The following is a 112,707-nucleotide window of genomic DNA, read 5'->3' as shown; positions in this document are numbered from 1 at the left end:
ACAGGTGGCTGGTGCTGACTAGACAGCAACTGAATGCACAATTCTTTGATTAGACTCCTGGGAATGGAGTAATTAGCAGCAATGAATATACCACAGCTTGCCTTCTACTGCCTCATTAGCTGCAACACCGATGTTACTTTTAAAAGCTTCAGGGAGTGAGGGGGCAAGTGTAACTTCTCACCCAAGCTATTGGAAAGTTGAAGTACATGAGGGAAAGAGTGCTGGCGTAAGCATTCTCGGATTTCACCAAGCGGGCGTTCATGGCTGCTAGGGAGCGCACATCTGCAGCCTTGGAGGTGATTGCGGCCTATCTCCAAAACAGCTGGTCAGGCTATTAAAAGGATTTAAATGGTAGATAAAGATGTATACTTCTAAAAAAATGAAGTAATGGGCTTTAAACATTGAAATCAAAATGTTCTTGTATTGCGATTGCCATTGTAGCAAACTTCTTGCCCTAATGTGCATGTGTGGAAACACAAAGCCTGCACTTATAATTTCTTACAATGGAATTAATGACCTTGGGCCCAGCGCATTGGCCAAAATCCAACACTGGGAAATGTGTGGGCAAAGGGGGAGGTGTGTTCACTTTTCCCAGGGTTGAAAAGTCTGGACTGGGAGACTTCCTGCCACTCATACATCTTGAATTATGTTGCTTATCCAGATGAGAAAGGGAAATGGAAGGTTTTATTTTGGCCTCTCCTCCCCCGCCCCCATCTCCCCCCCCAAAAAAACCCCAACCCCAAACAGATAGGTAGTTCTGTTCAAAACAATCTTAATGTGGTACATGATGGCATTGGATTTTTCAGCCTGGGAAATTGATGTGCCTCAATACACAGGTCTCCCAGTTGGATTGGAGGAACTGAGTTAAAACTTTTATATGTAAGGCAAGGGCCATGAGAGATCAGGCATTATAGATACGTCACAAAATATCTTGCACTCTCTGTATATTTCTGGCCTTGATACTGGGAACCAAGGACAGACATGATACAATTTTCCTGTGCCGCAGGCTTCTTAGTTTGCCTCTGTGAGAACAGGATTTTGGGCTAGATGGACCATTGACCTGATCCAGCAGGCTCTCCTTATGTTCTTAAATTCTTAGTATAATCCACTGAAGACACCTGGGGGATGATCTCATTCTCCCATTCTATGCTCACTGACTACTCAAACGCTGCAATTTGCTCACAGCAATAACTCTCGTGTTATGGGTATTTTTCTGGAAAGGATCACCCAGTCTTGCTTAGAAGTATTAAATGGGTCTTACTGAATAGTAAATGTCTATAGGGTTGCAACTTCAGCCTGTAATTAAATGGTCTTGCTCAGTATCCTTGCCCACATACACACAGAGAGAAACGTAAACGTATTGTTTGAAATTAAAACACAGTGCATTGTTGATGCTCTTTCAACCTGAATTCGTCCCCCTAGATATTTAAATTCACCAGTGGAAGCAAAAAGCTATGGTAGTCAGAGGAAAAAGAAGGCAGGGCTCCTGTCCCTTTAATAATAGCTGTGTGGAGGAGCAATTTCACCTGCTGAAAGAATTCTCTCTATTAAAGGTCCCGGAGCAATGTCTATTTTTCACATGGGAGTAATGCCAACATTGAGAGGGTTTTCATCAGGACTATGGTGAGGTATATGGTCTAACCTGCAGCTTTTATTTGGGCGGGGAGAACCCTACACATGTTAAATGCATTCACTTATTTACCATTACATGTACAGTGGTACCTCTGGTTACGAACTTAATTCGCATCCTGGGGCAAAGTTCGCAACCAGGAGCAGCTGCTTCCGGGTTCACGGAGCTCATAAGCTGAAGCGTTTGTAACCAGAATCGTTCGTAACCAGAGGTACCACTGTAGTTTTCTTCTTGGAGCTCTGTCAAGGGAGGACTATATGACCCCATTACCAATGCATTCTGGAGCCTGAATCCAGAACATCAAAGTTCTCCACACAACACACAGACTACTTCTCCTTTCCCTCTCTGAGGTCCATTGAAACCTCTTAATCACAAGTGGCTGGGGCAACCCAGCCAAATGGGTGGGGTATAAATAATAAAATTATTATTAAAACCCATCACAACCTGAAGCAACTACAGTGGAACCTTGGTTTATGAACACCTCGGTTTACGAATTTTTGGTTTACGAACCCCGTGGACCCGTCTGGAACGGATTAGTTCACTTTCCATTACTTTCAATGGGAAAGTTCGCTTCAGTTTATGAACAGACTTCCGGAACGAATTACACCCATGCTTCGGGTTAAGTACGCTTCAGGTTGAGTACTCCGCGGACCCGTCTGGAACAGATTAATCCACTTTCCATTACTTTCAATGGGAAAGTTTGCTTCAGTTTATGAACGCTTCAGTTTACGAACAGACTTCTGGAACCAATTGTGTTCATAAACCGAGGTACCACTGTACTGTATAAAATAATCATCTCAACTCAACCCATTCCGACTCTGTAAAACAAAAAGGAGGAAAGCTCTCGCCCACCTCTCAGCTTGTTCTTCCCAACAGCCCCTCAACCTGTCAGCACCCTTAGGCATCCGTCTTTAGGCAGCAAGATCCTTCTGCAAGTCTCCTGGGCCAAGAGGAGCTGGTATAGCTGTGTTATCCCCTTGGCTGCTCTCCAGAGTAAACAGGAAAGTGCCCACCAGCAGCATGAGAAGCCGCTGTTATAGCTGCAGCCTTGGAGCTGCTGGGAGCCTGGGCATGTTTACTCAGAAGCAAGCCCCACAGAGTTCAGCGAAACCCACTTCCAAGCAAGGGAGCGCACATCTGCAGCCTTGGAGGTGATTGCGGCCTATCTCCAAAACAGCTGTTCCCGTCGTATACTGCATGACCTTAATCATTCTCAGAAACGGCAGCACTCTGCTTTGACTAGAGACAAAGTGGAATTTTATTTGGTAAGGACTGTGAGTAAAATTAACCAAGATAATTACGGGGTTGCAGTCGAAGGCCAAGCCGCCACTCATAGCACACAGAAATGTAACGGAGCCACCGCAAGCCCAGGGATCATGTGAATCATCACTAAGGGCTCCTGTTCACTTAGCACGCTTGCCAACCTCAGTAGAAGGTTTAGAGCAGGCATGTCAAACATGCGGCCCTCCAGATGTTTTGGCCTACAACTCCCATGATCCCTAGCTAGCAGGACCAGTGGTTGGGGAAGATGGGAATTGTAGTCCAAAACATCTGGAGGGCCGCATGTTTGACATGCCTGGTTTAGAGCATAAAAGTGAGGGATGTGTGTGAATCTAGCAATTGCCTTTTGTCTGCCCCAGCTGTTGTGGCTTCTGCAGGCACCTATATTTTTATATTTCTGCCAGCAGTTGTTGATCTCTCCTCAGTTCCTGTGCAGGAAAAGCATTTTTAGGCATCTCTCCCCCCCCCCATCGGGTTCTGGTGATGAAAAGGGCTCTATAAACTGAAAGAGAGGCTTTGCATTGCAGGTATCTTAGCGAACCAAAACCTGGTCTCTTGCAAAATGTTGCTTAGACACGGCTTGCTTTTGTTTAATTATAGTACAGGGCTTGCTAACTTTTAAGATCTCATGTCTGAGTTTCTTGTGTTTTTTTCCTTTTTCAAATCCAAGACAGTTGCAGAATGAGATAAATATCTCCACTTATAAAGGGCTTGTTGAAAAGGGAAGACCTTCGCTAGGCACCAAAAAGACAATAAATACCAAAGGCTTTTTTTTTGATCCTAGAATGCCTTTTTGGAGTAGCTGTGCAGGATCCCCATCCAATCAGTAAACACTGGTCAATCCTCCTTGGACAAAATTCCTCCTGCGTTTCATAGTGTTGTCAGTTGTGATGGGGAGGAAGTAGGTTGTATGTGAGTTCCTTCTTAACTCCTGGATCCAGCAAGTGTTAAAATATAAGCCGGGCTAGCTCCCTTTGCTGAGATGATACATCTGGCCAAATTTGCCAAATTTTGCAATGCAGTTCTCCAACCAAAAACTGCGCGTGCAAACACAAAAAGGACACATTTGTCCAATATATATTTTGTTATCCAAAAACTTGATAAGTAAAGAATTTAGACTGAGCATTCTAGCTACACTGCCTTAGTTAATATCAGCCTTCTCCTTTCATTCCATTCCTATCACGGCCACCTGAGGTCCATGGCTATCTTGCTTGGTTTAACGGGCCCACAGCTTTTAAGTCTTGTATAAGCCATAATAAACTAGCATTTTGACATTTCTGGAATGCAGTGGAAGAGTACGGATGCCAGATAAACAGGATAATGTACTCCCACTACCCCCACCCCAGTTGAAGAAGCAAGCATCAGTGAGATTTACAAAGCGTCTGGCATCAAGTAGATGCTAGTTAAAGTCATTGGGTCGTGAAGGGGACGGTGGTATTTCACAGGGAAACAGCTAAACGCCACTCTCTGAAGCAGGGGGCAGCAAACTTTTTCAGCAGGGGGCTGGTCCACTGTCCCTCAGACCTTGTGGGGGGCCAGACTATATTTTATTTGGGGGGAGGGATGAACAGATTCCTATGCCCCACAAATAACCCAGAGATGCATTTTAAATAAAAGCACACATTCTACTCATGTAAAAACACGCTGATTCCCGGACTGTCCACGGGCTGGATTTATAAGGCGATTGGGCCAGATCCGGCCCCCGGGCTTAAGTTTGCCTACCCATGCTCTAAAAGGACAGTGAAGAGCCACAGGATAAAAGTTGTCACCCTTTAGTTCCTAATAAATATTTGCACCCCTAATAAATATTGTTTCCCCTTTTACATTTTGCACTGGTGGCAGACATTCAATAGTGTTGTTTTTTTTCTTCTTGTACAGCCAATGACCATTTTGCATGGAGTTGTGATCTTGATCTCCGCACGTGCCGGCAGAGCACATATAAGCCCATTTCGCCCCCTTTCCCGGGGGTGGTGGTGGTATAGTCATATGTCAATTGGACTTGCCTATAACGGTTGTTGCCTGCAGCTGAACCCATTCAGTGTCTGCCCTGCCTCTCTTACGGGTGTAAAAACTTCTATAAGGAAAATATATCTTAGCTGTACTAAAACAAGATCTGAAACGATTATCATTTTTGTTCAACTGAATATTAGAGAGTTGGTGTTGCACCAAAAGTGGTGTCAAAAGCATTCTGCTCCGTTTGCTGTTTGATTTTCACACACTCCTTGGCTGATTCGCCTCCGGGTTACTGTAAGCTATGCGCTTTAAGCCGCGCTAATTACCTGCTTTGAAATGTGTGCTCCTTTTCCACCTCTGCAAACTACTTAACTGCTTTTAGGTACTGTTTACCTTTTGAGTACTGTATCCTATTAGTTAAGTACCTTATTAAGCTATCATTTTTTCAGAGACCATCTCTTCATTTAGGCTCTGCCGATTTCACTTTCTTTGCCAGTTTAATTTTAGCTGTCCACTTTGTTCTGGTTATATTGGGAGAGAGGCAGTTGCTGATTTGAAGAAACCTACTAAATTAGGAGGGACTTTACATCTTTATGGTTCCTGCATATTGATTACATTTGCCGCTGAAGTAAGAAGTAACCACAGACCTCAGGAAGGACAGTCCTATCCATCATAGCCCTGGGAGCATTTCTTTGATGAGGGAGGCACCAGGGCCCGCCCAAGACATTTTGGCACCTGAGGCGAACCACAAAATGGTGCCCCTACCCGCCAGGGAAGAAGGGGTGAGTGAAGAACTACATCAGGAACAGGGGGGGGGGAATAAAGATCTACATTAGGCACAAAGATGGCAGACCAGCAGCACCTCCTATTGGCCAAGAGGTCACTATAGAGGAGGCCTGGGCGGTGGCAGATCTGTGATGGAGAAAACAATAATTTCATAAAACTGCATCATTTTGATGATCCATTTTCTTTTGAGCCTATGGCCTAGCTAGCTAAATTGAAAAGGCCCGTGCCTGCCTACCTTTTACAGTACAGTGGTGCTTTGCTTAACGAATGCCCTGCTTAACAAAATTTCCGCTTAACAAAATGATTTTTCGAGCGGAGGTTGCCTCGCTAGACGAATTCGTTTTACGAAAAATTCGTCTAGCGAATCACGGTTTCCCATAGGAATGCATTGAAATTCAATTAATGCGTTCCTATGGGCAAAAAAAAAAAATTCAATGCATTCCTATGGGATTCGCTAGACAAATTTTTCGTTATAAGAAAAGACCCGTGGAACGAATTAAATTCGTCTAGCGAGGCATCACTGTACAGAACTAGCTTCTCTTAGGTACTGTATGTGGCGAATGTTCGTTCCGGAACACTGGAAACAATAAGCTGTTAGAATCTATGGTGGCCATTGCATGCCTGGAAAGAGAATCTGTTGGGCATGGCAGTTGTGATTAAAATTTTTATTAGATTTTACGTATATTTTCCAAACATCACATTTATTCATATCTTATACAATATTTTGGACTTCCATCAACCACGACTAGAGATTTCCAGTCCTCTTAACTTAATCTTGTATTCCCACAACTTCACTACTACAGTGGTACTTCTGGATGCGAACAGGATCCGTTCTGGAGCCCCGTTCGCAACCTGAGCAGTGCGCAACCCGAAGTGCCGAGTCTGCGCATGCTTCCCACACGATTCGGCGCTTCTGTGCATGCACGAATCGCTGAACCCGGAAGTAACCCGTTCCGGTACTTCCGGGTTCGGCGCGTTCGTATCCCGAGATGTATGCAACTCGCAGCGAACGTAACCAGAGGTATGACTGTACTTTAAATCAATTCTCCTTTAGCAATTGTGATTAATCTTCAATTGTTTTGTAGACAGATGAAAGAGGACATGGGAAGGCAGTTGATGATTAGAAAAATCAAAGTCTTAATAAGGAAAGAAACTGAAAAATGGTTGTTATATGTAATCACATGGTATTATAATGAGGGCTCATCTGAAGAGCCAATTTTTTATTGGTTCAGGATGATGACATAGGGTTGCATCTATTAAGATTGCTGTGAATGGTGAATAGAAGCCACATGCGCAACCTGGAAGCGTATAAAAAACACTGCTTCGGATGTGGTCCTTTGCAGCCTCCTCCTTATATTTGAGGCTGTCCCTATGCCTCTCACTTCACTTGGAGCCTGCATCCTTTTGGGTTTCTGGAAGGAGGATACCTCCAGTCTAGGAACCCCTTTTTAATTTCCCCCCATATGCCACCCCTATGGATCCTGCCCCCCGAAGCAGTTGCCTCACCTTGCCTCCTCTCCCCTCATGGGTGGGCCAGCCCTGGGAGGCACCCTCATCTCCACACATTCCAGGGATTTTTATTTATTATATTCAAAATGTATAGGATGCTTATTCAAACAAAAGGGGGGCATTCTACTAGATAGCTCTGCTTGCAGAAGGACGTTTGGCTGTGCAAAGGGAACTTCTCTTTCCTCCTCTGGTTGTCCCCTAAATTTGTTCTGGGTTTTCCTAGAGTGGATTAGGAGAGAGGGTGGGGCGCACATAGGAAGAGCAGAGGGAAGGGAACTTTCATTGCACAAGCAAAATCTTTGGGTTATTGGATTTATTTAGTTTGATATTATAGCCAAAGATCTCCAAGCGGTTTACAAAATACAATGCAATTCATTTAAAAAAAACACACAATTCATTTATAAAAAACAAGAACAATAAAAGCAAATATTGAAGACAAGTTACATACAAAATACAACATAAAACTTGATCTGTTTAAAAGCAATACTTACTAAAATCACATGTTAAAATTGCATGCTAAGATTAAATGCCTGAGAGACCTTGACAAGTTCCAGGATCCAACATTAGACTTCCCTATAAGATTTGATTTTTATTTATATTTTTATAATGCTTTTGAAGGTAGAAAACTTTGCTTGCTGTGTTTACAGGCACAATGCAATTCATTTCTTTTTAAAAAAAACAAAACAAACAAACAAAAACCCAGCAAACCAGCATTTAAACATTCACATGTGTGCAGTCAAGTCTCACAGTCAATTTCACTAAATTGCAGCCTATAAACCTGGCTCTGGGCCATTGGTCTGCCTCCAGTTTTGTCCAATCTTGAACTGTTTTTGAGAAGTACAGGCAAGCTAGTAAGGAAGGATGACAGCTCTGCTTGGATGCCTCCTCCTCCAAGTACAGTGGTGCCTCGCTAGACGAAATTAATTCGTTCCACGGGTCTTTTCTTATAGCGAAAAATTCGTCTAGCGAATCCCATAGGAATGCACTGAATTTTTTTTTACTTTTTTTTTGCCCATAGGAACGCATTAATTGAATTTCAATGCATTCCTATGGGAAACCGCGATTCACTAGACGAATTTTTCGTAAAACGCATTTGTCTAGCGAGGCAACCTCCGCTCGAAAAATCCTTTCGTTAAGCGGAAATTTCGTTAAGCAGGGCATTCGTTAAGCGAGACACCACTGTATACTGTTCCAGTCAGTGAGAGTTTAAGCCTTCCACAAGACTCATTGCCTTGGAGAATGATGGGGCTTCCATTTTCGGGTGGGATTCAATCATATACTGGCAAATCCAGCTTGTGTGCTTATATAGGATTAGGAGGTCTTGTACAATGAAGCCACTTATCATAAAGATAATAATCTAAAAAGAAGACTGGACCCCATATAATTAAAAGGAAAAATATTACAGCAAGAAAAAAATCGTAACGGGCTGACAAAAAATACTCGGCAGTAGACTCGGAAACGTACTGGGAGCCAATGTAGGTAGACCGGTGTTATGTGGTCTTGCTACATAGGTAAAGGTAAAGGGACCCCTGACCATTAGGTCCAGTCGTGACCGACTCTGGGGTTGCGGCGCTTATCTTGCATTATTGGCTGAGGGAGCCGGCTTACAGCTTCCAGGTCATGTGGCCAGCATGACAAAACCGCTTCTGGCGAACCAGAGCAGGAAGCAGAAACGCCGTTTACCTTCCCGCTGTAGCGGTACCTATTTATCTACTTGCACTTCGACGTGCTTTCGAACTGCTAGGTTGGCTGGAGCAGGGTCAGAACAACGGGAGCTCATCCCATCGCAGGGATTTGAACCGCCGACCTTCTGATCGGCAAGCCCCAGGCTCTGTGGTTTAACCCACAATGCCACACCTGTCTTTAGGTTAGGTTGTCCTTGCCTTCCCCTGCCCGATAGAGGTTTGATTTTCTCTATCAGATGTTTCTGATACTCTCCATTGGAGGATATTATAGTGAGAGTTAAAATCACAATAAAGGTCAAAATAAAATGCTGGCCAGTTATCTTAGCCAGGTTGACACACACAAATAAAGACTAAAAAAAGTGATCAAAAGAAACAGAAGAATGAAGCCAGGCAAATGGCCTAGAACATGGGTTGGAAAACTAAGGCCCTGGGTCCGGATGCAGCCCAATCGCCTTATAAATCTAGCCCGCGGACGGTCCGGGAATCAGCGTGTTTTTACATGAGTAGAATGTGTGCTTTTATTTAAAATGCATCTCTGAGTTATTTGTGGGGCATAGGAATTCGTTCATCTCCCCCCCCCCAAAAAAAATAGTCTGGCCCCCCAAAAGGTCTGAGGGACAGTGGACTGGCCCCCTGCTGGAAAAAATTGCTGACCCCTGGCCTAGAACAAACAACTGCCACAAACACAGCCAGGATATTCCGAAATTTCACAAGTCTAGATCCATCGCAACACAATGATTTTTGTGCCTTCTGGCATATATATTTGCAATTCATGCATTTTCTCTCTTTTTTTTAAAAAAAGGACGATTCTTATTTTTATTATAAGAAAATTAAGTAGCCTACTGTATCTATTTTAATTTGTTATGATTAGGTTTACTATGGTATTTCTCTTGACTGGGTTAGAAGAGGAAAGGGTGTGGAAACATGAGGAATGCTGCTGTGCCTCCAATGTTTTTTTTTTGACCCGCAAATCTTTTATTTTCCATTTCATCACGCTGCGTCCATAGATATGCATCAGATATGACCCATTTACTTATCATACCAGAGAGACCTGGTATCTTTAAACACAGACTAAGCCCACATTTGTTTTTCTCCTCTTTCGGCACAGCATTCTAAAAGTTAACAGTATAGGTCCTGCCCCCTTAGTCGCTGCTCTGCTGTTTGCAGACATCGTTACAGCCCAAGGAACCGACATGTTTGTGAAGGACAAATCCCAGAAGCGTCAGGAATTCTTTGCCAATATAAAACCATTCATTGCCCTCCTTCCTCCAATAATAAATGCCTTCCCATTTATGCAGACAGTGGCAAGCAGTGCCACAGATGTTGATGCAGGTGCTCAGACATAGGATAGCAAATCTAAGCTTTCCACATCGGCCCCGAAAGTAGCAGCTGGTGGGGTGGTGCAGGTAGGCCAGCAATAGCCACCTGCCTTCCCAACACCAAGCATTACTGCCCGTTCCTGAGTGGGAGGGGTGGGAAGGTGGGTGAGCACTGCCACACTACTTTAAAAGGCTTGCTAAAAGGCATATCTTCAGTAGGTGCCGAAAAAGCGGCAGAAACGGGACCCATCTAATATTTAACGAAAGGGAATTCCAAAGGGTAGGGGCCACAACACTAAAGGCCCTGCCCCATATTGTGTGGAACACACCACCTGATAAGATGGCGTCTGCAGGAACCCTCTCGTACAGAGTGCTATAGAATGGTAGAGTTTGAGTGGACCTCGAGGGTCAACCCCCTTCAATGTGCAACAATTGCAATGCTCAAACCCACCACCCCGAGATGAAGAGTCTCTCTCTCTCATGCTATACCAACTGAGCTATCCCGAGGTCCATAATGACTGATTAGGTATATAATGGGTGAGATGATCTCTTAGCTATCCTGATCCCAAGATTTATTTGCCTTTTGATGTTTTATCCCTCTGTCTCACAAGAAAGTATGTGTTTATATACATATATTTCACCTGGGTTTGTGACTGGGGGGTCAAGAACAGGCCTAGTTCTTGAAGCACAGTCTCTAGCTTCCAAAGGCAATGCAGAAGAATCCATTGAACTTACTTGGGTGACCTCTCAAGCTTCGGTTGTATTCCTCCTGCTATCTATGTTCTGCAATTAGCTCCAAGCAATAACCCAAATTATGAATATTTATTACAGCTTTCAGTGGCCAGACAACATGAACATTCATTTTCCATTTTGAGGGAGGCAGGCAGAAACCCACACTATTCAACAAAGCAAAAATGTGTTAAATGATCTGCACTAGCTGACCATTAGCTATCAAGTCAAGTTCAAGGTTTTGTTGTTGACATTTAAAACCCAGACAACTTGGAAGCAGGACACCTAACGGACTGCCTCAGACTATCCCAGCACATACCTAGCAGGTCTTTTAAGATCTTCAGATGAGACCCTCCTGGTCATACTTGACCAGCAAATTGTGACTTGATGATGATGTAGAAACATGCTTGGCAAAAGTGCCCACTCTGTGGAATGCCCTTCTTTGGGTAATTCATGAGGTGGAGACATTAGAGACCTTTAAATGCTAATAATAATAATAATAATAATAATAATAATAATAATAATAATAATAAATTATTTATACCCCACCCATCTGGCTGGGTTTCCCCAGCCACTCTGGGCGGCTTCCAACAGAAAAATAAAACACAATAATCTATTAAACATTAAAAGCCTCCCTGAACAGGGCTGCCTTCAGATGTCTTCTAAATATCTGGTAGTTGTTTTCCTCTTTGACATCTGTTGGGAGGGCGTTCCACAGGGCAGGCGCCACCACCGAGAAGGCCCTCTGCCTAGTTCCCTGCAACTTGGCTTCTCGCAACGAGGGAACCACCAGAAGGCCCTCGGTGCTGGACCTCAGTGTCCAGGCAGAATGATGGAGGTGGAGACGCTCCTTCAGGTATACTGGACCGAGGCCATTTAGGGCTTTAAAGGTCAGCACCAACACATTGAATTGTGCTCGGAAACGTACTGGGAGCCAATGTAGATCTTTCAAGACCGGTGTTATGTGGTCTTGGCGGCCGCTCCCAGTCACCAGTCTAGCTGCCGCATTCTGGATTAGTTGTAGTTTCCGAGTCACCTTCAAAGGTAGCCCCACGTAGAGCGCATTGCAGTAGTACAAGCGGGAGATAACTAGAGCATGCACCACTCTTGCTAGACAGTCTGCAGGCAGGTAGGATCTCAGCCTGCGTACCAGATGGAGCTGATAGACAGCTGCCCTGGACACAGAATTGACCTGCGCCTCCATGGACAGCTGTGAGTCCAAAATGACTCCCAGGCTGCGCACCTGGTCCTTCAGGGGCACAGTTACCCCATTCAGAACCAGGGAATTATTAAAAACATATATGTTTAGCCAAGCTTTCCTGGACCCTCGCCTCTTAATTTTCAGTTCTCAGTTTTATTTGTGATAGCATACTTTTGTTTTGTTTATTACCTTGTTTTTATCTACGGTAGTTTTTTGGATCGCTATGGTTATATTTTATTTTTTTAGTATTGAATCCACACACCCCATATAACCCAGTAACAAAATAGAACTTGATAGGACTAACATATAATAAACTAAACTGAACCAAATCATGGGATGTTACCTTGAAGAAATGATAAATCTGTCCTCCCCGCTCCCCGTAAACTGTCTGAATATTTTAATTATCATTATGGTATAAACTTTTAAATAAATCAATAAATATTAAGTTCTGGGCTTTTGCCTTGTAAGCCAATTTGCTCATGGTATTTGCATGGGTTTGGAGCAAGTCAAAGAGAAATATGTATTTTGAAACAGAAATGCAATTTATAAGTTGTCGTGGGTGTAATTTTGCCCCAACTGCCACTCTGATGTAAGTTGACACATTTTATGAACAAAGAATAATTTATTGCCATGTTTTTAAGTGTGCTTTTTAAAAAAAGGAAAAAATAATCTTTTAGGTAGCAAGAAGGCTCTATTTAGCTGAAAATCAGTGTGTGTGATGAAGTCGTTGGTGTGCAAGGCGCTTTATGAAATTTCTGGTGTACAAACAGTGGCTTGATTTAACTTGGTTGGTTTTTGCTTGGTGGTTTAAATCAGTGGTTTTCACGTGATAATTCAGTAGGACAGTGGAGTTCCAATGAAGCTCATCAGGAACTACTTGAAGAAAATTGGTGAACTTAGACCAGTGCATGAGTGTGGCGTTGATATACCTGGATTGCTCTTCTTAAGATGACGTGTGCTTCTAGCACACACCGCTCCTAGAAGGTCTTTCATGAAGCAAGCGCTCTGCTACAGTTCTGGATCTTTCAACCATTCGCCTTTCTTTCTGCTAACATTTCAAGTACATGAGAATAACCTTTGGTCTTTTCCCCACTTTTTCCCAACACCATCCCCAACAGTGGTACGTGCATGTGTGTGTGTGTGTGTGTGTGTGTGTGTGTGTGTGTGTGTAGCACTTTGAATTTGATGCCATGTACAGAGCATACCTGCCAAGTTCCTGCCTGAGAAATAAGGGACCGGACCGGAAGTAGCAGACCGGAAGTAGCGCTGCCGCCATTTTGGAACTGGGCGGAGCATGCTCAGAAGCGACTTTTGATGCTGCTCTGCCCTGTTCAAAAATGGCCGCCGCACCAAAAGTTGCACTGCAGCCATTTTGGAACTGGGCAGAGCAGCATCAAAAGTTGCTTCTGAGCATGCTCCGCCCAGTTCCAAAATGGATGCCGTGCCAGAATAAATAGGAAAAAACAAAAAAATCCGTTTTTTCGGCTGGGGACAGCTGGAAAAACGGGGGTTTCCCGGGGAATACGGGAGACTTGGCAGCTATGGTACAGAGTCAGCTGTTGGCATGGCCAAGCATCTGCTAGGGCCTTCTTGCAGCAGAGGGTCTAGTGCTAACTAGGCCCATTTATACTCTCCATGCAGATTCAAGGTATACAAAGGTGCTACCTTTTAGTGGACCAATATTACACGGCTGCTCTGGTTCACCAGAAGCGGCTTTGTCATGCTGGCCACATGACCTGGAAGCTGTACACTGTCTCCCTCGGCCGATAATGCGAGATGAGCGCCACAACCCCAGAGTCTGACATGACTGGACCTAATAGTCAGGGGTCCCTTTACCTCTATTACTTGTTTTGTGAACTCAGCAGCTACACGTAAATTATTCATCAGGCCGGAGCGGGACAGCAAATTGTTCCCCCCCGATAATTTCAATGGGACACCGGTTAAATGTTATCTTTTTAGGGGTTTGCTATCTCTGGACAATTAAAAAACACCTAGCTGGCCTGGCGTTTGTAGATGCTGGGCACGCACAGGAAGCTTTTTCTATAAAAGAGTCCACTGTCTGAAAATAATGGGATTTTGAAAGCGGCGAAAAACACTAGAATGGATTGTGGTGTAGGAAAAAAAATGACTTGGAATAAAGGTCCAAAATATTGTATGGCTTTGAAAAAGAATCTTTGCTCAATTGTGCCTCTTTGCTTCAGACTCAGTGCTTTGTTCTCTGCACTTTTGACACAGCCAGCTGCCTTGGGAAGTTCTATTAAAAGCTATACAGGCTTCCAAGCTGTAACAGGCACCAAAGTCCATTTGTGTTGACAAGTCACATTGCCTGAATGAGTCTGTGAGTCTGAGGGGAAAGTTCCCTCCTACACTCTTCACTTCCTTACAGACCAGTTGTGTGGGACAGGGGTGGGGTGGCAGGAGATGTTTGTGGAGGAACTGCTAAAATACTGCTTGTGGCTCTCTCCGTATTCCTTTCCATGATAGGGACACCGCTGAATCACGGTGGTGCTTTGGCTCTCGATTCTTTCACACGTTAAATACACATTCCTGGTGCAGCAGAAATGCCACCAGCATCGTTGGGACTAAAGAGGTCACAGTCTGTGTAAGGCTCGTGCAAATGTAGCAAGAATTTGTTATGAATGTGGTTTAAGAAGGTGAGCAAGGGATGCAAACTAACCAGAGGGAAATGCAAGATGCAGTCCAGAGGGAGCAAGTCTTTCCTTCAGTCTGCACACATGCACCCCCAAGACACACAAGCTCCAGCCATTCAAAAGCTGAGGCTGCTCTCCATAGAAAGCCATGGAATGGCAGCCAGTTGGGAATTGATGTTCCCGAGTGTGGAAGCCATCCGCACACTTGAAATGCTAGGCTTTGTGGAGCAGCATCTGTGCAGTTGGGGCGCAACTGGACACCATAGCTGCCAAGTCTCCCGTTTTCCTCAGGAAATCCCCGTTTTTCCAGCTGTTCCTAGCTGAAAAAACAGATTTTTTTGTTTTTTCCCGGTTTATTCTGGCGCGGTGGCCATTTTGGAACTGGGCGGAGCATGCTCAGAAGCGACTTTTGATGCTACTCTGCCCAGTTCCAAAATGGCTGCAGTGCGACTTCTGGCACGGTGGCCATTTTGGAACTGGGCGGAGCATGCTCAGAAGCGACTTTAGATCAGTGTTTCCCAACCAGTGTGCCTCCAGATGTTTTGGGACTACAACTCCCATCATCCCTAGCTAGCAAGACCAGTGGTCAGGAATGATGGGAGTTGTAGTCCCAAAACATCTGGAGGCACACTGGTTGGGAAACACTGCTTTAGATGCTGCTCTGCCCAGTTCCAAAATGGCTGCAGTGTGACTTCTGGCGTGGCGGCCATTTTGAAACTGGGCAAAGCAGCATCAAAAGTCACTTCTGAGTATGCTCCGCCCAGTTCCAAAATGGCGGCAGCGCTACTTCTGGTCTGCTATTTCCAGCCCGGTCCCTTATTTCTCTGACAGCAACTTGGCAGGTATGCTGGACATTATGAGACATGGTGCTGGCACATAGCTGGTGCAACGTGGTCTCTGCTGTCTTCCCCTCACAACTTGTGCTCACATCACATTTAAAAGGGCCTCAGATGCCACTTTCGAGATTATCCGTCTCTGAAGTATATTTTCTGCTGTTACAGAGAGGATGAGGAAGCCGGTCTAGGTTTACATGCTTCAAGATTTCTAATGGAGAGTGAGTGCCTTTTAAGATCTAGGTTAAGGCCAAATTCAGATCCATTCACATCGCTGAAGTTGTTGCTGGATTTTTGGTTGTGGTGAGCAGTCAGGCAGAGGCAAATACTCAACTGGAAGGAGGAGGTGAAGGAGAAACTTTGAAAAAGTCACCATAGGGTGTTTTCTCTCCCCCCCCCCCCACGCTCTCTCTCCTTCTCATCTTCTCTCGATGTGGAAAACATATGTGAGTCGCTTCTGCACAACACTGTAGACTGAAAGCTCTGAGGTCACCATGTTGTCTACTCCAGTAGCAAAGGAAAAGGTGTGTAATGTCAGATTATACCGAAACAGCTTTCCTCTAAATCTTTCTGTGGCTTTTTGTAGAGAAGAGGTCACAGGGGGATCACTGTCTCCTTGCTCCTGCTGCTACTTCATCAGGCTGTTGGTAAAGAAAACATATGCAACATATAAGTAGAAATGGGTGAATCTGTCATTTTCTGTCTCTCGTTTTTCTAATAACATTGTTCACCTCCACGTTTTCACATCACCTTGCAATTCTTTTTTGTTTTTAAAGGACTCTCGAATAGACTTGTTTTCGTATGCAATTTTGCCTATTATGCAGTTTCCCCAAATATAATGCATGTTATTTTCATGAATATATTTATATGGACCCTTTCCCCTAGTATATGCATTCTTGTGCTCATTAATTGACTGGAGAACTGCACTGCAAAATTTGGAGAAATGCCAATTTCAAAGGATGTCTGTGTTTCGTTTTTCATATTGTTTCAGAAAGTGTGATTTAAGTAGCAGGTAGGTAGCCATGTTGGTCTGAGTCGAAGCAAAATAAAAAAATTCCTTCAGTAGCACCTTAAAGACCAACTAAGTTTATATTTTGGTATGAGCTTTCGTTTGCATGCACACAGGGGTATCTGAAGAAGTGTGCATGCACACGAAAGCTCATACCAAAATATAAACTTAGTTGGTCTTTAAGGTGCTACTGAAGGAATTTTTTTATTTTGATTTAAGTAGGTTTGTGTTTAAATGCAATCTGAAACAATTTCCCCCCTCCAATCCTACATACAAGCAGCAGATAAATTGTAATAGGATTCTACCCAGCATGCACATGGCCCAAGAAGTACTAAAGGTCTTATCTCTGTAAGGGAGCCCTAAGGCTAGGCTGCATGGTAAGACAAAGATCAGGGAGAAGGGGAAGAAGCACTGTGGCTCAGTGTTAGAATATCTCCCTTGCATGTAGAAGGTCCCAGGTTCAAATCCTGACATCTCTAGGGCAGACAATACAGAGCTAAATGGACCATTGTTCTGACTCATAGTAAGGCATGTTCCCATGACGGCAACACTGGCTTCTTGCAGCCCCCACCACTGCCTTTCTAGGCAGCAAGTGTGTGTGTGTGTGTGTGTGTGTGTGTGTGTGTGTGTGTGTGTGTGTGTAATCTGCACAATTCCTGCCACACCTCCAACAGATGCTGTGAATTAATTAATATATTTCCCGCAGAGCATAGTGTGTTAATTACTGTTGGAATTGGATCTCATACAAGTTTCCCCATTAAGTGCATCCAGTTTTGGAATATTATTCCTGACAGGGTTCCAAGATTTAGATGTTATCGTAAGATGTGTGTATCTCTGGCCTTATTTTGTATCTGGAAGCCTGCCAGAAAAAACAGCGGCAGATGCACTGTATGAAGGCAGACAACACATATCCGCCCCCATAATGGGGGGAGGAAGCCTGGGGGGAGGAAGCCGCAGACCTCCCTATTCCGGGCTTGGAGGGAGGGAGGAAAACACAAAACAAGAGGCAGGTCCCTATCTTCAGAGAAGTCACATCCATTTGGGCAATAGAAGGGGGCTAAAATGTCCCACCCCTGCCCACATAGAATGGAAAACAACTACCGTACAGCCCAGCTTTTTAAATTCCTTCATGCAGCACAATGGCCAGGACTAAACTCCTATTATATCACCAATATATTATAACCAACGGCTGAAATAGATGGTTTCTCTCAAGCTTAATTTCAGCAGGTGGGGGGAGAGATGGGGGTCTGCAGGTTATCATGGAAGGCCTCTGTGGGTGAATGTGTGCCCACAAGCACCATGTTGGTGACCCATGGTGTAAGGCAGTTTCATGCCTTCCAATGACTGTTGTGAAGGATATTGAGATAGGGCTGAGTTTTGGACTTAATGAATTTAGGGATTCCATTGTTCTTGGTTCTGGGAGACAGGACTAATGTCCTGAAACCGGCTGCTGGGCAACCTAAGTGATAGATGGTTTTAGATGCCACTTGTTAGAGCATTTTAATTTGAGCGACAAGAAAATGTGTAGAGAGTATTCTGGAAGGGGGTCATGTTTTTCTCCTACCTCCTCGTTCAGTGCAGGATATGAGTCATCAAAGAGGTTTTTATGACGTTTTAGATTCAGGTGGTGCTGACTGAGGGTCAGAGAGCTAGTTGCAGCTCTTGAAGATTTCAGGCTGTCTTTTGAGGTGTTGAGTTGTGAACCTGTAATCAGTAACCTTATTCCAAAAGAAACCAAGTCTATGTTGCCGGGAGTGTTGCTACATACTTAAAACATCTGAGACACAAATATAAATTTACATAAAATAGGCATATGTTAATTTATATGTGCAGTTGCAAATTTACAATTTAAATGTCAGACGGCAAGCCAACTCATTTTGCATCCAGATCAGTCCTTCGTGTTACTTTTCACTCCACCCTAGGTCATCACAAATCTGTTCTTCTTCAGTTAATTTTCCACTAATTTTGTCCCCAGCATATCCTGCTCCAAATCAATTAAATTCGCCTTTAAATACCCCATTCATTTGCTCCCAGATTATCTCTAGGTAAGGTAATCTTAAATAAATTTATTTCCCCAAATTAATATGTCACACGTCAACCCAGATAGCTCCCTCCAATCAATTATCCCTGAATTCATTACTCAACCAGAAACGCAAGGGACAGTTAGAAAAGAATTTACTGGGCTCACCCCTGACAATACCTCATCTGGGTAAATATTGAGTTTCAGGGTGCACATAGAATCAAAGAATCATAGAGTTGGAAGAGACCACAAGGGCCATCCAGTCCAACTCCCTGCCAAGCAGGAAACACCATCAAAGCATTCTTGACATATGCCTGTCAAGCCTCTGCTTAAAGACCTCCAAAGAAGGAGATACCACCACACTCCTTGGTAGCAAATTCCACTGCCGAACAGCTCTTACTGTCAGGAAGTTCTTCCTAATGTTTAGGTGGAATCTTCTTTCTTGTAGTTGGAATCCATTGCTCCGTGTCCGCTTCTCTGGAGCAGCAGAAAAAAACCTTTCTCCCTCCTCTATATGACATCCTTTTATATATTTGAACATGGCTATCATATCACCCCTTAACCTTCTCTTCTCCAGGCTAAACATACCCAGGTCCCTAAGCCGTTCCTCATAAGGCATCGTTTCCAGGCCTTTGACCATTTTGGTTGCCCTCTTCTGGACACGTTCCAGCTTGTCAGTATCCTTCTTGAACTGTGGTGCCCAGAACTGGACACTGTACTCCAGATGAGGTCTGACCAGAGCAGAATACAGTGATCCTATTACTTCCCTTGATCTAGATGCTATACTCCTATTGATGCAGCCCAGAATTGCATTGGCTTTTTTAGCTGCCGCATCACACTGTTGACTCATGTCAAGTTTGTGGTCTACCAAGTCTCCTAGATCCTTTTCACATGTACTGCTCTCAAGCCAGGTGTCTCCCATCCTGTATTTGTGCCTTTCATATTTTTTTTGCCCAAGTGTAGTACTTTACATTTCTCCTTGTTAAAATTAATCTTGTTTGCTTTGGCCCAGTTGTCTAATCTGTTAAGGTCATTTTGAAGTGTGATCCTGTCCTCTGGGGTATTAGCCACCCCTCCCAATTTGGTGTCATCTGCAAACTTGCTCAGGATGCCCTCAAGCCCATCATCCAAGTCATTGATAAAGATGTTGAATAAGACTGGGCCCAAGACAGAACCCTGTGTCACCCCACTAGTTACTACTCTCCAGGATGAGGAGGAGCCATTGATGAGCACCCTTTGGGTTCGGTCAGTTAGCCAGTTACAAATCCACTGAATGGTAGCATTGTCTAGCCCACATTTTACCAGCTTCTTTACAAGAATAGCATGGGGCACCTTGTCAAAGGCCTTGCTGAAATCAAGATAGGCTACATCCACAGCATTCCCTTCATCTACCAGGCTTGTAATTCTGTCAAAAATGAGATCAGATTAGTCTGACATGACTTATTTTTCAGAAACCCATGCTGACTTTTAGTGATCACAGAGTTTCTTTCTAGGTGCTCACAGACCGTTTGCTTAATGATCTGCTCTAGAATCTTTCCTGGTATTGATGTCAGGCTGACTGGGCGGTAATTGTTTGGGTCCTCTCTTTTCCCCTTTTTGAAAATAGGGGCAACATAACAATATAACACCACCTGTCCCCCAATAATTTGGTCTCGCTGTCACACAGACCCAGTTCAAGAGGCAACATCTGTGGGAAGTAGGCAATGAAGTTATTTTTAATCTGTCAAATTCAATCAGTTCTCTGAAATTCAAAATTTATTTTATATGAGCTGCCTTTAAAACAACTGGTAAGGTGTAGCTGTGAACCACTGAATGTAATGTGGATTCCTGTGGCTTATTTAAAAAGAGAGAGTATATTCTAGCAAACTTTTTTTTGTCTTTACTGATGGTGTCCAGCTCCAAATCAACTGAAAATAAAGGATTCTCAAAGGACATTCAGTGTTTGGGGGGACTTAAAGCGTATGCTGATCTGAATCAGCTTTGCACCAGCCTAAAGCAAAGTCATTTTGAGGAACTAGAACGTGTTGGCAAGTTTCTAAAGCATCACTGCCAGTAACAGAAACCAGCCAGCTGCAGCTGCCGGTGGGTCAGACTCTGTGCCCAGTTACATCACTGTGTGGAAGGCTGCTGCCAATCAAACTACTGCAGAAACATGAATAAGGTCTCAGGTCTGGCCTACACATGTGCAACAGCAAAACGAGAGGGTAGAAAGTACTCTACCCCTTTAGGCTGTGTGACGTTACCTTTCTAAAGGCTTCCCTTCACTTAAACATACACTCCTTGTAAATTGGAGGTTGATTGCAGGTGAGGAGAAGGCCCTCACTTCTCCGGGATGCTGTCAGATATTGTTACCCTGACTGGGTGCTCAGTAACAGCAGCCTAATATCCGCATTTTTGCAAAACACGTTCCCCTAATTTAACACACTCACCCGGGGTCTGTGTTCCTTTGGAGAATTGAGACACGGTGGAGATTGTTGTAGCTTTAAGAAATATGGTTTGTTTACCTATTTATACCTTCAGTCTGCATGAAGGGAGTCCAGATCTTACAGCATGGCCATTTCAAGAGGGGCTTGCCCGCCCCAGCAGTGCAGCCATGGAATCCAAAGCATCTCACCCAGCCCAGCCTTCAGCCAGCCTGCCCAAGATGGAGCCCAGTCTTTTCTCTCCCTTCTTCTTCCCAGAACACCCTGTTCAAAAGCTCTCTTTTTCTGTCACTTCAAACACTGCCCCCATCACCGTGTCAACATCTGTCTCCCCAGGCCAAAGGATTTGTCTCAGATGTCCCATTGACACCTTTTGTCATATTAACAGAGATGCTCTTCGCTAGGCCAGCCAGGCTGGTTTGCATAAGTCAGCCCTGGGATTCCCTGTTTGGCAGAGCTCTGCAGCTGGTATTTTCATCCATATCCAAATTAATCAGAATCCTATCATTTATTAATTGCTAGTGTTTAGGGGAGTTCCCGCCCCCCCCCACAGCTTTTTGATAGGGAAGAAAAGTTCATATCACTACCAATGGAAGTTTCTTTCCTAGGACTAAACAGCAGCTTGGGGACAGGGTGGGGCAAGGGGAGCAATTTTCATGACACAATTTTCTGTCTCATATTTGAAAAACGCAGGCTGCTTAAAAAAGGAAAATCAAATAAAAATCAAAGTCAATCCTACTGCATTCTTTTTATTGGCCTGAGTTTCTGCTCCTGGTTCAGTCTCACTCTGTAGCCTAGACTTTGCCTTTTCTCCTCAGACGTTTTCTGCAGAAGTGTGGTTTGAGTTTCACAACCACTTGTATGAGGAAATGCAGTTGAGGAGCTACCTTCTTTCTGTTTCCCCTTCCCCCAACCCTCTTAAATCTCCCAAGGCTCTGTCATAGGCTTTCATTTCTGGCTGCAAAAAATTAACCGGTAGAATTAATTTCTGATGCACACTGGATAGGAAAACAAATACCGCTATGACCAGCTCCTCATTTCACGCATAATGGCAACCGCCGACATTCCATTCTTCTCATCCCTGAACAAGATAGACCTGGACATTGGCATGTATGGGTCAGCCCACAGTCTTCCTTCAATGAGCCCTTACAACAGTGATGGGGGAAATCTGCAGCCCTCCAGATTTTGTTGGACACCCCCACCACTCCCTTCAGCCCCAACAAGCACCAATGTTCATAAACCTCTGGGAGCCACAGCTTCTGCATCTCTCTCTTATGATGAGCAGGGAGGGGTAGCCACAACCCACAGACCTTGGTTATTAGGTAATGGAGGCCTGTCGTGAAATCCCACCAATCAATCTGAAGGAGCATGAATTTAATGAAGCATACATACATAAGAATTGCAGGCTTGGGAGTAAAAACACCACCCCTTCTTTCTCTTCTCTCCTCTCCTCCCCTCCCTGCTTCTGTTTTGTTCAATAGCTTGCCTGAGAACTTTTGGAGAACTTGAAAACTTTCTCATGGCTTTATGACATATTAGTTCCTCCTAATAATGGCATTACAGTCGTACCTCGGGTTGCGAACACCTCGGGTTACGAACAACCCGGGTTACGAACTGCGCAAACCCGGAAGTATTTTCAGCGTACGTGCATGCGCAGAAGCGCCGCACGCATTTGCACATGCGCAAAGCACGAAAATAGCGCTTTGCGCATGCGCAAAACACCATTTTGGGTTACGAACTTTTCAGGTTACGAACTGCGATCCGGAACGGATCGCGTTCATAACCCGAGGTACCACTGTATAACACTGTGGCTTTGTGATTTTCCCCCTCCATCATGTCTTCCTCCTCCCCCTCCTCCTCCCCTTTTTTTGTGATGAATCCCTTTCTGGCATTGGAAGCGTGGTGAGAGGATATGCCAGAACTACAGGTGAAACTCGGAAAATTAAAATATCTTCGAAAAGTGCATTTATTTCAGTAATGCAGCTTATTATTATTTATTTTTCTTTTAATTTTTACAAATGCTTTCTTTTGGAAATTCCACAGTAATAAAACAAATAGATACAAAAATAAACATCACTATTACATTTCATCAATTACATTCCATTTATAATTGACCCACCTAACGACAAATAATTGCAATTACAACAAATAAAGGCTTGACATATCTTGCTTTGCATGTCATGCATCTATCTCATATATTGCTTTCGCCTTTTAAGTTGCGTTGCTGAAATAAATGCACTTCTCGACGATATTCTTATTTTCCGAGTTTCACCTGTAAGCCCAACCTCCCCGCTACCAGATTCATCCCTCAGCCTCTGAAAATGGAAACCTAAGGTCTAACCGAGAATGTTTCTAAGCTGGATGCACTTAGAATCCAGGATTCCCAATCATGGAGAAGATTCTGAGGACATTCAACCAAATGTAAAAAGGACCTAGTTTCTTCCTTTCCTGTTCAATGCAGGAGGTTTGCGGGGGCATTGGGTGGGGGAACTGATAGGAAGGGTAGAGCCACAGCCCATCCCTAGTTCATTCCCACATGCATTCTTCAAACACTTGAATAGAACTATGGTCAAAGTGTTAGCGACCATAAAAATGGAGGCCTGGGATGTGATTGGCAAAGGGGTTTTTCACTTCTCTGTTCCTGATAAAAATGCCTTCCTTTGCATTGGAGGATATTTCTAAAGCTCTCCTCTATGTATGTGTTTTGCGAGGGGAGGATGTCAGTTAGCAAAAGTTGCTGACAAAAGGAGAAGACTCAAAAGCCCCAGTCCATATGCAAATATAAATATGCGGCCACATATTGAGCCACTAAGTGTGGTTCAAATGGAGGTGGGGGTGGGGATGTTGAGCAGGCTTTCAGATATTCTTGAAAATGAAGGCTGGAATGGGGTGAGATGCTTTCGGTTTGAATTTTAAGGTGAACCTACCTGATTCATACTTCCTTTGAAAGTCACACTTCTTTGAATTGTGTGACACAGTTCTCCAACCAAAAAAAAGCAAAGCTAAGCAAAGCAAAAATTAGGGGAAGCGCATACAAAAATGCATTGCGTTAGATAAAACCGACAGCAAAAAAGTGTGTATATGAGATGAACATGGTTGCAAACATGTGCCCATTCAGAAACATGTGCAGAAACACACACTTTTTGTGCAGACTTTTTAAAAAGAATTCTTTCAGCAAACAGGTGCAGAAATCAGTCAAGCAGAATTTAAGACTAGGGAAAGCAAGAGAAACCAAAAGTTGTTCTAGTTTTTGTTCTAATTTTTACTGCCTGCTTTTTATCTGAATTCTTATATCTCCTCATGTTTCAATCTCCCTTTGTGTTGGTGGTGGCTGTTTTTTGTGTTGTTTGTGTGTGCATATTCCCTGACCATTGTGTGCAGTCAAGTCAGGAAAAGAAAATCTGGTTTTTCGGTGTATGCTTACTGATAAAATGAGGTCTCTAATTTGCATCTGTGATTGTAAGGAGTCAAACATGCAAATATTCAGGTGACACAGTTCTGCCACAACCCTGTAACTGTTTTCCTGCCCTGATGCTTAGTATAAAACAAAGCACTTAAGCAGTATTAAGGAATAATTAACTCTGAGCTTGACTATGCTGACTGAAGTTAAAGTCCCCTTCCAGGATCACCATGTGTGTGTAATATTTCATTATTCCCAATCAGCTAAAATCTATAAAGTAGGAGCTGAGCGTGTGTCTCATAGTTTTACACAGCAGTTGCATTTCTTGCAGCAAAAATGCATCAATGTGAACAACAGGTGTACCACAATGAGCTGCATTGCGTCCAGTGGTGGCTTTGTGCTAGGTTTTGCACCTCCTCAGGCAAGGCTCTCAGTTTTCACCTCTTCCTCCTACCCAACAATAGTCTTCCACATCATATCTCGTAGTGCTTTGGAGGGACCCAGAGGGCTGCAGTGGGGTAGGTTGGATCAGCAAAAGAAAAATTTGGTGCGCCACTGTGTGAGAGCCAAAGTATTTTTCCACTAGTGCAAAGCCATTATGGGATGCAACACTGTTTGTTTGTTTGCTTGCTTGCTTGCTTGCTTGCTTGTCACCCCACACATTCATCTTGGGGTGTCATAGAATTCCGACAAAAACAGGAGCGAGAACTGCTGGTGTTCGCTTATAAGTCTCATGTCTGGAACAGAAATAAGTCTAGCGACTACAGTCAGTATTTGCTGCTGCTGCTGCTGCTGTTATTTTCAGTCCGCAAATGATACATAAAGATATGTCATTAATGATGTGACCGTCCGCCCCTGCCCCCAATTGGCACTCCATTTCATTTGCATTGAAACAAATGGCGTGGAATAACACACTAATAATATGATAGTGTTATTAATGATGTCATTAATTACGTAGATGTAGATAAACTTTATTGTACTAGCCAAAGGCAATGGCAAAACCATCCGAGACCATTAATTATGAAAAAAAAAATCCTGAAGCTGAGCTGCAGCAGAAAGAAAACTGCGTGTGATACATACTGGGCGTGGGCGGAATAGAAATTGATGCTTTCTTACACCCAACCTTCAACACACTTGTGTTTTCAGGTGTATTTTCTGTCGGGAAAACTGGCTTCATTTCCAAAATAGCTCAGGATGCAGAGCCTGCCTGTAGAGGAACCCCAAGAAAACGTTTTCTTAAGCTTCCAAAACACCTGCCCCCCCAACACCTGCTGTCACCCCTTGGAGAAAGTACAAGATTTATTTCCACTGCAGAAGGGGAAGGTGTCTGGCTGAGCTATTTCATACTCATAGCTCTGTTAGGGAGAATTTTGCTTTTCTGATTGCTATGCTAGCCCACACCTATCTCATCATGGGCTTTGAGTTACTCCGAAACAGTCATGATCTCCCTTCCCATAGTCCTGCTCTATTGATCACTGCACATATTGTGTGGGGTCAGCCTCTCCTTTTTCAACTCCCCCCCCCCTTGCTGCTGTCCTTGCTCCCCACTGGTTTGTAGTTCAGACGGGTGGCTGCTTGGCTGGGTACCTTTCTCCTTTCTTAAGAAACGTTTATGAATTTGTAGGGTTCCACATGAGTTAATATTTAGCCACGGTGGAATGGTTTTGACACATCACTGTGACTAACTGTACAGGAAATGAGCAATAAGGCGATTTGCTTGCTGCTAGAAATGCAAGCTGTATCCAGCCACCTTCACTGTATTCTAAAGCGGCTAAAGACTGGAAAATTTGCATGCATACGATTAGCAATCATTTCTCAAGAACAGATCCAAAGCCAAACCTGCCAGAGGAGATATTGGTGTTGGCTGGTGAGTGAGAAGGAGGCATCAGAGGTCAGGGATGTGCATGGCACCAAGCTATTACTTCAAAAATAGCCAGACTCCTTTTTAGTGTGCATCATTTTTTGGAAGTAGCCACACTGATTTCAGTGAGGCTTATCCCTGCGTACTCATGGGACTTAGGTACTTCCAAGTAAGCAGGCGTAACATCAAGTTGTTAACGTTATTCAGGCTATCACAGTGATGTGATTGATGGCCATCTGTTAGAGGCTGTGTGCACACCATTCATTTAAAGTACCCACCCCCCAAGAATCCTGGGAACTGTGCTTTGTTAAGGGTGCTGGGAATTGTAGCTTCATGGGGATAAACTACAGTTCCCAAGATTCTTGGTGGTGGGTGTCTAAACATGCTTTAAACAATTCGGTAACCAGCATCCAAGGAATTTGCGATGGTGTAAATATACGGTCTACATAGCTTTTCCCCCACTCTGATACTATATACAGTGGTACCTTGGGTTACAAACGCTTCAGGTTACAAACTCCGCTAACCCAGAAATAGCACCTCAGGTTAAGAACTTTGCTTCAGGATGAGAACAGAAATTGTGCTTTGGCGGCGCAGCGGCAGCAGGAGGCCCCGTTAACTAAAGTGGTGCTTCAGGTTAAGAACAGTTTCAGGGTAAGAACGGACCTCCGGAACAAATTAAGTTCTTAACCAGAGGTACCACTGTATAGAAAAATAAGATATATAAGTAACCAAAACTTATATGAAGAATAAACCAGACAAATGTGTGTAGAAGCGTTATGTTTTCATCCTTTATTCCAGTTACAAAAATCCTTCAGGGTGCACCATTTTGGGGATTTGTTGACAGTAGTGTGAATCTTTGAGGGTACGTTGGAAAGCTCTCTCCCCTCTAAATGTGAGGGGAAACAAAGGCAGGCAGACACAAAGCTGATTGGACACTAAGCCACGTAGGAGCAGGTTACCAAAGGGAGCAGCTCACCTTGTTTGTGTATTTCTGCTTGGCAACTTTGCCAAGGTACCACATGCCCAAGAGGTGTGCTTAATTTGTACATGAAACTAGACTTTTAGTGTTGCCATGCCTGCCCTCTGGAATCAGCTATTAGCTAGACAGGTGCCTGGCCTCATTCTGTTTTGTTGCCTCCTGAAGATGCTTTCGTTTGAGAAGGCTTTACCCATGGTGTGACCCAGTCGTTTGTGAAATATTACCTGCACATCTGTAGGAATTGTTTTGGGCTGTTTTTTTAAGAGTTTGCCTGCATGCTTTTATTTGTTTTAGAGTTTGTAGGAATTCATTTTGTCTCTTGTGTGCTACTTTGAGGCCTAAGGCTGTGAAGCAGTTTATATATTTGTAAGATAAATAAATAAACGCCAGCGAGCCAAACTCCAAATGTTTTGAAAGATACGGCTAAATTACATCTAAGATTTCCCCCTGCATGTTAACTAGAGATAGATACTTGTTCCTTAAAAGAGAGAGGGAGAAATACATAAAAGCAAAGCATGAGTTGATAGCAACTTCTCCAGATTCTCTTCTTACTGTGCTTTGGCACAATATCAGTCCTGCAAATTTGTAGCATGCTTCAGGGTTTTAGTCTAAAAATCACTTTGTCAACCTGAATTTCTCATCCAAATCTTCTTCCTGCTTTCACACTCCGCTGCCACCCCCTAGCTCTACCTGGGTCACTGCAAAAAGTTTATAATTGTAGATTTCAAAAAAAAATTGAACCTTCCCAAGAGCTTTAAAAGAAGAAAGGTTGTTTCCTTTTGCCATGTGTCAGCAGAGCATGTAGTTAAGTCCCCTAAGATTATAATGAGAGAGGATATATTAAGCAATTACAGTAATAGCAACCTTGTTAAGAATGAGTTACCTGATATGAGATGGAAGCAATAACAGTGCGCTGCTGGATACATGTGCAGGCTTGTGTTGTTCCAGAGTCTAGCACCTGCAAATCACCCACAGGATTAACCCACTGAGTCCCAGGAGAAGCCCAAGTGGCGTGTTTTTTTTCCATGAGCTTGTGACTAATTCAGAGCAAAAAGGCTGTGCGATGGTAAGCACCTCTGAAGCTACCACATTTCCAGCACGTGTTCAGTAGGGCATCGGGATCAGTCCCCTTTCCTGTTTCCTCCATTCCATTTACGGTATTTATGAAAAGAGCCCAGACCAAGTATCCAACATGGTGGTCTCTAGATATTGTGAAACCCCAACCCACATCAGCCCCAGCCACCAAAGCCAACACTCAAGGGTGATAGAAGCGGTCCATTGGCCACCCCTTGGTCCAGGCATCCCCATACTGCGGCCCTCCAGATGTTTTGGCCTACAACTCCCATGATCCCTAGCTAAGGGATCCCAGTGGTCAGGGATGATGGGAATTGTAGGCCAAAACATCTGGAGAGCCGAAGTTTGGGGATGCCTGCCTTGGTCTGTCAAGACCAGGCATAGGCAAACTTGGCCCTCTAGATGTTTTGGGACTATAACTCCCATCATTCCTGACCATTGGTCCTGTTAGATAGGGATGATGGGAGTTGTAGTCCCAAAACATCTGGAGGGGCGAGTTTGCCTATGCCTGGTCAAGACCATCATTTGTTACAGGGGTGGGGAAACCGGTGTCCTTCAGAGAGGACATCAGCCATCCCATCTACAATAGTTGCTCTTGAAAAGCATTGCTTTGGGTGCACGATTCGATCTTGTTGACAGTGTGCTCTCCCCAGGTTAGCTGACCTTTTCATACACTTGAAAACTGATTTTTAAGTATGTAAAATCAGCAGCAGCAGCAGCAACAACAACAGCCAGAGCTCCTAGAGATCTGTTTACAATACCGCACACAGGTAGTTCTTTTTTTTAACCGACTACTCCCAATGCTTGGGGCTCTTGTTCTTTGCAGTACATCCCTTGAAGCCCCTTCACGGCTGGCAGTACTGTTAGTCACCATATACCCAGGAGGAGGGAGCAAATTTAGGGGGGACCAGAGTACAACTTTGTCAGCATATAGCAGGGATGAGGAGCCCATGGCTCTCCAGAGCTTGTTGGACTCCTGCTCCTATCAGCCTCAGCCAGCATGGTCAGGGATGATGGGATCTGTAGTCCAGCAATATCTGGTGGGCTACAGGTTCCCCACGCTGGCATACAGCATGAAAAAGCCACGAATTTCCCATGAAGGAAGATGCACTCAGGTGACTGAAGGGAAGTCACTCTGGAAAGGAAGGGTAGCAAGGAGAGAGACCCAGAAGGGAGGGATCTGGGCCGGGGAGAGACTGATGTACCACATCTGTGTGGAAGATTAGCAGCCAAACCTAACAAACGCATATTCTTGCTAGTTAGCATGAGAAGGGGCTTAAGTCCACAGAGCTGTGTTGCTTATAGGCAGATACTCAGACCGCAGAAATGCAATTGGTAGAGAGGGCTCTGTGTGATGTCATTTCCCCTCCTCTCCTGGAGAGGAAGGAGCATATAGTATTTCCTGTTCCCCTCTCTCTTCTTTTCAGCAGTGTTGGATACAGACATGCCTCCTTTTGCTCCAGTTTCAGGCACATTTCTGAAGCTGGTTATACCATAAATAGAAGTATTTTGCCTGCATAGTTTTTACTGCTATTGTTGCTGTGAACCAACGCATGATTATAAAGTAAGCAAATATTTTTAAACCTAGCCTGATTCTTTGTTAAGTGGGGTAAAAAGCAGGAAGGCAGCTTGCTCAAAAAATATTTTATAGCCTAATTCTAGTGCTTTTAATTTTGCTGCCAAGCATGGCATTTTGAAACTCTGTTGAACCCACACATGTGGGTGCTTGGAGGGATAAATTGCAATTAATATACCCTCTCCTAACACTTTAAAACCCACCCCACAATCTGTCCCACGGGTCAGATGCCCCCCTTCCTGCCCTAAAAGATTGGGTTTGCAACTTGGATGTGTCAGCCGATGTACGTTTAACACTGAAGGACCAAGTGGGTTCTGTGGCACAGGGCAACTTCCATCAGCTGGTGCAACAACCACAGGCTGTCTTCGGCAGAGGTAGGCTGGCCACCGTTATCCGTGCTCCAAATTCAACTGCTGCAGTGTGCTGCTTGGAAGATTGTTCAGAAGTGTAGTTGGTCCAAATGCAGCTGCAAGGAGACTCTCTGGGACTAATTGGTGGGAATACATCTCATCAAATTTAACCTGGCAGCTGGTCCATTTCCAAGCTGACCTGGGCCCATCTTGCTACTGCTTTGTACTCAAGAACATGTGAAGAGGCAGCAATAGCAAGGGGGAGATCTAGAGGCCTCTGGAATTCATCACTGGACCCTTGGCTCCAATATGGACTTTGGGAAAGTGCCCAACTGTTGTGGCTTCTAACACATATTTGCCATGTGCCTCCTCCACGAAAGGTCTGGAGCATGGCTATATGAAAATTGGCCTTTTCTGCGGTGGCTCCCATTCATGGAATGCTCTCCCCCAGGAAGGCTCACCTAGTGCCTTCATTACATATATTTAGTTTAGGCACCAGGCGAAAACGTTTCTCTTCCACCAATTGGTTGGCAGGTTAACATTCTATGACTTTAAAAATGTGTTTGTGGGAGAATTATTGGTTTGTTTTTGTTTTTTATAATGTATTTTGTATTCTCATTCTGTATTATTATTATTTTGGTGAACCGCCCTGTGATCTTCAGATGAAGGGCAATGTATAACAACAACAACAACAACAACAACAACAACAACAACAACAACAACAACAACAACAACAACACTTTACAGTATAAAATTTATACATCTCATAAGATACATGCACATACACATAAATCAGCAGAGTGTTTATTTGAATCAGAATCTCTTTGGCACAAAGTATGACATTCCCTTTTTGCTAGCCTTCGTATTGGCAGCCTTCGTAATTTCATCAGACCAGGACTGCCAGATCATCTCAGTCCCAGGGCTTTGATCCTAAGCACGCATCCTTGAAAAGTAAGTTTCACTTGCAGTCAGTGGGACTTAACTGTTGATGAGTAAATGTGTTAAGCATCTGGTTGTGAATCAGCACTTCTTAAGTAAGGGAGAAGGAATGAACCCACCTGAAGCAATGGCTGGGCACGGAGAGAGACTGAATCGATGGGGCAAATGCAATCCCGTCCCCTTCAGAACAGAGAGAAATAAAGTAATCAAATTCTAATTAAGCACAACCAAATCGGAGAGCAGTGACGAACTTGTGGCATAGGAAATATGAATGATGATGCTGGAGTAGAATTCCTAATAATTCTCCCAGGAATTAAACCCAAAACAGGAAAGTACCAACTCCATAAAATGTACATCCGGTGACCCAAATGAATGGGTGAAGAGAAGAATTCGAAATAGCATAAGCCCATTTTTTTAAAAAAAACACAAAAAACATTTATAACTAAGTGCTGCAGATGTTGAATATTCATTTGCAATCCTGACCTACATACCAAAGCTAATGCGTCAGCATTTTGCTGGATCCATGTGAGCAGACTGGTTATTCAGGAAATACAGTGTGTTTTTCCATAGAGTATATACAGTACAGTCGTTTCATATTACCTTCCAGCCCTCCATATCCTACCGGTGTGTAACAGGAATGTGCAAGAAGCGCACTCGGTCGGAGAAAAACCCAAGAAATGGGCTTCAAAACAAAACAAAACAAAAATCACTTAGCAGTCCTAAGGCAAACTGTCTCTCAACTTGCTGGCACATGTCTTTGATCACTCAGGCAAGTGCCTGGGAAAACAATTTCCCAGGAGCAGATTCTTATGTGCAATGGCTGCACTATGCCGATGACACATTGGCACACGCCGCTGTGTGCATTGCTGTGTAGCTTCCCTCACACACTCAGGAAAAATGCGGCTAAAAGGTGGTAAGCACAATTTAAGGCTGGTTCATGTTGGAGCAATGTTCCTGCAAAAACACTTCTGTCTGCAATTGAGCCTGTCTCCTTGCTCTGTTTCTCTATCTCAGGGCTCCCAAACTAAGGCCCAATCTTCTAAATCCGGCCCGCAGACAGTCCAGGAATCAGCGTGTTTTTACATGAGTAGAATGTGTCCTTTTTATTTAAAATGCATCTCTAGGTTATTTGTGGGGCATAGGAATTAGTTCATATTTTTTCCCAAAATATAGTCCGGCCCCCCACAAGGTCTGAGGGACAGTGGACCCTGCTGAAAAAGTTTGCTGACCCCTGCGTCTAGCTGATGAATGCAGATGGACATCACGCTGTAGGGCAGAGGGGCAGAATCTTTTTTTCAGCCTGAGGGCCACATTTCCCTCTGAGCAACCTTCGGGGGACCACATGCAACTCTACATTAACAAAAACACAATCTCCACAGACTTGGCTGAGTCTCGGGCCTAATGAGGACAGCAGCTCGTTCCAGGTGGCCTTACTCCATGAAAATTGGTTACTGAGACTGAAAGTCCCTGTCTCTTCACACCTTTCCATGTGTCCCCTCCTCTCCAAGGCTTTTTCCAAGCAATGGGAGACTGTGGTTGCGTGCAGCCAACCTCTCCTCTGCCTAAGGTGAGGAGGAAGAAGCAACCCAGATACATTTCAGACTGTGATATATCCGTGGTATATCACAATGTTGAAAACCAGATACCGCCCAACCCCAACAAGCAAAGGCAGGCAGCTTGCCAGGGCCAGCCCTACCATTAGGCAGAGTGAGGTAGCAACCTCAGGCAGCAGGTTTCAGGGCAGCAACAGGCCTCATCCTTCCCCCTGGGTCACTTAAACTTGTCTCTCCTGTGCCTTCCATGCTAGCCTGATACCCTCATGTATAGTGGAGGATGTTGCTCCCCACCTGGGCAGATGCTGCTGTATGTGGAATGGGGAGGGTGTTATCTTGTCCGTCACCTCAGGCAGCTAAACGTTTTGGGTTGGCCCAGGGGTTTGCCATGTGATTAGACTCCAATGAGGATTTACCATTATTACTGGGCATAAATTGCTGACTGACTATTTGGGTGGGGGAAGTATTTGTGTTTTGGAGATGGAAAACAATGGAACATCCTAAAAGAAAGTTATGGTTGGCTGGAACCCCATAGCTGCCAAGTCTCCCGTATTCCCCGGGAAACCCCTGTTTTTCCAGCTGTCCCCAGCCGGAAAAAAACGGATTTATTTGTTTTTCCCCAGTTTATTCTGGCGCGGCGGCCATTTTGGAACTGGGCGGAGCATGCTCAGAAGCGACTTTTGATGCTGCTTTGCCCAGTTCCAAAATGGCTGCAGCGCGACTTCTGGTGTGGCGGCCATTTTGGAACAGGGCAGAGCAGCATCAAAAATAGCTTCTGAGCATGCTCCGCCCAGTTCCAAAATGGCGGCAGCGCTACTTCCGGTCTGCTACTTCTGATCCAGTCCCTTATTTCTCAGACCGGAACTTGGCAGCTATGGAACCCTGAACAGGGGCACACTACACTTTATTTATCATCGCTATTATTATTGTAAAAAATAATGAAATATTATTGTAATATTATGAATGGTGTGGAAAGAGGAGAGGGAGAAAGAACACACTTTCCTCTGTCGTTGTAGCATATGGGATCACATAATGAGGCTGACCTCTGCTTGCATTCAGGAAAGTCCTTCGTTATACAACGTACAATTAAACCTATCGAATTCACTGTCACAAGATGCAGCGACAGCCTTTGGCTTAGATGGCATTAAAACTGGATTAATCTTTATCCTACATGGATTTGTGTTGGACGGCAGGTATTAGCTATGGCATCTGTATGGAATGTTCCTGTACAGGAGGGGAATCTGAAGAATACTGGCGTATGTTGGGGACAAAGAGATAACAGAGGGTGGTCATCACCTTCATGTTCCCCTCTTGAGCTTCCCAGGGGCATCAGACGAGTAGCTGTAGATAACAGAAGACTGGACTGGACTGGGCCAGAAAGGCAGCCCTCACTCTCCTGAACTGCCATATCAAAGCACTGCAGCCTCATAATCCTTGAGAAAAGGCAGCCAGACCAAACAAGGCAGCCTTCAGCAGTTTAATTTTACAGTATATCATTCTTGTTGATATAAAGTCGCTGAACAATCCACCAAAAAGCAAGATATTGCAACCCACAAATGTAGGCTACCCAAAATAGCCCGTCTGTTCCCGATAACCAAGAAAAGGAGGGCAGAATAAAGCGGGACTCGGGAGATAAAGAAATCTCCTCCTCTGGATCTGATGTCGAAGAGTAAATATATTCTCTCACGGTGGTGGTTGTCCAGGAACCATCCGGCTGAGATCTTTCATGTCTGGCATGTCTAAACAAAACACTACCATTCCAAGCCACTTTCTCCCTGCCACCCACTCCAAATAACAAATGGAAGTCGGTTTTGGAGGCTGGAAAATGGTGCCGGCTCTGGTGTCTGAGTTCATGTTGCTTCATGGTAATGCTGCGGTCGCTTGCAGACAAGTTGTTTGTTGAGCATCCATGCTGATGGGTTCAAGTTTGATGATGTTGCCTACTTATTGAGCATTTGTTCCAGTTTGTTGGGGGGGGGGTTAGATGGTGATACATCAAGGCATGTGCTATTTTGTGTATTGCTGAATACACAAAAAAATACACATTTGCTGCAAAGAGACACAAAATTGAAGTTAACTTCAGTGACACCAGTGTTTTCTTTTTGCTGACCCTCGCCTGACTCCAGCAACTGACAACTGATTGGCAATGGTCTCTCTCAGTCTCCCTCAAGATGCCAAGGGTTGAACGTGGGGCGGGGGTCGGCAAGGTTTACCGGCCATGGGCAGATCACTCCCACGGAGATCATCCGTGGGCCAGACTGGCACAGCGTGATGCCAGAAATTGCGTCTGCACATGTCCGCGGTGCCGGAAATTGTTTCTGCGCATGCCCAGATGCCAAAAATCGTGCCTGTGCAGAAGCGATTTTCGGCATCTGTACATGCGCAGACGCAATTTCCGGTATCTGCACGTGTGCAGATGTGATTTCTGGCGCCGCTCAGCAAGTCCCTGCACCGCACTGCGCCAATTTAGCGCAGTGCATGGGGGACTCGCCAAGTGGGTGGCTCTGTTCAGGGGTGGCTCGTGCGCCAGTAAAACGGTCTTTGTGGGCCACATCCGGCCCATGGGCCGCATGTTGCCGACCCCTGACCTGGGACCTTCTGCATGCAAGGCAGTTGCTGTACCGTTGTGCTACAACTGGCATGACTTTGTTGAGGATCCCCTTCCTTGTTGCGCCCAGGCTTTCCCCAGCTGGCACTGATGACAAATAATAAACCTATTTCTTTCTTGCTTCATGAAAGCTGACTTCATCCGCCGGCGAGGAAGTGCTTAAAGTAAAACAAGGAAAGCTGTGACCCATTGGAAGGGAATTTTCTGGTGCCTGAGGGCCTCAGGGGCAGGGCCTGTGATTCAGGACTAATCATACCAAAGCAGCGCAGCTTTTTGTTCTATTTCTGTGCCTTTCATGCAGCGCCAAAAAGGTTTCCGCATTCAGAAACGAGATACGAAATCGTGAGTGCACTTTTTCAAAATATGCTCTGACTGTAAGTCTGACACTAGGATTTCCTCCTGACTACAATAGACCTGTCCCAATGCAGCCCTTGCGTGTTTGTGTTCCTGTGGAAAGTAGTTGTAGCATGAGCCATATTTGGCGAGGGAGAGAACGAAAGGATGAAGTTGCTCAAAGTGTAACTCTTGGGGAGAGGTGCAGAAGTGGACAGTGCGTCTCCTAAACGAGGGGAGCTGTCCCGAGTCTTGTCGCAAGGGAATTCCTCTCCATTGCTCCAAATGGGAAGGGGGACAACATTAAAGTGTGGTGTGGTGTGCTTTAAGTAGTGATGGACAAAATTGTTCACTCCTGTTTCTCTCAGTCCCCCACATTCCCACATAAGTTTTGGGTTTGTTGTTTTTAAAGCCTTACTGAAAATTCATCAGCATTGTAGTGTGAATTTTTTCTCCTGATACACACAAAAGTATGCAATTTTGCTGGTTATATCCATTTCCCCAATATTCATATTTTCCCAAATATTTATTTCCCCCCACAAATCTATGCATTTTTATGCACATGTTGGCTTATGACAGGCAACAACTTGTCATACAATATTAATTTCATCACTGTTGATAATTAATCAGAAAGAACAAATGTGAAGAATTTCCTGTATCTTCCCTGCTCTCTTCGAACAGGAGTAGTGAGAGGAACAGGGACAAAGCAAATAAACACATTTTGCTTTTAACACCTGTGTGACTGCCACAAATTAAAAAGGATAAGCATTTTCTAGTACGAAAAGACAACTTTTGGGGAAAGCATCACCCGCTGACATTCTGTATGTCCGACATCTCATTACTGGCGTGTGGCCCTGATTTACTTTTGGATCCTACACTTAAGCATGACAGCTTGTGACATTCTAAATGCTGGTTATTCTTATTACTATTTTACCAGGGACAAACTTTTTATGACCTAAAAAAAGTTCATTTTGTTTTGTGAAAGGAACGGTTTTCTTTTAGGACAGGGCGAACTTGAACTTGTTCCTTTAAAAAAATGGACTTTTCAAGCATGGTGATTATAAATATTATTGTGCAAAGCACTGTTAGAGCACACACCTCTTCAGAAACCATGTTCATTAAAACACAGCCAGTTCTTGAAAGAATGAGAACTTATCTGTATATGTCAAAAAGCCAGTATAGTAACAGAGCAACAAAGTTCTCTGGTTTTATTTTATGACTCGCTATTTATTCAGTGTGCACATTTCTGGAACTCTTGCTCAACAAAAAATGATAAGTTTCATTCCTTGCACAATCCTTACGGGAGGTGCCCTTTGGCGCATCTTATTCTATGTCTTTATCTGCATTTTGGCCTTCATATTCTAAGGTTCTAGGAAAGCCTATTTCATACATACACACATAATTTGGATGCAGCCAATCTACAATTCAGACCATGCTCAAGGCAGCTGGCAACATAGAAAAATATATATGTAACTACAGCATAACAAATGTAGTCATAAACAATGAATAAAACATTGAAAAATACACAACCAGACCCAACAGTTTCCATATAAATCACAAGATCTAAAATAAATATACAAAAAAAACCCAACAACCAGAAGCAATCCCTCACAACAAACCATCCGAAATACTGCAGTCTGAGGGTCTGTTCAGCAGCCTGAGCTTTTGTAGTTGGAGTCAGTCAGGGCCCAGGCCAGGTGGGGAAAGGCCTGCAAGGCAGGGAGCAGGTGTGGGGTAGAACAGAGGTAACCAACGTAGACATTGATGGACCACATCCACAGGTCCCATCATCACTGCCCAGGGAGGATACGTAAACTATGCTAACAGTATAAGCCTAGGAATGGATTGTCCCACTGTGCTCAATGGTGCATACTCCCTATAAATGTGGTTGGGATTACAGCCTAAATGGCAAAAACAAAACAAAACTGAAATGCGGTAGGCTGGCTAAACAATGAGGACTGGAGAGTAGAGGCATCTATCTATCGTAATCCACAGGTTTTTTGCAAGCAATTTCCCCCAATATCGTGCATTTTTGTATGTTATTTTCACAAGTATTTGCAGTTTAACGTGCACTTTCTCCTCATCGTGGGAGAAGGTGTTTGTATTGCCCAGGTGAGAGATTGGGAGGAAATGATGGAAGGGTACTGTTGTTGTTGTTGTTGTTGTTGTTGTTGTTGTTGTTGTTGTTGTTGTTGTTGTGTTGTGGCTTTTGACTTGTTGGAATTGATTTAATTGTTGTTTAATGTTCCAGAGTTCTGCCTAAGTGATAATTTTACGGATGAAGAGATGTTCTGAGTGCTGAATGAGTGGGTGTGTCTTCAGGGTGAATCATAGACCACAAGGGCCATCCAGTCCAACCCCCTGCCAAGCAGGAAACACCATCAAAGCATTCTTGACATATGCCTGTCAAGCCTCTGCTTAAAGACCTCCAAAGAAGGAGACTCCACCACACTCCTTGGTAGCAAATTCCACTGTCGAACAGCTCTTAGTGTCAGGAAGTTCTTCCTAATGTTTAGGTGGAATCTTCTTTCTTGTAGTTTGAATCCATTGCTCCGTGTCCGCTTCTCTGGAGCAGCAGAAAACAATCTTTCTCCCTCCTCCATATGACATCCTTTTATATATTTGAACATGGCTATCATATCACCCCTTAACCTTCTCTTCTCCAGGCTAAACATACCCAGCTCCCTAAGCCGTTCCTCATAAGGCATCGTTTCCAGGCCTTTGACCATTTTGGGTGGCTCTTTTTTTGTAACATTCCTGTGACTGACTTGCATCCGGGATGGGGAACCTTCTTGGCTCCATGAGCCAGATCCAAAGTTGACTGGTGGCCGGAGCCTGGTGCCAGCTGCAATATATTAACCTGATTAAAAGGCGACAGCTGTTGTCTAGTTGTCTGAGAAATAAAGATTTGGAGGAAGCAGCGACAGACTTTCTCATGTAGCAAAATGGCAACAGAGAAGAAGTTCATTTGGCTGTAGTCATATCTGTGTTGCATTATAACTAAACCTGGTGAGGATAGCCAATGGGTCTCAACCCTCAGGAGTTAGGGAGTTCCTTTGCATACAAAGACAGGCTCTGGCGGATTGAGTGGATGAGACTGAGATAGTTCAAGAAGGCGGTTTCTGCACGCACTGTAGAGGGAAGTGAGGGGCAGGTGGGGCTTGTCAACCTGCGAAGGTAGCCTATCTAGGAGAAGGAGCAAGGCCGGATTGAGGTTGCATGAGGCCCTCAGCTACTGAAGGTAATGGGGCCCTTTATATGTCCAGCTGTCCTTTGTCAACAACAAATTGTCGCTGTTTTTTGTGTTGAATATTTTAGGGAGCAGGGTAAGGGACACGGGTGGCGCTGTGGTCTAAACCAGAGAGCCTAGGGCTTGCCGATCTGAAGGTCAGCGGTTCGAATCCCCACGATGGAGTGAGCTCCTATTGCTCGGTCCCAGCTCCTGCCCACCTAGCAGTTCAAAAGTACATCAAAGTGCAAGTAGATTTCCAGCGGAAAGGCAAACGGTGTTTCCATGCGCTGCTCTGGTTTTGCCAGAAGCGGCTTAGTCATGCTGGCCACATGACCCAGAAAAACTGTCTGCAGACAAACACCAGCTCCCTCAGCCAATAAAGCAAGATGAGTGCTGCAACCCCAGAGTCGTCCGCGACTGGACCTAACAGTAAGGGATCCCTTCACCTTTACCTTTATTTTAGGGAGCAGGCTAGCAGGCCTTGCTTACATCATAGGAGCCTACACAACACAAAACACTGTTGCTGTATGTAGGTTTTAATCTTATATTTTGGAAATGTATATCCAATTTTCCCCCCTTTAAATCTTTTTGGGGGGCCCAAGAGACTGGGGCCCTAAACTATAGCTTGTTTAGCTTATACGTAAATCCGGCACTGAGAAGGAGAACTCTGATCCTAAACCTCCACTGCCTTGTGATGCACCTTCGGGAGAAGAAAGGGCTAAGGAGCAAACCCTACACAAATCCCAAGTGGCGTCTCTAGGAGGGTTAGAGCATGGTGTCTTGTACGCCACCTTGCAGCAACTCCTGCAGCCAAGCCGGTGCCAAATGTTTAGGGAAGTTTTTAATGTGTGACGTTTTAATGTATTTTTAATCTTTGTTGGAAGCTGCCCAGAGTGGCTGGGGAAACCTAGCCAGATGGCCGTTGTGAATTACCACAGCAGCCACAGCAGGCATTGTGATTCTCCAGTTTGGCCATGGGTAGGCAAACTAAGGCCCGGGGGCCAGATTCAGCCCAATCGCCTTCTCAATCCGGCCATCGAACAGTCCAGGAATGAGCGTGTTTTTACATGAGTAGAATGTGTCCTTTTATTTAAAATGCATCTCAGGGTTATTTGTGGGGCATAGGAATTTGTTCATCCCCCCCAAAAAAAATATATATAGTCCAGCCCGCCCCCCAAGGTCTGAGGGACAGTGTACCGGCCCCCTGCTGAACAAGTTTGCTGACCCCTGGGTTTGACTTTATCCTGGAGGTACACTCCATTGTCTCTCAAGTTTGAATTGTTGTGAGTTTGGGGGCGGTGCGGTTAGGCTGCATGTTTGAGTCCCTCCTAATTCTTGGATCCTCGGGGTGTAAGACTGCAGCCTTAGTACCTGCTGATACACCAGTTGTTGTAAGGAACCCTTTCCCCTGCAGATGTGGCTAAACTACAGCTCCCACCACCTCCAGCAAGCAGGGCCTGTGGCCAAGGATGATGGGAACTGTAGTTCAGCACCATGAAGGCGGCCCAAAATTCCCCACACTTGATGCACACACACTTACACAACCTAACAGTGATCTCGCAATAGACTGGAATAGTAACCTACTTTCCACGACCTGGCTACACCTAAGGGTGGAATGCTCCGAAGAAAACATATCCCTAAAATAGCAGAAAAGCAAATCAAGCACTGTGTTGGTTCATTCTACTTTTAACTACCGTAGTAGCTGATGGGCACAAAATAAGGATGATTAAATAAGGAGAAAGGAATTTGCTTTTTACCTCTGCGTGCCTTTGGAAGAAGCAAGAATTCTTAAAAAATGATAGCAGTTGTGAGTAGAGAACCAGGGAGTGGCATTGATTCCAAGCACATTCAAGTCCAAGGGTGTGATTTGCCAGGAAAAAACAACACAATATTCCAAACATAGCAGAATTTATTGTTGTTATTAAGGATTATAAGTGATTTGAGGGGGTAATCATCTTTCTTTAACCGGCCCTTTAGAAGACACAATTAAAAGTAATAGTAGTAAAAATACCTAATCATAATCATTATTAGTTTATTTAATATATTTGCTATTGTTAAGGTTTTCAGAGTGCCTAATTTTGCTCACATGCAAATCTGTAAAAGTACTGATCGAATATGGAAAGAATGGGAGCGGAGAGAAAGCCTGTACATTATGACCCACACAGGGTATAAAACAAGATGGTTAAAATTAACATGGAAATCAAACAGTATTTATAAAACCATTAAGAGCACAGTTTGTGCTGTACAAGGGAGCAGCTAAGGTAGCCAAATGCAGAAGAGGACGGGACTTCTGCACCTTTAATATAGTTGCATGACAAGCTATACCTACAGAAATTCCTGCTTTTGCACAGCTATTAAAGATGTGGGTGCCTTATTGACATCCCTCCCAAACAGTGCTAGCTTGGCTTTCCCCCGACATGCATGGATGTCGATCCCATGAGCCGCCTTACCTGCGGTCTGATATGAAGAGGGTTTTCTCCTCCGCTCCTGTACAGTGGAACCTCTACTTACAACCATAATCCGTTCCGGAGGTCCGGTCATAACTAGAAACGTACATAAGTAGAGGCATACTTTTAGAAAGTAATGGAAAAGTGAATTGATCCGTTCTAGACGATGACAAGCACCCCCTAAAACAGCAATTTAACACAGATTTTACTGTCTAACAAGACCATAGATCCATAAAATGAAGGCACTAATCAATGTACTGTACTATAAAATAAATAAGACAGTATTGCAGATGAAAAAAATAAGCATTTTTTTTCTTACGTGCACTGAGGGTGGGTGGGCTTACCTGGCTACAAGCTGGGGGTGGGGCAAGGGTCAGTAAAGAGCTGGTTCACTTCGGCCAGGGTCACTTTTTTTTCTTGCCAGGCCAGGTTGCGCCCTCCTGTGCCTCTTGCAGGCGGCACCTCTTCCATAGCTTCGGGGGTGGGATGGGACCCCTCTCCCCAGCAGCAGAGGCCTCAGTGCTGCTCCGCAGCTGGCCGGGTGAGCTCCGGGCTGCCGGCAAGGCCTCTGTTCATATCTGTCTGGCTGACTGTCTCGCCAGAGTGGTGCATGCTCTAGTTATCTCTCACTTGGACTACTGCAATGCGCTCTATGTTAGGCTACCTTTGAAGGTGACCCGGAAACTACAATTAATCTAGCATGGGAACAGCCTCCGAGACCATATAACACCGGTCTTGAAAGACCTGCATTGGCTCCCAGTACGTTTCTGAGCACAATTCAAAGTGTTGGTGCTGACCTTTAAAGCCCTAAACGGCCTCGGTCCAGTATACCTGAAGGAGCGTCTCCACCTCCATCGCTCTGCTCGGATACTGAGGTCCAGTGCCGAGGGCCTTCTCGGTAGTGGCACCCGCCCTGTGGAACGCCCTCCTATCAGATTTCAAAAAGAAAAACAACTACCAGGACATCTGAAGGCAGCCCTGTTTAGGGAAGCTTTTAATCTTTAGGAAATTAGTGTATTTTAATATTTCTTTTGGAAGCCACCCAGAGTGGCTGGGGAAATTTATTTATTTATTTATTATCTAGAGGAAAGTTTGTAAGTCAAAGCACCTACTGAAGGTCATAACTGGAATCATACGTAAGTAAAGTCGTACATAAGTCGAGGTTCCACTGTACGTGAGAACCATAAAATGAATGGCAGTGCCGGTAAGTCAATGGGGTTCAATGGGGCTTATTCCCAGCCATCTGGGTGTAGGATTGCACTTTGCAGCCTTAGGCTGCATACATTTAAAGTGCATTGCTTCCCCCCAAATAATCCTGAGGACCATAGTTTGTTTAGGGTGTTGGGAATTGTAGTGGGATGAACTACAGTTCCCAGCAGTAGCAGCCTATACAGCAGCATAGATCCACCACCACTTCTCTTGAGGCACGGGGAGCTCGGGGCTCGGCTGTGGAGTCAATTTGACGTCCCAGCCATTAGATACTAGGCTGCCCCCGTCTCTCCCCTCTCCTTCCAGTAAGCACCGGGAATGCACTGTGGGAGAACAGCAATACCCCACCTTTGCCGCCACGTGAGCCACTTACTAGTTCCCAGGATTCTTGGGCTAGGTGGGTGGTTTGAATGTGCATCAAACGTATTGTGTGTTTGCAGCCTGAGTGTCTTCCGCAGGGACAAACTCTGCAATTCTATGATACGAGGGTAAAGCGTGAGGCTCTTAATTGCAGGGTGGAAAATTCCTGCATCGCAGGGGGTTGGACTACTAGATGATGCTCATGGCCCCTTCCAACACTACAGTTCTATGATCTACGCTTGTCATTCATTAGAAATCATTTTCTGCAGTTGGCTCCAAGAACCACAATTAAGTTGCACATCAACTAAACAGGGCAGGGGCAATTCTAAGTGGGCGACCTCCTCAGGACCAATGGAGTTAAAAACTCACAACTCATATAGATCAGCTTTAGGGAATCAGAGTGTTGTTGAAAATGTGATTGCCCAGAAAATAAAAAAGATGGTCACATTTTGTAATAAAAACAATGCCTCCCCTCAGGGGATTTTTATTCAGCTCCCATTAAAAACAAAGTGCAGTCAAAAATAGATCAAAGCGAGAGTCTCCAGGAGTCGCATACTTTGCAGATTGGTCATAGCTCTGCTCTTCCCAAATCAACAGCCAATTGGATTGTGGTTGCTTGAGAGAGTGACCAAATTGCTTAGCCACACCAGGCATTCTTATTGGGGGGTGGATGGGTGTAAGATCAAATTCAAAACATCTCAAAAGCTTAAGTGAGAACCCAACAGCGGCAGAGAGACGTTATGTGTAGAACATCTGTTTCCACGTAATGTTTAACACAGCCCCAAGACACTCTGGCATCTACTGCAGCCTCCCTCTCTGGTATGGAATGCTTACTAGTTGGGCCTGGCTGCCTTCTGCAGTTCTTGCATGCAAACTGATCTATTTTGCAGCAATTTTGCTCCGCACAAACAACTTGCTTTTCCTTTTTAAAAGGGGGAAGCCGCTCAGAAATATTCTAGAGATTGCCTGGCCAACCAGGGCTGCGCCTGCCCTGCCTGGCTGCTACGAGCTGCTGCAGGTCTGGGTGGCGTGTCTGCCCCCAGGAGGGGGCTCAATGGGGCCATTGTTTTTGCCCGAGCAGCTGCCTTCCAACTTACAGAATTGGCTACCCACTGTCGGCCAAAGGCAGCGCTGCTGTGCGAGCTCTGAAGGGCAAGGGCACAAAAGACTCTTTGGTCGAGGCAGCCTAAATGGCCAGGAAGGAATCTTTATTCACAGGAAAACCTTGTTGCAGCCTGAACGCAGGAGAAGCTAATGTAACTGGCTGGCCATCCCCTGCTTTAACACTCTTTAGAACACCTTTGTGGCTATTAGATACCTAAATGCTGGATTGGTATACTCAGGACCCTTCCTCCTGCAGTCTAGCTCCTTCTCCCTTTTCCCCTTATTTTCTTGTTCAATTCCCTTCCCTTCCCCCCCCCCACCTCCAAAACAAACCCTTGATCTTTTCCCCACATTCCTTCCCTTCCTTGGAAGGGAGAAACTCTGAGTGTTTTGTGTGCCCAGAAAATGTACCACCTAGCGCCACAATGAAGCTCCTTTCAGAATGCAAGCTCCTATTCATAGAATCGTAGAATTTTTTTTTTTTTTTTTTTTTAAATTTTAAAATAGACTTTATTAGAAAATTTTAAAAGATGTACAGACACCAAAAAAAAAAAAATTTAAAGTAACTTAATAACATAAAATAACTTGGCAACTTAAATACTATAGTATATCAAGTAATATAAATAACATAACTACATATTTAAGCCACCCAACGTAACTTAATCAACATAAGTAAACAAATCAAGGTTGGTCTAAATAAATTAAATCCATCAGACTACAAATAATATACAAAATCAACTTAGGCAAACCTATCATAATATAACATAACATAACATAGCATAACATAACATAACATAACATAACATAACATAACATAATAATATAACATAACATAACATAACGAAAAGGGAAAGAAAAAAAAAGGAAAAGGAAAAAAGAAAAAAGAAAGAAAAAAAAAAAGAAGGAAAATTAGCCCCAGCTTAGATCTTAACACATGGGCCTATCTCCATCAAATCCATTCATTTTAAATTAAAATTGGCTTCCAATCGCCAACATATCGCTTCTCTTGCTATTATTTCCCTTTTTGGTTTGCTTTCCCTCTTGTTAAATCCAACTAAGTTTTTCCTACATGTTTTCTCTATTCCAGACAAATCACTAGCTCTGTTTTGATATTTTCTTTTTTGAAAAACTCTTCTACGTATCTCCATTCTGTTATTATTCTCTGTTTTGGTATATTCCTAATTGCCGCCGTCATTCTTGCTAAGTTCATAAACTCTACTACTTTAATTTGCCACTCTTGGATTGTTGGCGTTTCTGTTCCTTTCCATTTCTGAGCTAGTACTAATCTCGCCGCGGCACACGCATATAAGAAAATATTAATTCTATCTTTAGGTATACTTTCTGGGATTAAACTTAATAGAAAATATTCAGGTTTCTTTTCAAACGTAATTTTTATCATTTTCTTCATTTTTTCATATATCTCACTCCAGAATTTATATATTTTCTTACATTCCCACCAACAGTGAAAATACGTACCAGTTTTTTCCTGGCACTTCCAGCATTCTTTTGTTTCTGTCTTATAGATTTTAGCTAGCCTTTCTGGCGTCAGGTGCCATCTATATACGAGCTTCATCATATTTTCTTTAATTCCTGAACACGCTGTAAATCTCATTGTCGATCTCCACAATTTATCCCATTGCACTTTATAGATTGGTCTTCCTACATCCTGAGCCCATTTTATCATTACAGATTTTATCTCCTCATCTTTTAATTCCCACTCTAATAAAAATTTATACATCTTAGACAGTGGTTTAGCCGTATTATCAATCAAAATTTCCTGTAATTTAGATTTGCCCTCATTGAATCCTATTTCTTTATGTTTTTTAAATAAGCTTTGTATTTGTAAATAATGTAGCCAACTTGTACAATGATGTTTAATTTCTTCATATGGCTTTAATATAAGTTGATCCCCTTCTTTTACTGTTAATTCCTGGTAGGTTGGCCATTTTCTATTTTTACCTCGGCCACTCATCGTTGTCATTTCTAATGGTGACGCCCACCAGGGCGTCTTTGCTTCTAATAGGTTTTTATATTCCTCCCAGATTTTAAATACCGATTTTTTAATTATATGATCTATAAAACTTTTATCTTTTCCTTTGTTTTCTTGCAATAGGTACGCGTGCCATCCTTTATTATTCCTAAACCCTTCCAATTCCAAGAGTTCACAATTTTCTAGTACTATCCATTCCCTCATCCAGCAAAAACATGCGGAGGCATAATATAGTCTGAGATCCGGGACCCCCCAGCCACCTCTCTCCTTGCTGTCTGTTAATAATTTATATTGTATTCTCGCTTTTTTCCCTAGCCAGATGAACTTGCTTAGGTCTTTTCTCCACGAATCAAAAATTTCTTTCTTTCCTATGATAGGTAACATTTGAAACAAAAACAGGATCTTCGGCAACACTGACATTTTGATCACTGCTATCCTTCCTGATAGGGACAAGTTTAATTCTTTCCAACGGTCCAAATCTTTTTTAATCTCCCTCCATACTCTAAGATAATTGTTCTCATACAAATTTATATTATTGGGGGTAACAACAATTCCTAAATATCTAATTTTATTAACTATTTCCCAATTTGTAATCTTCTCCAAATCCATTATTTCTTTCTTCCCTATATTTTTGACTATCATCTTGGTCTTTCCCATATTAACTCTAAAGCCTGACACTTCCCCATATTTTTGCAATTTCTCCTTTAAATTAATTATCGAATCCAATGGTTCTTCCAACATTAAGATCACGTCGTCAGCAAAGGCTTTAATTTTATAAATATTCTTCCCCAATGTTATCCCCTTGATGTTTTTGTCTCCTTGGATGTCTTTTAACAGAAATTCAATTGACAAAATGAATAACAAAGGAGATAAAGGGCATCCCTGACGGGTACCCTTTTGGATTTCAAATTCTTCCATTATTTCTCCATTTAATATCAATCTTGCCTTCTGTTCGCTGTAAATTGCGTTTATCCCCTCTATAAATTTGCCCCCTATTCCAATTTTCCCCAATGATTTTTTCATAAATTCCCATGTCAAGTTATCGAAGGCTTTTTCGGCATCCAAGAAGATAAAAGCTGCTTTTTTGCTAGGCATCCAATCTAGATATTCAATTAAATCTAGGAAAATTCTCATATTATTTGACATTTTTCTCCCTGGTAAAAAGCCTTGTTGGTCATGCCCAATGATCCTGTTTAGTATCTTTTTTAATCTTCCGGCTAGGATATCACTGAAGATTTTATAGTCGACATTAAGTAGAGAGATCGGCCTGAAGGATCCCACCTGGTCGTTCTCTCCCTCCTTCTTTGGTATTAATGTTATAAATGTTTCTCGCCATGATTTTGGAAACACTCCCTTTTCTAAAATTTCGTTCACTAACAATTGGTACACACCACCTATCTCCTCCCAAAACAATTTATAATGCCGGCTTGATAGACCATCTGTTCCGGGTGACTTACCCAATTTCAATCTATTAACAGCCTCATACATTTCTTGTCTTGATATCGGTTTGTTAAGTAACTCCTTTTCTTCTTCATTAATTTGACCTATATCACATTTGGTAAAATAGTTTCCCAATTTTTCTCCATCAATATTCTCTTTTTTATACAGATTTTTATAGAATTTGACAAAACATTTCTGTATATCCTCTCTATTATTCAACCTTTTCCCTTTATCTACTATACTTGTAATCATTCTTTCACTCTGCCTCTTACGTATCTGCCATGCTAGAAGCCTTCCTGCTTTCCCCCCATGTTCGAATGTCTTCTGTTTCATCCATTTTATTTTGTTCTCAATTTCGTGGCTCGTCAATGTGGATAATTTATTTTGTAGGAGTCTAATCTGCATTACCAAATTCCTATCGTCTGGTTTTTTAGCTAACTCCTTTTCCTTCTCCTCCATTTCTCTCCTAACATCTTCCATATTTTTCTCTCTCTCTCTTTTAACCCTATTTTTTTGTTGAAGATATATGCCCCGAATAAAGGCTTTGCTTGCATCCCATGTTGTTGTCAAATCTATTTCTTCTGAAATATTATTTTTAAAGAATTCTTTCAACAAACCTTTAACCTTTTCAACAAATACTTCATCATTTAAAATTCTCTCATCCAATCGCCATCTTCTAATCAATCTGTTATATTCTCTTATTCTCACCATAACCGGGTTGTGGTCCGTTATAGATTTTGCTAGTATTTCACATTTTATTACCTTAGACATTAATTTAGATGACACCCAGATCATGTCAATCCTTGACGCCGACTTCTTAGCCCCAGAATAATATGTAAATTTCTCTTCTTCGGGATTCCTTACTCTCCATCCATCCTTTAATTCATAATTACTTATTATATTGAAAAAAACGTCCGGTAATTTACCTCTATTTTTCCCTTTTCCTTTTGTTCTATCCAGTTGCGGTAATACAACTCCATTAAAATCCCCTAGTAAGATTACCTCTTCCTCATCTATATATTCTTCCATCTTCTTCCCTAATTTCTTGAAAAAATCCAATTTACATCCATTTGGTACATAAATATTAATTATTGTCACATTCCCTGTCGGCAACGTCAAGCGCACTCCCAACATCCTTCCCTCCTTATCCTGGAATATCTTTTCGGCCTTTATACTAGATTTCACATACGTAACCACCCCCCTTTTCTTTTTCACGTCGGATGATATAAATTCTGTACCTAACCTCTTATTAATTAATACCCTTTCATGATCTTTGGATACATGCGTTTCCTGAAGACATATAATGTCCCAGGAATCTTTTTTCAATATATGCTCCGTCTTATTTCTTTTAATTTTATCATTTAGTCCATTAATATTCCATGAAATAATTTTTAAATTCATAACTTTATTATGTCACTCCAGTTGTAGGCTATCAATGCCGGCTTAATTTTAAAAAAAACTCTTAAGGATAAGAAAAGGAGAAGAAAAAAAAGAAAGAAAGGGGGGAAGGGGGGAGAGAGGGATAGGAGCAACCAAAAGGGGGGAGGAAGGAAGAAGAAGAAGAAGAAAAAGGGGGGAGGGGGGAGGGAAAGGGAGGGTGAAGAGAAGAGGGGGGAAGGGAAAGGGGGAAGGGAGGGATTAAAGATAAAAAGGGGAAGGGGAGAAATTATGTGTGGGGGGGAAGCAATAAGGGTGGGCAACTATTGTTTACAATTCCATCATGTACACGAGAAATAAATCAAAAGTTGGTAACTAAATTATCCGCCTTTGTAAATTAGAGTCAGTTCGTCTTAATTCTCTTCTTCTTCCCCAAACAGTTCTTTCTTTTGTCTGTTATAGAATCTTTCCGCTTCTTCCGCCGATCTGATCGTTTTCCTTTTACCTTTGAATGTAAACGTGAGCCCTTCTGGGAACTCCCAGACATACCACATGTTCTGCTTCGATAGGGCATCCGTCAATACTTTATAATTCTGTCTTTTCTGCCGAATCCTCTTGGGAATTTCTTTATATATAGAGATGATTTTCCCGTCTATTATCAGACTTTCTTGTTTTTTCTTTTGCAGTATTTTGTCTCTGAGTAACATTGAGTTAAAAAAAACCATGCAATCCCCGGGGCCTCTGATGTTCTTTGACCGGTCTAATCTGATTCGGTAGATCTTATCCACATCCATCAATAACTCCTCCTCATTGACGCTCAACCATTTTGACAATTCCTTAATTATTTTTTCTTCTATTTGCTCATTTGCTGACTCAGGAATGCCCCTCATCCGTAGAATCGTGGACTTCTGTTTCATCTCAAGTAATGAAAGTTGGTCTGCTAGGTCTTCTTGTGCTTTCTTTATTTTTTTATTTTCCTCCTCTTCTTTCTCCTTTGTCCTCCTTAATTCTCTATTTTCCACTGTCATTTTCTTAATTACTTCTTCTTGCTTAATTACTTTGGCATTTAGATCTTTAACCGATTTCTCAAGTTCTTTGTTTTTACAATGTAGATCTTTTATTTGTCCTGTCAAATCAGCAATCATTTTAGAATTTCCTTCAATCTTTGAGTCCAATTTTTCAATTTTTGAGTCCACTGTATCCAACTTCTCATTTAATGCTTTGTTCATTTCAATTATCAGCTCTTTTAAGTCAGCCAGAGCATCATTTTCATTATTCATTGATTGTCTTCTTGGTTGGTTACCTGCTGTCACTGTTGAGTTTGTTGTATTCTGTCGTCTGCCTGCCATTTTCACTTTATATGTTCTCTTTGTGTTTCAATTCTCTTTAATTCTCTTTAATTTCTTCAATCCGGATACCTTGTTTCCCCTTTTAATTGGGAGTTCCCTTATGTTCTTCCTTAAATGGGTCTCATCTCTCTCTCTCTCTTTTTTTTTTTTAAAATAAAGGAAATAAAATTTGAGTGGGTATTTGTCTTATAGCTGTCTCATACACAGTTTGCAAAATGTCTTTAAATGAGAGCAGCAAAGAAGAAAGAAAGAGCCTCAGTTACCACTTCAATCCACTGGGTGTCGCTGTGTATCTTTCAGAGATTAACTCTGCTGGTCTCTCCTCTCACCGCTTCTATTGCTGCTGTTCCTTTATCTTCACTTCCGCAATGACGCCGGAAAGGAACACACCGACATGAGTCAGCTACTGGCAAGTCTCCATCTTTAATGACAATTCTTATCTGTCCTTGCAGCGTCTATTTTAATTTTCTCTCACTAATATTCCATCACGCTGTCTTGGTGATTGCCTCCCTTCTCAAAATTTCTCCCCACACGCAGGGCTTTCAAAGCAAGTCTATCAGCGGTATATTAGGCGTTCCTTCGGCTTAACCGCCCGCCCGGAGTCTGTTTTAAAAGTCCAATAAAAGCAATCTCAACACTCACGGGTCGGTAGCTCTTGTTTAATCTCCAAGCCGAAGAGCTCTGGTGCTCGCCAGGCAGGGTCTAGGGCGCCGCTGCAGCGTCGTCTGTTCTTTATTTTGCGCTGGCTCCTCTCCGTAGCTCCACCATTCAAAGCGGTGCCGCTACGCAGTTCCGCCGTTTCGCGCCGCTTTTTCACTATATTAGCGGGAGACCCGTACTCCCGCTTTTTTCGGGGGGGTGTTTAGCGCCACTCCCCCCCCTCGAAGACAAACGCTATCGAATTTAACGCTCCAAGTTGAGCGGAGCGTCTTAAACGCAGCCTGCTTCTGGCGCACCTTCACATAGAATCGTAGAATTGTAGTGTTGGAAGGGACCCCGAGGGTCATCTAGTCCAACCCCCTGCAATGCAGGAATCTCAACTAAAGCATCCACGGCAGAAGGTCAACCTCTGCTTAAAAACCTCCAAGTAAGGAGTATCTACCACCTCTCATGGGAGTCTGTTCCTCTGTTGAACAGAATTTCCTTCCTTCCTTGTAACTTAAAGTCATTGGTTCGAGTCCTACCCTCCAGAGCAGGAAAAAACAAGCTTGCTCCATTTGCCATGGAACAGCCCTTTAGATCAGTGTTTTTCAACCTTTTTTGGGCAAAGGCACACTTGTTTCATGAAAAAAATCACGCGGCACACCACCATTAGAAAATGTTAAAAAATTTAACTCTGTGCCTATATTGACTATATATAAAGTAATTCTCTTGAATAGGAATCAAATAAACACAAAGAAAGTATTTTATATAATTACTTTATTATGAAATAGTAAGTAAACAGAAATATGAAAAATTATAAAATACTTTATTCAGTGCGCAACCTGGGCCTGTTTGGCTGAACACAAAGCTGATATTCTGGCTGGAATCGAAGAAAGACACACACGTAGCTCTTCGTCAACAGCTCTCAGTCTCTCTCTGTATTTAGTTTTTATAGCAATCATGCTTGAAAAGCTCATCTCACACAGATATGTAGTGGAAAAATGGGAGCAATGTCAAAATAGCTTTGTTTGCCAGAAGGGGGAACTCCTTGGCAGTATCCAACCAAAAACTGTCCAAAGGTAGATCAGCAAATCTTAGCTTGAAACCACGATTTTGTCTCAATTCAGTTAGTTCCTCCTGCTCCTGTAAAGATTTTTTTAAAAAAATCTTTCGAATTTTTCAATTTTTCCCACGGCACACCAGGCAACATCTTGCGGCACACTAGTGTGCCGCGGAACAGTGGTTGAAAAACACTGGAAGATGGCTATCACGTCTCCATTCTTCTCTTTTCCAGGCTTCTCTTTTCACGTCTCCATTCTTCTCTCTTCCAGGCTAAACATACTCAATTCCTTCAACCGTTCCTCATAAGGCTTGGTTTCCACCCAGACCCTTTATCATCTTGGTTACCCCCCTCTGCACACGTTCCCGCTTGTCAATATCCTCCTTAAATTGTGACGCCCAGAACTGGACACAATTTTCCAGGTGTGGTCTGACCAAGGCAGAACAGAACAGTACTCTTGCTTCCCTTGATTCTGGACACTTTACTTCTGTTGATGCAGCCTTAGAATAGCATTAGACTTTTTGGCTGCTGCACCACACCGTTGACTCATGTTAAGCTTGTGGTCCATTAAGATCCCTAGATCCTTTTCACAGGTGTTACTGGCAATCCAGATGTCTCCCATCTAATTATATTACATAACCTGTGCTGTGATCATGAGGTTCTGTTATTTTCCTTAGTGGGTCATGCAAACCGCTGTCCTGGATAATGCTTTTTATAGGGTAGGGTAGGGGGCACCGAGGATGAATTTATGGACCCAAGTGAGTGAAGGCTCAAAAGGTTTGGGAACCACTGATTACATTGTCTGCCATGCTTCTTCCACTTTGCATCCTTATTAAGGACCTCACTTAGGATACCACCTAAAATTCATCTCCAACAAGGCTAATTTAAAAATTTGCCATGTTTCTCTTTCTTGCTGGTTTCTGTCCTAAGGAACCAAAGTGTTTTGCTGAAGGCTGGTGGGAGATGTACAGAACTGCTGGCTTTTATTTTATTTAAAAATGGGGGAATCCGCCTTTTTGTGTCCCATCACCCTGGTAAATCAAGAAGCGATAGGTTTATTTCTATTAAAACAAAACAGGCGAGATAATGAGATACATTTCTGAGAAATCAGTAAGAAGTCCTTATGCACAGTTAACTAATAAAGCCACATTCCTAAATAACAAAAGAAAGCAATGGCTGATGTATTTTGCGTTATGAACTTAAGGGGCCTGAAACTGAGATACAAATAGGTGTGTTCTAAAACTTACCTACAGGAGGCTGTGAGCTGCCAGAAGTAGACTCACTCACTGGACACTGGCAAGGTGTGAAAGCCAAAGCTTGTTATTTAATTTAGCCAATGAACCTTGGAGTCGAGATCAAAGCAAAGATTTCTCGGTTGCCCCAGATGGGTCATGTGTGTGGCTCATGAGTCATTGCCATGCCGGTAGTGCTGACTCACTTGCAAGAAAACAAAGGTCTTTAAGTTAAAAGGGTGCTTAGATAGGAGGTGGCATCCCCCCCCCTGTTCTGGCCCTGATCCTGTGATTTAGCAGGTGAATCATCCATTATTTATATCTGTGGAAAGACTTCAACCAGCTAGCTAACTGTTCAGAAAACAAGTGGCAACCCTAGAAGCTAAAGGGGGGCTACTCAGTTTACAATCTGACAAATGGCTCCGTTCATCATCATAGCCACTAGGGTTGAGTGGCGGTGGTGAAGAGGCCATGGAGAAAGATGGAAGCGCCTAGGAGAGGCAGCTGTATATTGACAATTTTTAATCATGGAGATGGAAGTCAAAAAGATGGAGTGAAGGGTCAAGACAGGGAAAGAAGCAGTGAGAATATGCTTCTGTGTGAGTGTTTCCTAAACTTGGGTCTCCAACTGTTTTTCCAGACTACAGTTCCCATCATCCTTGACCACTGGTTCTGCTAGCTAGGGGGACGGGAGCTGTTGTCCAAGAACAGCTGGAGACCCAAGTTTGGGAAACACTGATCTATGTGAACCAGGGGGTAGGGAAACTGTAGCCCTCCTGATATTGTTGGACTACAACAGCCATCATTCCTGACCATTGGTCATTTGGCTAGAGATGGGGGGAGCTGGAGTCCTGTAGCATCTGGAGGACCTCGGCTTCCCTCCCCATGATGGAAACCATTAGGACCTTTCAAAATAGCAGTTCTGCGTATCCTTTTTGGGAGGATTTGAAGGGAAAACGAGGTAACCCGCTAGCCCAGGGGTCGGCAAGGCTTACCTTGCCTGGGCCGGTTCACTCCAGCGGAGATACCTCCGTGGGCTGGATCACGTGTGCGCCCAAGCATGCGCGCCCGTGATTTCCAGCATCTGCATCTGCGCCTACGCGATATTCGGCGTCTGTGTCTCCGTCTGCGCAGAAGCGAGTCCCTGCACTGTGCCACACCGCTTTAGCGCAGCGCATGGGGACTCGCCGAGCAGGCAGCTCAGTTGGGGGGCGGCTCATAGGCCGGTTAAATGACCCCCGTGGGCCGCTTGTGTCCCATGGGCCTTAGATTGCCAACCCCTGTGCTAGGCTATAAGACGGGGCTGGGCCACATGGTCTGCGGGACTCCTTCCAAACCTAGGATTCTGTGCCCATAGCTAATTAATAGTGAATTGGTCCCACTCTGTGTGCGTGAGACCCACCAAGGCAAAAGCAGCCCATCGGCTAGCTATTACGTGACTTGCCAGGCAGTTGGCAATCCCCCGCCCTGGTTTTGCTCTCCCAGACAGACTGCAGAAACCACGTGGGCCATCAGACGTGGCTGGTGTGATACAGATTGTATATGTTTGCATTTAATGCACACCCCAGGACTTGCCGAGCTCTGTAAACAGCTCTTTTAGCACAGCAGAGGGTGTGAGTCGAGAAATGAGATCATTGTTCCTTTAAACCTCATGAAAACAAAAGTCACTTTGAGATGATACCAGCAGGCTGTTGACATGGGAGCACCCATCATGCTTTTCGGCTGAAAGGTAAAACTAAGGTCAGTTCACTAGGTCTCTTGCTTATTGTTCTCCCCTCTGCTCCTAGGTGCAGTTCTTTGTCCCTTTTGGCTCTCTTTTCACCTTGAAAGTGTCTTAATTCAAATACACATGCAGTAACAATGGAAGAGTGTTAATGGGAAACTGAAATTTTCTCCCTACTCAGCCCTGCAGGCAGGAACAAATGGCCAAAACAAAAGGTAGAATGCCCAAGTTTGCTGAATGTATTGTCCATGAAAGCTGGCCACATGCTGGGTCCCTTGCATAATAATAATAATAATAATAATAATAATAATAATAATAATAATAATATATTTATACCCCGCCCATCTGACTGAGTTTCCTCAGCCACTCTGGGCGGCTTCCAACAGATTAAAGTACAATAATCTATTAAACATTAAAAAGTTTCCCTATACAGGGCTGCCTTCAGATGTCTTCTAAAAGTCTGGTAGTTGTTTTTCTCTTTGCATCTGGTGGGAGGGCATTTCACAGGGCAGGTGCCACTACCGAGAAGGCCCTCTGCCTGGTTCCCTGCAACTTAGCTTCTCGCAATGAGGGAACCGCCAGAAGGCCCTTGGTGCTGGACCTCAGTGTCCGGGCAGAACAATGGGGGTGGAGACGCTCCTTCAGGTATACTGGACCGAGGCCGTTTAGGGCTTTAAAGGTCAGCACCAACACTTTGAATTGTGCTCAGAAACGTACTGGGAGCCAATGTAGGTCTTTCAAGACCGGTGTTACGTGGTCTCGGCGGCCGCTCCCAGTTACCAGTCTAGCTGCCGCATTCTGGATTAGTTGTAGTTTCCGAGTCACCTTCAAAGGTAGCCCCACGTAGAGCGCATTGCAGTAGTCCAAGCGGGAGATAACTAGAGCATGCACCACTCTGGCGAGACAGTCTGCGAACAAGTACAGGGTCTCAGCCTGTGTACCAGAACCAACTACATGTGGATATTACCTTGGAATTATTTTTATACTTTTGGGAGATTATAGATAGATAGAGGTGTAGTATGGGGGGCTGCAGGGGGGGCGTTGCCCCAAGTGCAGTTTTTTTGGGGGGCGACGCTTTCTTCACGATGCCCTGCTCTGCCATGAGCTCTTGCATGCTTCTCACACTGCTCTCCAGCTGGTGGGTGCCTTGAGAAAGACACAACAGCTCAAGGCACTCGGCAAGCCCTGTGCCATTTTTTGCAGGTCTTGCAAAGCAGTGTTGGGCTTGCAGGGCACTCTGAGTGCACCCCTCAAAGCAGGGCAGGGCCGGCCAAGTCGGCTGACTGGGCTCCTCACTACATGGCTGGGCAGGCGGCGCAGCATGGCTCCACTTAGCTCCAGTGAGCGGGAGTTGCTCTGGTGCTTTTTCTTGTCCTGGGTGCCAGCAGAGAACGCTCTGCCACTGGTTAGATAAAAATGCTCAGAAGAATCCACCTCTACAAGCCAAAGAATTTATAACGGCCACACCCAGAGATCAAACAAAATAGCAAGGTATGGACAATGCCTGCCACCTTTTGATTGTTTCCTAAAACCATAATTTAAAAAGCACTGTGGTTTAATGTGAATATTGAGCATGCCACTTATATGCTGTAGAAAAGTTCTGCTCCTCCTATCCTACTGATGCTGAATTGTCAGGAAACAAGTCCCTGACGTGTGGCAACATTCAAATTTGAGCTGGTGGTTTCTCTCCAGACCACAAGTCCAGGGTTGAACGTCATGACAAGCCATACTCTAGCTTATTTCTGAGCAGTGATACAGGAACAGGAAGAGTGGAGCAATAACTTTTGAGCAGTATGCACTAGCATGCTGTTTGTTCACATTAAGCCATAGCTTGTTTTAAACTATGGTTTAGTGTGATGTGTGACCAGGAAGTGGTTGCTGCCTTGTACTTTGTAGTCTGATTGGCAGGGCATGGTAGGCCAAAGTATGACATGCAGGGAGCACACAGACCTGGGATCATAGTTAAGCCCTCTCCTCGCTAATGATAAACTGCAGCTCAGAACTTTCAAGTTCCCATTCTTAGCGCACTATACATGTGCAAGCCTTATCGGGCTTTTTGGTCAGATTTTGTCTATTTTTTGCATGTGCAGTATTTACTGAAGGGAGAAAGGGGGGGCTTCTGAGCAACCTGTGCATTTGTAACTTTTTAACGCTGTTCTTATTTGATTTAATAACACAGAGGATTTGGGGGATCTTGCCTGTTCTAGATGGAGTTGCCCTCTGAGGGAAGACGTATGCAGCTTAGTTGTGCTATTGAAAACCTATTTGTCCATGGAAGCCGCTCCATTGACCTCAAATAGCTGGAGTGGAAGAGAGATTTGATGCACAAAACTACTGAAATATTGACCACATTTCCGTTCAAGGGCCCCAGCTGCTTTTTCTTTGAATTCAAAATGTCCTGCTTAAGAATGCCATTTTATAGGTGTGAACTTCATCATCACCTGTAGCACGCTTGACTCTGAGATAGGTGAATGTCAGGGAAGGGGAGGTGGAAGAGCTAGAAGTATAGGGTGATATGTATGGAGAGGCATACATAGAGGCAGTGGGTTAGAGAAAGATGCAGAGGTGCCTTGTGTAATCACAACCTACTTAGAAGTGAATTTAATAAGAGATTTTTCACTACCCTGAAGAATAGCATTTCCTTGTTAAATTCTATTTAGTGCTCATTACAAGGAGCTTTTGTAGGTGGCAGAATGCTTGTTGGAAAAGTGTAGTCAATTCACCCCCTGGCAGTTTATAAAATACCCTCTCACACACAGTAAACGCTTACACGTTCATTTCCTCCCCACAAAAAAAATATAGTCCAGCGGCCCCCCCCCAAGGTCTGAGGGACAGTGTACTGGCCCCCTGCTGAAAAGGCTTGCTGACCCCTGGCCTAAAATCATTGCATTCCTGCCTATTTTGTGGAATATGTAGTTTTTGCATTTCTTTAAGGGATCATTCAGATGGAGAACTCCTGGCTGATGTTCTCTTTTATTAAGCTAAGCAGCGTGCCAAAGAGCATAAAAAAGCACATAATCTTGTTCCCCAGAATTGGCTGCCCTTTGCTTCCGATTTATGATGGAATCCAGGATTCTCAAGATCGAAACCATCAGCAAGTTAATGCCATCCTCTGAAAACAGAGGTCTGTAAATGGGGACTTGAAGCTTTGTGTTCTGCATTTTCCTGGTCAAGGCAGGTTTTTGTGTGTCACATTTGCACTTGAAAGGTTTTCACTTAGTCTGCTGTAAATAGAAGAAAAAGCCTTGAAGCGAGCTACTATTTTGTCAGGCTAAAGCTGAATTGGGGTGTGTGTGTGTGTGTTAATGAAACAAAGGTTACTCCGTTAGAGCAGGTAGCCTGTTGGCAATCACTACTGAACTCAGCTATGTGAGAAACAGCTGGTGCTTGTGGCCAAGATTTATTTTGGTAGGTACACTAAAAATGACTTTATTTGCTCCTGGGAAACAAGGATCCTGTCTCTGTCAGGTGTCAGGTATCCCATGCAATGCCTAGGCTGGACAACTATAACATTACACAGGCTGTTCAACAGCTTAGTTGGTGCAGAATTCCTTAGTCCTTTCCCCAACAGAAATATTAAAACACTATTCTGCAGAGAATCTTCTCTGTGAATCTCTCTTTCCTTAAACTGGCAAGGGGGAATCACATAAGGTAGATCAGCTGCAGGACAGAGCATATCCATTGCTGCTTGGATGTTGTGCTCTCCAAGGATGCACATACCTTCAGGTTTTAAACTAAGGTGCAGACCTCTTTTTAAAGTTAGCTTTTGAGGATTAGGGCTGATTCTGTGTTGTTCAGTAATCTCTTTAAAAATGTCAAAACATGTATGTGAGATGGTTGTATTCAGTTTCTAAGCTACCTGAACTCAAGGAATACACAAACAGATACTGTACATTTAAATGTAAGGCAATAATTGAGTCATCTCAGATTTCAAGCTGTCAAGGAACACTATTATATACTTTTTGTACTCATAAAAAGGTAGCTTTCCATTCTATGGGATTTGTGTCGGTAAGTGTTGCTTGTGTCTCTGCTCAGCTTAGCTGTCTGCTTGCTACCCCACTGCATGCACGCAGCTGGTTTCCCTTTGTGAAAATGCCAGCTGTGTGGAATCACCCAAACCTGCTCCTACCTAGCTTGATTCCCCAATACCTCAACACGAATAGCAGCAAAACACTATTCTGAAGAACAGAACCCAGAATTCTCCAACTCGAGAGGTACTGAACCATATGGCCTTGTTGTTGCCATAACAAACTACTCCCAACCATATTTTGCACACTAGCAAATTATCACAAGCTCGGCTGCCTCCAACTTCTCTCCTTGTTTTTATACAGAGACTTTCTAGTTTCTTAAACTCTAATGCAGGCATAGGCAAACTCGGCCCTCCAGATGTTTTAGGACCACAACTCCCATCATCCCTGACCACTGGTCCTGTTAGCTAGGGATCATGGGAGTTGTAGTCCCAAAACATCTGGAGGGCTGAGTTTGCCTATGCCTGCTCTAATTTAAGCAGATGGATGGATGGATGGATGGATGGATGGATGGATGGATTACAGTTCTTGACCAGCACAATTAAGCAGATTTTTAATAGTGGATGTCATAGGAAACTGGTTTAAGAAGCGAGGTAGTCTCCTCTGCAAACAAAAGGAGCAGGGAAGGAGCTCCAGCTTGTGGCACATTCATATGCAAACTGGTATGTTGGAGTGGCCTGTTGCATCTGAATTGCGTGGCTTGTTTCTCTTTAGTGATTTCATTTTTCTAAGTCCAACAATAGTTCCTGCTGGCTTGAGTGGTGGAGCTTTCTGAAATGAAGGCATCCAAAAACAATGCATATCTAGATTCCACATTTGGAATACATCATGCCAGCTGAGCTGACTCACAGGTGGCACAGTTGTACTGTTTACAATCTAGATTTCTACAGATTTCCAGACCTTTGCTTTGGGGTAGTACAAGAGATTCCAGACCTTTGCTTTGGGGTAGTACAAGAAGTGTGGAGGATCGTGAGAGAAAAAGGAACACGAACGATCTTAAGTGGTTCAGTGAATGCAATGTTGAGATTTAAATGTGGGAGATCTGGGCTGAAAAATAAAGTAGCTATTGACTTACTGCCTAACCTTTGGCAGGTCTCTCGCCCCTTAGCTTCAGCTACGCATTATATAAACAAAAATATGAATTACCTATGTCTTTATAAAATAAATTAGGTCACTTTGCTAATGAAAGATGCCCAAGACACCATACAAAAATAAGCCACCTCACAGGATTGCAGTAGAGATAAATTAGAAAGGTTTTTTAAGCCCTTTGCACAATTATCTGAGTGATTACAAATCGTAACAAAGAAGCAGAATCCTTTATCAGCATACAAGTCTTCAAATGAAAGACAACACGATTAAAGCAATATATATACACATTTATGGCTTTGTACAAAGGATTATTTTATGTTTTTTTCCAAACATCAGGCACTTCCCCCCCCCTTACAAATATCCAAATGAAATTCTGCAGCATATTAGCAGTGACAATCCTCCAATGTTCTTACAATTCACACAAACAGCATGCAAAGTATTTTCATGTCAGCAGTGCTGCTTACGTAGAAAGTGGGGGAGAGCATAACAAGGAAGATGCCCCTCTATAGCAAAAGTCCCATTTTAATGCAGAGTTACAAATTTATTTATTTTTTGCTTGCATGAACCACAGTATTACTTTCAGTAATTATAAAATACAAAAGAAAATTTACCTTACTTAAAAATTAATTTTAAATTAACAAGCCTGAACATTTCATAATGTGAACTTAAAATATTTTAACAAAATAACACCAATCCAGTTATTAATCAAGTGCAAACTTAAGGTTACAATCCTAACACACACCGCCATGGAAGTAAGTCCCAAAGAATACAGTGGGAAGTACCTCCAAGCAGATTTGTGCAGAACTGTGCTGTAAGACTGTAAAAGAACTGGTCCACTTTAATAATCTTTTCTCCTTTTCCTTAGGGATGCTCTGTTGAACTGTCAGCATTCAAGAATACATCTGATTACCATTTTATGCAACTTTGTCAGTTTATCTAAGCCGAGGTCTCAGTAATGCAGGTAATTAATATAACACACGAACAATATATTACAGAATTAGAACAGTTCTGTTGCAGAATACATTTCTCACAGACTAACAGAGGTGTGAAAATCCCCAAACAAGGCTGCTATATATATATATATATATATATATATATATATATATATATATATATATACACGTTGTTGTTGTTTAGTCGTTTAGTCGTGTCCGACTCTTGGTGACCCCATGGACCAGAGCACGCCAGGCACTCCTGTCTTCCACTGCCTCCCGCAGTTTGGTCAGACTCATGTTGGTAGCTTTGAGAACACTGTCCAACCATCTCGTCCTCTGTCGTCCCCTTCTCCTTGTGCCCTCAATCTTTCCCAACATCAGGGTCTTTTCCAGGGAGTCTTCTCTTCTCATGAGGTGGCCAAAGTATTGGAGCCTCAGCTTCAGGATCTGTCCTTCCAGTGAGCACTCAGGGCTGATTTCCTTAAGAATTGATAGGTTTGATCTTCTTGCAGTCCATGAGACTCTCAAGAGTCTCCTCCAGCACCATAATTCAAAAGCATCAATTCTTCGGTGATCAGCCTTCTTTATGGTCCACCTCTCACTTTCATACATCACTACTAGGAAAACCATAGCTTTAACTATACGGACCTTTGTCGGCAAGGTGGTGTCTCTGCTTTTTAAGATGCTGTCTAGGTTTGTCATTGCTTTTCTCCCAAGAAGCAGGCGTCTTTTAATTTCGTGACTGCTGTCACCATCTGCAGTGATCATGGAACCCAAGAAAGTAAAATCTCTCACTGCCTCCATTTCTTCCCCTTCTATTTGCCAGAAGGTGATGGGACCAGTGGCCATGATCTTAGTTTTTTTTGATGTTGAGAGCATATTTTGTGCTCTCCATATATATATATATATATATATATATATATATATATATATCCACACAGTCCACAAAGCCATCATGTACATTTTTAAATCTAAAGTACTATAAAAATTAAGATCTATAGAGAAGCATATTCAATCCGCGGTTACATGATTTGTTTCACTATACCACCCCTTCGCTAATGTTTTGATTCCCTAGAACTACTTAGCAGATTCACTATGCTACGTAATTTGGAATCACAAGTGTGGGGAGAGCACTGTTGTACCCAGAGGTCCAACTTTCAGGCTTCTCATAAGCAACTGGTTGGCCACTGTGGGAACAGGATGCTGAGCTAGATGGGCCACTGGCCTGATCCAGCAGGCTCTTAACATTTTGGCTACCCAGTGTCCTAAGTAAGGCCTTTCTGCTTTCAGGGATATGCTAAAGTGTATGTAGGGAAAATTGAGCTGAAGACTGGATGAGACGGATTTATGTTTAATTAAGCCCAGGAATTTTTTTTCTGACCTCCCCACTCCACTCCCAGGTATATATTATATTATATATTAAATGTTTTGAAGGGATACCAAGTCTCAGTGAGACCTATCCTTGGGAAAGAGAAGCTGAGAGCAAGGGCAAGGAAACGCATGCTTCCTGGCCAAAAGCAGGTTTTGACCACCTAGGAAAGAGTAAACATGTTGAAAGGCACCTTGGGGACTACCCTAACCTTCATATGGATGGTTTATGGCACATGCTCATCACCCCTCACCCTCTTAAAAAACATCAAAGTATTCCACAAAACTTATATAAATCTGAAACAGGGACAGTGGCTCGCTAGGTATTACAAGGCTCCAGCTCCCCTCTTCTCTGATCAATGAAAGGAGGTTGATACCCAATGATGTTGGTATGCCAAGGAGCCACCAAAACAATAGCTCACAGTTTTTTATATTCTATATAATTACTCGCCTCTATGTTGTAAACTTGCTCTCCTAAACCCCTTCAAAGAGAGTAAACTGAGGGCTCTGAGGAAACACCAGCTAAAGCTATTGTTATTTCTATTATTTGAGACTGCAAAGTTAGTCGCTGAGGTTTTTTCCTGCAAGATGTGGTCTTAAACCATAATGTAATAATAAAGCAGCTTCTGGCTCTTTGAATAAATAAGAAAAGGAAGCAATGGAAAAAGAAATGACAGACCCTACAATTAAGAACAAGTGAAACTAAAAATGGATTGCTAGAGCGACGTTAAACTGAGAAGTTTTTGCTCCTGGAGTTACAAACATTATAAAACTCTAGTAAAATAAATACAAAAATGAGTATATGAATATACAAACCATTTAACAACACTTAACACTTTGGGGTAGTCAGTGTTAATATAAGAAATATAAGTTTTCTGTATGGATAGACCAAGGGATCACCTTTGTGCCAGGAAACCACCTCCCACCAAAAATTATACCTAAATGTCTTCTCTTTAGAAATCTTACACAGTGCTAATAAAATCCCCCCATATCTAGTTAAAATACTGTATACAAAATGTTATGAATGTTATTAGTCATCTTGGATTCTGCAAGTTTTTAAGGAGCTCATATAACAAAGTAGAGATGTAAGAAAAATATCTATATGCCTATTACAAAAATTCAAGTTGATCAATAAAATTGAAATCAATCAGGAAGTCAGCCCCACAATAAATCTACATAATCAAACACATAGGCGACAAAGCAAAGCTTTCAATCTGCTCTCTGATTTGGAAGTCCAAATGGCCAACAACTTTGGTTAGATCATATTCCACGATGTGTTCTCATACAAAATGTACAATTTTAATACACTTAAGGCAGTTAATCCGGCTGTCTGCAGCTCTCTATGAGTTCATCAGATCAAAAGATATATGGGATGAAAGTTATGAAGGTTTAAAACTATCACAGTATTAAAAGCTTTAACCTTTTCTTGGGTCAATGCAAAACATGATGCACAAGTATTTTCTTCGTTTCTACGACACTGTAGTGAGTTTGGCACTTCCAAATAAAGACATTTCCAATGGCACATTTCTCACCAATAGCAGCAAATAATATGCAAGTATCTTGCAAACATCCTGAACAGGAAAAATCTATCTGCTGCCAAGTCTGACAAGAGAAAATAAAATAAAAAAAGAAAAAGCAAAGAGGTTGAAGGACATCTTTGGACTTCCTTGTTCACTTCCTGCAGTCAGAGATGTCTGAAGTACTTTAAATTGCAGCCTAGGATAATGGAAAGAAAATACACGTTGATGGAAAGCAAAGAAAAACATTCAGCCTGCAAGACAAGAATGCATATAGAAGTATCCAAATACCTAAGAGAACCAAGAAACAATTAGTCCACTGCTTTATGGAACACATCAGTGTTTTATAAATGTGAGCCAATTTCAGTATAATATTGGCAAATACATGTTAATTAAATTGTTGTAGAATTTGTTGGTCTTTTAAAGGACTTTCCTGGAAATGACCATTCCCGGATAAATACCTTAATGCATGACTGCAGGCACATTTGCAAGCTTTTAATTCCCATATGATAGTCAATGTATGTCTTAGCTTTGAGCATCTTTACATTTCAAAGCCCTTGTTAAGACATACTTCATATTTTTCTTGTGTACTCTACTGATATAAAGTAAATGTATGACTCAATTGTAAATCGAGATGCTTTGGGGTCACAAACTTTAACTGAGAACACTGAGGAATCCATACCTCAGAGTGATTGGTGTAAGTTCACTCTTAGCATAATAGTCTCAACAGATTTTAAAGAGCACAAATTTAAACTGATTTACATGACAATTTGCCACCCTATAACTATATGATGCCCTTTGAAAAACCTCCTTCTTTGACATAGTGACCAGCCTCACAAATTGTAGTTTATCTCTTGGACACCTGCAAACTGTGGGGTTTGACCTAAGGTGGTAGCTTGTTCAACTTCTACACAAGCTGATTTCATGAATCAGCTAGTGTAGAACAGCCCATTTCATTTTTTCATTTTTAAAAAGTTAAGAATAAAGAGCAAGACACTGTAATCTAAATAAGACCTCTGCCTTCACAACTCTACTATGGCTATCTCTGATTTCCAGTTTCAATTAACTTCCCTTAATCTTTTTTTTTTGTCCAGAAGCTACTACGGTATCATATCACATGAATCAGCATTTCATCTCTTAATTACTCTTCAAAACCCCATCTTTCAACAACAAGGTAAACACTGTGTCAAACTTTCCCTTCTAGAACTTATCCCTAACACTGCAAATGATTGCTTATTATCTTTGGTGTATATTATTTTCCCATTTCATTCCACTTTTAAATGGCAAATGTTTCTTCTATGGCAGTTAGGGTAAGCCACACTGGAAAGTTGTCAGTTTGCAGGGAATTTTTCTGGTGCCCTAGAGATTTAGCATGTTTATTTTACTTCTGCTTCATGAAAATGAAGGTTTTGCAGTACCAATCTTACCACCCGCTTACTGTTACTAATGAACTCATGAAAATGATTTTTTTCCATGGAAAGAAATAGCACTGGAAAACTACTCATCCCACCTAACTGCTTCCCATCCCACCTCACTGCACCTTCATGACAGAGAAGGGTACAGTATGCATAGCCTCTCCCATTAGCATTAGACGTTGGACTGGTCATGTTGTGCGGATGCCTGATGGTCGTCTTCCAAAGCAACTACTCTATTCTGAACTTAAAAATGGAAAGTGTAATGCTGGTGGTCAACAAAAGAGGTTTAAAGACTGTCTCAAGGCAAATCTTAAAAAATGTAGTATAAACACTGACAACTGGGAAACACTGGCCTGTGAGCGCTCCAGTTGGAGAACAGCCTTTACCAAAGGTGTCATGGGCTTTGAAGAAACTCGATCTCAGGATGCAAGGGAGAAAAGTGCTAAGAGGAAGGCACGCTTGGCAAATCCACACCGTGATCAACTCCTGCCTGGAAACCAATGTCCCCACTGTGGAAGGATGTGCGGATCCAGAATTGGCCTCCACAATCACTTACGGACCCATTGTTAAAATCGTGTTTATGGAAGACAATCTTACTCGGCTACGACTGATCACCAAAGAAGAAGAAGCACAATATTATAATGGAAGAAGACACGCCTCCTGAATTTTGTCCTGCCATACACCTGCTGAGGGTACAGGAGCATCCTTTTAGAGTCAGGAACTGATAACATGTATGTATAAATAAAAGAGAACCACATGTATGTATAAATAAAAGAGAACCAACCTTATCCCGAAACCCAGCTGTGTGTTGTTGTCTTTACGCCATGCGACAAGCTTTGATTAGGCAACACACTGTCAAAGTTAAAATCTAATGTTTCCCCATCCATGAGCTCATTCCGAATTATTGACTCCATATCACAGTCCAATCGTTCAATCGACATGTCATCTAAGTCACTGGGAAGCTTCTCCTGATGGAAAGAGACAATTCCCATTCTTCCATAGCCATTGCAGCTGTTCACAGTGGTATAAGGGTTTATGCTGTTCATCTGCATTGGGTGGCTCATAGGCACTTGTACTGAGTTTTTCGCGGCGGATGAACGATTTAAACTCGATGCATGAGACACAGTGCTAAGTGTGAGAGACAATGTATGGCTGTTAACTGCTGGTGTTTGTTGGACATGTCCCTGGTGTGGGTGGGCACTGGGGGAAATTATTTTGTTATGGGCCTGTTGGCTGCCATATGGTGATATTGCAGAGTTAGTGGCCATCAATACATTCTGTCCTAGCACTCGGCCACTAGGCTGGGAAACATGAGTATCTACAGATGCCAAGATCTCATTGTGTGGAGGTGAGTCAGAAGTAAGCAACTCCTTCAGAAGTCCTACAGGGCAGTTATATTGGCTGAGGTTTCCATAGCTTGGTTTACTATCTTGAAGAGCTTGCATAGGTATATGCGACAAGGAGTTCATGCTAGGCTGACCATAACTGTATTTCCTGTAGTCTGCACTGGGCGAACCTATACTTGTGTTGGATGAAGTATATGAATAGCCGGGAGACTGCTGCATCATGGTAGTGGGTGGGGACTGGGTTGATCCGGTCAGGGATGTGTTAGGAGATAAAAGATTGAGGTTATCCAGGAGGTTCTCCATGTTTTCTGAACTACTCATCTCAGAAAGGCTTGGGAGAGTTGAAGCCATTTTGGTTGTGGATGGAGGGTAGACCATGGTGTGTACATCTGCTTCTCCAAGGTCATCTTGTTCTGGAACAATTGGAGAAAGCCTCCCGCTGATTGTACTAGCATTAGAGCTGGTTCTAGGTCTAAAAGTGCTCCAGTTATTATCAAAGTCATCATTACTGTGAGAGCTGGGGCTTGCAGGCCATTTTGAGAACTGTGTGCCTGGACTGTCACAATTTCCCTCTTGACCTGCCTGAAGAGCTGCTTTTTTCTTTGCAGCTCTACCTCTGCTTTTGGCAAACTTGCTGCTGTTGTCCATGGATGCAGCCCTTCTCCTGGGGGACTTGCCACTTTTGCCTCCTTCTGGATTGAGCATCCACCAAGAGCTTTTTCCTGTTCCTTCATTCTGTACTCTGATAAACTTGCTGTGCAGTGAGAGGTTGTGACGAATTGAATTCTGGGAAGAAGAAGAAAGTTGCAAGAAAAAAGGTGAGTTACGCTTATCTCTCGTATTTTTCTTCAACTAGAAAGCCATTTAATCAAATGCATGAAAACTACTGAAATCCCATTTGCCAATGCAATAATTCACTTACCGCCATGTAGTAGGCACATTTGCTCTTTTGGGTCAGTGTTCTACAAATAAGTCCAGTCTGTGCAAGAATTTCTGCTTGTACAATGGGTTTACGCCCTTCTTCCCCCCATGTGCTCTCCAAATGGTTGCGGGCATCAGGGAGGAGGAGAGTGTTCCATTGTAGGAGGAGACATCTTTGCACTCCCAAAATGGTTGCCTTTTAAGTAAAATGGGGGGGGAAAGACTTCAACAGAGTGACTGGGGAGACTCAGCCAGATGGGCAGGGTATAAATAAAATAATAATAATAATAATAATAATAATAATAATAATAATAATAATAATAATATTAATATTATTATTATTATTATTATTATTATTATTATTATTATTATTATATCTCTGCTGTGAACCATTCCCTGTTTATGGAAGGTTTGTACACATAGAACTGTTTTCATAGAATTGTAGAGTTGGAAGGGACACCGAGGGTCGTCTGTTTTTCAACCTCATTAGCTGTTTCTATCTATCCTTGGAATTTGAATGCCTAGCAACTTATTATACTTTATTTGTGCCTGGATCCAGTATTGTGGAAATGTGTATCTATCTTTGCCAAAACAGACTTTTAAAGAAAGTTACCTGTTCTTTACCTTGAAATATAATTCAAGGAAAGGTGTTCTATTTACCACTGCTGTGTTGTTCTTAAAGGTTTTAAAACCCTAACCTCAAAGCCACCTCAAGAAAAATCTGTAATCCAATAATAATATCTGTCCAATCATCCCTGGCTGATATCAGAGCAAACCAAAGTCTGAGCATGCACACCATTTCATTATTTTTTCCAGAGAGCTTAAAATGCAAAATGTTGGCTCAACGAACGGTAACCCCTTTATCCAAGCCATTATTCTCAAAAGTCATAGTGTACAAGTAAGCAATAATGAATTTCAGAAAAACTGCTATAAAGCACACAGTATGAGTGAATTTACTAACACCTATGATTATAATTTGTGTAAAGTAAATTATTCATATAACTGTAGAGTTGGAAGGGACCCCATAAGTTTTTTTAAAAAAACACCTCAATGCATTTTATATAAAGATAACCAAATGGCCTTTAAAAAGGAACCATAATTTGCAGCTCCACCCCTACCAATTAAAAGGGGGTTCCAAACAATGTCAACAAAGTAAAATTTCAGTTGATTAAAATAGACAACAAACAAGGACAAAGTCAGTACACGCTGTTTTACCATGTATACTGCTACCCAAGGAATAAGTGTTGGGATTGCTAACTAAGAGTAGCAGTGAAACATGCCACAAACCTTTGCTTTCCAAGAGAGAAAATTAGCACTGGAACAAGAGAGTTTAGAAAAACTGAATTTGTGGTTTATTACCAAAAATATACAGATCATTCGGAATTGTCTGGCAATTGTTAAGTCAAGTCAATAAAGGGGACAGGAAGGAGATGAGGATGGCTGAGAGATAGAGCAGAATGTGAGAGATCAATGAAAGCTGGATAGGGTAGCTAGAGAAATATAAGAATATGGGACAATTATAGATGGCAGACAGACATGCAGAAAGATACACTGAATTAGAATAAGGAAGTCAAATACAAGTAACGTTCTGCCTGAAATTGTGTAGCTAACTTGCTTGGCAAGAGAGGCAGCAGAACTAGAGATGGGATAGGTTGTATTTGTGCTTTGGTTCCTAAGGCAAAGAGGGCAGGTGCCTCTTCCTTAGGGGGCTGATTTGAATCTGGACTGCCGTCCTTTGCACCAGGACCCCAGAGGTGTTTGGATTGTTCCTTACAGACACCCTGGTTCTTAGATAACAAGGTGTAGATTGTTGTCAAAAAGCACACATAAAAAAAGCAGTGAAGGGAGATGAAGGGAAGACCAAGGTCCCGTCCTGAGCCTCCCATCATACAAAATATTCCCGGGTGAATGCAATGAAACAGGAAACACAAGCATTGACAAGCTACAAACTCCCTTGGAATCCTTTCAAAACCAATGAAAAATAACACACACTGAGGAGGTGAGGGGAAACTGGCGGAGGAGAGAGTTCTAGCTGGAGATTCCTGTTCTAGGCTTGGCAATATGTGGGAGGATATGTCCCCCTAACACAAAGGAAGGAAAATGTATTGACAGTGCTAGGGCAACTTTCTCATTCCTGCCATGGGAACCAAGTGCAAAGATGTGTGAACACCCTTTGGGAGGAGGTCCTTGATCTTAATGGGTGCAAGTGCCAGTGAATTGTACCTGGTGTTTTCCTTCTTTAGGTCTTGGTGAAGTCAATGAAGCTTAATCTCATTATTATTTCGTTAAAAGCTTGGTGGGGTGTGCATACATTCCAGAGGCCCCTGGCCTGCTGAACAGTGTGTTGGGAATTTCTCCTGTGGTGTGTGTTAATGGAGGACAGACAATGTGTATTGCAACCATCTTTGCCCTGTATACTCTGCTTAGTATACCTACCGGTATTTCCAGCAAATTGGTGATTTTGTAGGCAGCGTAGAGGAGAAATACTAAGAAGACAGCTGTGCTTAACCCTCAGTCTCAACATGAAAAAATGGATAAGAACACTGATCACTAGACCCACAATATTGCAAAGAGTCCATGCAACTATAGCCCTGGCCTGAAGACCCAAACTCACACCTGCCTGGTCGCTTTTCAAGGTACCCACATTAATGTTTAAAGCCCTAAACAACCTCGGCCCCAAATCTCATTGTGTAAGCTTTGTAATATGCTGAAGACACACCTCTTTGCCCTGGCCTTTGGCACCAGAGATTTTTTTAGGACCCACCCTATTCTTCCTATTGTAAATTGTGTTATTTGTTTATTTACTGTTATTGTTATTTATTCTTCAAAGGCAGCGTGGACCCTGAAACCACTGAGTGAAGAACAGAGAAAGAAGAAGCAATACAGAAAGTACATAAAGACACATCCTTGCAATATAAAAGGAAATGCTGAAATGAAAGCAAGGCAGCTGTACAGCAAAGACAACGCATCCTGCAACAACAAGCAGGGAAGCAGCTTCCCATGAGAAATAGGGTGAAGCCCTCACAGTGCCTCTAAACTGGGAGTCCAAGACACAAGAGCATCAATGGCAAAACCCATAGAGGGGCTGCATCTACAATCAGCAAAAAGCACCTGCATTAAGCAGCAATTGTATCCCAAAGGACCAGCCAGTGAATACAAGATTTAACTACCCCTGAAAAATAGCACAAATATCCAAGAGTCTGGGCATCAAGCACTCCATCAATAGACACTACTAACCAAACACTCTTCCTGCATTAGCATAGTTGGAGAACAAGCTCCATGATGAGCTGTGACTGTCTGCTTCAAAAAGTACTAGTGGCAAAAACCACTAGTGGAGGACTATATATGCTTATACAGGATCATGATGATCACATCCAGCAGGTGCTCCCATGAATAATCTACCTGCTGGAAGTCAACCCATCCATGAAGAAGACTAGGCATATGCGACCTTAAGAGGTAGAGAAGGATATTGAGTTGGAGGTGTTAGCTCCCAAGCAAAAGCAGTCAAGCAAGCATCCAGTGTTCTCAAAGGTAAAACAGATTTTTATGACTTAAGCCACATCTGCTCTGATTCAGTGATACTTTTTTGGCCCCAAAAAAGTGCCGAGCCCAACCTCTAGAAGCAACTACAGTGGTGCCTCGCTAGACGAATGCCCTGTAAGACGAATTTTCCGCTATACGAATAGGTTTTGCGATCGGAGGTTGCCTCGCAAGACAATGAGGTTTTTTATGGCCACCGCTTCGTCTTGCGAAATGTGGTCATAAAAACCTCAGATTGCAAAACCTAGGGGCATTCGTCTAGCAAAGGGGAATGAGCTGCAGCACAGGAAGAAGGCAAAGGAAGATCAGCTGAGAGGCGCTGACAGCTGTCACCGCCTCTCAGCTGATCTTCCTTTGCCTTCTTCCTGCGCTGCAGTTCGTTCCCCTTTGTGTTCCGCTGGTCTCTGCCGGTGAGGGGCAACCGGCAGAGACCAGCGGAACACAAAGGGCTGTAGCATGGGAAGAAGGGGGGGAGAAGTGGAGGAACTGATCCGTTCCCCCACTTCTCCCCCCACTACCACGTCATGGACACCCGGGAGCATCGGACGGGGCTTCGGAGAAGCGCTGCGCCTCTCCGAAGCCCCGTCTGATGTCGGCTTTGTGCCAGGCGGCAGTGGGAGAAGCGGAGGAGCCGCTTCTCCCGCCGCCACCTGGCACACAGCTGCTTCCCTTGGCAGCCGCCGTCTGAAGCCAGGCAGCGGCTGCCGAGGGAAGCGAAACCGGCTTTGTGCCAGGCGGCAGGAGAAGCAGAGGAACCGCTTCTCCCACCGCTGCCCGGCACAAAGCGGTGGCTGCTGCGGGAAGAAGGAAGGAATTCCTCCTCTTCATCCCGCCACCGCCAAGCCAGTCAGCAGCGGGGGCTTTTCACCATTTGCCTGAGAAGGCAGTCAGCAGCGGGGGCTTTTCGTCGTTTGCGTTCCCCCAAGGGGGAGGCAAACGACGAAAAGCTGCCTCCCGTGCCGTACTTCGGCTGGGGGACTGGCTGGGTGACAGCGGGAGGAAGGGGAGGAAGGCAGTGAGCTGCGGGGTTTTTCGTCATTTGCCTCCCCCTTGGGAGAACGCAAACGACGAAAAGCCCCCGCTGCTGACTGCCTTCTCGGGGAAGGCAAGCAGGCGGGCTACGTGTGCCCCGCTTGCCTTCCCTGAGAAAGCCGGGGCGCCTCCACTGCGCCTGTCACCTGCAGAGCGGCTTCAGGCTGCTATCCTGAGGCGTGCGTGTCAGCTACAGCTGACAGGCGGCGGCTAAACACACCTCCCCAGGCAAAGAGACCCGCATCCATGGCGGCGGGTCTCTTTGCCCGGGGTGCACTGAGCCGCCGCCAACGCTTCGCCCCCTCACAGCGGAGGAACCGCTTCTCCCGCCGCTGCCCGGCACAAAGCGGTGGCTGCTGCCGAGGGAAGACGGCTTTGGCTTGGCTGCGGCGGGAAGAAGGAAGGAATTCCTCCTCTTCATCCCGCCACCGCCAAGCCAGTCAGCAGCGGGGGCTTTTCACCGTTTGCCTGAGAAGGCAGTCAGCAGCGGGGGCTGTGAGGGGGTGAAGCGACGGTGGCGCCTGGAGGCTAAGCGCACCTCCCCGGGCAAAGAGACCCGCGTCCATGGCGGCGGGTCTCTTTGCCCGGGGTGCGCTGAGCCTCCAGGCGCCACCGTCGCTTCGCCCCCTCACAGCAATGAGACCCGCCTGGCGCCCCTACGATCCCCCGCTGTGTGTCAGGCGGGATGGGGGGGGGAAGGCAGATCTTTCCTGTCTCCCCCCCATCCCGCCTGACACACAGCGGGGATCGTAGAGGGCTTGACATCCCGCTCCCCCCCCACCGCCCGACACTGCGGGGATGGGACGAGGCTTCTCAAGCCTCGTCCGATCCCCGGGCAGTGTGTGGGGGGGAAGCGGAGCCAAATTCCTCCCCTTATTCCCGCTGTCCCCCAGCCAGTCCCCCAGCCGAAGGCAGTCAGCAGCGGGGGCCTTTCGCCGTTTGCATTCCCCCAAGGAGGAGGCAAATGACGGAAAGCCCCCTCCCGCGCCGCACTTCGGCTCAGGGACTGGCTTGGCGGCAGCGGGAAGGAATTTGGCTCCCTCCCCCGATGCGCTTCGGCTCGGGGAAGCAGGCAGGGAGATGGCAACAGTCCGGGAAGCTGCGGGCTGTTGCCGTCTCCCTGCCTGCTTCTCCGAGCCATAGCGCATTGGGGGACAGATCCGAAGATCGGTGGGCACTGTTTGCCGGGGTTGACAAGCCCCGGCAAGCAGCGCCCCCCATCTTCGTGTGACAGTCGGTGGGGAAGGCAGGCAAGAGAGCAAGCGCCTGCCTTCCCCGCCGCCAGTCCCCCAGAGCCCACAGGAACACATTGATTAAATTTCAATGCATTCCTATGGGAAACCGGGACTCGCTAGACGAAGAATTCGTTACACGAATTGACCCGTGGAACGGATTAATTTCGTCTAGCGAGGCACCACTGTAATAGCATAGGATCAGGTTACCTAAAGGATCACCTCCCCCTGGACTATTTGAGATCTTCTTAGGAAGCCATTCTTCAGGTTTCCCTGCCTGATGAGGTTCAAAGGCTACAAAGAAGTAAGACTTTTCAGTAGTGCCACTCGCTCACCTGACATTTTGTGTTTATAGAGCCGGGTGAAAACATTTTTATTTTTGAAGCTTGTAAACTTTAAAATATATTAAGGATTATTATGTTTTTAGTGTCTAAGATTGGAAAGTTTTGATGCTGCTATGTTTTATTTTTTGTGCTTTTTATTTTGCATTTAAAATGTTACGGTTGTGCATTTTTTTCCTATAATTGTGTTTCTCTGCCTGTAAGCAGCTAGAGTAAACTTTGTTTATAAAATGTATATCCTGTCTGATTGTTTTTACTAAAGTGCAAACTGCAAAACACATAGGTTAAGGATCAAAATAGATGGGTATCTTAAGCATGTTGGCATATGAAGCAAGTATGTGTGTGGAGGTGGATGCTTTGCTCACAAAAAGGAGTTCACTAGTAAGGGGAGCAACCCCAACCCCCTTTCCTATCTTCCTCCAACTACAGTTAGTTGGTTTTAGCAGTTTTCTTATTGCTGTAATTGGAGCTCAATCGGGGAAAATCTGATTAAAAGCAACGGAGCACAGCAAAGTAAGGAAGAGGGAGGGATCAGGTATCAGTTTACATGCCAACATGCTCCTTCATGTGTGAGAAATACACCCCCATTATATGCAAAGGTGCAAACATGTTCTTAAGATGTGCAGATTGCTCAGCATGTCTAGTCTGTCCCTGCAGTCCAGATGCTGTTGAACTCCCAACACCCATCAGGTCTAGGCAGCGTGGCCAAAAGGCAGGAATGATGGGAATTGTAGTCTAAAACATCTGAAGGAGCCACTGATTAGGTAACACTGCTGTAGAAGATCCAGGATGCAAATACCATGTGGCCTGGAAAACTCTTTGGACTGTAACGTTTTATCTTGGCTGCCTGCTCAGAATTAAAGCCACTGCTATTCTACCTGAAAAGAATTCACAAGAACTCTGCACAAGAATGCAGTAAAAACCCACTGATTAAAAATAAATAAAGAGTGTACTGTTTTAAAATTTTGCATACTTACTCCAGAGCTTTGAGTGTTTATGATGAAAACAAGAGTTCTCGTGCACACAGAACTTCAAACCTATCTGTTCATGGAAATGTTTAGCATTTTACAGAAAGAAGCTTCCGACCTCCCTTAGTCATCAGAATAGTTACAATCTAGTATTCTTATACTGAGGACATTCAAGGTCACTCATGGAGTAGCAAAGCCATCTCCAAATTCTGCCAACAACAACAACAAAGTTCCAAACAGGAAAAGGTTTGTAGCAGAGTGCCTGTTACATAAATTCCTGTTTTTCACGCAGCCAGGAGAGATTAAAGTAGGGATAATTTACTACTTTGCCCGGGGGGGGGGGGTGGAGTGTGAAAGAGGGGTAAATATTGAAAAAAATTGTAGCATAGTCAAACATGTTGTGTCTATTAAGCTTTGCCAAAAGCAGACAACATGACAACAGTACACCATAAACATAAAGCATTGAAACTCAGCAGTTGGACGAGTGAGTACAGTCACAGGATTTAGAGGCTGCCATTTGTCAGCTGCTTTGTGCCTAGAAAGATTCTGATCATAGTGAAAAGTGCTGGATTTTAAACATTTAACTGCCTATTCTGAAAATAAATTCAAGTTTTACTTCAAGGAGGGGAGGAAAGACTCAAAGAGCTGTTTCGGATGCAACACTAAGCCACTGTTTAGCACAGGAATGGCTAATCTGTGACCCTCCAGATTTAGTTGCGTGGCAGCTTCCACCATCCTTGGCCCCTGGGCCCTGGCCATTCTGGCTGGGGCCAACAACACCTAGGAGACCACTTTGCTTTAGCATTACAAGAATGAACCTAGGCAAGCCTCAGGCTCACCCTCCATTCCCCAGTAAGGAAGGGGGCTGAAAGCATACCTCAACTGCTGCTTATGAAGCTGGCTTGTTTCAAACTGTAGCTAAGATGAACTACAGTTTGGGATTCAGACACAACCCCAAACTGCAGCTAATCTAAAATGGAAGCAAAAGTTTCCTGTCTCTGCCCCTGGCCTGAGGCTGGAATCAGGTCATCCAGGGGAGTTGCTGGATGGGTCTTTTGCTCTGGAGCCCAGATCTCCTGCCATCCACCATCTTGGATGTCTACCCAAAGACATCTGTACATATACATTAGCAGATGTGTCATGGCCCTGTGCGCAGAGTCCTTTAAATACCTAGCAATAACCTAGGCTCATCCTTGCAATGCTAAACCATAGTTTGAATTTACTTGTGAATCTCATGACTAATTCCATTGGCCAGTGTCTTCTTTCAAGTGTGCATAGGAACTTCATTTTTTAAAAAGCTTTGCAGTGGTTAGCAATTTGGGCTCCAAATTTTGTGAACTTCAGCTGGAAACACTTTGGCAGTTGCACACATTTGTTCCAAATGCTATTATCCGGTGCCCCTGGCATCCTAATCTCTCCAGACTAGCTGTCCTACCACACAGCCGCCAAAAGAATTTCCCTGCTACCCCAAAACATGTAAGCAGGCAATTGTGTATTAGACAGATAACTTGGGTTGGTATTCAAGTAAGTTCTACTCAAGAGTAGACCTACTGAAATCAATGAATATGGGCTCATCCATAATTCCACTTGTGCCATACCTAGAAAGCATGGATCCAAGTGGTTTTCACCTTGCCCCACTCCTTTCCAAGGGAAAACCTGCTTTTTAGATCAGAACAAGTGGCAATCTGGGGAAAAGAGTGGGACAAGACAACATGTGGATAAACGCTTCATCATTAATTTCAAGGGGTCTACTCTAAGTAAAAGTTACTTGAATTTGAATTGTAAAAATAATTTTGTGCAGAGAATACACTTATAGGGTATGAACAATGGCTTCATTTTTACTGTAATTTTACTTTACTTTCAAGTCTTAAGGAAACCAGTAGCTAATCTACTTATTTAATGGACTAGTGATTTTTAAAAGAAGAAGCTTATTCCCCAGACACAGTTATAGGACAGATAAACCAATAACGCACAGTATTCTCAACCTTTCCATTACCTCAGACACCAAGTCAAACATTATAAGGAATATTCCAATATGTCATTTCAAGTAGAGAGGGGGCATTTGGCATAACCTAAGCAGTGCAATGCCTTTGGATGGGATTTAAGTGCATTTACTTTGGCCTCAATGTGGCTCAGTGGGCAACTACACAACCAGGGGAGAGAAAGAAAACTCAGGTTTATGGTACCTTACCATAAATCACTTTTGGAAAACTACACATTACATAAAAAAAAAACCTGGCTGCCACCACTTCATGTCTCCTGGTAATGTTTGGTAAAAGCAGACAGATGAAGTGACGTATCTGTCACACTTCTCCTGCTTGGTGAACCACAAGCAAAGAGGGCAAGAGTATTGTGTTCCTCATATAGACGGAGGTGGCAGCTGTCCTAGCTCTCTATGGCTGTAATGTTGCCTTCCCATCCCAAGAACAGCAATTTCTCATGGCAGGCTCCTGCGCCAAGGGCGTGTAGGCAGTTGAGAAGAAAGACAATGTTTCTCCAAAAACAGAAAAGAAAGATATGAAAAAAGATATGGCCTACAGCTGCCGCAAACTACCGTACAGTACTACAGATCGCTACAGAGAATGTTCTTCTATTGCTAATGCAGCAATAAGGAAGGTAGGAAATCACCTTGGAAGATATGGGGTTAATGACCATTCAAGAAGGGAGAGGCAACCTCTGGCCCTCCAGATGTGCTGCATTCCAACTCTTTTCATACCAGGTAACCAATGGCCAAAACTGACCGACAGTTGTAGTCTAGCAACATCTGGAAGGTTGTTACCATAAGTTCTCCATCTCTGCGATATGTTGTCATTAAATGTGGGTCTTAAAAGGAATAATGGGACTTCAGTTGTTCAATATGTTCAATATCAAGTACAAAGCTTGATACTAACATTTATGTTCAAATAATGTATCAAAGAAGAATTAGTATTAGGATTGTGAGTCATTTTTAAAGTGGTGGAAGTTATCCAGCTAACAATAAGTTTTAATGTCTGAGAAGGCAGGCATACTCATTTTCCATTTTAGTCATCCTTTTGTACTGTTTTGGAATAATTCTAATTGACGAACTGAACCACAGGCTTTGTTGTCAGCTTTGTTAATTCCGGGTTAAACTGGATATACTGATTTTGTAACACACTTTTTACAAACTTTCTGTTTCTTTATAGCACTATATTCCAGAATTTTGTAAGTCATTTTCTTTCACTTTGTTATTTAATAACACAGTAGAAAGTTTTCAGAAAGGTACTCCAAGGTTAAGAAAATTTAGATTTTGGACACAGATGGCCATTCATTACATTAAGGTTTACAATAATGTCTGTAAAAGAGAATCCCTCTAATTAGTCTAATACTTATAAAGTCAGTTATGAACTGCATCTCTGATTAGTTGAACACCTGCCTCATTCTTTATTATTCTGTCCTATTTATAGTAGTATTTGGAGCAATTAGAAATTACAAGAGAATAGAACTGTAGGGGGGTTGTTTAGTCTACATCTATACTGCACATTGCATTGTCAGGAGAGGTTCTACAGCAGAGCTTTCCAAACTGTGTCGTGTTAGTGTGTCAGCTGCAGTGTGCAGGTGTGTCACGAGAAGAATCCCTGCTCTCCTCCCGGGGCTGGAAAGGGGTTAGTAAATCTGAATTACTGTGCAGTGAAATGATGCATGCCTAAAAAGTGTATCACCAATATGAAAAGTTTGGAAAGCTCTGTTCTACAGTTTTTATTTCATTTTTAAAATGTCTGGAGCGTTTTTTCTACCCAGGCATTTCAAATGAAAATGAAATGTAAAATAGATTTAAAATAAAACAAAAGGCCTTGGAGAATTAAAGATTCAATACCAGGAAGTAGCTAAGGTTGCCATTCTAAACCAACTTACGGTACATTGAGCTCAATGGGACTTACTTCCAATTATACATTTATTGCATTGCATTGCAGAAGTTTGTTTGTTTTTTTACCAAAGCTGAAGCTGTATAACATAAAAAGACTAAAAGCAAACAAAGCTAAAAACTGAAAGCTCAGCAGTACTGAAGTTTTATAACTTGGTGTGGAACCATAGAGAAAAGGGGCCCATTGCAGAAGGTTCCAAGTTCAATCCCTGGCATCTCCAGATAGGGCTGGGAAAGTCTCTTGCTGTTAGTCTACAGTCTACAACAATCAACAATCTGGTGCTGTCCAGGTATTTTGGACAGCAACTCCAACCTGCCCTGGATAGTATAGTCAATGGTTGGGATTCATGGCAGTGGCTGCCCAAAACTTCTAGAGAGCACCAGGCTGGGGAATGAATGTTGGTGTAGAGAATACCAATGGCCTGGCTCCGTGCAAAACAGTTATCCACACTCCCAGAGAATATTTGTAAGTGGGCCTCTTGGTAGAACAGCTTCCTCTGGAAAAATCTCACTCTGCACCACACAATATTTCGCCTCCTGCAAAAAGTGGAACACTGGAAAGTGCAACATGCTATCCAGAAGTTATCAAGCATGGGCAGGCTCAAATGACCCAAGCCATTTAGAAAAAAAAATCATACCTGGAATTCAATGGCATAAAATATTATAACAAATCCACTGTGACTGTTCTCAGTAAGTAACAGTGCAATGTTGGTTCACTTTTCTTTTTTAAGAAAAAGAACTATTTAAAGCAACTCAGTCTAATGGTACCCCCTGATTAATTGGGCTTGGGCAACATATATATATATTAAAGAGAGATTCTCCATCCTCTCCCACATGAATGAATGCCTCTTCTAAGGTGATGCCTACTATACACATCTGCAAGTATAGTTCTTGCTTTAAAATCTTTTTACTCATATGCCAAATTAACAGACTGATCAACTAAACTCGTATGATTCACAGATCTCTTTACTTAACACTATCCAGTAGCTGAATACTACCCAAAACTCTAAGGTGCTTCTGGAAGATACACGATTTCTATGCAGAGGGAATTACCCACTACGAAATGCTCTTATTATTCAGACAAGCTTTACAGAGAGCAGTCAATAAAGTGGTGTCAACTGATTTTATCAATGACCTTCTTTGGGATGGGAGATCTCTGGGCTATGTTTGGACCAGGATATCACGGATTTTATAGGTGAAACACAGTCACTTCCAAACTTGCCTGAAAAAGGAAAGGAAACTACTGCAGCTTGTGAAATACTGTACATCACCCGCTCTATTACACACCCCTCACCAGTTTACACACTAAACAGACAAACCAAGTCTACATTTTTATATTTACGTTTAAAATGATCAGCATACTAAAACTGCAGGTATTAAGAGGATCAGGGTTCAAGGAAGCCAGTGGTTACACAGGGCTACAGAAGCTTGGCGTCTGATTGTCATCCTAGCCTATGTAAACACTTTGAAAATGCCTCTATCCTTTTTAACGTTGACAAATAAAACATCTTAAGACTACTTTAGCCCAGGCTTTGTTGCTATTCAGTATTTCCTGCAATACCAGAGTCATAAAACAGGAATGCAGCAGTCCTTTCTGATGGGCCATGGGCCAAGAACCTCCATTGTTTTCAATGGAGGCACGATAGAACTGGCATGACACACTGGAAATGACACTGGAAGAGGCACCCTTTTTCACACTAACTCCCCCGTTGTCCCTTCCCGTCACAGGATGAGTTGTTCTCAAAAAAATTCCAGTACTGTACTACTTCCAGCACCAAGTGGGGGAGGGGGGGAGACTCACACTACACATACTATAATGAGAAAGTGTCTGCTTCATTTTTATCCCACCCATCCTCCACAGAGCTCAGAGCTGACTTTGAAGGCTTCCTGCAGTACCACAAAAACTAGCTTAAAGTATAGGAATGGGATAGGCAGCAACTAAGATCAAAAGGCTTGCAAGTTGCCTCTAGGAATGCAGTGTATACAAGACGATATAATTCTATATAGCATTAGTAGTTTCCTAACTGCCGTGGAACTATGTTATTTTACACAAAGCTTTTATTTCATTGCTGGTAAAACAACACATTATCAATACTTTTAACCTGCTTACTTTAAAATATGACACCCTAGCAGTGCATCAGGCTTTAAGACAGGCTTCCTCAATCTTGGCCCTCCAGATGTTTTCGGCCTACAACTCCCATGATCCCTAGCTAGCAGGACCAGTGGTCAGGGATGATGGGAATTGTAGTCTCAAAACATCTGGAGGGTCAAGGTTGAGGAAGCCTGCTTTAAGAGTACAATTCTGCTTTTTAAAAAGTTATTTGTGGCCTTTTTCATTTTTTTTAAAAAAGATTTCCTCCAGTTTTCACTTCTTTATAATAAAATAAAACATTTGGCAGGCAATACATTTTCTGCTTAAAAATGTTTATTTTTGTTCCTTCAAGTTATTGTCTGCCTGGCCACAATTTCTTTCTAGGCAGCCAAAAGGAAATTAGTAGTATCATTTTTTTCCACTGGGGTGGACAGAAGGCAGACTGCAGCCCTCAGTAGACCAGCTAAGATCCTGCTGGGATTTCAGTAAACAATATTAGACTAGGATCTAACCCTTAGATTAGACCTATAAACCAAGAGCACAAACAAAGGCTTCAACCCTAAACACATCTACACACCAGTAAAGACTGTGCTAACAGATTAGTTAAGGTCTCAACCAGTCCTTTTTTCTAAAAAAAAATAAAAAATGTTTAGGGGTACTCTCATTATGACTCAAGAAATTCACCATTTTATAGTTCAAATCAGGAAAAGTAAATACTTTAATGGACAAAAGTACAAAGATTCACAAAATGTTTAGGGGTATGCACCCCCCCCTGCGTCCCCGCAGAAAAAAGCACTGGTCTCAACTAATAGAGAGATCCTTAGCAGGCACTCCTGCTTTGTAATCTATTATGTACACCTCAGTGGACATGAAAGATTCTAGAGCAGGCATAGGCAACCTTGGCCCTCCAGAAGTTTTGGGATACAACTCCCATTATCCCTAGCTAACAGGACCAGTGGTCACGATGATGGGAATTGTAGTCCCAAAACATCTGGAGGGCCGTGGTTGCCTATGTCTGTTCTAGAGAGCTCACAAGTTGTTAGCCTGACTCTAGCCCAGGAGTCAGCAAACTTTTTCAGCAGGGGGTCGGTCCACTGTCCCTCAGACCTTGGGGGGGGGACTATATTTTGGGGGGGGGGGAACCCGAATGAATTCCTATGCCCCACAAATAACCCAGAGATGCATCTTAAATAAAAGCACACATTCTACTCATGTAAAAACACCAGGCAGACCCCACAAATAACCCGGAGATGCATTTTAAATAAAAGGACACATTCTACTCTTGAAGAAAAAAAAACCAATCATTCCCGGACCATCCACGGGTCGGGCTTAAAAGGTGACTGGGCCAGATCCAGCCCCTGGGCCTTAGTTTGCCTACCCATGCTCTAGCCCAATGCTCTAGCCCAATCAGTAGTGACCATGTCCAAATTTTCTGGGCACAGTACAGTGTCTTTTATTGCCTGTAGTTGACTCCCAGCATCGAGCAGTTTTGAGCCCATGTTGCACGCAAATATCTTAACCAATCTAGGAATATCAGCTGTTTTCGAAAACATGAGTTTTTCTGCAAATTGATCAACAGCGCCAACAATCATTGCTAGTAGCTGTAGTGATATCCATAAGTTATTGTGTCAAACACAACAAGACAATTTAATATTTTATGTATGATAAACTGGGTACTATCAGGTTTTAGTACCATATGAGAAAGTACAATCAAACTTTTGGAAAACAGAAATCTATACCAGGACACAGGAACAGTAGTGGTCACAAAACATTTGTGAACTAGCATTGTCTACCAATTTTGCATGGCCAGGGAGTTGGAAAGATGAACAGCTTTTTCCAAATTAGGAAGGAATATGGAGACACTGTTTGAAATCCAAGTCCAGTCACTGACTGATGGGTTTTGCCTTGGCCATTTTCTAAAAATGAAGTCCTTCAGAGGCTGAAAAGAAATAGACTTTGAAGTTGCTGATATTAAGCTAATATGTAGGCTCAGTAGATGGTCACACTAGTTCAGATGGTCTGTGCCCCTTAAAAAGGAGGTAACACTACACCAGGAGTGAAAGACATAGAAATCAGCTTCTTTTTCTATTAAAAATACTGCATCTTTGTGAACCGGAAAAGGTGCTCTAAACCTCTTTCATTGAGAGTCTTCCTAAGGTAAGATTAAACATGTGGAGCACTCTTACCATATAAGCAAGACACACAAAACATCTTGCCAGGCAGAAGCTCCTCTTGTCCATAGGCAAGTGAAGGAAACATAGTTTGGGAAACCGTGCATAGTCTAGAGCAGGGTTTCCCAAACCTGGGTCTCCAGCTGTTTTTGGACTACAACTCCCATCATCCCTAACTAGCAGGGCCAGTAGTTAGGAATAATTGGAACTGTAGTCCAAAAACAGCTGGAGACCCAAGTTTGGGAAACCTTGGTTTAGGAGGGGTGGGCAACCTTTTTGAAGATGATGACAGCCTCCAAAAGTGGGCAGTGGCAAAGCAGGTCAGAGCACCAGTTTTGTCTCTCCCCTACAAAAAAAGATAAGATACAGGCAGCTTGCAAAAGCAGAGCTTAAGTCTGCAATAAACCAGATTTATTTGGTTTTTTTAAAAAAATAAAGCACAGCACATATCAATAGCAGCTAGTTTCAGATCATTCAACATCTGACATGAAAACGGAAGTCTCGTGAAGTGTCCAACGGCCCTGGCACCATCCATCCCCACTCACAGACACTTACTTACTTACTTACTTACTTACTTACTCTCTCTCTCCCTCTCTCTCTTTGAGTTGATTTAAAGCTCTTCAACTCCCAGAACAGGCAGACAAATGTGCAGGTTTAGGGGCCAAACTACAGCAACCAGAGAGTTATTCCGAAGGACACAATACTGCTCTAGGGGCACTGCATTTTATGGTTGAGTCTTTGCACTCACACATGCACCAGCCTGCCTGCCAGCACCTCTTCTTTTTGCAAAGGTGGCACTAGATCAAAATGAAGGTGCAAGAGGTGCCAGGGGGCACATGGTGCTGCACTGAGCAAAGCCAAGGATGGCAGGTAGCCGGCTGATTGCCCACCTCTGGACTAAAGAGTTAACTTCACTGAGACCCAGTACAAAATAGTCAACTTCAGGGACACCATTTCTCTTCTCACACCAACTAGGTGAAGGATGTGTGTGCGTGTTTTGGCATTCATCTGTCTCCAGAGGCAATAGAGGAGTATACCTTCAGGGGTAAAGTCAAACCATTGGAGAATTACATCACCGGCTGTGGCTCTAGAGATAGGGGAGAGAAATGTTTTACTGCAGATGGGACAGATAAAGGCACCCGATTTTGCTGCTACAGGTGCACCATAGTGTTTATTTTCTCTACGCTCCTCCTAGTGGTCAAGGTTAAGGATAGATGCCATCTTTTTGCCTACTGAGAGACGGCACAGGTTTAATTCATGCCATCCCACCCCCGCCACAACCCAAGCATGGGCAGCAGTCTGTACTGAGGGAGGTGATCACAGGAGCCACAAAGCAGGTAGGGCAGGGGTCACCAACCTTTATCAGCTGTGGGACCATCCCTCAGACCATGTGGTGGGCCAGACTTTTTTTGGGGGGCGGAACAAATTACTATACCCCACAAATAACCCAGAGATGCATTTTAAATAAAAGCACCAGGCAGACCCCACAAAAAAACCCAGAGGTGCATTTTAAATAAAAGGACACATTCTACCCATGTAAAAACATGCTGATTCTTGGACCATCCACAGACCGGATTGAGAAGGCGATTGGGCTGCATCCGGCCCCCAGGCCTTAGGTTGCCTACTCCTGAGGTAGGGCATCTACCAATGGACTTCTCCACTATTTTAAGAAAAAATGAAAGCACTCTTTGAGTACTTGTTTCCACTAAATTTGTAAACTTCAGATAAAACAGCAAACCACTTAATTCTGCCCCCCCCCCTCTCTCACACACACTTCCAGTGTTACGGCAACAATGAGATCTGTGACAATCTGTACAAAATAGGTTTAAAATTAGGAAGACGGGTGTCCTGAAGTCAGTCACCCTTTAAACAGGCCATTAATTATCTTCCATCTGCTTCCTGTTGCATGTCAAAGACCTAACGTTCAACTTGTTCAGTCAATCATGTAAATTACTCTTGCATATATAATATAAGCAAATAATAGACCTATAGTCTCCTAAATTGTACTAGTATCCCCCGTACAGAAGCTAACATTTTAGCTTTCAAAGTTATCATTACCAATTTCTTGAACTGTTTTTTTCCCCATTGTTGTATTTTCTTTGCCTATTCCTTGAGTTATTTAAGAGCAATAACACACTGGATTTCAAACCATGAGGAATAGTCCTTTAAAAAATTATGATAACCTACATGTAATACGAAGTTGCAAGCAGGAGAAAGTAGAGCAAAAAATAAATAAATTAGGTTTATCTGACCAGTCAAATACTGTCAAACATTACAAGGTCTTTTAGAACAAAGAGAGATTAATTTCAATTACTATATGTCTGAGGGCTCCTGAGTATGTGCGGAGTTTTTCCAAGTTAAAGAAAATTTTCAAAAATGGACTCAAGGGCAGTGATTCCCAGAGCATATACAGAACAAATGTCCTTTGTGAATTGTATGCTTTCTGTAAGTTGGTTTCTGCTCCTAAATGATATGTCCCCTTAGTGTCATTCACAAGCTGCTTCAGGACTAAGGAACAGGAGGCCCCTCCTACCATCTTAAAAAAAGGCTTCTCATCCAATGATGGCCAAACTCGGCCCTCCAGCTGTTTTGGGACTACAACTCCCATCATCCCTAGCTAACAGGACCAGTGATCAGGGATGATGGGAATTATAGTCCCCAAACAGCTGGAAGGCCAAGTTTGGCCATCACATAGACAGTGAATTGGTTTTTGGTTTTTTTTAATATGAGGGAAGCATTTAACTAGGCAATCCTCCATCTGCATTCTTAAATTATATATAATTAAAGTAGGACTGTACCACATGACCTTTCTAAATGTCTTAGTTACCCATATTTTTTGCTCCATAAGACGCACCTGACCATATGATGCACCTAGTTTTTAGAGCAGGAAAACAAGAAGAAAAAAAATTCCGAATCACAGCCTCCTTGGGAGGAGAGCAATCCCCAGAGGCTTGGGAGGCTAGAGAGGGAAACTGCGCGCCCGCCAGCCATATGGTTGGCGGGGCGCAGCTTCCATCCTAAGCCTCTACACTACAGGGATCGCTCTCCTCCCGCAGAGGCTTCAGAGGCTTTTCTTCTCCCCACTTTTTTCTCCCCCTCCCCAAGCAGCACAGGCCCCTTTTCCAGCCTCCTCCTCTCCATCCCTTTCACTCAAACTCCTCAGGTGATGCCTGCAATTTCTCCCCTTCACTGCTGCCTCTCTTTGGCCCTCAACAATGACTCTCCACTCGCGGCAACCTACTTCCTCTCCCTTTGCCCCGCTTCTCGGTCCCCCTCCTCTCTGTCCTCTTCCTCCCCTCTCTCGGCAGCTGCCTCTACTCGCCATCCTCCGGCCAACATCCCCGGAGCCATCAGGGGAAAGGGGAGGCTGTTGGCAAAGCCTCTCTCAAAGAGAGCAGCCTGGGAGCACGAGGCAACGTCACGTTGCTGCCCACCGCTCCCAAACCTTCCTGGGGCTTCAGGGGAAATGGGAGGCTGCGGCAGAGCAAAGAGCAGCCCAGGAGCGCGGGGCAGCAGCAAACAGCCTGCCCGCTGCTCCCAAATCTTCCCGGGACAGGAGCTGCTCCAGCTTTGCTGCTCTAAAGCGAGCCGTGGAGGAGGGAAGGAAGCGGAGCATGGCTCCCATCCATCCCTCCTCTGTGCAGCATTCACTTCATAAGACGCACAGACATTTCCCCTTACTTTTTAGGAGAAAAAAAGTGTGTCTTATGGAGCGAAAAATACGCTAGCTTCAAAATTAACCTACTCAAAAATTCTCTAAAACCTGAGTGTAAAACAGACAGAATTTTTTTAAAAAAAGATTACATGGCACTGGTTTAGCAAAGATAGTCATCTGACCATTTATGCTCAGTCTAGTAAGTTACTTTTTTGGGGGGGGAATGCTAGGCCTTAAATTTTAAGAGATATTTTGATGAGTGGGGTAAAAAATGGGAAAGGAAGAAAGGTGGAGGGGCCTGAGCAAGAAAAAACATTTTTAAAAATGGAAAATTTCAGGGGAGGAAATTTCATTTTTAAGGACTTTTCTCAAATGAAAATTAGAAATTTGGGGGAACACAAAAAAACTCTTGTGAGTTATTCTCTTTTGGAATAAATGCAATGATTTTTTAAAAAATGTTTATGTAAGATAATCCATCGCATTAGAGAATGATAATTCTGACATATACAACCCACAAATTCAAGATGCATTTCTGTACCCTGAGGAGCCTGCCTTCTTCATGCAGGGAGCATACAGAGCTTACACGGATTGTGAATTGCTGCTCTGCCTTCTGGTGACCTTTGATCTAGACTGGAGATAAACAGTATCCTGCATCTGTTATGTTTTGACCTGGCCCCTCCCTTGTGATTTATATTTTCTCCTCTTCTCTCAAGTGAGTGTGACAGAGACACCCTGAGAAACAGCAACTTATTACTACCCTGCCTTGCTGGAAGATTAAAAGGTGGGCTAAAACTAGGGTTGCCACATTTCAAAAACTAAAATTCCTGATACCCTCAAAGTTTTAAGAAACCACCAAAATTGTTGAGTTTTGTTTTTCTGGGGAGGAAGCGGAAGAAGAAGAAGAAACAACAAAAATTATTAAGCAATTGAATTGCTTTTTGGGAGCAAACCTGATTTTTGCTGTTTTTTTCATCACATTGCCATACATCCGGGGTTTCCCTGACAGTTCGACAAAAATCCCATTTCTGCACCTGAAAACCAGGACATGTCAGGAATTTTCCTGACATAAAGGCAAGCCTACCTAACTCTGAAAAAAAAATGTTCTGGGTGCAAAAGCCTCTGAGGAATAATCTGAAAGCTCTAACCAAGACCCACAGGGGAACTGTGCTTATAAAACTATGGCATTTATGGGTTTAAATTTCAGAAATATGTGAAAGAATATCACTTTATATTCTTACTAAGCTGTAAATGATGTATTTTATGAGTTAAAGTAGAAAGAACAGTTAAGGTTTGATGCAAAATAAGTACTGTACTATATATATTTCTACTTCAATGGGATTTACTATTGAGTCAACCTACATAGGATTGTGATGTTAGTTTTGTAGCAGAACATCTGTGTCACAGTCATTTGAAGAGATGAACAGGTGAACCAGAAGGGAGAGGCCAAGTCAGAAGGGCAGCAGATGCATGATACTTGCTTCTCTAGTATCTCCAAACTAGACCAAAGGCCATCAGAAGAAGGCAAGGAGCAATTCATAAGCAATGAAAGCCCTTTGTGCTTTTCTCATGAAGATGGCAACACAAATGTACCTTGGATTTGTCATAAATGTCCACAGAATACACCAGAATTATCATTCTAGTGCCACATAATGCCTTACATTCAAGTCTTCACAGCTGAGTAAAACTAGGTCATCAAAGTCATTTCGTTCTATCAAAGTACAGTATTTTCAACTACTGTTCTGATCCTGAGCATCAATGGTAGGACAGATTTCCTTTTATATTCATGTAAACCAGGTGGGGGGGGGGAGGCGGTCAGCTCATTTCCCTCAAACCATGCCCAACTGCCAGACAGGTGACATTACTCTGATGGGCAGGTGACATTAGTTGATAGGTGGGGTTCAGTTCTGTGTTGTCTGCACCCACAAGTTCACAACAGGGAGTTGGCATGTGAAGCCAAAGCAACAGGATTTAACCCTGCTCCTCAGCTTATCCTTATAAAACCTCCACTCATCAGCTGATGGGAAAGTTCAATCCTTCTGGATGCTATTTCACCAGCACATTCTCTGCAGCTGATGTCAGCAGAATATAATGGGAATTTTCATATTATGGGAAATTTCTTAGTTTCAACTTCCTTTCCTTCTATCTTAGATCCTCAGGGCTAATTCACATTATATTACCTTATCTTGATGATAAACGTATGAGGTAGGGTAGTTCAAGAGATAGCATTGACTTTATAGTTCCTCAACTTGGTGCCCACCAAATGTTTTAGACTTCAGCTCCCTTAAGTATGGCCAACGGTATGGAATGATGGGAACTGTAATGCACTTGGTTGTGAAGGATGCAGAGCTTTTAGGAACTGAGATGGGAATTGAACCTTCATCTGCAGTACCCAAACTTATACTACTAATGCTATCCATTCTACCAAACTGCAGTATAAAGAAAGTCAGGCGAATGTTTGTGTTCACAGGAGTAAAGATGTTTCTTCCTGAAAACCAGCTTTGAACTTGTTGCTTGCTCCCAAAGCTTCCTTAGTGGAAATCAGCAGCCATTGTTAACACTTAATGAGAAAGAAAACAAAGCCGAGCTTTCTTTGGCTAGAATTTTAGGTTAATTTTAGAAGTCAGTCGGTAGTTACTCAATGAAAGTTTGGCCAGACCAGAACACTAAAGTCAACCCTCCAATTCTTGCAGGATTTTTCCAAGGCTACTGAGACGACCTCCTGTTGAATAAATAAGGCATCCTGCTCCATTTCCTCAGACACAGATTGAAAAGACTGAAATCTGAGTAGTGATAATATATACTTACTGTCTCTATTTCTTGCATATTTTATTACCCTTGGTGAAGCAGAAAATATTATAAAGGACCTGAACTACAAAGCAATTGATAAGTTATAATTTTATTTTGAGCGCTCACCGCAGTTCAAGTAAGTAAGAACAATCCTAAATAAATTAAGGCAGCATAAATTGCCCCTGTTCAGGAGCGTGGCTACTGCCAGCTGAGCCGGCCTAAGCCTGTCAGAAGGAAAACAAGCCTTTAAGATAAAGGCAAGTTCTGCCAGGTTGCCAGGTCACATGACTGCGCTGAAAGGAGCTGTGATTCAGCACAAGTCCTTCCTGCCTAACCTGGACTGCTGAGCCTGAGATCTGCCGCATCCTGGACTGCTGATTTTTCAGGGATTACACCACTGTTCTGGGCTCACCCAGCTTAGCTGGGATGTAGTACTTAAGCTGGCATAGTCTGGTTCTGCTGGGATCTGGACAGCTGAGCCTGAGATCTGCCGCATCCTAACTCACATCCTGGAGCATCTTGGGTTTGGACCGTTCCCTTAAAGTGGTACCTGCTTAAACCAGCAGAGTGACTATAACTAGGCTTCCTATTCCCTTCCCCAGAAGCTCCTCCACTATTACAGGGTACATACATTTCCCAAGTCTGATTCTTAAGTCTTCTCGGCAAATTACCTTATGACCTTTTTCAAGAACAAATACATTTTAATGAAGTCCCTGCCTATCTATAGTAAATCTGCACAGAGGTCATTTAATTTGATGGTCAGGACAATCTTTCAGGAATCAGAAGTATCTTGTTTGTAGCTCACTACAAGCAGCAGGTAACCCCTCGCTTGGCACCCAGGTTGCTGTTCTAGTATCCCCTATTATTTTGCTTTTAAAGGCCTGAGGGTCAAAAGGTTCCCAGCAAGTCAGAGCTGAAATAATAAATGGCTTATTTTCCATCCTGGTAGAGGAAATACATCACGACCCATTGTGGTGCACTCACAGATGCTGTTTTTACAGGAAAGTGTAAAAATAACTGAATCAGTTTGCCTTGCTACTTGCATTCAAACAAAGACCCTTCAATTCATACTGGAAAAGAAAAGCATGTTTTCAACGCATTCAATGAACTTAAGAAGGAAGCTATCTTAAGAAGGGAAAACATTAGCATGCTAATTATTTTAAAAGTGGAAGGAACTTTGCAAAAGCACCTTGTCCCTTATGTCTAAGAGAAAGCTTGGACATAGACTGCTTTGGCTGTAGAGCCTTTTAGTGTCGCTGAGCTTTTGCAGTTCCTCTATCTGCAAGAAGCACAACTAAAGGTGCAATCCTACATCCACCTGCTGCATTAACTCAATGAGATTTGTTTCAGTTGACATATAAAGGTCTACACTGAAAAACTGGTTCCACATAGCCCTTAATATGCTATTATATTGTCCAGCAATGTGCTTCCCCATTTCCAAGAGCCTTCCAGAATGTTTAAAAATCCGTCCTGCTCTGGAAAGTTCCCCTGCACTGCAAATTTAAAGGTGTTCTCCTGCAAATTCTGTCAGTTTTATTTATTTCTGTTCAACAAAGACGGAATACAGTGGCACCTCTGGTTACGAGCTTAATTCGTTCCAGAGGTCCGTTCTTAAGCTGAAATAGTTCTTATCCTGAGGCGCGCTTTTACTAATGGGGCCTGCCTTTGGCACGCGATTTCCGTTTACATCCTGGGGCAAAGTTCACAAGGTTAGCGGAGCTTGTAACCTGAAGTGTTCGTAACCAGAAGCATTCGCAACCAGAGGTACCACTGTAATAGCAATTAATAACCTATTAGTCAGCTTTTGTTCCCTCTCAGAAGGGTTTAATTGCTGGCTTTCTTCTATTATTATTTTCTTTTAGAGTGAAATCATGCCATTTTGCTTTTAAATCAATTAAAAAATACAAGGAAATCAGTACATAACCCCCACCCCACCCCCACGTAGGCTAATTAATCATCAATCAATCACTTTTTCCCTAGCCAGGCTGACCAGGAAGCAATACAATTGGCAGACCTGCAAGCCAGAAGCTTTAATTAAAGGTACAGTAACTCTCAAAGCTCCTGTGCTGCTTGGTTTGTCCAGAATGAGTTTATTGTGTGTGTGTGTGTGTGTGTGTGTGTGTGTGTGTTGTTGTTGTTGTTGTTGTTGTTGTTGTTGTTTTAAAGGCTACTACAAATCGGTTTGTGCACTGGAATGCACAACCACACCATGATGCTCTCAGGGCAGATAAGTGGGGTGCTTGCCACTACCAAGGGAGCCTGGCTGCTGTTCCTTGAGGCATTGGCCAATGCAAGGTGTATACAGCCAGTGCTCCAACTGTATCCTTGCTGCAATAATAATAATAAATTTTATTTATACCCCGCCCTCCCCAGCCAAAACCGGGCTCAGGGCGGCTAACACTAGATACAAAACAATTGATTAAGATAGAACTTTAAAACAAGATTAAATGCAACATTAAAATTAAAATGCAAATTAAAATGCAGCCTCATATGGAAAGGGAAAAGGGAAAGGGAAAGTGGGGGAGGGGATCAAGTTGGGTTCCAGGCCAAAGGCCAGGAGGAACAATTCTGTCTTACAGGCCCTGCGGAAAGAAATCAGGGAGAGAAAGAAATGCCTGGAGACACCGCCAGTTAAGCAGGTAGGGAGAGATTTGCAGGGACCGGCAGCACAGCAGATGCAGAGGGCAGGTGAACAGGACAGAACTGGAGACAAAGCTGGACCACAGTGGAAAGGGGCAGTGTGGGGTCTCCAACCCTGGATTGTCCAGGAATCTGTGGACTGCACTCCCTGTTACAACCATTCACCAATTTTGTCTATGCTGCTTTGCCTCCATGCCCCAATGCCCTCTTCGCCTCCTGCTGAGGTTACTTTTACCCTGCAAACCTCGCCCACCACCACCTTGTTGCCAGTGTTCAAAACTCTAGGCGCATTTTGCAACAGGGAATTTCACTAGTGCAAGCAGTTTCTGAGCTCTGGATAAAATACTGCGCCTAAGATTTCAGATTAAAACTGCAGAGTGGAAGGAAAATAGGACTTATTTCTGACTCCTCACTTCCAGCTACTCTCTAAAGATTGCAAAAGAGACCCCCCCTTAAGAATATTAGGGGGGTGGGCAGGGAATGCCATGTGAAAAATGAATATACTATTTTAGCTGCAGTTCATTCATTTTCAGTTTTGTATTCTTGTTATAAAAAAGCACACCTAGACATTCCGTTGTTGCGCCCATAACCTTAGTTTAAGGTGCCATTCAGCTCCTGGCTTTAATTATCTCAGTGTCTAACACTGCTTGTTGCTGTCCATGTCTAAGTACCAGCCAAGATTGTGGGTGACTAGTGGGGGCAAGGTGTAGTGCTTTCCAGCTTTGCAGTTGTGCTTAAGGAATCTACCTCTATTTGGCTAGGATTCCTTCAAAGTGGAACTATGAACTCTGCTGAAGGCTGCATATTTTCAACATTTACAATCACAAAAATATTCATGAGTGAGCTCTAGCATTTAAGGATACAGTACGCAGGTGGCCCTGTGGTCTAAACCACTGAACCTAGGGCTTGCCAATCAGAAGATTGGCGGTTCGAATCCCTGCGACGGGGTGAGCTCCCAGCTCCTGCCCACCTAGCAGTTCGAAAGCATGTCAAAGTGCAAGTAGATAAATAGGTACCGCTCCGGCAGGAAGGTAAATGGCGTTTCCGTGCACTGCTCTGGTTCACAAGAAGCGGCTTAGTCATGCTGACCACATGACCCGGAAGCTGTCTTCAGGCAAACACCAGTTCCCTCAGCCAGTAAAGCAAGATGAGCACCGCAACCCCAGAGTCGTCCACGACTGGACTGAACGGTCAGGAATACCTTTACCTTTACATGACACTTTTAATCTGCTGTTCGATGTCAAAATTTTTGGATAATTTTCTTATTGTGTTTAAGGGTAATTTGTTCATTTTATGTATATGATAATTACTCATTTTGAATTTTGGGAGCTTTGAATTTAATTCAGAACAGAAATCCCCCAAACCAATATGGAGGCATAGTGAGACATTAGCCATGGGTATTTTCCAGCCACAAAGGGACACAATAAGATTGTTAATATCCGCTTGATGTGGGTTCCAATGCAAGCTCTCCCCTTTTGCTTTTGGAATTTTTCATTCTTGTTTCTACTCTAATTATCCATACGTACACATTTATTTTTGCCAATACCCTGGACTAGCAGGTTTTTGACTTTTCAATTTGTTTATTTTAAAATCATGTTAATATCACAACTGTAAGCACCCACCCACTAATATAACACACAGTGTGCCATAGCACAATAACTTCAAGGAGAAATTGAGAATATCAGATCATCTGGATCATTAAGTAGCCAGATCTAGCCACAATGAGCCAGTGACCTACTTCTGTTGAAACTTCTCCCTTCTGATTCTGTCCCACATGCCATTAGAAGGCCCCTTAAAGGGTAAATGGGCCCCTGACCGTTAGGTCCAGTTGTGACCGACTCTGGGATTGCAGCGCTCATCTCGCTTTATTGGCAGAGGGAGCCGGCATACAGCTTCCGGGTCATGTGGCCAACATGACTAAGCCGCTTCTTGCGAACTAGAGCAGCGCATGGAAACGTCGTTTACCTTCCCGCCTTACCTTTACCTATTTATCTACTTGCACTTTGACATGCTTTCTAACTGCTAGGTTGGCAGGAACAGGGACCGAGCAACGGGAGCTCACCCCGTCGCAGGGATTCGAACCACTGACCTTCTGATCGGCAAGCGTCTAGGCTCTGTGGTTTAACCCACAGAGCCACCATGTCCCTTTTATCACTTAAAGTTGGGTTATACTAAATGTTCCATTTCTTCAAATGACTTCATCGTGGCAACTAAAGGGCTTCCTGTAATCCTGATTTGACCACCACATCTAACAAACTCTCTTCTGAAATAAAGTGTGTGGCTTTAAAAGTACTTGACTTTTCAGTGCTTCAATAACAACAGTTTTAACAAGCTGTTACTATTTCTTTTTAGCGCCATGTTTTTATTGTTTGTGTTACGATTATGCGTATTGTACATCAGCCTTAGCTTCTTTGAAAGATGGGTGGCTTTCCCATAGAAGGCCCCTTAGCTGTTCTCAACACTATAAACTTGTCAGCAGGGAGGCATGGAGCAATCTCGGTGCCAAAGGGAAGGGATCCTTACATCTCCCATGTACCAAGATGGGGGTGGGAAAACAAGTGGATAGTTTTTTTAGAGGGTACACAAGAGATAACTGAGGGGGGCAGGCGAGTGAGCTCTGGTTCTGCTCACACTGACTGCCAACCCCCCCCCCCCACTGCCAGCATGTGCCTCTTGCTTACCCCCACCTCCTCCAGAGCAAAAAAGTTGTCCACCCTTGGCTTACAGAGACAAATGTACTAAAATAATCAGTTAATAAAGGAAACAATGGCGAAGAAAAGGAGAAATTTCCATCCAGACTAATGGCAGAAATACCTCATTAATGAGGCGCAAGATTTTCAGCATGAAACCGGAAATGGTGGTGAATGATGAGCTAATCAGAACAAAGAGTGGCAGGTCTCAGGATGCGGTGTAGACTGAGCTGCCTTCTTATGAGACACACCCTGTGTAGCTCAGAGATAAGGAACAGGGCTTGGTTAAAAGAGCAAGATGTTCATTGCCTAAGCAAACTGTGACATTTTCAGGTGCAAACCAGCAGCGTCTGATAGTGCCTTTCAATTCTGTTGACCATCACAGTGTGTGGAAACACATAAAATATATTCCATACTATTCTTTGTGGTTTCTTCCTAGCACTGGAAGTGCATATCAACAACTACTGGTACTCTTTAAAACCATTACTGTCACAATGGGTATGTAGAATCAATGCATTCTTGCAATTGTAGGCAACAACAAACTAGGCAGTTCTGCTTGGGTAAAACCTTGCAAAGAATATGCTTTCCTGAAAATCTCAGGTTTGGATTTCATTCTTTTTATCTAACTTTTATGACTGCAAGGGAAAATCTGAAGAAGTGTGAGCAGCATCTGCTGAGGACCAAGGATAACTCCTGATACCACTCTTCTTTTTGCCCTCTGCTATTCCTGACTGTGACAAAATGATCCAAGTTTTAAAAATACTGGCACAAAATGGAGTAATGGTATAAAAGTGGAAGCATTAAAGAAGAGCTCCTTCCCTCACAAGCAAGAATTACCGTATTTTTCTGTGTATAAGACAATGCTTTTTGCTTTAAAAAAGTTAGGCAAAAATTGGGTGTCGTCTTATACACGGATAGTGAATGCAGGGGGGGGACGTGCGATTAATGGCAGCAGGAGATTGGCAGCGGCGACTGGGCGGGTAATTGGTGGCTGCGCCAAGGCCTGCTGGTGATTGGCTGCGGCTGCGGTAATTGGGCAGGTGATTGGTGGCTGCAACAAGTGGGCGGGTTTGCTGTTGGTGGCGGTAAGCAGGCAGACAATTGGCGGCTGCAACAGGGTGTGCGATCGGCAGTGGCGGGCAAGCGGGTGAGCGATTGGTGGAAGTGACCTCCCCCAACCCCCCCAAAAAAGCTAAACAACTTAATTTCTTAACTTTGGGTTAAAAGAAATAGGAGTCGTCTTATACATGGGGGCATCTTATACATGGAAAAATACAGTACATGGCGTAGAAGACCTCGTGCCGACACTGCATCCTTTCCCCATACTTCTAAATAACTTTATAACTTTCCTCGGCGCTAACACAAACTAAGGACAGAAGCACTGTGATCTGTAGATACAGAGAGTTTTGGAAAAGCACATCTGCTCTACAGCACGTGCCCTGCGCAGATATTCTCATTACGAGCCCTGTAGAAACCATCTCTTTGCATGCAATTAATATTACATTGTCTTAATCCTGGGAATGCAGTAAGAGAATCAGAGAAAGAATACAGCAGAAGTACGTTCTACTAGCCAATGTCCCCAGATCACCCCAAAATCATGCCAAAGTTGTTTTTTTAAGTGGCAGTCTACTTTTGCTAGAATTAATCTAAATGGCAGGTCATTTCTATGCCAGCGGTAGGTGGACAGACAAGAATATTTGTCTCCTTAATCTGTACATGCATTTCTACTATACATGCATCCCAACTAACTTAATCAGCAGGTAAGACATAAGTAACTTTCTGCCAATGAATGAACATACAAAGAACAATCTGGACTTTTTAAGGCTGCAACAGAGGGAGACAGGAAGCAAGGCCACTCAACCAGCTCTGCTGAGAAATCGTAGCCATTTTGCTTCTCCAATTGTTTTCTATCAAGTTGGTTTTTATAATAACTTTGCAGCTTTAAGAACTGGCACATGAGTTTGTTTGTTTTCCTTTTCATCCCTTTTTTCATGCATTTTAGACTGCAAGCCTGAGAACGGGGACTGTCCTGCTTGTTATTGATCCAAGGTAAACCACACAATGAATTTTTACAGATGAAGAACAGGTTAACTTCTATACTTATAAATAAATATCCTGTATTGGAGTTTTACTTTTGCACAAGAAAACAACTGACATGGACAAGATATTTCCACCATGCCATGATCCAGCACACCAATTACTTGGAAACCACAACTATCCATTTCCAAAAGCACAAAACACTATTATACCAATTTAACAGTCATGGCTTCTCCCAAGGAATTCTGGGAGCTGCCTACACTTGGCACTCCCCCTGAAGGAGCAAGCATGCAATCAGAGGTGCTAACTGGGTGCAGCTTTGTAACTGCAGGCCCAGATTGCCTCAGTGACTAAAAACGTTTTTTACTAACTGTGCCTGCACAACGACTATTCCTGGACCGGGAGAGCTTGACCACTGTGGTTCAGGCACTGGCAACTTCAAGACTGGATTACTGCATACTGCAATATACCCTCCCTGAGTGGCTTCTCTTGTGCTTGACCCAGAAACAGCAGTTAGTGCAGGATGCTGTAGCACGATTGCTGACAGGATGAGACCTTGTCAACATATAACACCTCTGCTAAGAGATTCTGCACCGGTTGCTGATTCGTATCAATACATTATTATTATTATTGTATTTTTGTTGCTGATTTGTTACCACACCAAATTCAAGGTGTTACTACTGGTACATAAAGCCCTTAACGGTGTGGGGCCAGCTTACTTGTTTTATTCTCTATGTGCCCATTCAACTGCTTCAATCTGTGGAAGAGGAATTTCTACAGGTGCCATGTAATACATGTTTGCAGTTGTAAGATCAAACTTTTAGTCTGACAGCAACAAGACTTTGGAACTCCCTGCCTATTGACATATGTCTTTTCAGCACCTACTTAAAGCATTTTTAAAGGCAGCCCTATCCAGATGCATAGCTTCTGGCATGTTTTAATCGCTCCACATTTTAATGCTCTCCACATATTTTTAATAGTTTTCAGTAATATCCTTAATATTTATTGTAAACCGCTTACCGGTAGAGGTGTTACAATCAACTGGTACATAATAAATTTTGTTAATAAAATAAATTACGTTCCCCTTTTAGGGCTACAATTCCGTAAGTTGTATAACACTCAATCTTTCTTCCTATCTTTCTACTATAAGAATTGTAGTTCTGTGAGGAAAATGAATGTTTCGTTACTACTCTCAGCACCCTCACCAAACCACAGAATCCTTTGGGGGAAGCCATGACTGTTAAAGCGGCACAATAGTGCTTTAAACATGTAGTGTGGATGTGGTCCACTTCTCTGTGTAGTTATCAAGATCTTCCACCACTCAAACTATTTGTTAAAAGGTTACCCCATTATGAAATTGCAAAGTAAAGAAAAACAGGCAGTGTGTCCTCCTAATAGCTCCATCCTACACAGACAACTTACTGGTTCTCCTTAATTTGGCCTAGTTAAAAAGTATTATTTCTGGGTCAGACCTTTATTAAGTACCAGCCAGATTATCTAACCTTTCTCTTAGAAGACCAGTCAGCCCAGCCATCTATCCTTTAGTTTCCCTACTTGTTTTCCTCCCAGACTTCCAGTTTCCTTGTCTGCCTGGCTCCTTGCTGCTCTCATGAATGTCCCTTCCAGCCTCTTCCAGATGGGCACCCCAGCTTGAACATTTGTACAGTATACCATTTTGTGTTATATTTGTGGCCCTGCTTCCATTTCTGTCTGAGTCCTCCCATGGGATCTTCACCAGTGCTCCTCCAACCCAAACCTTTCAGGTCTCTTACTCGAAGCACCCCATGTGTCCATATGTCTACAGCCCTGTGCCAACATCAATTAAAATCACAAATTTCAAAATACATCTATGTCAAGTCTTTACTTTGCATTTAAACTGGTTATTAGGGAGGAACAAAATGAATGGGAGTGTTCTACATTGATTAGTTTCCTTGTAGCACCACTTAATTGCACTGAGGAAGTGTTTTAAATGTCATGAGGAGTTTCTGTACTAGAACTCTTGCTTTTCTAAAATTACCTGGATGTGGAATTTCAATGGAGGGTTCACACAGCACTTAAGATGCTGTTACATATCACCAACCAACGCTCTTCTCCTAGCCAAGGCCCTTCTATAATGTCTACTCATAAGTAAGCTCCAGTCCCCAAAGGTCCTTTCTAATCTCATTGAAAGGTGCAGCCAGTTTTACTGCTTCCTGGTGATTCAGATCAGATAAGTAACAAATAGCCTCTGATTTGACCCTTGAAAAAGCCTATATAATTATCTCAATATCAGTTTCTTCTCCCGTGAAGGCGAGGGCGGGTGATTTCCTCTCATTCTGGGGTGTCAAAACTGCACTATGTAAAGCATTATTTTACTATTAAAAATAATTAGAGGAAGATCAATAAAGCTCCCCACCCTGCCAAAAAAGAAATACGGACATCTGGGGAATCTGAGAAGCTATTCAAGGGTCAAATCAGAATATATTTGTCAGTAACTCCCCCAGCCCAGAACACACACACCCCCAAAAACCATAAAAGCAGGCTGTGATCTTGTAAAAAAAATGCATAGTACGGATATCAGATTTGCAGAATTTCTTTAGCCTGGCTGGTTAAAGTACAAACATTTAACCTTATTTAAATAATCCACTTTAACAACTGTACATTTACCAGCCCTTTGAAGGAAAGCAGCCAAATGGCACAATGCGTTTTCTTTTCTCTCTCCCCACACCTAGCAATACCTGAATGCCCATCTTGACCCTTCCTATTCAGAGAAGCAGTGCTATTGCCACCATGTGCTCAACAAGTGCCTGGGCTCTGACACTCTGCATCCGTGGGCTGGCAGATACCGGTATCTAGAGCCAGGAGAGGGACAAGAGCACCACGTGCAGTTGTCACATAACTGCAATATATCCCCCTAGCTAGAAACAGTGCAGTGGAACTATCCTGACAGGCTCTAAACTGCTGAGCAGGCACATAAAGGTAGCATCACTACAGTAGTACCGTAGGTAGCAAGTGGGAAATGAGGAACAGTCAGAAGAAATAGAATGGGGAAGGTGGAGGCAGAATCAGGAAATGGTCTGAGGGCACAGGATGCAGCCATCTTACTTAAGCTAAGCAAGCCTGGGTCTGGATGAGAAACAACCCCAGAATCCCATGTATACCATCTTGAGTTCCGTGATGGAGGAAAGGCAGAACTTAAGTCTACTAAATTGATCAAATAAAAAAGAAAGCATTTTAAAAATTGCCTCTGAACAATTATGGGATGCTGATGGTATGTATTTCTTCCAGATCACAACCTCTTCAGTTGTTGTTGTGTGTGTAAAATAGTGATCGCCTTTGCAATTGCATCAGTACTGCATAACTGGCTGAAGAGTTCTGCAAGAACATACAGGGCAAAACCAGAAAGATGTCATACAGAACAAGAACACCATCAACTGGAATTGATTAGATCATTGCCTGAAGGCTGACGCAGTTCATCACCCCACAAACCACTGTTATTTATTTGTTGACCACGTGTTCAAAAACTTTCCTACAACATGTTCAGGAAGGTATACACAAGATTCTCTCATTTCACCCCCAACATTATCCCTGCAAAACATATTAGGCAGTGAGTTGCTCAAGCCCACCCACTCATGGTAACTGCTGTCGCACAAGAAGACATGTAGAAGTGAACAGCCAGTGTCACAGGAATATTTAGGGCCATAAAGATAAGCAGAAAACACCACTCAAGATTTTCTCTACAGTTTAGACTGATACAAGTTTTAAACCCTCTTCTTACAGAAAGCTGGGAGATAATCTGGAAAAGAAATTAGCAAGGGGGGGGATTCTAAGGTCTCTTGAACGTATTGAACTACGTTGTCCCCATTTAAGGCCCCTGAATTGTGTTGTTGACTTCAGTTCTACCCATTATGACACAGAATGAAAGCTGCTATTAGCACTGCAGCTTTTCAAGTTGTGCAGCAGCAGACAGGTGTCAAAATCACATTTGTGTCCTCATTCTAATTAACACCCTCCATCATGATTTCCAGATAGAGAGCAGTTTCCTAAACAAGACTGTCTTGTCGATCTTATTCTACAACTAACTTGTCGATCTTATTCTACAACGTGACAGTAAATAATACAGAAACACTACCCCTGTATTATTATTATTATTTAAGTTGAAAACATTCTTCTATTTTGTAGCTTTAGATTTAGACTTATTCAGCGTTCTGTGGTTTGTACTACATCGATAAAGAGGATGTAAAGTAACTTTGGAAAGCAGTGTAAAGAAATTAAACTCTAGAGATGTACAACTTATATTAAAATGAAGAAACATCACACTGTTACTTGTTTCTAAAATCAGAAACAAACACTTCTTTGCTTTTCGTCTGTTTTTCATATCTAGAGAGAAAGTGGGTATTCAATAACACATTCCTTATTCCAGCCTTGTGCGTAAGCCAGCATTAGCCTTGTAGCCACAGGCAACAAAGAACTGCCTGCAGGGAAGTGCATGGAATTCCACCCAGGTGAGTAAGAGGGTTGGTGGGAAGACTGGCAGAGCAGTCTACCCCTCCACTGCGCACGCTCACGAGCACACACACATGCACAGAAATCAAACAAGCTGCCAACCGAGGGCTAAGCAATTTACCAGAACATTCTTAGTAAACTCTTCAAATGGACTAAGACTCTGCTTTTAGATCTTAAAATTCCCTACAAGACTACCCTCTCCTCTTGGCACTATCTTTGTACTAAATCCTACACTATAAATATGCCACATCAATGTAATTGTGGGTAGACCAAGTTCCCTAAATTTTGGTTGGCCTTGGTTGTGAGTCATTTTGTAGTCACCACCAATGGCAACCACACGAGTAAGAAAATAAGAAGAGCCTGTTGATCATGCCAAAGGCCCATCTAGTTCAGACTCCCTAGACTAGGACTATGGAAGCCCGGCAGCAGAATCTGTGTGCAACAGCATTCTCCCCACCTGGGAATTCCCACCAACTGGAATTCAGATTGCGGTATCCTGCCTCCAACGGTGGAGACAGAACACAGCCATCTTGTCTAGTTTCCACAGATAGTCTTATCCTTGATGTATTTGTGTACAGTAATCATCTTTTAAAGCTATCCATACAGTCAGCAATCTCTATCTCTAGTGGGAGCAAATTCCATAATTTAAGTACGTGCCTTGTGAAAAAAAGTACTTGTTCTCTCCCACTCTGGAGGCTAGGACCCGAATCAATGGATTCAAGTTACAAGAAAGGAGATTCTGCCTAAGCATCAGGAATACCGGTAACTTTCTGACAGTAAAAGCTGTTCAACTGTGGAATTGACTTCCACAAGAGGTGCCGACTCTCCTTCCATGGAGGTTTTTAAGAAGAGGTTGGATGGCCATCTGTCATGTATGATCTACTGTAATTGAGATTCCTGTATTGCAGGGGGTTGGACTAGATGACCCTCGGGTCCCTTTCCAACTCTACAATTCTATGATTCTATACTTTTCTTTGTCCTGAAATTTCCAACATTCAACTTCACCAGATGTCCCAAAGTTCTAGTGTTATGAGACAGGGAGAACAATTTTTCTCTGTCCACTTCCTCCACAATTTTATAGACCTCTTAGGTCTCTTTGTCTTTTCTGTAAACAAAAAGCCCAAATGTTGTTAAAACTTTCCTCTTTTCCTTCATCCCCTTGTTCATTTTGGTTGCCCTTTCCAGAACCTCCTCTTCCCCAAAGCCTTCTAGACACAGAGATGGAAAAAGCAGGGTGCCATATGCCCTCCTCTTTCTAAATTAATTTGCCATCTCCCATCAGTTTCTCCAAGAGTAGCATGTGCACAGCACATCTCCATGCAAGTTAAAGGAGTACAAGGCATCTGCCTTCAGTCAATATCTTGCTTGCAAGGCAGGGGGAGACTTGATCCGGCAAAGGAGGTAGCCTTTGCCACAACCCGAGGTATGATTTGTGTGATACATCTTCTACTGCTGTATAGCCTATTTCGAATGTGACTATGCAATGGGGACTTAGCAAAATGTGTTCACATGACATCTGCATATCCTGTTATGCAACTGCTCTATCTGCATCTTAATAAACCATAGAGCAGGCATAGGCAACCTTGGCTCTCCAGATGTTTTGGAACTACAAATCCCATGATCCTTAGCTAACAGGGCCAGTGGTCAGGGATCACGGGAGTTGCAGTTCCAAAACATCTGGAGAGCCAAGGTTGTCTATGCCTGCCATAGAGGAAGGTGTGGTGGAGCTGTACCACTCACCTGACCTCCCTCCAGCCGAGTTGCTGCTATATACTGGGACAGAGTGCAGGAGAGGCAAAATAAATAAAAGTGATAAGGTCAGTATGGTGCAAGCATGCTGGTGAAGCCAATCTGGCACTCCTGCCCCTGTATTCGCATTGTGCCAACCACACTGACCCATGTGCTGCTCTGGTTTGCCAGAAGCGGCTTTGTCATGCTGGCCACATGACCTGGAAGCTATACGCCAGCTCCCTCGGGCCAATAACGCGAGATGAGCGCCACAACCCCAGAGTCGGTCACGACTGGACCTAATGGTCAGGGGTCCCTTTACCTTTACCTTACTGTGCAATTGTATTTCACTAGCACAGATTAAGTAGATAACAGATTTCTAATTAAGGTTTAAATAACTGCTATCAATCTCAGTCCCTCCCGGCAGCCTGAAACACAGGGACCACTACCGGACTACAATTCAAGGTTGTTGTAAACTACTCATTCTCTCAACACCTCCTCCTCCCACTAGCCAAGCCTGCAATATGGAGATAACAATGAACTATGCCCAACCTACAACACTGACACAGTATCTCTAAGCCTCACCCTCATCTTCGATATAGGAATAACAACACTGGGCAGCTTACTTTTCTGTTCCTAGTACAAGACGTGTTTGTACAGCATTTTTTTTTAAACAACAACAACAACAACAACAACAAATGTTTTCCCATACAAGACGGCAGTTTGAAGGAGTATAAATTTATTGCTTTGATTCTACTTTGGGGTGGGGAAAACAATCCAGCCAAATCACTGCCAAGTCCTTGTTTCCTGTGAGCAGCTGTCACTTTTTCCACTCTAATGAGAGAGATACAGTATAGGCAAAGCGTCAAAAAGTAACCAGGAAACCCAGTTTGCAGACAAAGGAATTATCAGCAGAGCACTTTCTTATGTATATGCCTCTGGCATATGCAGAAAACATGCAGATGGGAAAAGGGATTCATGGCTCACTTCACACTGGGATTTAAAGACACTTGGAAGCAATGAAAGATCCTCAGCACTCTGAGGTGTCTCCAAAGCCTGATGTGAAGCGAGAGACTGACTCCTCCCTTCCTGCAAGTTCTCCATAAAAACTATTAAATAAATAAAAATAGTTTGTCAGAATACTCGCAGGACAAGAAGGGTCTGTGTCTCCTGTCCAGTATAAAGTGAGAGATTCTTCCCCCTTTTCAAGTTATTTGCAGTGTGTATGTGGGGAGAGACACACAGAGAACGGAAAAGGGCTCTCACTTTGTGTTGGGCAACCAGAGACAGATGGCTCAGTTCAGATTCACGGCTGGCACCTGCCAAACACATTTATGGACTCCCAAAACAGTCTTGCTGCCAGGGTGGCAACAACCATATTGCCATTAAAAATAATAATAACCAGGGAGGTGTGTGTTCTAGCAATGGAAACAGATCATAGCCTTCTATGACTAAAGTAAGCACCCTTTTCTTTTCAAATGGTGCTTATGAAAAAAAATAGAGAAATGTCAGTGTGCTTAAGAGGCACCAAAGAAGAGAACTGAGCCTCTAATGTTGAGGGGAGGGGAGGTTCATATTGCCCACTGAACACTGAGAAAATAGAAATTTTCAGACAACAGAACCAATTCCTTAAGGGTAATGTCAGGAGCCCTCATAACTGGAGAGTAACTGGTTTTATTGCACAACCTCCCTTCCATTTAGAGAAAAAAATATGAAATACCTAAAACTAATATTCAGGTATTGATATTCCTGTTTTGGCAACCAGTTATAATCCTGCCTCATTTTTCTGTCCAGAGAAACAAGTAAAACTAGATTACTAGGTTCTACTTAACCAGAATTCACATAAATGCCACTAGGAATGGATAATTGTTTTTGACTAATGATAAAAGACATAATAAATTTAAAAAATTGTCCAGTAGCACCTTAGAGACCAACTACCTGTAAGTTAGTCCTGGGTATAAGTTTTCGTGTGCATGCACCCTTCTTCAGATATACAAGAACGTAGGATTGCTAAACTTAGATTATGCAGATTTCAATCACTGCACTTCCTGACAAGATTCAACTGGTGCAGATAATTCACAAACAGTACAAGCAGACAGTTCTCATTGGGATGTGTTATTGTTTTTGGGCTCTGGCCCACAGAAGCTTATCCCATCTATTAGCTTTTAAAGATGCCACAAAATATACAGTACTGTATAACCAAATGTGTTTTAGCATTCCTTTCTCCACCTCCCTTTACAACTGTAGAATTTAACAAACAAACAAAAAGTAAAGAAAATCTTCTTAAAATAATTGTGAGGAACTTGCTTAACAGAAATCTAAAACAAGTGCAAATTTAAAATGTTAACTTCCTGGGGGGTGGGGTGGAAATCACATTAAGGTATGGATTGGTGCCTGCTTGTAGGCATATAAGACAGATGGTTAGGGGGCACCTGCCATCAACAGAAAAATAAGAGGCAAGTTCAACTGATGACACTACAGGTGATTACAATAAAACAGCACACAACTGATGGAAGCGATAGGGCAGTGCTCTCATTAGAAAAGCAATATATGACTAATCATAAATCATAAAAGGGGCAAATTCTACTCTGACTTATTAAGGAATGCAACCATCTCATAAATATGAGACAATACTACAAAGCTTAAGGACATCTACTTTGCTGAAAGTGTATGAGTGTAGAAAACATTTGCTGTTTATGATCATGCAAACATGTGCACTGTATCTTAGAGGTTAGCATCAAGCAGCACTCCTGTGAACTACCGTAAGTTAGTAGGAGGTTCAATATGCTTGCAAGCAATAGAAAAACTACAAAGTACTTTTCTATCCATCTAGTAAAGTTTCATAGCTTCCTAAGACTCCCATTTTTCATTAAAATAAGCAGGCATTTAAAGCTCCTAGAGAGAAGCTCTCAAGAGAAGCTACAAATCTTTCTTTTGAATGCATCATCATTTCTAAGTCTGTATACTACAACAATTTGTCAAAGGCAGGTTTCACATCAAGGATGAAAATGGCAGAATGCAAATTGTGTAGAATCAGCCCAAGTCCAGCTTTAGTTTGGCATCAATAAAGTGTGTGCCTAATTAGATGCAGTCTGCCAGTACAGGAAGCACTGAGTTATGTAGCAATCAGCAGCAAATGCCTTGCTTAGCTTTACCATATGACACAGTATTTACCGGGGTAAACACCTACATTTTATCCTAACCCAGTAAAAAATCTATTTTTTCCGCAAGGGAAAACTCATACATACCAACCTGGCTATCAATACATGCAGCATTGTTATGTGATCATATAATGTAAATAACAGGTGAATAAATTAAATTTGGGGCTGTGCACATAAAAAAATTAAACCCGCAGAAGTGTTGATATATGTAGCTTAATATTGACCACTGAATATCTGCTTGTGAACTCTCTCAAAGCTGAGTCAAGTGGGCTTCCCTATTCCCTCTTACTGAAACAGAAAATCTTTGGCAGGATTTATTGCATTTCTAAGTACTGTTGCTGGAGTTGCAGCCCAACCAGCAGCTCAACAGAAAAAGTACATCACACAGTTAGCTTATCTGAAAATGGAAACTTGATTTCTAAAGCTTAGCTAACACACTGCTAAACAGTCATGGCATTAACTCAGCCAATAATTAGTTTCATATGTGGGGTACTAAGTGAAAAGCACCTCATTAGCAACTAGGGTTTTTTTTTCTCTGAAAGAGTGGGGGAGGGGTGAAAAGGCCAATACAGTGGAACCTCGGTTTATGAATTTTTGGTTTATGAACATCGCGGACCCATCTGGAACGGATTAATTCATTTTCCATTACTTTCAATGGGAAAGTTCGCTTCAGTTTATGAACACTCCAGTTTATGAACAGACTTCCGGAACCAATTACACCCATGCTTCAGTTTATGAACGCTTCAGTTTAAGTACTCCGCGGACCCATCTGGAACGGATTAATCCACTTTCCATTATTTTCAATGGGAAAGTTTGCTTCAGTTTATGAACGCTTCAGTTTAAGTACCCCGTGGACCGTCTGGAACAGATTAATCCACTTTCCATTACTTTCAATGGGAAAGTTCGCTTCAGTTTATGAACGCTTCAGTTTATGAACAGACTTCCGGAACCAATTGTGTTCATAAACCGAGGTACCACTGTACTTCATTTTCCTCTTCCAAATGAAATGCTACCAAATCTCACTGCCCAATATGCAGCTTACTCACATTCCTCCTTTTCTTCTGGAGTTGGTAAGTGAAAGGATCACAGCACAACCAAAGAGCAGTTTGGCACAGAGATTGCCAATTACTTATCCTTAGCATATTGGGTCAGTTATATGCCTCCTTTTTATTTACAGTTATCTGACATCTATTGCCAATCTCCAGTAATTTTGCTTAGTGTATTAATTTAGATTGTCCCTATTTTGGCAATAAATAAATGCCAGAGAAAACCACTTAACCACCTGTGCTCTGTTCAATACACTAGATCCCTCACTAGCCAATGAGCAGTTCAGGGCCCAACAGAAGCTATTCAGCCACAAAATAAATACAGCAAGCAACTTCCTCTGTAAGGAAGATTAAAAGGTCAAGTATCCCAACGTGTTTTACTTTATACCAGGGGATATCTATACAAAGATACATTATTAGTAAATGAGTGTGTGGCAACTGTTTCCTTAGTAAAATAAGTTTAGACTTTTTCAGAGACAGAAATTGTTCTATTCATTTATACTACTGTGTAGTCTCTCAAAGCTAGCTGCGCAGAAATTAACATGCATTTCCTGGCAATGGCTACCATCAGAACAGAATTCAGAAAAGAAGCAATATGCATCTGTCTTGGTGAGACCAACTTAATAATGTGGGTGTGGAGAGTTTTTATATATAAACTTAGCAGTACTTAGTTTATCTTTTGGTTGCTGTATTATTAACCCTGTTAATATTGTTTTATAGATTATAAATGCTGAATTGATTTGTTAATCATGTGCTGTGACTTTTGCTTTAATTTTGATGTTTAGCTTTAGTTTTGTTAACATCTTTTTATAGATTGCAATTGTTTTACCAACAATTTGTTAATTCTATATGATTTATGCTGTATTTGTGATGTTCAATTATGGTCTATCATGTTGTTGTTGTTAAGCCGCTTTGATGTTCATTTGAATGACAAGCGGCACAGAGTTGTCATAAATCAATCAAAAGCAGGATACCAACCTCGAATATGTTCACACATCTACACCCATCACATATTCAATCTGCTATCTATGGCTTTAGCCCAACAGAGCAATAAGCTACCTCCTCCTGAGCTGCCCCAGAGCCTCCCCAAACTCTACCCAAGTAGGATCGAATCACCGTCACTTTTAAGGGCCTCTCAAATCTGCCAGAGGAAATGACACAGCTCGAACTTGCAGCCAGCTGTGCACCGAGTTACACATCCAGCTCGACCAACTTTGACAAAGGCAGGAAGGCACAAAACTATCTGGGGACCGGCCGTCTACTCGGATACACCAAAGTGCTTAGCAGTCTCCCACGTCCCAGAGCCGGGGGGGGGGGTTAGAACACGCCAAGCCATGCAGACCGAAAACACGGGCAAACCAACCCCACATAACCAACCCCCTCGGCCTGGGCATGCCCTGGCGTCAGGATGCAAGTGGCGCAGAGGGAAAAGGCGATGCAGGCGGACGAGCCGGCAATTCCGAGGGTCTGCCGGGGTGGCGGCGAGGAAAAGGGGAGGCAAAATCCTGCCGTGCGTTCTTCACCTTCACCCTCCCCTTTGCTGCCCTATCAACGCGGACCGTCGAGGAGGGAGGCAGAGCTTGCGCCCGTCCACTTTCCCTGCTGCACGCCAAAGCAAACTTTGCAAACTTTTTTTTTTTTGCAAAAATAAAAATAAAATCGCCCCGTTTTACCCGCCCGGCAAACCACCACCACCCCGCGCTTGCTGACCTTCCACCCGGCGGAGCTGTTGCTGTCGCCCTTGTCCTTGAAGTAGGGCACGTTCTTGACCATCCACTCGTAGATCTGGGACAGCGTGAGCCGCTTCTCCGGGGCGCTCTCGATGGCCTTGGTGATGAGGTCCGCGTAGGACAAGTTGCCCCAGGCGTTGCGCCGGGACGAGCTGCTCTTGCGGGGCGCCGACGCCGAGGCCAAGGCCGGGCCCGACTGCTGCTGCTGCTGCGGGTGCTGCTGCTGCTGCGGGTGCTGGAGGCACGGGAAGTCTCCGCAGAGGCAGCCTCCCGGGGCGCCCAGGTCGGCGGCGGCCGCCTCGAAGCCCTCTCCGCCGCCGCCGCCAGCCTCCAGCAGGCTGAGCAGGTCTCCTCCGGGCGACGAGCCGGCGCACAGGGCCGCGGCCACCCGCCCGCAGCGGGGCGGAGAAGCGGCCCTGCCCGGGGTCGGAGCCGGAGTCTGCCCCGGGCTGGGCGGCGCGAGCTCCGGGCGGGGCAGCGGCCAAGTGCAGGAGCGCGGGCGAGGCAGCGGCTGGAAGTCGGGGTCCGTCTCCACGGGCTGAGGAGCCTCGGCCATGGCGGGAAACGAAGAAGGCGGCAACGACGACGGAGGAGAAGGAGAGGCAGTGGCGTCTTCTTCCCTCGCTCGGCCTCCTGTTGCGCCTCCTCGGAAAAGCAGCTCCCCTCAGCAGCAGCCGCGCTCGCCTCTCTCGCGGACTAGCGGGCCGGCGCTGACACAACAAGCGCCTCCACTCCCGACTACCTCCCCGGGGCCGCCCCTTTTGCCCCGAGGCGAGGGACGCGGCCTCGAGGGCGGCCCGAAACGCCCCCTGGAGGCGCTGCTCTGAGGCGGAGCCTGGAGGCGGCAGCGCTTTCCCGCTCCTGGGAGGGGAAAGCGCCCGTCGGCCCCGCTGCTTTGCTGAGGGGAAGCGGCGCTGAGAGAGTCGCCCGCGACGCCGGGCGGGGGAACCAAACAGGGCAAAGCCCGCTTCCCCGGCCGACCCTTGCTTGCTTTCCTACCCTTCGAGGAAGTTGGGGGGGATAGTACACACGTGTGCGCGTTAACGTCGGTTGCGTGTGAGTGAGTGTGAGTGACGGTGGGGTTAGGATGTGGTTGCTGCGGCCGTGGAAGCGAGCGAGATTTCGGCAGGCAGGATGCGAGAGGGCGGAGGGCGCAGCGGAAAGAGCGCGAGCGCGCGGAATCCCGGGGCAGGGCACGCTGAGCGGGAGAAGAAGGTGCGCTAGGGTGGGGTCCCCAGGGTGAGCCGACTTCAGTTACCTATTATTTGTTTGTACTTGTATTTATCCACGTCAGATTTTTATACCAACTTTCTTCATAGCTCCTTGGGTAGTTTACAGATGGTATAAATAAATCTTTTTTAAAAAATAAATAAATTTTACTTATTTATTGCATTTATATTCCACCTTTTCATCCATTTCAAGGTGGTGTGCATAGTTTACCGCCGCCCCCCAATTTAATCCTAACAACAACCCTGTGAGGTGGGCACAGCTGAGAGGCCATGGACAGCTGTAGCTGCCAAGTTTTCCCTTTTCTCACGAGGAAGCCTATTCAGCATAAGGGAATTTCCCTTAAAAAAGGGATAACTTGGCAGCTATGTGGACGGCCCTTCATCACCTAGTGAGCTTAATGGCCAAGTAGGGGTTTGGACCCCAGGTCTCAGCTTGACGCTAACCACTATACCACCCTGGCTCTTGACCAGTGCTGTTTTTCTAGAGAAAGAGATGCCGTAATTGACTGTGAACACCTCTCGTTCTCTTAGAATGGCAGTGGTCCAGTATGGTTTCAAATTGGATGGGGGGGAACATGCGTTGAGATTCCTGCATTGCAGGGGGTTGGCTTTGAGGACCCTCATTTTCCCTTCCAACTCTATTATTCTACAACATTATTAAAAATTAACAGTGCAACCAACACAACCAATGCAAACGAACTTGAAGCACACTAAAAACGTAACTAAAAATAAAAGGGGGGATTTTTAAAAAGCTCTTTAACAAGGGCCCCAAAGTCTGAAATCTGAGTGCTAGACAACCCTCTCTGGGGAGGGCTTTTCACAACTAAGGTGCCACTACTGAAAAGGCCCCCGTTCCTTAGTAACTACCTGCCTCGCCTCATTTGGTGAGTGACCACATTTTCCACTCCCTGAAGTTTCCAGGCTGTCTTCACAACCTCCCTGAGCACACATTATGTAAAATAGTATCATCTAGAGGTCATCAAGGTGAGAATGACAGTGGGGAGATTGCTATCTTCCAGCAGTGGATGTAACTGGCTCACAGTAACCCTGTGTGACAGGTTAGGCTGAGAGAGAAATAGACAACTGGCCTAGTGAGCTTCATGGTTGTGTAAAGATTTCAACTATATTTTCTTCCCCTTACTTCACTTTTTTTAAAAAGAATTACGGTATTAGTGTTCCACCATATAAATGTAAGGCTATGCACACTTAGCAGGATGCAAGAACCATTGAAGTCAGGTTAACAATGCAGCAGGTTGTGTTGCCATTGTGTCACTTTCCACAAAGGAAAAAACAAACACAAGTTTACACGCAAAAAATTTAAACCAGCAACTGAAGAAATATTTTTTTTAGTTGATTATATTACTAATGTAATATAATTACATTAGTTGGGGCTGTTTTTGGGGGGGGGTAGGGGAAAACTGTATTTGTTTGCTTGTATTTGATTATATGCTGTTCTTATATTCAACAAATAAAATATTTTTAAAAAAAGTTTACAAAAAAGAATAGCAATTCCCTGGTTCCAAGCTTACAAGTCACTAGCTGTTCCAATAACCACACCACACCTAGGTATGTGCTGAATAAATGGGGAGGCAGGGGAGAAATCCAGTGTTTTAAATGGCATCGATTGAACAGTTAATGGAAGCATGTCCCCCTGAATGTCACGCGTTCAGTGGCTTGGGGATGGAACCACTCATTTGATACTGAAACTACAGTAGAGTTGGGCTAGCTCATTTTGGTGGTCCTCTTTTGGAAATTGGCAGGCAATTGGAACCTGGATGGGTGTTAACATTCCTGAGTTTACAGCTGCTGGCATACGGAAGTCCTCTTGGTCAGATGGTGCTAAGCAAACGGGAGACAGAACAGTTCTGGTGCGGACAGCCTGCACTCAAAATCTTTTTTATTTCTTTGTCTAAAACATTTATAGGCAGCTTTCCCAACATTCAAAGTAGCATACAACGCTCAAAAAGAACACAATAAAATAATAATAATACAGTGGTACCTCGGTTTATGAACACAATTGGTTCCGGAAGTCTGTTCATAAACTGAAGCGTTCATAAACTGAAGGGAACTTTCCCATTGAAAGTAATGGAAAGTGAATTAATCCGTTCCAGATGGGTCCGCGGCGTTCGTAAACCGAAAATTCATAAACCGAGGTGTTCATAAACTGAGGTTCCACTGTAAAGCAAGCAATAACTATATAAACAGCCCCCAAATTATTAACTGCAATCCCGTAACCATTTTCTTGGGTTAAAGCCCCCATGAACTTGCTTCTGAGCAGATATGTACATGTATAGGATTGTGCTGAAAACAAACCAAATGCCTGCCAGTTATGTCTCTTATCCTGCATGGAAAACAGCAAGAGTCTTCCTCTCATGTAAAGGCAAGCCCTTCCACAGCTAGGGTCACTTCCCAGTGGCTTATTACCAGATGTCCAACACAATCCTCCCGACTCCCTTGCCATATGTATCTACATGCTGCCCACTGCCAACACTGGGACTGTATTACAGAAGCAGGTGTAGCCAGCACAAATTATGGGAGCAGCCAACTAATTCCAGTTTTGTCCCCATCCTCCTCCCTGCTGAATTCTGCAACAACACAATACAGAGTCATGAGGAGGAAGCTGGCAGGCAGTGCCACCCTCTGGACCAGTTGTAAGAGGGCAGGCAGCAGGGCAGACTGAAGTTGATGGGGCAGTGCTCCTATTGCCCTAATGGACCAGCCTCCATGGGCAGTGAAACATTTGTGAACTTTAAGGTAAAGGACCCCTGACAGTT

General features: G+C 43.4%; 1 protein-coding gene across 1 annotated transcript; it reads right to left on the bottom strand.

The window, feature by feature from the left end:
* Positions 1-60,136: 60,136 nt before the first annotated feature.
* FOXO1 (forkhead box O1) lies at positions 60,137-109,476 on the bottom strand. Its single transcript, XM_035110210.3, has 3 exons — positions 108,685-109,476; positions 66,004-67,351; positions 60,137-64,003 (listed from the first exon to the last, which is right to left on the bottom strand). Exons 1-2 carry the CDS (start codon positions 109,258-109,260, stop codon positions 66,005-66,007), a joined length of 1,923 nt encoding a protein of 640 aa, XP_034966101.1. The 5' UTR covers positions 109,261-109,476; the 3' UTR covers positions 60,137-64,003; position 66,004.
* Positions 109,477-112,707: the final 3,231 nt, after the last annotated feature.

The sequence above is a fragment of the Zootoca vivipara genome, chromosome 3, assembly GCF_965207765.1.
Source record: "Zootoca vivipara chromosome 3, rZooViv2.hap1.1, whole genome shotgun sequence".
Taxonomy (NCBI): Eukaryota; Metazoa; Chordata; class Lepidosauria; order Squamata; family Lacertidae; genus Zootoca; species Zootoca vivipara.
Note: the sequence above shows the minus strand (reverse complement) of the source record. Positions and strands in the feature narration are given on the sequence as shown.

Bases quoted from the DNA above. Each gene is read 5' to 3' on its own strand.
- FOXO1 (XM_035110210.3), bottom strand. From the start codon at position 109,260: ATGGCCGAGGCTCCTCAGCCCGTGGAGACGGACCCCGACTTCCAGCCG. The intron at 67,352-108,684 runs GTCAGCAAGCGC...TCTTCTTCCCAG, and splicing joins ACAGCTCCGCCGGGTGGAAG to AATTCAATTCGTCACAACCT.